Source organism: Neofelis nebulosa, chromosome X (genome assembly GCF_028018385.1).
Source record: "Neofelis nebulosa isolate mNeoNeb1 chromosome X, mNeoNeb1.pri, whole genome shotgun sequence".
Taxonomy (NCBI): domain Eukaryota; kingdom Metazoa; phylum Chordata; class Mammalia; order Carnivora; family Felidae; genus Neofelis; species Neofelis nebulosa.
The window spans coordinates 42,508,100-42,651,316 of record NC_080800.1 but is presented as its reverse complement, the minus strand read 5'-3'; the positions used below and the strand labels follow the sequence as shown (position 1 = coordinate 42,651,316).

General features: G+C 44.2%; 4 protein-coding genes and 2 pseudogenes across 19 annotated transcripts; 2 read left to right on the top strand and 4 right to left on the bottom strand.

Moving 5' to 3' along the window:
• Positions 1-36,804: 36,804 nt before the first annotated feature.
• FTSJ1 (FtsJ RNA 2'-O-methyltransferase 1) lies at positions 36,805-46,671 on the bottom strand. 7 transcript variants are annotated; one of them, XM_058712632.1, is made up of 13 exons: positions 46,392-46,671; positions 44,428-44,572; positions 44,104-44,173; positions 43,909-43,999; positions 43,499-43,577; positions 41,845-41,897; positions 41,706-41,759; positions 41,517-41,619; positions 41,330-41,413; positions 40,537-40,640; positions 40,253-40,450; positions 40,004-40,045; positions 36,805-37,387 (listed from the first exon to the last, which is right to left on the bottom strand). In XM_058712632.1, exons 2-12 carry the CDS (start codon positions 44,546-44,548, stop codon positions 40,013-40,015), a joined length of 990 nt encoding a protein of 329 aa, XP_058568615.1. In that variant the 5' UTR covers positions 44,549-44,572; positions 46,392-46,671; the 3' UTR covers positions 36,805-37,387; positions 40,004-40,012. The 7 variants fall into 7 exon arrangements, with proteins under 7 accessions (XP_058568615.1, XP_058568614.1, XP_058568616.1 ...); XM_058712631.1 differs by having other exon boundaries at positions 44,428-44,586; positions 46,392-46,670; XM_058712633.1 differs by lacking the exon at positions 46,392-46,671 and adding an exon at positions 46,240-46,372 and having other exon boundaries at positions 44,428-44,586.
• Positions 46,672-48,892: 2,221 nt separating this feature from the next.
• SLC38A5 (solute carrier family 38 member 5) lies at positions 48,893-62,137 on the top strand. Of its 5 annotated transcripts, none has more exons than XM_058713060.1 (16): positions 48,893-48,931; positions 54,388-54,441; positions 54,522-54,597; positions 55,018-55,133; positions 55,238-55,311; positions 55,940-56,032; positions 56,157-56,235; positions 57,943-58,025; positions 58,318-58,376; positions 58,474-58,611; positions 58,821-58,900; positions 59,543-59,643; positions 59,957-60,072; positions 60,876-61,020; positions 61,115-61,218; positions 61,682-62,137. In XM_058713060.1, exons 2-16 carry the CDS (start codon positions 54,389-54,391, stop codon positions 61,781-61,783), a joined length of 1,419 nt encoding a protein of 472 aa, XP_058569043.1. In that variant the 5' UTR covers positions 48,893-48,931; position 54,388; the 3' UTR covers positions 61,784-62,137. The 5 variants fall into 5 exon arrangements, with proteins under 5 accessions (XP_058569043.1, XP_058569042.1, XP_058569045.1 ...); XM_058713059.1 differs by lacking the exon at positions 48,893-48,931 and adding an exon at positions 52,859-52,947; XM_058713058.1 differs by lacking the exon at positions 48,893-48,931 and adding an exon at positions 53,972-54,044.
• A 14,041-nt stretch (positions 62,138-76,178) lies between these two features.
• Positions 76,179-85,077, bottom strand: LOC131502036 (protein SSX1-like). The gene is made up of 8 exons (XM_058712694.1): positions 84,984-85,077; positions 83,863-83,998; positions 83,313-83,427; positions 82,604-82,702; positions 80,168-80,217; positions 78,176-78,311; positions 77,205-77,306; positions 76,179-76,725 (listed from the first exon to the last, which is right to left on the bottom strand). The coding sequence occupies exons 2-7, from the start codon at positions 83,962-83,964 to the stop codon at positions 77,209-77,211; spliced, it is 600 nt and encodes a 199-aa protein (XP_058568677.1). The 5' UTR covers positions 83,965-83,998; positions 84,984-85,077; the 3' UTR covers positions 76,179-76,725; positions 77,205-77,208.
• Positions 85,078-85,539: 462 nt separating this feature from the next.
• On the bottom strand, positions 85,540-86,958 carry LOC131502059 (E3 ubiquitin-protein ligase RNF138-like; annotated as a pseudogene).
• Positions 86,959-98,772: 11,814 nt separating this feature from the next.
• On the bottom strand, positions 98,773-99,810 carry LOC131502058 (retinol dehydrogenase 12-like; annotated as a pseudogene).
• Positions 99,811-116,722: 16,912 nt separating this feature from the next.
• ZNF630 (zinc finger protein 630) lies at positions 116,723-128,772 on the top strand. 6 transcript variants are annotated; one of them, XM_058712902.1, is made up of 5 exons: positions 117,078-117,179; positions 120,066-120,170; positions 126,128-126,254; positions 126,484-126,579; positions 126,770-128,772. In XM_058712902.1, exons 2-5 carry the CDS (start codon positions 120,156-120,158, stop codon positions 128,494-128,496), a joined length of 1,965 nt encoding a protein of 654 aa, XP_058568885.1. In that variant the 5' UTR covers positions 117,078-117,179; positions 120,066-120,155; the 3' UTR covers positions 128,497-128,772. The 6 variants fall into 6 exon arrangements, with proteins under 6 accessions (XP_058568881.1, XP_058568882.1, XP_058568885.1 ...); XM_058712901.1 differs by lacking the exon at positions 117,078-117,179 and adding an exon at positions 117,226-118,571; XM_058712904.1 differs by lacking the exon at positions 117,078-117,179 and adding an exon at positions 117,248-117,359.
• The last annotated feature ends 14,445 nt before the right edge of the window (positions 128,773-143,217 follow it).

The following is a 143,217-nucleotide window of genomic DNA, read 5'->3' as shown; positions in this document are numbered from 1 at the left end:
TTCTGGACATTAGCCTCTTATCAGATATATAATTTGTAAGTATTCTTACCCTATTCTGTGGGTTGCCTTTTCACTCATTTGATAGTGTCCTTTGATGAGCAGAAGTTTTTAATTTTGGCAAAGCCAACTTATTTTTACTTTTGTTGCCTGTGCTTTTGGTATCTTATCCAAGAAACCATTACCAAACCCAAAATGTCATGAAGCTTTCCCCTATGTTTTCTTCTAAGAGTTTTATAGTTTTAGGCCTTACATTTAGATGTTTGATCTATTTTGAGTTAATTTTTGTATATGGTGTGAGGTAAGATTCCAACTTCATTCTTTTGCATGCAGATACCCAGTTTGCCTAGCACCATTTGTTGAAAAGAATTCTCATTATTTATTTTAATGTTCTAATTCTAGATTTGGCCAGTGGGAGTCTTCTCCAACTGGTTCCTGTGTCCTTATGACATGTCTCCATCATTTTCTGAGCACATCTTTCCTTTATATCACATCAGGATATTTCAGGTCCAGTTCTTACATTCCCTGTCGTGACTCTGGGGTCAGCCATTTCCTCCAAGAAGACTTGTTTCCTTTTAGCGGAAAATGGCATTTAGGAAACCAAGAACTGGGCACTAGAAGTGCTCATTGCTTCTATAGTGTTGCTGATTCAAGGCCTTCTCAGAGGACAGAGTTAGGACATAAATATAGATGCATGTATGTAGTGAATCCATATATACATATGTATGTAAGTCCACCCACACATCCATATTTCTACTTATATATTAAATTCTATGAGTTCCTACTGACATCTACAATACCAATCCAACACCAGAGTGTTCATCCTAGCCTTTCGCTTTCTGTATTTGTAACTCCCTTATCCAGTACTGAGAAACCGGATTCTCTTTATCCACGAGAATTTACTTATCTCAATCCTAAGATACACATTCAGTAGTTTCAGATGCACTAACTGATACTACTGTGGAAGGCACGTCTACCAACTAGAGGTCAATATTTGTCACAGTCCTTTTGTCTTCAGTCTGATGGATACCATATTCAAAAGTTACTTGGGTTAGTTCTTTTTCCTGCTCTCCTTCAGTGTGGCTGTGTTTGAAATACAGTTAAGGTTAATTTGTTTCTGTTTGTATTCCATATTAGGATTTTCCCGATCCTTGTTAATTTTCTTTATTTTTTAAGTATGTAAAACATTAACATGGTTTCAAAAGTCAGAACTATACCAACAAGTATGCTCAGAGAAGTATCACTTCTCCATTCTATTCTTTCTAGCCTGCTCCCACCCAGCCCCTCCAAGCAACCAACTTTAATAGTTGCTGATTTCCAGGAGCCTGGGTGGCTCAGTTGGTCAAGGGTCTGACTTCAGCTCAGGTCATGATCTCATGGTTTGTGAGTTCAAGCCCAGCGTCGGGCTCTGTGCTGACAGCTCAGAGCCTGGAGCCTGCTTCACATTCTGTGTCTCCCTCTCTCTCTCTCTCTCTTCCCCTCCCCCACTCACGCTCTGCCTTCTCTCTCTCTCTCTCTCTCTCAAAAATAAATAAACAGTAAAAAAAATTTAAAAAAAATGGCTGCTGGTTTGTCCCTAATATGCTTCTCTTTGTAAAGATATGCAAATATACATGTTTTACTTAAATCCTCTTATTTCTTACATGAAGGGTTGCATAATGTAGATACTTTTCTCTCAAAAAAATTTTTTTTTATTTATGGGGTGCCCGGGTGGGTCATTCAGTTGAGCACCCAACCCCCCCCTTTTTTTGGACATTTTTAATTTATTTTTGAGTGACAGAGTGTGAGTGACATAATCCTATATATCCATATAATCTGTGTATGTCTGTTTATTTTGTTTTTTAGATTCCGCATATAGGTGAAATCCTATGGTATTTGTCTTTTTCTGTGGGACTTATTTCACTTAGCATAATACCCTCTAGGTCCAGATACTTTTGTGCGCTTTCCTTTTTTCACTTAACATATGTCCTTGGAATCACTTCTCATCAGTTCATAGCATTGATCTTTCTACAGCTGTGTAAGACTCCATTGAGTGAATGTACCACAGTTTATTCAGCCACTGCCTATGTGCAGGAACTGATATTGTTGCCAATATTTTGCAATTATCAACCATGCTTCAGCGAACGACTTTGTACCTATGTATTTTCACACTGTGGGAGGTGTATCTTCAAGGCAAGCTGCTGGAAGAGGGATTGCCAGGGCAAAAGAGAAACACGTATGCATTTTTGTTAGATGCCAAATTCCCCACTGTTGGGGTTGTGAAAGGACATTTTAAAAAGCACAGAGAAGAGGTCACCTGGGTGGCTCAATCAGTTAAGCACCCGACTTCCGCTCAGGTCATGATCTCACGGTTCATGATTTCGAGTCCCACATTGGGCTCTGTGCTGACAGCGTGGAGCTTGGAGCCTGCTTCGGATTCTATGTCTCCCTCCCCTTCTGCCCCTCCTCTGCTTGCACTCTGTCTCTCTCAAAAATAAATAAACATTTAACAAAATTTAGGGACGCCTGGGTGGCTCAGTCGGTTGAGTGTCCGACTTTGGCTCAGATCATGATCTCACGATTGGTGGATTCGAGCCCCGCGTCGGACTCTGTGCTGACAGCTCAGAGCCTGGTTCGGATTCTGTGTCTTCCGCTCTCTCTGTGCCCCTCCCCCACTCGTGCTCTGTCTGTCTCTCAAAAATAAACATTCAAAAAAATTGTTTTAATTTAAGAAAAACAATAAAAAGCACAGAGAAGAAAAGCCCAACAGTCTTTTTTGCTGCCGTTCAATGGTCCATGTTGTTTTTAAGATTGAAGGATTTAATTTCACAAAGTCACTTTTCCAGAATGATTTAATTTCACCAGCACTGTTGAAGCCTCTGTGGGCTGTCAAGCTCTTCCCCACACAACCTGGGGCTGTCATAGGAGCCGCCCATTTCATGGAGGCAGCCACTGAGGCCACGTGTGATGACCCACATGAAGGACCATCTATGGATAGGTATCTGTTATTCAAAGCCTATCTGGGCTATGGTGATTTTAGAGATTAAGCATTTGTTTCTTTGTGAGATCCCAGAAAATCTGATCAAAATCTGATCAAAGCTCTCTCCTTAGGAACACCCTGAGAAAGAGAAAAGCAACCCCACATCCATGAGCTGGCCTCACACTTGCAGCCAGACCCTGGGGTCCTACTGTTGAACATGATCAGTTTCATAGAGCATCCACCTCAGACAAGGCCACTTTACAACTGCAATCGATCAAGACAAAAACAGGACCACTCCATAATCACGTGCGAACACCGACAGAACATGGACATTGTCCAAGCCACAAAAATGACCAAATAGTCCCCTAACCTGGCTAATATGCTGCTTCTTTACCAGTTTCAACTTTAACTTCACCCTAGTCTTCCTTCTTTCTAGATAAAATGTATTAAGATACCCAGTCTTAGAATCAGCCTTCTTCCAAGCCAGAGCACAGCCCTGCTTCCTTAAACCTGCCACCAAATTACCTAAAACCAGCCCAAATCCTAGAAGAAGTCCTCTCTAACAGCTGAGGCTGAGACATGCCACAGTTTCCCACAGTGTTCTCTCTCTCTTGTTGCAACAAGCAATGGACCCAACTTGTTGAACCACAGGTGTATTCCTGGGGGGGTCTTTAGCTGGAGGGCTTCGACAGCACTTAATGGAGTTTGCTGCAAGTTCGAGGTCTCTTTGGAACCTCTAGTCCACCGACTCCTAATTAAGTGGCCTTGAGCGTAGAGCATCAGTAATGCCATTAAACAGATGGAGAAACTGAGGTCTAGACAGATAGTGACTTCCTCAAAGTCCCACAATGAGCTGGTAGCTGGGTGAAAACTGGAAACCATGGCGGCTGACCCCAAGCTGAGGTATGACCAGCAGACACAGGACCTATCCCCAAGCCCGTTCTGGCCCAGCCAAGTTCCAACATGTGGTCCTCCCTGCATCGGTCACAGAACTTTCTTCAGGACACACACATGCTCTTCTCTGAAGGACGGCTTCTTTTCCTCTTTGCCTTGCTTTCTCTCTATAGAAGGGAGTCATAAGATTCCAGGTTGAGGTGAGGGTTAAGGGAAGTCCCACACCTGGGTTACCCTCAAGGAGGTTTAGGCAGTGAGGTCTCAGCCTGAAGAGGCTCCATCTTCCCCAGTGCAGCTGTTCCATATCCCAGAGTCTGGTTCCTCACAGAACCTGTCATGGGGAGCACACCTCATTCCCATCTCTGTTTCCCTTTGCACACCTCCACACCTTTGCCCATGCCGTGCTCTCCACCAGGGATGCCTCTGCTTCTCATCCTTGAGCTCTGGCAGTTTCCCTTGAAGATCCACCTTGCTATTGCCTCTGAGGTGGGGGAAAGGCCTTCCTACCCCCTGCCTCGGTGACTCCCACACCTTGACAGATCCCGTCTTCATAAGCCTCATTTCACAGCAGACAGGTACTAGGCAGGGCCTGCACCTCTGTCCTGTCTGGGACCCCAGTGCCTGCACTGGGCCAGGCTGGGCTTCCAGGCAGTGTCCAGCAAGTGTTGACTACGGGACTCTATCAAGTAGCCAAATAGCATAAGTGAGGGAGGGGTGGGTGCTGCTGGCCTCTGCCTGCCTGGGGAGCACTTTGGATGGGGCCGCCAAATCCATCTCTGGTTTTGGGGTGGGGAGCACTGGGGCTCTTCCTTACCCTGCAGCCTTATTGCCATCAGCTCCCTGCCTCACCCGACCTGCAAGCTGCTGCCCCCTCCCTTCCAGAGTCAGCTGAGGCCTCTCCACAGCTCCCAGCAACCAAGGGGCTCCTGGGACACTGTCCCCCGCCCCAGGTCCCTCTGGTGACCCAAGATCTGACTTCCCCAATCTCACGTCAAGCTTTTACAGCTGTAGGCCTCTTCTGACCGGGCCTGACACCTGGCGGGCTGCAGCATGGGGTTTTGTTCAGCCACTGAGCCCTGTTCCCTGCCAGGTATGTCATCCCTAGGGCACATGCTCAACGGTCCTCTTGGCTCTTACTTCCTGTGAAAGACAACACCATCAAACAGAGCCAATGGCACCCAGTGCTCCTGACAAGAGGCCTAGGATGGGTTTTTTAAATTTTATTTTTAATTTTTTAAAATTGTGTTTATTTACCTTTGAAAGAGAGAGAGCGTAGGAGAGGGGCTGAGAGAAAGGGAGACAGAGGACCTGAAGCAGACACTACACTGTCAGCAGTGAGCCTGATGTGGGGCTCAAACTTATGAACTGTGAGATCATGGCCACACAATGACCGACTGAGCCACCCAGGTACCTCTAAGATGGTTATTTAAAAATTTTTTTTTTTTTTTTTTTTACTCTTATGTGGATCCTGAGAAACGTAACAGAAACCCATGGGGGAGGGGAAGGGAAAAAAAAAAAAAAGAGGTTAGAGTGGGAGAGAGCCAAAGCATAAGAGACTGTTAAAAACTGAGAACAAACTGAGGGTTGATGGAGGGTGGGAGGGAGGGCAGGGTGGGTGATGGGTATTGAGGAGGGCACCTTTTGGGATGAGCACTGGGTGTTGTATGGAAACCAATTTGACAGTAAATTTCATATATTAAAAAATAAATAAATAAATAAATAAATAAATAAATAAATTTTTTTAAATGTTTATTTATTTTTGAGAGACACAGAGACAGAGTGGGAGCAGGGGAGGAGCAGAGAGAGGAGAAGACACAGAATCAGAAGCAGGTTCCAGGCTCCGAGCTGTCAGCATGGAGCCCGACACGGGGCTCGAACCCACGGACTGTGAGATCATGACCTGAGCCGAAGTCAGATGCTCAACCGACTGAGCCACCCAGGCGCCCCTAGGATGGTTTTTTGTTTTTGTTTTTTGTTTTTAGATAAAAATTCACCTACAGGAAAAAAAAGAAGCTGCTTCCCTCAAGGAAATTCCTAGAGCCCCAGCTAGAAGAACCTTCTGGTTAGAGATAATCAGCAGCATGGCTGTCCCGGCCACGACCTTCAGACTCTCTTCTCTTCTCTTCCCTCGGCAATGTGGCCATGCATCCTGCAAGCCCCTCCTCCCCCAGCCTTGCAGAGCCAGGTACATTGGGATGCACATGCCTAATGCCCCAGTCCCTGGCACATGAACCCAGAGTTTGAGACATGGGCCAGAGTCCTTGACTGCATCTGCATACCAACCAGCCATCTGTGCATCTATGCGTCCAGCTGTCCATCCATCTCAGAGACTGTTCCCATAAAGGCATCCTTCCTGAGGTTTGTAGTCTTTTGTTTCTTTGAATTGTGGGCCAGCAGGCATGTCTCCTTGAGGCCTGGAGCAAGAGCGGGCTGGCCACTTCCAGGTGTTTGGCCAAACTCTGTGTGCTGGCTCTTTTGCTCAAAAGCCACCCCTGGATTCCCAGGGCCAGGAATTAAAAGTCCCTGCTCAGCTTTCCAATGTCAACTTCTGCCTCAGCCCTCCATCCACCCTATGCTTCAACCACACTCATCTCTCTTACAACTCCCAGAATTCTCCCATGCTGTTCCCACCTCTGGGAATGCCCTTCCTCCTCCTCTCTCTTGGCAAACACCAACAGATCTGTCAACGTTCGGCTAAAGTGTCATTGTCACAGTGAAATGCTCCTTGGGGTTTCCACGGCATTGATCACAGAATCATGCAGTGGGATGTGCCTGAAGATGTCTCTCCAGCTACACTGGGAGGCTTAAAAGGCAGGGGGTCGACACAACTCATCTTTGTGCTCCTGATGCACAGTGTAGGATGGATCCACAGCAGTCAGTAGTTATTATGTGGGTGGTTGGTTAGGCAGGTGTGTGGGTGGGTGGGTAGATGAATGGGTAGGTGGGTCACTGATGGGTGGATGAATGGGTGCAAGGCTAGGTGAGTGGTTGGGTGAAGGGTGAGTGGGTGGATGGATGGAAGAGTAGACAATGATTATTTGAATGTTCTTACCTGTCTCATCTGCTTCCTGGAACCTCTCCTCTGACCCTGCCATCCAGAACATACCTATAATCATCCAGAATGAACCTTCTCCCTCCTTTGAAAGATCCTTCCTCAGTGTTAGAAATTGATGCTTGATGAATACACACCTATCTAACAGCTTTGGAACAGAGCTGAAATGACAGGCTGACCGACAGATCCCTCAGAGGAAGGGAACATAAGAGCCTAGAAGTCTGACATGCCTGGGAGAGCCATCTGTCTTGCTTGGAGACCTAAGATGGGAAGGAGTTTCTCTTTCCTCCTGGGCCACCTCATGCTGCTTGGTCCACTGAGTCCTTGGAAGTCCTCCTGGAGATCTCCCCTGCCCTTTTGCCACACTGCCCTAAATCCCACCACTAGACTGAACCCTTTCCTGTGGTTTAGACAGCCTCTACCACAAACATGTTTAACCTCCTCTGGAAGACGTTGACATTTTAGTATAAACTACCCTTTAATCTGTCACGGGAGGCAGAATTTCTGGTGGCTGAGAGAAATGAGGTGACTTTACTGCATAAAACTGAAGATCTCCTAATGGCAGGCAGAGAGGGACTAAGGCTGCCAGTGATTGCATTGAAGTTTTCGGTGGTGGCCTACTGCAGTAGGTAGATATTCTTCTTGTTAACTCAGCACCCCTTTGCTCTTCCATTAAACCCTCCACTTTCTTTCAACAACACACCTCACCCCACCCTAGTGCATGTGTTTTTTTTTTAAGTTTATTTACTTATTTTTGGGAGAAAGAGAGAGGGAATGAATGAGCAGGGTAGGGGAAGAGAGAGAGAGAGACAGAGAGAAAATCCCAAGCAGGTTCTATGCTATCAGCATGGAGCCTGACATGAGACTCGATCTCAAGAACTGTGAGATCATGACCTGAGTCAAAATCAAGAGTTGGACGCTTAACTGAGCCAACCCAGGTGCCCCTCTAGTGCATGTGGTCTTTAATGGGACTAATTCCCCCTGGCACTGCCCTGCGCAAAGCTCCAGGAGTAGACTCATGACTAGCCTGGTCCATCAAAGCAATCTGTCATTCTGAGTGCAGGCTCAGGAAGGGGGCAGGCAACCCAAGCTGGGCTACATGACCTAAAGCTGGGACTTCAAGGAACAAGGTCTCTCTGGTTCTCAGGGCTCCTAGCTGTTCAGGTGGAGGCAAGGTGGCCATACATGAGGAGAGCCCACTGAGGACGAAGCTATCAAAATAAAAACAGAGCCCACTCCCAGTGAGAGATGGGGTATGTGTCCCATGCCCACTCTGCCCAGGTCTCTTTGGTTACTTGAGTAAGTTCCTTTGCTTTCCTTCAGCTGATTTGGCTTTTTTTTTTTTTTAAAGATGAATTGTGTCGACTCCCTGCCTTTTAAGCCTCCCAGTGTAGCTGGAGAGACATCCTCAGGCATATCCCACTGCATGATTCTGTGATCAATGCCGTGGAAACCCCAAGGAGCATTTCACTGTGACAATGACACTTTAGCCGAACGTTGACAGATCTGTTGGTGTTTGCCAAGAGAGAGGAGGAGGAAGGGCATTCCCAGAGGTGGGAACAGCATGGGAGAATTCTGGGAGTTGTAAGAGAGATGAGTGTGGTTGAAGCATAGGGTGGATGGAGCCTAATTCAGGGCTCAAACTCATGAACTGTGAGGTTATGACCTGAGCCAAGATCAAGAGTCGGATGCTTAAGTGACTGAGACACCCAGGCGCCCCATGATTTGACTTGTGTTTCTGACACAACACAGAGATCCCTGAAGAATGCATTCACCTTGGACCAGCTCAGGCTACTAAGTCCATCCCCGGGCCTCTGTAAGTTCCCCAGGCGGGCCTCAGGAGTGACGTGAACCAAAATTTCCTCCTTACTAGCCGAGAAACGTGGGCACCTGGGCTCTCAGTCAACTCTTGAGCCAACTCAGCCTGCTGGGCAACTTCTTGTGGGGGGTGTGGGAGTGCCTCTCCCTTTGTTGTCTGCTGTGCTTTTTCACCGAAAGCAAGGCCTGGCCTGGGAGAGCCTCAGCTTCTAGCTGCTGTGCTCTTGGAGACCATCTGTTTCTCCCTGAACGGTGGCTGCAAAGGTCCTCAGCAATTTCCAGCTCCACATACCCATTGTATAGATGGAGAAACCAAGGCCCTAAGAGCTGACTTGCCTCAAGCACCCCACAGTTACCAGGCAGGGAGTCACCTTTCCTTGTACTTTTCCCCCTTTATCCTCTGGGGCCCAGGATCTCCTGGGTGGAGGCATGGGGTTGCCAGAGAGAGCAAGTCAAGCGTGTCCTTGCTGGCCAGGGCTCTGACTCACTGATCTACCACCCAGGGAGCACTTACTGGGTGTCTTGGCTAGGGATAGAGGAGCTAAGTCTTGCTACGCACCAGAACCTGGAAGGCGAGCATCCTTTTAATTAAAAAAAAAAAAAAAAAAAAAAAACTTCAAAAAAAAGTTTATTATTTATTTTTGAGAGAAAGAGACAGAGCTTGAGTGGGGGAGAGGCAGAGACAGTGGGAGACACAGAATCCGAAGCAGGATCCAGGCTCTGAGCTGTCAGCACAGAACCCAATGCAGGGCTCAAATCCATAAACCATGAGATCGTGACCTGAGCCGAAGTCGGACGCTTAACCAACTGAGCCACCCAGGTGCCCCCTTTTAATTTTTTTAAAAGAGTCTTTATTTGAGAGAGAGAGTGAGAATGCAAGGGGTGGGGGGGGGCAAAGAGAGAGGGAGACAGAGAATCCCAAGCAGGCTCCACACTGTCAGCACAGAGCCCAACTTGGAGCTTGATCCCATGAACTTTGAGATCATGAGCTGAGCCAAATTCAAGAGTTGGATGCATAACAGAGGAGCCACCCAAGTGCCCCACAGCATCCTTTACACAATGTCTACCACTGGAAATTCTGCAAAGCAAACAGACCTACTACCTGACAGCTGATATTTATTGAGCGCTTACTCTGCACCGGACTATTTTTGTTTGTTTGTTTGTTTTTTGTTTTTTTAATTTTTTTTAATGTTTATTTATTTTTGACAGAGAGAGAGACAGAGCACGAGCAGGGGAGGGGCAGAGGGAGGGGGAGACACAGAATCCAAAGCAGGCTCCAGGCTCCGAGCTGTCAGCACAGAGCCCGATGCGGGGCTCAAACTCACAGACCGCAAGGTCATGACCTGAGCCAAAGTTGGCCGCTCAAGCTCAACCGTGTGAGCCACCCAGGCGCTCCTGCACCGGACTATTTGAAGAGCTTCACATCCACTATCTCGCTTAATCTTCTCCATGCCATAAGGCAGGAGCCACAATTACCTGCATTTTATTGATAAGCCACTGGCCTGGAGGGCCCCGGGGGTAGGGGGCTGGTTGTGTCTTAGATCTGCATCAGGGCACAACACAGAGGGTGGGAACCAACAGGGGGGGTCTTCACCCCAGAGTGTCACTCTGCATATTCAGAGTAGGGGACGTGTTACCGTCCCCATTCCACACCTAGGGAACAGGGCAGAGCTCAGAATAGCCTGGATTCAGCTCCGTCTCCCAGCCCCATCCCCTGAGGGTCACTTCAGGCAAGTTCCTCCCCTCCTCCACTCTGTGACCTCATCTGCGCTATGAGCTGATCGTATTAAAGGATAATTTCACAAATGGTAATGTCATGACTCATACAAATATAAAGTGAACCCATGTCAAAGATTTTCGTTAGGTCTTTTAGGAAGGAGAGGACTGGTGAGGACTTAAAATCAACTCAAAGGACATTCTGCCCAGTAGACATAGATAGGCTCCTGGGGCTACTGAAATGAATTTGCCAATAGATGCACTAGAATCTATTATTCTATTTGGAATCATCTTTTTTTCTTTTTCTTTTTTTTTAATGTTTATTTATTTTTGAGACAGAGAGAGACAGAGCATGAACGGGAGAGGGTCAGAGAGAGAGGGAGACACAGAATCTGAAGCAGGCTCCAGGCTCTGAGCCATCGGTACAGAGCCCCGACACGGAGCTTGAACTCACAGACCATGAGATCATGACCTGAGCTGAAGTCGGAGGCTCAACCAACAGAGCCACCCAGGCGGCTCTCATCTTTTTTTCTTCAGGGAAGAAGTCAGTCATAATTGGACAGGACAAAATCCATTTGTGTGTTTATGAATAGAAATCATCTGCCCTGCACGTGTTAACTGCCATCTTTGTAGAGTTTCAAAAGGGCCCGACCAGAGTCAAGGTTGATGCCCCCTATAGATCAGATAGGCCATGGAGGTCCGCTAGATGACACTAGCGTTCCACTGAAAGCGCACCTGGGGCTAGTTCTGTGCCCGTAAAAGCCTTTCGCAGTTTTTCCTGACGCCGTGGGGGGCTGGACTAGACAAAGGCTGAGGCTTTTTCCAGCTCAGAGGCCTATCCCGGGGCTAACTAAGGCATTTCCAGCCCTGGGAGCTGTATCCACTTTCAGACTCTTGTCCTGACTTTGCCTTTAAAGACCTGGATGCTGAGGGGCGCCACTAGCTCGCATAAGTGCCTTTGCGAACTTCAGAAAAGGACGTTCCTTCCTCCTGATGGACACAGCCCCAAACCCCATGCTGCATTTCTGTCCCCACTTTCCGCCTTGGCCGAGTGTCTTTTATCAACGCACAGTGGGTTGCTGCCTGACATTCCACAGTCAGGAGTGGTGGTCCCCCGGAGGGTCTAGAAGAAAACCATCGGCTTTGGGTTTGAGATGGGGGCACAGGCAGGTCCTGACACCACACCCAAGGGGCTTTTTGCTGGGGAAGCTGGCAGGGCTGGGAGACTGAGACCGGGAGGGGGGGCCCTCCTCTACATCTGGGCTGGACTTGGAATTCAGGAGCAGCCGGTCACCCCTCGTCCAACCAGAGCTAGGAAGAGTGTTGGGGTCCCTGGGCATCCCCTGGTGTATTTGGGTGTGGTGGTGGGGAACAAGGGCTAGTGGTGTGGCAATGCCTTCCTAGCCCAGGGGTGCAGCATCACCAGGCCTGCCCTCCCTGCAGCTCCCCCAGCCCATTTCCAAGCCTTGCCCCTGGGGGCAGAGTGTGAGGACTCAGAGATGGCAGAGGAGAAGGAAGGTGGCCCAATCCTGGGGAGAACCTCCTTGCTCACTGCCCGTGGGCTACTCTTTTTTTTTCTTTCACTTTTTAAAATGTGCATTAAGTGTTAAAAATTTTTAAATGTTTTTATTTATTTTTGAGACAGAGAGAGACAGAGCATGAGCAGAGAGAGAGGGAGACACAGACTCCAAAGCAGGCTCCAGCTTCTGAGCTGTCAGCACAGAGCCTGATGCAGGGCTCGAACCCACGAACCCAGAGATCATGCCTTGAGCCGAAGTCAGACGCTCAACTGACTGAGCCACCCAGGCGCCCCTGCCACGGGCTGCTCTTTCATACAAAATTCTTCCCCGGGCCTGGGCTACAGGCAGGCAAGCTATTTGGCAGTGAAGAATACTGAGGCCCAGAAAGGGTACGTGGTTTATCCTAGGCTCCAGTGGCCTTTGAAGTGCAAGCTGCCTGTTCCCTGGACAGATACATGGCTCCCCCTGCCCACCAATCATCATTGATCTCTGGGCCCCTCCCAGGCTTGGGCACTCGGTTTCCAAGTGACTGGAGAGCCAGAAGCAGCTTCCTGACCAAACCAATGCCATTCCACTCCCGGGCCTTTGTCTTCTGAGTTTCCCTTACCTTGACTTCTCTCTCTCTACTCCCATCCCTGTGTGTCCAGGCCCCTCCCAATGCCATGGGGCCCATTCCCTGCGCCTTCTTTCCCCACCCTCTAGGGAATCTTACTTGGGTCTCCTCTGCCTTCTCTGAGTGGCTTCCTGGTGCTTCTGCTTCTTACATGCTGGCTTCCAAGCGTTGCCCATCTTTCCTGGAGTCTGGAGTCTGGCCACATCGTTTCTGGGTTGTCGCAGAACCCAGCACAGTGCTCAACTTGGGGAGCATGGGACTGAATGAAAGAAGGGTCATTTTCCAAGCTCTAGCTTTGTCCCAAGTAATAAGGTTTAAGAAGAGCAAAAGGGTCCTGAATTTCACTTCCCTGGCTCTGCCAAACCCTAGATTCCTACAGAAAGCACATTCCTTGGTTTCCCTTATAATCCCCCATCAGCTGTAGGTGGAAGTGAAGCTACATACCCATCCTCCCCACGTGGCCATGTACACACGCACAGATGCCACACTTGGGCCCCACGGAGATACGCACAGAGATACCATGATCCAAGCCATAGGCACATCTGAACACGTGAGCATACCCATGCGTGGGCCCCTAGGGGTACATATACACACATGCCCTGACCCAAGCTTATGGCCACACCTGAAACCATGCACACACACAGGCATGGACCCCCAGAGCTATACATGCACAGATACTGACACCTGGGTCCATGGGCACAACCTGCACCTATCCATACACACATGCACATTAAAAATTTTTTTATGTTTATTTATTTTTGAGAGACAGAGAAAGAGAGTGAGAGAGAGAGAGAGAGAGAGAGAGAATGCAAGCTGGGAAGGGTCAGAGAAAGAGAGAGAGGGAAAAAGAGGATCTGAAGCAGGCTCCACACTGTCAGCAAAGAGACCAATGTGGGGCTCAAACTCACAAACTGTGACATCATGACCTGAGATGAAGTCAGATGCTCAACCGACTGAGCCTTCCAGTTGCCCCCACACGTGCACATTTATACAGGGTCCATGTGCACAAACACCCAGACCCAGGCCCACAGAAAAATATGCACCCATGCACATACATGTTTATGGGCACATAGGGGTACATGTACATAGATGCCCGGGCCTGAGTTCACGGACACACCTGAACTTGGGCATGCACATATTCACGGGTGACCAGATATACATGTGCACAGACATCATGGTCCAGCCTCCTAGACCTTTGTGGTACTCTATTAAAAATTTTTTTAAAAATGTTTCTTCACTTTTGAGAGAAGGAGAGAGAGAGAGAGAGAGAGAGAGAGAGAGACAGAGAGAGAGAGACAGAGCACAAGCAGGGGAGGGGCATACAGAAAGAGACAGAGACACAGAATCCGAAGCAGGCTCCAGGCTCTGAGCTGTCAGCACAGAGCCTGACGCAGGGCTTGAACTCATGAACAACGAGATCATGACCTGAGCTGAAATGGGACACTTAACGGACTAAGCCACCCAGGCGCCCAGACACTTGTGGTATCCTTGTACACACACTTGTACTTTGATGGACACCAAAGGATACATGAGCATAGACACCCAGACTTGGGACAACAAAAATAATTGCAACTAATGACATATCACATAAAGGGTTAGTCTCCAAAATCTATAAAGGACGTATCAAACTCAATACCCAAAAAACCAATAATCCAGTGAAGAAATGGGCAAAAGACATGAATACACTTTTCCATAGAAGACATCCAGATGGCTAACAGAAACATGAAAAGATGCTCAATATCACTCATCATCAGGGGAATACAAATCAAAACCACAATGAGAGACCACCTCATACCTGTCAGAATGGCTAATATTAACAACTCAGGAAACAACAGATGTTGGTGAGGATGTGGAGAAAGGTGAACCCTTTTGCACTGCTAGTGGGAATGCAAAATGGTGCAGCCACTCTGGAAAACAGTATGGAGGTTCCTCAAAAAATTGAAAATAGAACTACCTTATGACCCAGCAATTGCACTACTAGGTATTTATCCAAGGGATACAGGTGTGCTGGTTTTTTTTAAATTTTTTTAATGTTTATTTATTTTTGAGACAGAGAGAGACAGAGCGTGAATGGGGGAGGGTCAGAGAGAGGGAGACACAGAATCTGAAGCAGGCTTCAGGCTCTGAGCTGTCAGCACAGAGCCCGACACGGGGCTTGAACTCACGGACTGCGAGATCACGACCTGAGCCGAAGTCGGCCACTTAACCGACTGAGCCACCCAGGCGACCCTAGGTGTGTTGTTTTGAAGGGGCACATGCACCCCAATGTTTATAGCAGCACTATCAACAATAGCCAAAGTATGGAAAGAGCCCAAATGTCCATCGATGGATGAATGGATAAAGAAAATGTGGTATATATATATATATATATACACACAATGGAGTATTATTCGGCAATCAAAAAGAATGAAATCTTGCCATTTGCAACAACATGGATGGAACTAGAGTGTATTACGCTAAGTGAAATAAGTCAGTCAGAGAAGGACAGATATCATATGATTTCACTCATAGGTGGGATTTAAGAAAACAAAACAGATGGACATAGGGGAGGGGAAGGAAACATAATATAAAAACAGAGAGGGAGACAAACCATAAGAGACTCTTAAATACAAAGAACAAACTGAGGGCTGCCGGTGGGGTGTTGGGTGGGGGGATGGGCTGAATGGGTGATCGGCATTAAAGAGGGCGCTTGTTGGGATGAGCACTGGGTGTCCTATGTGAGGGATGAATCACTGGATTCTATTCCTGAAATCATTATTACGCTGTATGTTAACTAACTTGGATTTAAATTAAAAAACAAATAAGTTAAATTAGATTAAAATATATGAATGAATGAATGAATGAATAAATAAATAAATAAATAAATAAACAACGACTTGCAACCATGCCACACCCGTGCCCTTACACAGGCTCCCAGGGCCACATGTGTACCCACATCCATTTCCACCCTGCCGTATGCACCTGTTTACTCACATTTGCACACGCTTGGCCCCCAAGGGTATACGTGCCCAGACCCTAGACACATAAGCCTGGGCCACTGGGCTCCCCTGCACCTGTGTGCTCATACATAGCCATGCATGTGCACCCTCGGGTACACATGTACACACCTAGACACAAACACTCAGGCATGCATCCGTGGCCATAGGGGTTTGAACTGGAATCTCATGCACAAGCATGTCCTCATGCCTATGCACAACTGCTTTTCACAAACACCCTTGTCAGGATACAGGCCCATTTGTATCTGCTGGGCTTTTCTGCACCCTAGCATCTCCTGTAGCCAAAGCAGCACAGCTTTAACGCACACACGTACCACATACGCATACACGTATGGAAGCATTATAAATATGCACACAGAGGCATAAGTGCACCATGCACATACGCGCATAACGTTACACATGCTGATACGCACACACACCCAGACACACATCCATGCAGGCACGCACACACCCAATTGCCCTTTGAGCCTCTCATTCACCAGCCCAGCCCAGCTGGTAATTGGTCCCAGATCCTGCATCTGGCAGAAGTTTCACATGAGATGTGACCCACGATTCACTCCAGCTTTCCCCAGCCCCTGTCACCTAGAGAGGTTCCAACATTAGTCCTGTCCGTTGGGCTCCCACCAGGCCTGAGATTACACCATCACGGCTACTCTCCTGAAGCAAGGCATTGATGGCTCTAAAACTGCACATGTGTTCTGTGGGAGAACAGTCTGGCATGATCCAGTTTTGGGTGGGGCTTTAGAGGGAGACTTGGGGCAGTTCTGAGATCTCCCAAACCATTCTTACGCATACTGCAGCATGGCCCAGGATGTTGTGTGGACACAGCTCCTGGAAACTGATCCACGAGAGTGCTGCGGATTTCATCCCTGGGTTTCCCCCGGGGCTGTACATCCCCTCTCTGAGCTCCAGTGGCCCCTTCATACCTAGACAAGGAAGATATGTCACATTTTTCTTCTTTCACTTGAACACTGCTGCCCTCGCATGTGGCCAAGATGAGTCTTCTGAAGTCAGATCCGAAACTGAGAAGCAATGTATTGGTTCGCTTGGGCCGCCATAACAAAATACCACAGACTGGGTGGCTTAAACAACAGACATTTATTTCCTCATAGTTCTGGAGGCTGGAAAATCCAAGGTCAAGGTGCCATCGGGGTTGGTTCTGGTGAGGCTTCTCTTCCTGGCTTGTAGACGGCAACCTTCTAGCTTTGACCTCACATGGTCTTTCCTCTGTGCCCGTGTGTGCAGAAAAAGTGCCCGGGGATTTCTTTCACTTCCCTTATAAGGCCACCAGCCCTATAAGATTAGGGCCCCCCTTATGACCCCATTTAATCTTTATTACCTCTTTAAAAGCCTGATCTCCAATTATAGTCATGTTGGGGGTTAGGGCCCCAACATACGAATTTTTTTTGGTACAGGGGGCACAATTCAGGTCCTGATAGTCAACAAAGCACTATGTTTAGTTGCAGCAGTATGACCACGGCTCCTTCTTTTCCTCAGGTGCATTTCTGAGACAGGTCTGTGCAGAAACCACGTGGAGATGAGGCACGATCACAGCACCCCTCCCCTTTTTAAAGATTTTATTTAAATTCCAGTTAGTTAACATACAGTTTAATAATAGTTTCAGGTGTACAATATAGTGATTCAACACTTCCATACAACACCCAGTGCTCATCACAAGTGCCCTTTAAAAAAAATCTTTATTTATTTTTTAAGTGATCTCTGTGTCTGACGTGGGGCTTGAATTCATGGCCCTGAGATCAAGAGTCACATGCTCTGCTGACTGAGCCAGCCAGGTATCCCACGAGTGCCCTCTTTATAGACAAAGAATTCTCTATTGCTTGCAAAATATTGCATATGAGAAGTTACATTTATTGAGGTATACTTTATTATTATTATTTAAAAATTTTTTAAATATTTATTTTTGAGAGAGAGAGAGACAGAGCATGAGTGGGGGAGGGGCAGAGGGAGAGAGAGAGGGAGAGACAGAATCTGAAGCAGGCTCCAGGCTCTGAGATGTTAGCACAGAGCCCAATGCGGGGCTCGAACTCATGAACTGCAAGATCAAAACATGAGCTGAAGTTGGACGCTTAACCGACTGAACCAGGCACCCCATATTATTTTTATTTGGGAGAGAGAGAGAGAGAGCATGAGCAGGGGAGAGGGGCAGAGGGGGTAAAGAGAGAATATTTTTTAATGTTTATTTATTTATTTTGAGAGAGGGGCAGAAAGGGAGAGAGAGAGAGAGAGAGAGAGAGAGAGAATATCCCAAGCAGGCTCCACACCACCAGAACAGAGCCCAATTTGTGGCTCAGACTCATGAACTGCAAGATCATGACTTGAGCCAAAACCAAGAGTTAGACACTTAACTGAATGAGCCACCCAAGTGCCGAGAGAGAAAGAGGGAGAAAGAGAGAGAGAGAGAAAGAATTTTTTTTGATATTTTTAGCATTTTTATATTTATTTACAATAGTAAGTTTTTGCATTTTACCAACACTTTAGTGAAATTCTTAAAGATTCTAAGAGATTTTCACTGGCCAAGTATATCATTTTTTTTGATTAAAAATAATAATTCCTCTCCTCCTTCCACTACTTATGTCTCTTATTTCTATTTCATATCTTATGAGTTTGCCAGAATATTCAGAAAATGTTATATAATATTTGAGATGGGACATCCTTTACTTTTCTTGCTTGAAAATTTTAATGGAAATGCCTTTGGTGTTTCACCATCAAACATAATGTTGGTTCTTGGCTAAAGAGAGAAACTGCTTATTCAAAGTGAGGAATTATCTTTGGTCAAAACTTAAAATAATTTTCACAAAATTAATAAATACTGAAAAAATTAGTGAGCATTGAGTGTTGAACTTACAACTATTCTTTAAAGCAATTGGAAGAGACTGAAACATATTTTTAATATAACTTGAGGGTGTCCAATTGGATTAAAATCTTTCACCACATGTAAGAAATTGCTCTTTTTCTCTTCATTTAAGCATAATAATTCAAGTACATGCTTTTGAATATTATGCTCATTCAATTATTTTTGAGTTTCTGTCACACATATTTTTCCCCTGTAGGTTATAATACATCAAATTTGATTAATGCAGAAAGCTCTGACAGATATTTTAGTGAGTTAATTTGTACCTCTTAAATGTTTGAAATTTATATAGTTAGTTGACATTCTGGCTAAGGCAATAAAATACTGAGAAATACAAATACAAGCTTGTTTTTAGTCAACGTATGTTTTTTTTGTATCAGCACCATAAAATTCCACACCTATAAATTTTGTTCTTATGCTGTAATCTTATTGGAAGTAAAAATTGTCGTAATATGGATTTCTCTGAGTTAAAAAGTAACAACCTAAAGACCTAGTTTTGCTTGATTTGCTTAGCTTTTCTGGTTTCGCCTTTAGAGAAGATCCTTACAAGAAATCTCTGTTTTGGTATCTGCATTTGAAGATTTGCCTCTAATCAGTTTTGTGGAAAATGTGTAGATTCTCTCTAGTCTTTAATTCATTGATTCACAGCACTTATCGAACACCTACTATGTGCTCTACATGCTTGAGATAATTCATGAATAAAACAGAGATCCCCATCCTAGAGAAGTGTACATGCCCACAGACAATAAACAGGAAATATGCACATGAATTATGTGGTATGTTAGATTCGACATGTTATATGATAAGGAGTTAGGGGCAGAGAGGAGGTGTAGATTGTGGTATAAAAAAAGTTGAGAGAGAGAGAGAGAGACAGAGAGAGAGAGAGAGAGAGAGAGAGAGAATCTCAAGCAGGCTCCATGGTCAGTGCAGAGCCCAATGTGGGGCTGGACCCCACGACCCTGGGACATGACCTGAACCAAATCAAGAGTTGGACAGTCAACTGACTGAGCCACCCAGGCACCCTAATTAAGGTATATTTTACATACAGTAAAATTTCGCCTTTGTACCATACCGTTCTCTGAGGCTTTGCAAACAAAAATAGTCAGCTGAGTGGCACCACTCATAGTGTTACAGGAGGGTGGGAGAGACGCTGGTCCTTGTCTGTCACAGAGTCGAAGAATGAATTTCACGGACAACAGAGAGTGAGCAGAGCCGTAGAGTTTATTGAAAGAAAGTATAAAGCTCTCAAGAGTGACAGGGGTCCCAACTGGGTAGCCGCCGAGGATTTCTGTCCCTGGCTTTTTATTGGGACCTTATCAGAAAGTTAGTGAGACTCCACGCATGGCACCTAGCCCAGGCGAGTCCAGAACACTTTTATCCCTTTTTTTTCCCCTTCAAACCCCACTGCTTCCTCAGCCTCCCACCTGTAGCTGCAGCCTGCCTCCCTGAAGGCCCCTTACCTCCCCCTGCCTAAGTGACCCTTTCCCTACTCGTTTCTCCCCCCTGGAATAGGGTCCCTAACTGCCATTAGAGAACAGGGATGATGAGTGCTCTGGCTTTTTCAAGCTGACAAGGGACAGTGTGGGGGTACAGCAGTCAGAGTCTACTCAAGGGGATGTCGGGTGGCCCACGGTGTGGATCTACAGGAAGGCTGGCAGGCAGGAGGCGGCACAAACAATGGCAGACACAAAGAGGAAAACACAAACTAAAGATTACACTGACCACCAAGATGACATCTCTAAGATGTCCCCAGTTCCCAAACCGGTCAAACAATCCAGGAGAGACCCTAACTTTGCCTAATTGTGTCCAAATGTCATCTATCAGCTGTGAGATTACGGGAATTATTGGTCATATTGAAACAACACATGTCAGGGAATCTCTCACCACCCAGGCGATGGAGGAGCAGTAAGTAATCCGTGGTGGCTCGATTTTCCAAGAGTCTGGCCCTAACTTCGTTTCATTCTTGATGTAAAGCATCTAATGCTTGTGACGTGTCATTTGGTGTTCTGCTGAGCAAGCAGACAGTTTGCTCTATTTTGCAGTGTAAAACTTTTCCAAAAGCTGGGAGTCCTACCGGAGAAAGAGCCAAGACAGCCATTTACCATTATTACTTTGCAAATTTGTAGGTAAACTGAACCCGGCCTAAAAATTTGTTTTATAAAGCACAGCTTTTATTACGTCTTGCACCTTTTCTGTCTTGCAGGGGAAGGTCTCTACTCAATTAGTAAAAGTATCAACCCGTACCAACAGATGTTGGGACCTCTTTGACCTTGGCATGTGAGTGAAATCTAATTGTCAGTCTTCCCTGGATAGCCTCCAGGTCCTTGATTGCCTGGGAGAGCAAGTCTGTGGTTGAGAAGATTGCTTCTAGGACAGACTTCACAGGCCGCTACTACTTGCCGAACTGTCCTTGACAGATTTTTCCCAGTAAACATCCTTTGGGCCATTTGATAAGTTTTATCCCTCCCTAAATGAAAGGCCTGATGCAGTGCTTTAATGCTCTTCCAGCTCTGGGAGCTCGGTATTAGTAATTGCCCGGCTCTGTTTGTAACCATCCCGAGGGCTGGAGACAGTATCTGGGAGTCAGCCCCAGTTCATTTCCTTGGGAGAGTAGGTGGGATTGAGTCTCCTTTAATAATTGATAGAGCAGGTGAGCTATTTTCCTGAACCCTGGTATCCACAGCCTACAATATCCAGTAATTCCCCCAAACTCACACGATTTTCTGTCCTGGAGTTAGTAGCACTATAGTCGCTAATTCAGTTATAATGTCCCTTCCTAGCAAGGGAGTAAGGCTCTCTGGCATTATCAAGAAAGAGAAAGTTAGTTTTCGCCGTATGCAGCCCAGGGGCTGAGAGAAAAATTTAGACATAAGTGTTCTGGAAATGACTCTAATCAGTATACTGTGTCTGTATAGTTGGCCTGGAGTGGAAAGGAAGACAGAAAAGGTGGCTCCGGTATCAAGAAGGAAACGAACCAGCTTTTTAGTTACCTGAGTTTTCCAGAGTTACCCAAGGGTCTGGGCTTCCAATAGACAGTTGGCTCCCGAAGCCACCTTGAAGAGTCCCAGAACCCATCAGTCCCTTTCAAGGACACTGGTTATCTGAGCCCTTGCAGATAGAGGTCCCCGAGGGCATTCAGACCTCCAGTGATTATCTCCACACAAGGGGCATGGCTTACAGGGCTTTGACTTCTGTTGTCCCTTCTGAGGGCAGTCTCGTTTCCAGTGTCCCAACTGGCCACATAAGTGGCATTTGGTGCCAGGACCTCAGGAAGTTTGGTCTGACATAGAGTGTAAGGCCTCAACTAAGGCCTCAGGTTTTTCTTAAGCCTCCTTTCCTGTTTTTTTTTATTATTATTATTTTGATCTCAGTTGTAATATACCTGATTGGCAGCTCATAAGAGCTCCCCCAGGGTCCCTTCCAGGCCAACAGCCAATTTTTGCATTTTCTCTGAATATCTAGGGCTGATTGACAAATTTGTCCTTTAAAATCATCTCAGCTTTAGGGGTGTCAGGGGAGATGGCCAAATATTTAATGAGAGCCTCCCTCTACCTCTCCAGGAAGGCCATCAGGCTCTCATTCTGTGTTTATAAAATAGTGGCTAATTTAGCACAATTTAAGGGCTTAAATTTAGACCTCCTTAATGTCTCCAAAACACAAGCTTGGAAGTGGCGGCGATATCCTTCCTCAATGGGATGGTCATAGTCCCAATTAGGATCTTGGGATGGATCTACCTGGGCCCCAGTAGGAAACAGGAAATTCCCTATAAGAACTCCAGCCCCATGATAATTCATTAGTTTCCCATTCCCACGTCTTTCAGCCGCTGCCAGAACCTCATGCTTCTCTGTCTCCTTAAGCAACTGTTTTAACAACACCATCATTCATATCTTTCTAGGTCAATTTAAAAACATATGTAATATTCTGAAAAGCCTCTGTATATTTATCTAGATCATCAGAAAATTTACCTAGATATCCTTTTACCTGTCTTAAATCTTACAATGAAAAAGCTACCTGTAATGTTATTATGGTGGTGCCTCTTTGCGTCCCCCCTTCTGTCACTCTAGCTTCTTGTAGGGGCAACAAGCCTGTTACATTATGGGAAGGGCCTGGGTAAAGTGGGCAGCAAGGAGCAGAAGTTCACATTTTTAAGTCTGGATATATAGATCGAGGACCCGAAGAGGAGGAGGTTGAGGTGGAAGACTTCCCCGGTTGTGGAAGGATGCGCTAATTTTATTTTGGCCCAACAGTAATCCTCTTTACAAATATATTTCAAAAGGCTGGCAAAAACCGTTTTTGTAAGGATAAAATCAGCCGTCGAGGGGGCTAAAAGGGCCAAAGTCGAGGTTTATTCCCTTGCTTTTTTCAGCAGTGCCCACATAAATATGTTCCAGCCATGTGGATGTCCACTTTACAGTATCTACCTGGTTACAAATCAGCATACCGCGGGGTAAGTGTAGCAAAATGGCTCCCATGTATCCCGGTAAAAGCCCATCATATATTATCCATTCCTCGTAAGGCACAGGCACCCTTTCCTTTGCTAAATAGAAACAATACAAATGTGGAGCATTGCTTAATTACATTTAGCAGAGTTTTAACTCTTAGAAAACTTAGTCTCCAGTAGTGACCAATTGTGAACTGTCCGTGACATCAGAATATTTTTGTAGATAGCAAATGTATGAATCAATTAAGCACAAACCATGTTTTTTTTTCAACAGATTTAAATATCCTTAGTTTTTCTGCCTCTTAGCCAAAAGCACAAACCTATGTTTAGGAAGCAATGCGTTCATATTCCATTTGATTTGGAAAAGGCCTAAATGTCCAATGGATTCAATCCAGTTTATTACCTAAGTGAACCTTTAATGTTTTAGGTAGCCAAAGACCCTGAAAGCTACCTTAACAGTTACGCATGAAGACTTTGAGACAGACAAAATTAACCATCATTTTAAGCCATTTTTTGTTGACAAATTGCAACAGAGATATTTATGAGCTTATTTGACCTTCAGTAAACCTACGTAGAAAAAGTTTTATATACTTAACTCTGATAATTCAAAAAACACGTCTGTCTTAATTACGCTCCACCTGTGTCCATTAAAAAGTTCCCCATTGTCAATTTTTACCTGGGGCACCAGTGAGGAGGTCTGAAGTGGACGGTGTGAGTCTAAGGGGGTGTTCTTGGCTCCTTGACAGCGAGGGGAGGAGGAGGAACCCATGGTGCCAGAGGCACCCAGATGGTCTAGGAGTCAGTTATGGAAGCTGCACCCACGTGGTACAGAAATAGGATGGGGAGGGGAAAGCAGAAGAGGTGAGGTGCCACCAAGAGGTCTGGAGGCTGATAAAAGGCCAGAGGGCAGAGAAAAAGGTCTCCTGGTCCCAGAGCTTGTCAGCTCGGACAGATGAGCAGATACAGATTTTCTTCTACCAACAAGTGGAATTAAGCAGTCCATTTCAGGCCAGAGAAGACCGGGAACTTCCCTGAAAGGAAAGGAGTTTGGGCAGATGCTTGGGAATATTGCTTAGTGTCTCTATCCCAAGGTACACCAACCAGAGACAGTTGGCCCTAATCATCATGGTCATTGACCCAGGAAATGAATGAGGGATAAGCCCCCATATACAGTTAGCGTAACCAGAGTGTATTAGGAGAAACAGCAAGAGAGGGTCAGAGTCCCCTTCATTAGGGATGGCCTGTGTTTTCTTCAGCAGCCTGGGTCAGGTTTTGGAACAATTCTATATATCGATCATAGTTGTCTGCAAATTTGCACAAGTTCTTTTTATTTGCTTAGAATCTTGCAAGGAAAAATGGAAACGTCATGGGGCCAAATTCACCAGGAGGCTTTTCGGTCAATGGATTCATTGAATGTGCCTTCCTTTCAGGGGGAGGATTTCTCATCCCTGCCAATCCTGGATAAGGAAGACATGAAGGTCTAACAGGTGGCTTTTCCTGAGAAGAGGCCTCAGCAGGCAAATCTGCAAGTACTTGCCCTTCTGGGCTCCTTACAGGGGCCGGGAGGTCGGCACCTAACTTACAGGTCTTACATAAGGAACTTCTGACCATTCGCCCTCTCTTCTACGATATAGATCTAACTGTAAGATAGTACTGTACTGAATACTTCCCTCAGGAGGCCAGGACTCTCCATCCCCCAGGCCATATTGAGGCCAAGCCTGGGAACAAAAAAAAAACTTCATGCTCTCCCTTTTGAGCATTTGTGGATCAAATCTTTCCCAACTTCTCAGAACACATTCCAGAGGAGTTCCCCATTGCAGAGGGTTTGTGACCCATCTGGCCATCCGGGTACGAGTCAAGAACTTCAAGAATCTCCGTACCTATTATATTATAGAGTGACTATGAAGCATCCCAGCATATCAGCTCTCCCCTGTAGAATCAAGGCGTCCCTGACCCGCCCTCCCCAAGATGAGAGGATGGCCTCGAACCCTGGGTCTAAGAAGGATTGGACGAGTGGGGTAGCCATTGTGACCCCCTGCTTTAGCCCCCACCCAACCCTGCCTTCCTTCCTCGGGATCCTTCTAAATGTCTTAAGGAGTTTGGCGAGCTTAGTGATTCAAGGTTTGTTATCTGTAAAGCTTATGGGTGCGAGCAAACAGCTGGGGTGGTTACGGGGAGGCATGTGCTGCGTGCAGAGGAGGCTTCCCCGGGCTGTGACCCCCAGGGCCGGTCTCCATCCTTTTATGTGTCTCGGGTGCCCACTGGGAGCCACAGGGCAGGTTCGGAGTGCTGGATCTCCAGTCCTTATGCGTGCCCCTGGATGAACCTTTCCCATAACCGAGAGGGTCTCTGACGACCTCCGTCTTTGGAGGCCCCTTGACAGGGCCCTCATCTCGCGGTCGTACCAATTTGCTTGCACCCCCAACCCAGGGAATCTAGTCCACACAGTCATTATTTCCTCACCTCCCCCCCCCCCAAGCATCCTTCCTTCCTATATGCCTCACATCCTATCAGCAGATGGGTCCCGATTGTTAAGGTTCCCGCTGGTGCTGCCCACAAAGAAGGCACTGATGGTAGATCTCTTGTCCCATTCTTAGTGTTCAACACCAAGGGAATACAAAACACTTGACGATAGTAAGCTGCTTCTAGCTTGTCATGAGGGGAAATGACCCAAATGTTGTCTGCTCGCATTCAAGCCTAGAGCACTGACCACACGGAAGACTGAGTCATATCTGACAATAAAACATTTGTCTCCCCAAACAACAGAAAAACGGGAAAGATCTCTCTGCTTCATCGAGACTCTCACGAGAGACACTTTTAAAGGGGAGGTCCTGACAGCTACACAAACAGCATTTCCTCCCTAAGTGACAAAATCAGTAGGGCCCCCTATGAAACTGCTGCACCCAAGAGATCCCCAGGTGTTTGGTGGAGAACGAGCCACGGTTATAACGAGGGATTCCAGACCGTGAGACGAGCCCCTAATTGCTGGAGCATATTGATCATTGGGGTTGGAGAGGTTTTAGAAGGCATTTAAGAAGGACAGGGGAAGGAAGAATAAACCAAGAGCAGAAAGGGGAACTGGTTAGGGTTAGACCAACGTTCCCCTTTCACAAGGGGGGATTGACCAACCTTTACCCAGAAGCCTGAGACTCGAGACTGGCGGCCACACGACCTGCTTTTAACTGGCCGACAGGTGCCTCGTTTTGAGAGTCTTGGTAAGGACATCCTGCGTTCAGAAAAGGAAAGGAAAGAGTCCACTGTTACCCTCTGGCGGTCCCAGGGTCTCGGCACCAAAATGTTACTGGAGGGTGGGAGGGACACTGGTCCTTGCCTCACGGAGTCGAAGGATGAATCTCACAGATGGATGACAACAGAGAGCGAGCAGAGCCATAGAGTTTATTGAGGGAAAGTACAAAGCTCTCAAGAGCGAGAGGGGTCCTGACTTTATAATAACTGCTGGGGATTTCTGTCCCTGGCTTTTGGGACCTTATCAGAAAGTTTGTGAGACTCCATGCATGGCACCTAGCCCGGGTGGAATGGGAACACATTTATCTCATCCTCTTCTTCCCCAAACTCTGCTGCTGCTGCTGCGGCTGCTGCTACTTTCTCAGCCTCCCACGTGTAGCTGCATTCTGCCTCCCTCAAGGCCCCTTTTCTCTCCCTGCCTAATGTAACCCTTTCCCTACTCACTACCAGTGCAGAGCCTGATGCAGGGCTGAAACTCATGACCTACAAGATCGTGACCTGAGCCAAAACCAAGAGTCAGAGGTTTAACCGACTGAGCCACCCAGGTGTTGAGAGAGAAAGAGAGAAAGAGAGAGAGAGAGAGAGAGAGAGAGAGAGAGAGAGACAGAAAGAGAGAGAGAATCCCACGGAGGCTCCATGCTCGATGCAGAGCTTGATGTGGGGCTTGATCCCACGACTCTGGGATCATGACCTGAGCCGAAATCAAGAGTCAGACACTCAACTGACTGAGCCACCCAGGCGCCCTAATTGAGGTATATTTTACATACAGCAAAATTTCCCCCTTTGTACCATACCATTCTCTGAGGCTTGACAAACAAAAATGGTCAGTTGACTGGCACCACAAGTGGGACACAGAGCAGTTCTCTCCCCTCTGAACAGTTCCTTGTGTGACCATGTTGAAGTCAGCCCCTCCCTCCACCCTAAAACCCCTGCTTTGGGTGCTACTCTCATAGTTCTGGCTTTGCCAGCATGCCGTGTAAGTGGAATCACACAGTACGTAACCTTATTATTCAGGCTTCCCTCACTTAGCATAGTGCATTTGAGATTCCTCTATGTTGTATGCATCAGTAGTCTGTTTTTTCATTGCTGAGTACTAAGTAAGGATGTATCCATTTGTTAGTTTATTGGCCAATTGAAAGAGATTTGATGGGACACTTGGCTACCTTGAGTCAGAAGGGCATGCGACTCTTTTTTTTCCCCTTAGTTTATTAAATTATTTGAGAGAGACTGAGACAGCGTGAGTGGGGGAGGAGCAGGGAGAGGGAGAGAGAGAGAATCCCAAGCAGGCTCTGTGCTGCCAGCCCAGAGCTTGATGCGAGGCTCGAACCCACAAAACCGTGAGCTCATGACCTGAGCCCAAACCAAGAGTTGTATGCTTAACCGACTGAGCCTCTCAGGAGCCTTGAGCATGTGACTCCTGATCTTGGGGTCATGAGTTATAGCCCCACACTGGGTGTGGAGATTACTTAAATAAATAAAACTTTAAAAATGGAAAAAAGAAGGATATTTGGGTTGTTTCAGTTTGGAGTGGTTACAAATAAAGCTACTATAATTACTAGTGTGCAGTTTTTTGTGTGAACATGTTTTCATTTCTCTTGGATAAATACCAAGGGGTTGGACTGCTGCATCGTGTGGAAAATGTATGTTTCACTTTATGAGAAACCACCAAACTGTTTTTGCAAGGTGTCTGTACCATTTAACATTCCCACCAGCACTGTAGGTGAGTTTCATCTTCCCCAACACTTAGCATGGTCAGGCTTTTTTCAGTCTAGTCCTTCTAATAAGTGTGCAATGTATCTCATTGTGGTTTTTATTTTTCATTTCCCTAATGGTTAATGATATAGAGCATCTTCTCACAGGTTAATGTCATGTGTATTTCCTCTTTGGTGCAGTGTCTGGTCAAATCTTTGGACATTTCAAAAATTGGGTTGTTGGTTTTCTTTTTTTTTTTTTTAATGTTTTTATTTATTTTTGAGAGGGAGAGAGAGACAGAGCATGAGCAAGGGAAGGGCAGAGGGAGAGGGAGACACAGAATCTGAAGCAGGCTCCAGGCTCTGAGCTATCAGTACAGAGCCTGATGCAGGGCTCAAACTCACAAACTATGAGATCATGACCTGAGCCAAAGTAGGATGCTCAATCGACAGCCACCCAGGCGCCCTTGGGTTTTTGGTTTTCTTATTGAATTGTGGGAATTCTGTTTTTATTATTTTCTATTTATGTATTTATTTCTTTATTAAGTAGGCCTCATGCCCAACGTGGGGCTTGAACTCATGATCCCGAGATTAAGGGTTGCATGCTGTACAGACTGAGCCAGCCAGGAGCCCCTTATTTACTTTTTGCATTGTAGTATAGTTGACACAAATTGCAACATTAATTTCAGGTGTGCAACATAATGATCGTGTTATGCTCTGCTCACCACAAGGGTAGCTACAGTCTGTCACCATACAGTGCTATTATAATGCCATTGACTATATTCCCTACGCTGTGCCTTTCATTCCTGTGATTCATTCCATAACTGGAAGCCTGTACCTCCCACTGCCTTTCACCCATTTAGCCCTTCCTCCCACCCCCACCCCTCTGGCAACCAACCTGTTTGTTGTCTGTATTTACGGGTCTGCTTCTGCTTTGTGTTTGTTGTTGATTTCTTTTGTTGTAAGGTTCCACATATAAGTGAAATTATATGGCACTTTTCTTTCCCTGACTTATTTCACTTAGCATAATACCCTCTAGGTCCATCTGTGTTGTCACAAATGGCAAGATCTCATTCTTTTCTATGGCTGCATATATTCCATTGTACATATACACCGCATCTTCTTTATTCATTCATCTGTGGATGGACACTTGGGCTGCTTCCGTGTCTTGGCTATTGTAAATAATGTTGCAGTAATCATAGGGGTGCGTGTATCTCTTAGAATTTAGGTTTTTGTTTTCTTTGGGTAAAGAGCCAGTAGCGGAATTACTACAGTGTATAGTATTTCCATTTTTCATTTTTTGAGGAAACTCTGTACTGTCTTCCACAGTGGCTGTACCAATTTATACAACTGTGGGAATTCTTTATATATTCTGGATACTGGTCCTTTGCCAAGAACTGCATTTTGAAAATATTTTCTCCCTGTCTGGGGTTTATCCTTTCGCTTTTGCATTATACTTTTATATCTATTATTTTATGTCATTTATTCTTTCAGTGAGTATTTATTAAGAACCTACTATGGGAGCACTGGGGTGGCTCAGTTGGTTAAGCGTCTGACTTCTGCTCAGGTCATGATCTCATGTGCTGACAGTGAGGAGTCTGCTTGGATCCTTTGTCTCCCTCTCTCTCTGCCCCTCACCCACTCACTCTCTCTCAAAAATAAATAAACATTTAAAAAACTAAAAAAAAAAATGGGGCATCTGTGTGGCTCAGTCGGTTGAGTGGCCGACTTTGGCTCAGGTCATGATCTCGTGGTCCATGAGTTTGAGCCCCGCATCAGGTTCTGTGCTGACAACTCAGAGCCTGGAGCCTGTTTGGGATTCTGTCTCCCCCTCTTCCTCTGCCCCTCCCCCACTCACACTCTCTCTCTCTCTTTGTCAAAAATAAACATAAAATTAAAAAAATAATTAAAAATAAAAGAACCTACTATGTGCCTGGTACAGCTTTAGGTACTAAAAACACAGAAGGAAAGACAACACATACAAACCCCTGTCCTTCAGGGACTTCCCATACTCGGTATTATTATTATTATTATTATTTATATAATTCTTTTAATGTTTATTTATTTTTGAGGGATAGAGAGACAGACTGCGAGTGGGGGAGGGGCAGAGAGAGAGGGAGACCCAGAATCCATAGCAGGCTCCAGGCTCCGAGCCATCAGCACAGAGCCCGATGCGGGACTCAAACTCACGAACCTCGAGATCATGACCTCAGCCGAAGTCAGACGCTTAACCAACTGAGCCACCCAGGCGCCCCACTTGGTATTATTTGATAGGTGATAGAAAACACTAAATTAAGCTGCTGGATATTCCATTTGTCTCCCAGTCCATTCTCCCTCCTTCCCCTGCTCTGTGTCCCAAGAGGTTGACTGTGTGAACTTTATCAGCTGGAGTCTGCCATAGCTGGCTTCCAACTGAGTTGGCCTGAGAGGCCTTGGCAGGTAACTGGACAGTGGGAGGACACAGAAAGCCAGGTGCTCACCGGTCAGCGCTGGGCTCCAGCTTCCCCTAGGGATCAGGAACACTGTTTCCTTTCCTGCCCTCTCAAGCCTAGGAATGGTCACAGCACTCCTCCACTGCCAGTCTTGAGGCAGCTCAGCAGCGCGATTGGTTTCTTGAACCCTCCTTGTACCTCCGTAAATGGTCCCTTCAAAATTCCACCTGTGTATGCCCTGTGTACCCCGCCTCCCTGGTGGCTACACTCAGGGCCCTGGGTGACTTGACAAGTAGATGTTTATTATTAGGAAGTGCTAAGTGCTGTGAAGAAAACAAGGCAAGATGCAGGGTTAGAGAGGGATGGGGTGCTGTTCTGCATAGTCAGGGAAGGCTTCCCGAGATGATCTTTAAGCAAAGAAAAGAAAATGAAGGGGGCAGCCATGTAACTGTGAACTACCTATATATCTTGGAAAAAGTGTCCAGGTACAGGGGCAATGACAGGTGCAAAGGCCCTGAGGTGGGAATAGTGCTTGGTGTATTTGAGGAACGTCAAGGAGGTTGGTGTGGTTGGAGAGAATTGGTGAGTAGAGAATCTCAGGAGAGACTGGCAGGGAAGGAAAGATTTATACTCATCTGCCAAAGGGGAAAACCCGGGACCTGGGGAAAGGCAGGGCTGACCTAAGGTCTTATACTGAGGTCATCTTCACTCAGTCCCCATGGCTTCTCCCATTTCTGGAGAACAGGAGGAGGGCTGGAACTCTACTACATAGAAACCTGGCGAAACCTGTCAAGTGGTTCTGGTGCTGGCCCCTGGGGCCACTGCCCTTCACAGATCAGCCTCATCTCTGATCTGATTCGGGGGCTTCAGTCCGTCCTCACAGCAGCCAGAGGCTTCTGTTACAACCCAAGTCAGCCCTCAGCTCTCCTCTGCTCAGACCTTTGCTGTGTTTCCATCTCTCCGAGAAAAAGCAAAAGTCCTTTTTGTGGCCTACAAGGCTCTCCAGTCCCAGCCCTTGTCACCTCTCCAACTTCACCTCCTGCCACTGGCCCCTGCACTCACTCTGCTCCCACCACACTGGTCTCCTCTCTGTTCCTCTAATGTACCTAGAATGCTCCCACCTCAGGGCCTTTGCACAGGCTTTTCCCTTTGTTTGGATCACTCTTCCTCCAGACATGACTCCTTCTAGGGTCACACTGATTTGTGTATGGATCCTCTCAGGGTCACACAGTCGTGGGGGGACCCTCCCAGGATCAAACATATGGTGGTGTAGACACTCATGAAGTCACTAGATTTGGGTGTAAGCAACCCTGGGGACATACTGATTGGAGTGTGGACCTCCTAGGGTCACAGAGACTAGATTTGGTCCCTCCTGGGGTCACACATTAGGATGTGGAGGCTTTAGGGGTCACCCAGACTGGGATGTGGACATGGCTAAAGTCACACAGAATGGGGTGTGGCTATTCCTAAAGTGTCACAGACTGAGATGTGTTCTCTTAGAGTCTAGGGATTGGTACGTGGACATTTTTGGTGCCATACAGAGTGGCGTGTGGACAACATTGGCATCACACAGATGAGTTTGGACACCTCTTAGATCACCTCGTTAGGGGTGTGGACACTCCTGGGGTCACATGGACTATGATCTGGTATCTTCTGGACACACTCAATCACAACTTTGGACACACTCAATCACAAATTGTGGGGTCTGGGGCACCTGGGTGGCTCAGTTGGTTGAACGACTGACTTCTGCTCTGCTCATGATCTCCCAGTTCGTGAGTTCAAGCCCCACATCAGGCTCTCTGCTGTCTGTGGAGCCCGCTTCATATCCTCTGTCCCCCTCTCTCTGTGCCCCCCCCTCTGAAAATAAATAAACTTTAAAAAAAACACAAATTCTGGGCTCTGGAGATGCCTAGGGTCACAAACTAGGACAAGGACATTGCTGAAGATGCATGAACTGGGAGGTAGATGCCACTGTGGCCAAATGGCTGTGGCATGGATACTCCTGGATTATCATAGGCTTGGCCATGGACACTCTTGTGGTCACACAGCTTGTGGTGTGGACTCTATTGGGATGACACTAACTGGAGCAGAGATGTCTCTCGAGACACACAGATGGGGGGTGGGCACTCCTGTGGTCACACAGAATTTTGCGTGGGTACTCCTCTGGTCACACTGAATGGGAGATCGTCAACCCTGTGGCCACACATACTGGGATGTGGAGACTTCTTTGGTCCCCCAGATTGGGGGGGGTGTCCTCTCTGGGTCACCTAGACTGGAGTGTGGACCCACCAGTCATTACAGGTTGGTCATCCTGGTGGGAGGAATTTCATACGCCTGTGGTCGTCCTGATGGGAGCACACCTTCATGAGGCCACACAGACTGGGGTGTGCACAACACTGTGCTGGACGCTGTGCAGTTTGGACAACACTGGAGTCAAATACACTCAGGATTGGACATAGCTTCTGTCACAGAAACTTAGGTGTGGACACACTCAGGTCATGGAGACTTGGGCGGGGAGACACTCCTGAAGTGTCTGGACTGGGGCAAAACCACTCCTGGAACATCCCAGGCTGAGCTGCAGACACCTGTGGTGTCCCCCAGGCTGAAGTGTGGACACCTCTGTGATCACAGTTTGACATGAACACACTCATGGTGCCACTGAGACTGCGGTGTGGAAACACCTTTGGTCACATAAGGCAAAGCTGTTGCCACTTCTGGATTCACACTGAGTGGGTAGACAGTCCTGGGGTCACACGGGCTGGGCTGTGGAGGTTTCTGTAGTCAAACATTGGGATGTGGACACGACCGGGACTCATCCGTGGTCATAGAGACACGGAAGAGAACATGTTCGTGGTTCCACGTACTGGGGTGTAGACACCCCCTTGCTCACATTGTTTGGGATGTGGACACTCCTGGAATCATACAGACTGGAGCTTGGCTACTCCCAGAGTCACACAGACTGGGAAATGGACACTCCTGTGGCCACACACACAATATAGTGAATGAATTTGGGGCCACAGAGACTGACGTGTGGAAACAATCCTAGAGTTGTAGACCAGGGAGTGACTCCCCGGTGTCAGAGTTTGGGGCGTGGAGACTTGTTTGACCATACAGCCTAGGGTGTAAAAACCCTGGGAGTCACACAGGTAAGAGTATGCCACCCTTGGGACACGAAGACTGGGTGGTGGCTACTCTTGTGGTCACACAGAAAGTTGATCATCCTGGGGTTACACAGACAGGCTATTGTGTGGACATTTCCAGAGAAACAGGCTGGCTGTGGGCCCTCCTGGGGTGACACAGCCTGGGGTGTGGACACTTCTGGCATTTCAAGGTCTGGGGAATGATCACTCCTAGGGGACACTGACCGGGAGGTGGAAAGCCCATGGTGACAGGCTGGGGTGTGAACAATTCTGCAGTAACACAGATGGGGGTATGTTCCTGAGGACACACACTGGGGTCTGGGGATTCCCGGGATCACATGTGGAGGAACACTCCTGTGGTGACAAAGGCTGACATATGACCATTGGTGAGGTCACTGGGGTGTGGGCACTACCACAGACTGACATACTCGGCAGGGGGCACATCTGTGGTCAGATTGGAGTTTTCACAACTCTGTGGTCACGAGCTCTGGGATCTGGACACTTAGAGGGTCACAGAGACTGTTTTTGATTACTCCAGGTATCATACGGACTGGAGTGCACATAACCTTGTGGTGACATGAACTGCGTTGTAGACGCCCCTGGGGAGACGATGACTGAGGTGTGGTGACCCCTGAGGTGACATAGACTGGGGAACGGATATCCATTGTTGTCACACAGTCCAAGGAACTGACAAACTAGTGGTCAGACTGGGGTGTGTGCCCTTTTGGGGCGACACAGATCGGGTCATGGCAAGCCTAGGTTCACAGACTGGAAAATAAACTATCATCACAGACTGGGGTGGAAATACTCCAGGAGTCAGATTAAGGTAAAGGCTCAACTGAGGACACGTGGCATGGGGTACACATACCTCTGTGAATAAACTGGCTTTGGTCACATCGACAGGCGTGGACAGCCCTGGAGTTGTAAGGCTAGGGTATCCACACTCAGGGCCAGACGGGGTGCTCTCGAAGGCAGAGACCGGGCCTGGGTCAGGCTGGTCCTTCCTGAGCCACACACTCAGGGGTGTGGAAATCGCTGGGTCACACATTCTGGGGACTGGGCATTGCTCTCATCACAGGAACTTGCGTGTGTATATGTTGGATGTCACACAGATGGGGGTGGACACAACTAGGGACACAGAGCCTGAGATGCAGATACCCGCCAGGTCCCAAAGGCTGGTGTGTTTACACTCCTGGAAATTTAATTTTTTTTAATGTTTATTTTTGAGAGAGTGAGACAGAGTGCAAGCAGGGAAGGGACAGAGAGAGAGGGAGATACAGAATCTGAAACTGGCTCCAGGCTCTGAGCTGTCAGCACAGAGCCCGACGCAGGACTCGAACCCATGAACCACGAGATTGTGACCTCAGCTGAAGTTGGATGCTTAACCGATTGAGTCACCCAGGTGTCCCTATACCCCTGGATTAGATGGATACTCTTGGGGTGATGGGGATAGGTTTGCACTCCTGGGGCCTCAGATTCTAGTGTAGACATGTTGAATTTGTGCGGTAATGGGTGTGGATACTGCTGTGGTCACATAGGCTGTTGTGAGGACACTTTTGTCATACACTTCTGGGGTCACACTGCTTGGGTGACAAAACTCCTGGGTTAACATTCCATAGTGTGTCCCCCACCCCCGACATCTGGCATTACAGACTCAGTATGGACATCCTTAGGGTCACACAGAAACATCTAGGGTCACCGACTGGGATGTGCGTGGTCCTGAGGCCACTGAACGGAGGCATGGACAGAGAACGTGTTTCTGAAGATACAGGAGTAAAGATACAGGCAGAACCAGGCTCTGATGAGTTTGTAGCTGGTGAGTTTGTCAGCTCCTGTTTGCTAAATTGTAGAAATTCAGCACTGCAATCAAGGCTTTCTGACATCTTTTTTTTTTTTAAATGTTTATTTCTGAGAGAAAGAGAGTGAGCAGGGTAGGGGCAGAGAGGGAGACAGAGGATCCGAAGCAGGCTCTACACTGACAGCAGACAGCCAGACGTGGGGCTCGAATCCATGAACTGTGAAATCATGACCTCAGCCAAAATCGGATGCTTAAACGACTGGGCCACCCAGGTGCCCCCTTTCTGACATCTTTAATAGGGGATCTTATAACCAAATTATGGAAACAACCTAGGTGTCTGTGGACAGATGAATGGATAAAGAAAGTGTGGTGTATGTATTTATATATACAATGGAATATTATCTAGCCATAAAAAGGAAAGAAATCCTGCCATTTGTGACAACACAGATGGACCTGGAGGGCATTGTGCTAAGTGAAGTAAGTCAGAGAAAGACAAATACTGGGAAGTGAAGATCTCACTTACATGTGGAATCTAAAAAAACCAAACTCAAGGAAACATACAACAAATCAGTGGTCACCAGGGACAGGGGGCAAAATGGGTGAAGGTAGTCAAAAAAGGTACAAACTTGGAGTTATACATATAAGTTCAGGGATATAATGTACTTCATAGTGACTAGAATTATCAATATTGTATATGTGAAAGGTTCTAAGAGAGTAGATCTTTTTTTTATTTTTTCAATATATGAAATTTATTGTCAAATTGGTTTCCATACAACACCCAGTGCTCATCCCAAAAGGTGCCCTCCTCAATACCCATCACCCACCCTCCCCTCCCTCCCACCCCCCATCAACCCTGTTTGTTCTCAGTTTTTAACAGTCTCTTATGCTTTGGCTCTCTTCTACTCTAACCTCTTTTTTTTTTTTCCTTCCCCTCCCCCATGGGTTTCTGTTAAGTTTCTCAGGATCCACATAAGAGTGAAAACATATGGTATCTGTCTTTCTCTGTATGGCTTATTTCACTTAGCATCACACTCTCCAGTTCCATCCACGTGGCTACAAAAGGCCATATTTCATTTTTTCTCACTGCCACATAGTATTCCATTGTGTATATAAACCACAATTTCTTTATCCATTCATCAGTTGATGGACATTTAGGCTCTTTCCATAATTTGGCTATTGTTGAGAGTGCTGCTATAAACATTGGGGTACAAGTGCCCCTATGCATCAGCACTCCTGTATCCCTTGGGTAAATTCCTAGCAGTGCTATTGCTGGGTCATAGGGTAGGTCTATTTTTAATTTTCTGAGGAACCTCCACACTGCTTTCCAGAGTGGCTGCACCAATTTGCATTCCCACCAACAGTGCAAGAGGGTTCCCGTTTCTCCACATCCTCTCCAGCATCTATAGTCTCCTGATTTGTTCATTTTGGCCACTAAGAGAGTAGATCTTAAAAGCTCCTATCACAAGAAAATAATCTGTAACCATGAGGTGATGCATGTTAACTTACTGTTAGGTATGTATCAAATTCAGTTGTATACTTTAAATTTATATAATGTTATTGTCAACTATACCTCAATGGGAAAATATTACTATATATATTCAAATGAAACAATACTGGGATACAGTAATATATTGACTTTTTTATTAGAACATCAAATTATAAGATCTTCTATAATTCAAAGTAGTGATAAACGTGAACAGGATTTCAAGATGCCTGCAAAAACCTCAACATTAAAAAGGAACTGATTTGTATTGGTGGGAAGGTACAGGCACTGCTTTTAGTATTGTGAATTGTTGCCAGCATTTGTATTTGGGGGTAAAGCTACATTTCAGTTATATTAGTGAAATTTCAGTTCAGTATTAGTGAAAATAAAGATGTAATATTTTCCACCGTTATGTTCACAGATACCCCTGATTTCTATCCGGGTTAAGAATCCCTGTTTTGGGGGTGAATTCTGGACGTAACCAGGATGCCCCTGGAAAGACTGAGAGAGGAGGCAAGACCTGGCTCAAGAATACCCTCTGCAGCACAGACAGGCGTTCCGTGATGTTTCTTTCCTTGCTGTGTTCATGGTGGTTGTTGCAGGTTCCCACTCGGATGCTCAGGACCCGATGATGAGATTTTTGAAAACAAGTTCATCAATGCCAGTTCTCATTTTCCTGACAGCAAACAGCTTCCGAGTTATATCAGATTGCCAGCTAACTAAAACCAAGGAGAAAGAAAGTTTTAAAAAGTACATTTCCCACTTTCTTCTACTGTAATGATCGTTTGTGCAGGTACTAACAGTTTTGTGACTTTTCCCCCATTTCTATTGTGAACCTTAACAAATACACAAATGTTTTATATACGTTCAGTTTAATGAGTGACATGGTGTTATTTTTTTATAGCTGTAAGAATGTTCATTTTCATTGCTGTGTACTTCTCTGCTGTGAATATACCATGATTTATTTTTTTAATGTTTATTTATTTATTTATTTATTTATTATTTTTTTTTTTTAAAATTTATTTTTGGGACAGAGAGAGACAGAGCATGAACGGGGGAGGGGCAGAGAGAGAGGGAGACACAGAATCGGAAACAGGCTCCAGGCTCTGAGCCATCAGCCCAGAGCCTGACGCGGGGCTCGAACTCACGGACGGCGAGATCGTGACCTGGCTGAAGTCGGACGCTTAACCGACTGCGCCACCCAGGCGCCCCAATGTTTATTTATTTTTGAAAGAGAGAGACAGAGTGTGAGTGGGGGAGGGGCAGAGAGGGAGGGAGACCCAGAATCCGAAGCAGGCTCCAGTCTCCAAGCTGTCAGCACAGAGCCTGATGTGGGGCTCCAACTCACGAGCCGCAAGATCATGACCCGAGCTGAAGTCAGCTGCTTAACTGACTGAGCCACCCAGGGGCTCCTGAATATACTATGATTTAATGATCCATTCTATAGTCAATGGATGTTTGGGCTCTGTCTAGTCTGGGGGTACAAATAGTGCCCGCTAGGAATTCCAGTACTTATCTCTCAGGAGTGGAACTAGCACACATGTAGCTTTAGACAATGGCTAACAATTTCCCATGGTGGCCATACCATTTTATGCTGCCACTGGTATATGTGAGGGTTTCCATTGTTGCATGTTCTTCCAGACACTTAGTATTGCCAATCATCTTAGTTTTAGCTTGCATTTCTCTGAGAGACAGCTTTTGATGTGCTTGTTAGCTATTCTATTTTCTTCAAAAAAATTTTTTTAAATATTTTATTTTTGAGAGAGAAAGAGAGACAGAGAAATTTTATGAGAGTGAGTGGGGGAGGGACAGAGAGAGAGGGAGACACAGAATCCGAAGAAGGCTCCAGGCTCTGAGCTGTCAGCACAGAGCCCTATGTGGGGCTTATACTTGTGAACTGTGAGATCATGACCTAAGCTGAAGTCAGACGCTTAAGCCACCGAGCCACCCAGGTGCCCCTATAGGAGCTTTTTAATATAGAGGATATTATATATAGGGATGGTAAATAATGTTTTCCCACTGTGATTCACTGTTTCATTTTTAAAAAGGTATCCTTTTTGCTTCTTTTTTTAAAAAAGGATTCTAAATTTCATTTATTTATTTTTGAGAGAGAGAGAGAGAGAGAGAGAGAGAGAATCCCAAGCAGGCTCTGTGTCATTAAATTAGAGCCCATTAGTGCGGAGCCTGAGGTGGGGCTCGAGCTCATGCACCATGAGATCATGACCTGAGCTGAAATCAAGAGTTGGACGCTTAAGTGACTGAGCCACCCAGGCACCTCTCATTTCTTTTTTTTAACAGAAGACTTGGTCTAAAAACCTGCTATGCCAGTGTCAGAAAGGGACTTCCTCTAACATGACTTCCCGAGGATGAGAAGTCCTCCAGCACAGACAGGTTTAGCCCACTCTGCTACAGGCAAACTGGCCCCTCACTGCTGCCTCACACACCAGGCATGGTTCCACCTCAGGGTCTTTGGATGTGCTATTTCCTCTCCGTGGAACGCTCTTCCCCTAGATAAACACACAGATCCCCTGCCTCACCTTCCTTCAGGTCTTTGCTCAGACATTACCTCAGCGAGCCCTTCTGTGGCAACCCTTTTAAAAGCTGCAAACTGGCACTCCTAGAATTCCTGATTCTCTTTACCCTACTTTATTTAAAAACATATTCAGGGGTGCCTGGGTGGCTCAGCTGGATAAGCATCTGACTCATTCAAACCCCGTGTCGGGCTCTGTGCTGACAGTGTGGAGCCTGCTTGGGATTCTCTCTCTCCCTCTCTCTGCCTCTCCCCTGCTCATGCTCTCTCAAAATAAAAAAACTTAAAAAAAATTTCATATCCCATATTACCTTCATATATGTATGTGTGTGTGTGTGTGTGTGTGTGTGTGTATAATACACCTGTGTATATATACAATGTTACAATTCAAGCTACAGGGAAATGTGAGCTATAAATGTGTATGTATGTATATATGTGTGTATGTAGTGGGTGTGTCCATGTGTATGCATGTGTAGAAACTCCTGCACTCATAAGCTGTTTTTGTTACCTCTTTCCCAATCTAGAAGATCCACGAGGGCCAGGAGTTTTGCCTGTTTTGTTCCCTGCTTTATCTCCTAACCTGGAACAATGCCCAGCAAACAGCATGTGCTTAATAAATGTTTACTCAATGCCTCAATATGTAAAATGCTTAAAGCAGTTCCTGACACACAGCATCAGGTACTTTGTAAAGGCTGGCTGACTGAAATCTTACCAATCGAAGTAAAAATTTCAAAGGTGAAATTTTACTGAGCTTTTTCTTGAAGGTGCCCTTTACTCAAACTCTTAGATAAAAAGGCAAATTTACCTGAATGTATTAAGGCGAACAATTCATTCCATTGTCTTCCACCTACCCAAGAAAAAGAAAAAGGACTCAGATACTTGCCTAAGCTTTTCCATTCAGTAGACTTGGTCTTACCCACTGATTTTTATAGCTCTTAGGAGGCAGGGAGGAGTGTTTTGGCCCCAGAAACCATGTGATCTGGGCGTAGAACAAGGTGCAGTTAAAGCCGGGGGGGGGGGGTGTCACTGCGCTCAGGGACACGTGTTTCCAGACCTCAGAGGGCAGCAGGGTGTGGTGCTGTGGAGCAGCCAGGGGCTGGGGCATCGAGTCTACAGTGCTGATGGGGCAGTCCTGGGGGCGGATCTCCTTGGCCAGCCGCCCTTTCTTCTTCAACGTGCACGCCTCCTGGTACGGTGGTGAGATGGGGGGCTGCGTGGGTGGAGTGTACTTGTACTCTGAGCCGTCCTCCAGCTGCAGGGACACATGGTGGGGGGACAGTGAGGACCTGGGAACCTAGGACAGAGCCCCCATCCACCTACTGTTGGTCAGGCACTCACGTCCAGTGGGTAACTGCGGTCTGAATCATAGGAGCTCAGGTCCCCACAGGTCACAAATGGCACAATGATGCGAGTGGGTCCATCTAATTGGTTGAAGTCTGGATCTGACAAGCAGGGAGAAATAAGACAGGACAGGGCTGGGATGCCTGGGACCAGTTAGGACTTGGGCTGCAGCAAGGGTACGGAGTCTTCCCCATGTATCTACCAGCTACTCTCACACTCCTTCACCAGGAATACTTCATTTGGTTCAGATTACCTCCTTAGGAAAGCCCTCCATGATCACCTGTTCTAAAATATCACCTTCCCCTGCTTTCCTCACACTGCACTTATATCCACCTGCCATTCTACCATACGCTGCCTGAACTCTGTCTCACTCAAGTGTGCTTAAGTTAAGAGCAGACTCTGTGCCTTTTCCCACTGTGGACCAGGCTGAAGACTCTCTCGGGGCAAAATTCTTATGCAGGGGTGCAGTATCCACCTGCGGGCATGACCGAGTCTTCCTAGGCTAGAATCTGAGGTAGGAGGAATCTCCACTGGGGCAGGACTCAGGACAGAATGTTCACCAGACCTGAGAGTAACCCTTAGAGGACCAGGATGAAGGTCCTCCTAGGACAAAACATCCATACAGGGGTGGAATTTCTACCACACAGTGGGGCTAAGGATCATCTTGGGACAGAATTTCAACAAAGGGTAAGTTTCCACCAAGGGGTGGGGCTGAGGGCCCTCCTGAGATAGAAATTCCATAAGCGGGCAGAAGTCTCCCCCGGGAGAGGCCCAGGGCTCTGGCTCTCACCGTATGAGTGGTCCAGCAGGGGCTTAGTCAGGTCCGGAAGGAAGCCCGCAGGGGGGTCATAACCCTGACAGACAGCGAAGGCCTCTGTGGGTGGAAGGTGGAGTGAGGGGAGACTGCTGCCTCTGCCCTGCACAGGATGTGTCCCCAAGACGCGAATCCACCTGCCCGGCCTTTCCACCCCACTGACCTATGCTGGAGTTGCGGCTGCTCCTGGGCTTGGCACACAGCACACTGGAGAAGAAGACACGCAGCTGGCTGTAGATCAGGGTCACATCCCGGCCTCGGAAGATCTGTAGGGGGAGGAGGCAGAGATGAAGGCACGAGGGCGGCCCTCGAGGACCTCTCTTGACCCCTCACCAGGTTCTCTGAGACTTACCTTGGCTACAAAGCAGCCCCCTGGCTTCAAGACGTGTGTAGCAATGTTCAGAGCCTGTGGGTGGGACAAATGGCTAAGGCTGAGGTGGAGACGGGCATGAGGGGTCCAAACTGAGGCAGGGGCAGCCAAGGTTACTCACAGCTAGGAGGAGCTGGGCCTGCATATACTCATCAACATCGTGGAGGCCAGTTACTGCGGCAAGAGGAACAGTGTTAGGGGGAGCCATCCAGTTCTGGCCATCTTCCTGTCCCAGAGAAGTCAGAATGCTAAAAGCATATCCCAGGCTCTTTCACTGCTAAGGTTCTGCTTGCAAAGTAATATCTGCCAACTGGAGGCTTATTTTGACCTCCTAACCCTTACTCATTTTAATTTTCAAAACAACCTTACACATAAGTATCATTAATTTGTTTTCAAAGATTTTATTTTTTAAAGTAATCTCCACATCCAACATGGGGTTCGAACTTACAACCCCGAGATCAAGAGTCGCACGCCCTACTGCCTGAGCCAGCCAGGCACTCCTACACGAGTACCATTACCATCACTTCTACCTCCAACCCAGACTGCTCCCCTGAACGCCTGACTATAGATCAGACTCAACATGTCCAAGACCAGACTCCTGACCTGCCTGCTCAAACTCCACTCCTTACACCATCTTCCCCACCTCATCCAATCCTTCCAGCTGTTCCAGCCAAAAGCCTTAGTACCATACACCTTCCATTCTTTCCTCACATCCACGTTCAAATATTAGCAAGTCTGGTCGGCTGTACTTTCAAAAGATCTCCTGGATCAACCCTCTTCCTGTCTCCGCCACCGCTACCACTGTCATCGCTTCCCTGGACTACTGCTGTGGCCTCCTCCTTGCACCCTCGACCCTCACACTGTTCACAGCAGCCAAAGGGATCCTGTTACAACCTGAGTCAGGCATGGCCCTCCTCTGCTCACAACCCTCTCCTGGTTTCCTCCGAGCTCTCATCTCAGTGAAAAAGCCACAGTCCTCACTGTGGCCCACAAGGACCCACACAGGATCTTGCCCTCCGTCACCTCTCTGACCTCACCTCCTACCACTCTCCCCTCACTCTGATCCAACCACACTGATATCCTTGCTATTCCTCATACATGCCCAACACGCTCCTACCTTGGGGACTCTGCACTGACTGGTCCTCTTGCCCAGATTGTTCTTTCTCCAGATATGCCCTTGACCTACTGTCTCACCTCCTTTAGGTCTCTGTGTTAAAGTCAGGGTGGGGGGGCCTTCCCATCCACTTTACTTAAAATTCCAACAGGCACTTCCTGTCTCCTCCTCCTTTTCATTGATTTCCTCATGGTACCACTCACCTCTTCACATGCTACATGGCTATCATTTGTTTGTTTTCCATCTGCTTCCACTAGAACATCAGGTCTATGAGATCAGATTAGAATTTTATTCACAAATATTTTTCCCACGTGTAGAACAGTGCCCGACACACAATGGGCGCTCAATAAATGTGCACTGAATGAATGGCTGATTGAAAAAAAATGAATGAACACATAGTACAATAGAAATAGACAATTGCAGGTGAGAGATGAGCAAAGGGAAGGGGAGATAACAGACAAAACCAAAATGGTACGGTGTGGAGAGAGAGGCAGAGACCAGGAAGCAGGTGTAGGGAGAAATTACTAGATGCGGGGAACAGCTGAGAGTAGAGGGGAGAGGCAGGGAGTAGCTGAAATAGTGAAGAAGCCAACAGAGGTGGGAGCCACAGAGGAGGACACACACAGGGCCCCCGCCTGGCCTCCCAACCCCTGCTGTTTACCATCGGGAGCCCCGTCGCACACCACTAGGTCCGCGGGGCAGCCCTCAAAGTGCTGGATGATCTCCTTGGCAGTGGACAGCTATGGAAGAGAGGGAGGATGAGTGGTCCCAGGCCCCCTGTCCGCAGCCCTCTTACCCCACCTGCCCATGGCCCTAGCCAGCAACCCTGGGTCAGCCAGACCCTCAGGCTTTGCCGGTCTAAGACTGGGCTCCATCTCTCGGGACCTAGTACTGTCATTTCTGGCTGTCTCTGCAATGACGACCTGCCGGATCTTGTTTCTCCACTGTTACGCTCTCTCTGGGTTCTCTCAGGTTATGCTCTCTTGCTCTTTCTTTTCCACTCTCCATAGCCCCCAGGTTGGAGGGGCTCTCGCCCCACATATACCCCAACACCCCCAGCCATGCTCTTACCTGGGTGATGTCCCCTTGGATCTGTAACACACCTGGTAATGGAGCCATCGCCTGAAGGTCCACAGCCACCACATGGCCGGAGCCCTGACCCCTGCAGACAGCATGGCCCATGTCAACCCGGTTTTCACTCCTGGCTCATCCCTGACCTGGCCTACCCTCTCCTCCCGGCCACCCCATCTGGGACTCCACACTCACCCAATTTTCTGGCTCAGCACCTGGCTCCAGCTGCCCGGGGCTGCACACAGGTCAACTGCCCGTGTCACGCCTGAGCACACACAGGAAGGTGTAGTGGTCAGTTGCACCCACCTCCCCAACCCCGAGCCCTGCAAAGTTCACCCCTCTCCCACATTCTATCCATGCCCAACTCCTTTCAAGCACCTGTCCCTCTTCCTACCTGTCCCCTGTCCCACAGACTCTCCACGTCAGCCCACCTACCACAGGAAGCTCTGCAGACATGGCCCACTTGTCCATTCCCTTTGCCCACCCCATCCCCCAGTGACTCGCCCGCCAGGTGGGGACCTTGGAAGAGTTGGAATTCCTCATCAAGTTGTAGCAGCTTGAAGGCACTGCGGGCACGCCAGCCATTCTCCTTGGCCAGGCGGTAGTAGACATCCCGCTTGTCCTTTGATGTCCGTCCCATCTCACACGCTGTTTGCCCAGGGACCTGCCAACAGTAAGCTGATGCCGCCCTATATCAGTAACTGGGTGAGTGGGCTACCACCTATTTCTGCAGGGCAGTGAGAACCACACAAACTCCCCATGAGCCCCATGACAAATCACTCAGCAGATGGGAAAAGTGGAGCCCGGTCACTGACCCCACTGACCTCACAAGGCCCGAGGGACCCCATCACTGAGTTCTAAGGCTCTACTGCTCCCTCAAAGATCCCCCCACTCACCCCACAGATCCCCCAAGCCCAACACTTCTAGATGACCCATTACTGACCCTGTTGACCTCCCACTGCTGCCACCCATGCTGCACACACTTAGCCCCACAACTCTCACTTTGAACCCTTCTCCACCCACCATTAACATCTCACTGACCATCTCCCCAGCTGTCTTCATGGCCCCTAGATTCACACAGCCCTATCATCCCGCTGTCAATCCCTTGCTTTCACCCTCGTTATCCTAATACTACCTCCTTGTACTCCTCACCCCCTTAATCTCTCTCCACACCATTCTCCATTAATCCCAAAATGATTAGGTCCCCAGTAACTCCTTTATTACTACATCTTTATCAACCTCCATTAATACATAGAGGATCATGGCCTATTAACTCCCCATTAAGCTCTCGGTGACTATGATTTATCAGCTCCCATTAACTCAGCCCTCCAATTGATCCCTCATACATCACACCATTAGTCCCCTGCAATCCCTTCATTACCACGTTAATCCCTGATGACCATCCATCAGTTCCCCATTCTCCCTCAATGCCCACCTTGACCCCTCAATAATCACTTTTTTAAGTTTAAATTTTTATTTCTTTTTTTGAGAGCGAGCGAGCGCACAAGCCAGGGAGGGTCAGAGAGGGAGGGAGACAGAGATTCACAAGCAGGCTCCCCGCTGTCAGTGAAGAACCTGTCGTGGGGCCCGAACCCATGAACTGTGAGATCATGTGAGCCAAAACCAAGAGTCAGATGCTTAACCAACTGAGCCACCCAAGCGCCCAATCAATCATCACTTGATGACCACACCCAGCAGCTTACTATTACCCTCCCTTTGCTCACTCTGTTCCCATTAATTCCACAATTATCATGCTGTGGTTACCTAAAGCCAGTGACTACAACCCACCTTCAACCTCTCATTCACTTTTCTTTGATCACTGACCCCATTAGTTCCTTGATCATGACTCCCACTGGCCTCTATTATCCCTCCACTGCTTCACCATTATCCTTTTGATTACTATCGCCTGCCGCTCTTCATGAACCTGTTTAATACAGCACGTCCAGCAATCCCTCAGGGATCACAGATCACACCCCATCTACCTCCAATCATCCACTTTCTTTCTAGTTGTCCATTCTACCATCCCTTCGTTAATCAATGAACACACCCCTGCCCCCGTGAGCATGTTGACTAAAACACTCCTATTAGCCCCCCACTGATTCCCCGGTAACACGCCCATCAGACCTTCATTACTCTCATGCGACCTACCCGCCCCCTCCGTTAAACAGTCCTCTGGCCACACTCCGGATCTCGCATCATTACCTCAATGTCCATGTCCCCATTGGGACCACCGGACGCCACTCAAGGAGGCTCCGCCGATATCTGGACCCCTGAGCCCCCACCCTCACCCCTCCGTCCACCCCGCACAGCGGTTCCCTTCTAAAGACAAACCTTGGGTCTGGAGCCCACCCGGCACCAGGCGCCCAGACTACGCGGCTGCAGCACGGAAAGCGAACTTCTCTCCTTCCCTCGTCGGCGGGACAGAGCAGGTGTGCCTCAACCGTCTCGGCCTGGACCCCCATCCTCCGCACCCCAGGGCCTACCTTAGCTTTCGGAGTGGGGAGAAGGGGGACGAAGGAGACCGGTCCGTGAGCAGCCCGAGCCTCGGCGAGAGCGCACACCGGCCAGAAGTCGCAAGGCTGATTCAATTTGTGTTCTCAGTCAACCCGAATGCCTGTCGCGCATGCCTAACGGCCCCCACAGCGTGGGGGCCTGTCATCGCGGAACGCGAAGGCTCCGGCGCGACGCGGGACCAACCTGAACGTACGACGTGAGCCCCGTCATCTTGCGTCGACGTAGCCGGTCTCGCGGACTGCCGTTCCCAGCATGCAACGGGCAAGACCCAAGCCGCTGAAATCGCGCACCGGGACGCCGAAATGTCGCGAGGCTCAAGAACGGACTCTTCTCGTGTTCCAAGGCTAAGATCGCTTTACTCCCCGCCCCTCGTGTTTTTGGACCATCGGGTTCACTGGGGACTACATTTCCCAAGATGCAACGAGCACGATGGCACCCATTCCTTTTAGGCGTGGCGCGAGGTGAAGTTACTGCTAGGATCGCAAACGTGAGAGTGAGGAAAGTGCGTTAATTTAGTGCGCGAAATCGCTGAAGCCGCTGTGCGCCAAAATTCGAATCCACGTCAGCCAATTCATAGCGCTGCTTCAGTTGTACCCTTTCAGAACTTCAGTTTCTCCCTCTGTAAAATGGGGATCACTAATACAGGCTTCACAGAGTTATTGGGAGGATTAAATGCGTGTACTTTAGCACAGCGTCTGTCTTTTTGTAATTCTGTGTTCTTCAAACGTTTTGAACTTCAACCCACAAAAAAAGATCATGCGACCCAGTGCACAAGCAAATAGAATAATGGAAACATTCATTATAGCGTTTACAATGTGCCAAAGCACCTAAAGTGCTCTTAGTGATGTGCTGGTAAATGGCTAACAAGCGATTCTCTGGGCGGGGGGAAAGGGGGGGAAGCCCTGATTTCTCACATTTGCCAGGTTTACATGGTTTCCATAGTATCGTCTTGTCAGATTTTAAATTACCAAAGTGTAGTCACGGAACACAGAGTTCGGAAGAGATGGCGGTAGTGCACCATTATGTAATATTTCTACCATACAGTTCAAATAGGGGTAAATTTCCTCAAGAGCATAAAGAATGAAATGTAGTAAAATAATCAGGAAGTGACGAGTTTTGAATATCACCTTTTAAAAAAACTAATTTATTTAATTGTAAGTTTATATTATTTCATTTTAAACAATAGCTCTTTACCAACGGGTTGACAGGATTCCTGAAAATGGAACAAGCAATCTGCAAACCTGTGCTTGGCTCCAGTGCACTGCTGTATTCTTTCCTTGAACTCATTTTAATCCTTATAACAACCATATGAAGAAGTTACTGTAATTATCCCCAGGTTGTAGATATATAGCGAGAATATAGATTACATTAGGTATATAAACATATGTGCTGCTTGATATGTATGTGATTACATAGAAATATAGTGACGTATAACATCCACTAGTATATAGGTTATATGTTAGTAAGAAATATAATAAATATAAATATACTGTTACATGTAAATATAAGAAAATATATAACCTATTTATGCATTTTGTATCATGTACATATAATACACATATCTTATGCATATAATATGTAAATGTGTATGCTGATATATATAAATATGCTGGTATCTATATACATTTACTTAGTAAAATAACTGTACTAAATTAAACATACTATTGTGTATGTAAATATATAATGTTTGTCAGGTGGTGATAAAATCCATGATGAATAATAAAGTAGGGTGGAAGCGATGGAGAGTAGCAGAGGATTTGAGTTGCTCTTTTATTTTATTTATTTTCTAAAGTTTATTTATTTATTTTGAGAGGGAGATGGACAGCAAGCAGGGGAGGGACGGAGGGAGGGGTAGACAGAGAATCCCAAGCAGGCTCCGCACTGTCAGCACAGAGCCCCATGGAGGGCTCAGACTCACGAACTGTGAGATCATGACCTGAGCCGAAACCAACAGTCGGATGCTTAACCGACGGAGCCACCCAGGTGCCCTGAATTTTTCTTTTAGACAACATAGTCAGGGAGGGCTTCTCTGAGGAGGTGGCATTTGAGCTGAGACCTAAAGGGAAACGCACCCTAGGAATACTTGGAGGAAGAGCATTCCAGGCACAGGCAACACCGAATGCAAAGACCCTGAAGTGAGAACAAGCTTGGTGAGTATTCAAAGAACTGAACGATTGATTCATCATTCCTTAGAAATATGAGCTTCACTAGGTGGGAATTTTGTTCTGTCCCTTTCACCGCTGCCTCCCGACCCCGGAAGAGGGCCTGGCATACAGGTGGCATGCAGTAGATGTTTGTTGAATCCACGCTTTTGTTGCTTTGGTCCTTTATTCTTTCCTCAGTGGTGCGCTCTGCATTTATGCCAGGCCCTGGGAGTTGTGGACAGACAAGCAGAGACACGGAGAAAGCACTTCCTGGAGGATTCCCGAGAGCTGGGGAGGAAGCAAGAGCTGGTGGCAGCGCTCCAGGGCCTTGTGGGGGCGGTGGGAACAACGGCTCCCCTGCAGAGGTGAGCAAGTGTGAGAAAGCAAGGGTTCAAGCCACCTGGCCTCTGCTCCACAGAGAGGAGGGGGTGCCAGGCATTGGGGGCCCATGTTCACCCTGTGGGATGCTTCCCACGTCCTGTTTTCTTGCCTCTCACAAAGAGGATGTTTAATTTTTTGCAAAGAAACTTGCTTCCTCCAGCAGGGCCCGGGGGAATTGGGGGACAGGATCCAGGCTCTGAACTCCCCAGGCTTTTCCCGAAGTAGGGTGTCGGCCTGCAGCTCCCACCCGGCACCCCACTGAGTGTAAAGGTGTCCTCCCCTCAGCCTCCTGAAGAGGTCAAGGAGCTGGGAGCTGCCAGGCCAGTTCTGTACCGGAGGGCATCTAACCGGGGGAGGGAAAGACGGGGGTGGTCCAGGTGCAGGGGACTAGACACAGACTCAAAAAAGCCTTGCTGCCCCGGGGCTGCTTTGAGGGACGGAAGAGTCTCTCAGTGGGGAGCCTGCCTGAAAGGGGAGATTAGAATCCTAAATGCAGCCCAGTAGGGGGTTGCGTTCACAGGCGGAGAAGAATTCATTAATTCCTTTCACAAATATGTTATTGAGCAATTACTGTGTGTCAGGCATTGTTCTCAGCGCTTTACCTGTGTTAATTCACTCGGGTTTTCCCAGGGGTCCTAAGAGTTAGGTGTTACTGTGCCGCGGGGGGAAGCTGAGACAGAGAGGTTTCAGAACATGCTCCAGGCCACACAGCTAGTAAGTGGCAGAGCGGGGAAAGCTGTTGCTGTTAACTGCTTTGCTCTGTGGCTCCCTCCCCTGAAGGCTGCTGAGCAGTGACCTGTTTTAATGAAAAGCAGGGATCTGCTTATAAGAACCGACAGGAACCCAAGCCGACTTTTAATAGACTCGATAGGAATCCAAAACGTCACACAAGGGTCTGCTTTACTGAACCAACAAAAGCCTTAAATGACCCTGAGAAAGGACCTTACTTCGGTGAATTAACAAAGCATTCTTATCCCTGGCACAGTCTCAAGGCCTCAGTCAAGCTTAAAGACATCTGTTCCTTCTAAAGCAAGCTGCCCTCCCTCCGCAGCCAGATTTCCCTTTCCCTTTGTTTTCCCTCCTACCAGCATATGTTGAACACTTGCCATTTTCAGTGCCCTGAAACTTAGCTAAGCTATAGGGTGTGGAGCTGGGTGCAGGTTCGTCCCTCCCAGAGAAGAGTTCGCTTGGAAGAAATAAAAATAAGAATGATGATAATATGGCGCTTGATAAGTGGCATTTATTGAGCACCTGCTGTGTGCCTGGCGGCCCTGCACTGGGCAATGTTGGAGGGCCAGGGAATGATCAGGGCAGGACATTGGGGCTGGGAGGTGGTGGATGGGGGGCATCTGTTTGTTGTCCAAGGTACACTAGTTTTTTTGGGCAGAACGCTTCAGACTTCTCTTGAAATCTAGACATCTGCCTAGCCTCCACCCCCCCCCCCACAACCCCACCCGCCACACATACCATAGCCATGTAGGCCAAGGCCTCTGCCAACAGGTGTCTCTTTCCCTGGCCAGCCTCTAGCACAGATGTGTAATGGCTCTAGGGGGAGGAGGACCATGAGAGGAGAGAGACATCAGAGTAGGCCGGGATAGACAAGGGGAGACTCTGTGGTGTGTATCTGTGTGGGTGTGTGGGTGTGTATTTGAATACCCTCAATGTATCTCATCTGCCTGTACATGTTCTCAGCCACAAACACACGTATGTGAGCTCCACTTGTGTCTTCCTATGCAACTTGCCTGGGTGTATCTTGTGACTATGGCTGCCTGTCCAACTCCTGTGTTCCCTTTATGGCAACTGGGTGTGTCACTATGGCAACGGTGGTCTGTTTGCGCAGTTCGTCTCTATGGGGTCGTGTGTATGTTCCTTGGGTGTTTACGTGTCTCCTTCGTAATGCTGATGGGCGCTGAGTGTGTTTGTCTTGCCCGTAGGCGTGTGTCTCCTATGTCTGTGTGCCTTTCTTCTCTGCCACCCTGTTTGTGTCTGTCTGTGGTGAGCTAGTGTAGGTGTGTGTGCCCTCTGGGTGTTTCTTTTGGTGCTGCTGTTTGTGTACTCTCTGGTTCCTTTGTTTCCTCTTCATGCAGTTTGAGATGTATTTTCTGGATTTCCCCCTTTGTAATGACAGTAAGTGTACTCTCTGCCTCCCTGCTTTCCCTGTTTGTGCACCCCTATATGTGTTTCTTCTGATTTGATTTGTGAGACACTGGGCCCACGCATGATGTTGTCGGCTGTAGGAAATCATATTTGTGTACTCTGTGTGCAGCTGTGAGTCTGTGCGCGATTTGCCTGTCAGCTCCCTAGGGTATGGCTGTTGAGTCCCTGGGTGATGATGTCCATGAGTCTAGAGGGGCTGTAAATCAGCACGAGCCCATAGCGTGTCAGTCTGTGTTCTCTGGACCCGACGCTGAGGCTGGGGGTGATGACACCTGGAATAGCGAGTCGTTTGGTATGGCTGTTGAGTGTGTGACTGTACTACGGCCTGGGCTCTCGATGCGCAGTCTGTGAGTGCTCTTATGTCAGCCCATATTCTCTGTGTGTGGCTGTGAGTCTGCGTGCAAGTTTGTACTTCTGTGGGTGATGGGTGAGGCAGCCTCTACCTCTGAGCCCCTGGGTGGGGTTGTGACCCCTGAGTGTTTTCTCCTGCTGTGGGGGAAGTAACCGCCCCATCCCTCACCCTCCTCCGACTGCGGGTAGGGTGGGGGCATCTAGGCTAGCTTTGAAGCCCCAGCCAGCCCCTGGCCTTTCCGGGAATTCTGTGCTCCCTGTGGGGGATGGGCAGGAGGGTGAAGAGGCCCAGACAGAGGCCTCTTGTCCACCAGGGCCTCAAGCAGCCCAGTGGAGTTGGGCCCGGACCCCAAGTCCGATCCGCCTGACTCTGTGCAGGAGACACATGCCTTGCCTGGGACAGACATGCCTGTCACATGCTTGGATGAGAGTGAACAGACAGACCCACATAGAAGGCAGACAGACAGACAGACAGACAGTGGGGCTCCTCAGTTAGGGTGTGGACAATCCCCACCCAATGCCTGGGCTGGGGTCCAGCACTTTTTTTTGCCTAAGCTAGGCTCTCTCTCTGAGGTCAGCCCATAGTGGCCTGGCTGTGTCTTCCTGCACCTGTCGCACTGCCGCTCCCAGGTCTGTCCATCTACCCTGTCTGTCCCTCTGCCTGAATCTGACTCTCCCTCTGCCTGTCGTCATCTGTCCCTCTAGGTGTCTCCCTACCTCAACCACTCCCTCTTTCCCCTTGTCTCTCTCTGCTGGTGTGTCTGTTCCCAGCCTCTGGGGATGTGTCTGGCTGTGTCCACCTGTCTGCCAGTTGCGTCTCCTGTTTATTACTGGGCCTGACTGCCTGTCGCCTTCCTCCAGATGCTTCTGAGGAGGCCTCCCCCCCCCCCCCACGTCTGCTTCTGAGTCTGTCTGCACCTCTCTTTCTCCCCATGGCTGCCCCTCTGCCTATCGACCACTCAACATGGCTGTCTTTCTGCCCTCTCTGTTGTCTGTCCTTGTGTTGTGTCGCCTGCCCGCCTTTCTCTATTTGTGATCGTTTCCCTTACGATGTCTGTCTCTCCTCTCTGCATCCTCCGTGTGTCTGATCCCTGAGTTGCCTCTGCCTGCGTGTCCTTCTAAGTGTGGATCTACCCCCTCAATCTTTCTGTCCACCTCCCCCTACCCAAGGCCCCCACACACCTCTGTCTCTCTCCACGTGGGTGCAGGTGAAGGAGGGCGCCCTCCTCCCCCACCCCCTGTCCTCAGCCGAGAGCCAGATGGAGGGAAACTGAATTAAAATTAAAAGTTCTTCCTAGAAAAAAAAAATAATAATCCGCGGGCCAGATGCGGCGCGGGCTGCGCTGATTAGCCACCTAGCAAGCGCGGAGGAGCTGATTGGCTACGGGGCGGGGCGGGGGCAGGGTCCGCTGAAGGGGAGCCTTGCCGGGGCCGTGGGGTCCCAGAGCCCTAGTGAGTTACGGTGGCTTCAGGAGCTGAGAGGAGCAGGGAGGTGAGGAGGGGATACTGGCCGGGTTGGGGCTCCGGAGACCCCGAGGCATGAGTGGGGATCCTGGGAGAGGTTCTCTGGGGGAACCTCCGGGGAGGGGGGTTCCCCTGGAGACATTTTTAGCCCTAGTGGAGAATTGAATGGTACCTAGCTCCCAGGAAGTGAATTCAGAAGTGATTGAGAGTCTCCAGAGAGTGCTCGCGACTGAGGATGGGACTCCTTGAGAGCCCTCCCCTTCCCAGGAAGGGGATTAGGGGCTTGGGGAGGGGATTTCCCAGAGGCACTTTTAGCAATGATGGGGACCTTGAATGGCAGTTTCTGAGATACTGCACTCCCAGGAAGTGAGCTCTGGGCGCGCGCGCGCGCGCGCGGGGTGAGGGGGTATCTTCAGAGACACTCCATCCAGAAGACAGGGGACCCTCCTGGAGCACCTCTACCCCAGGAAACACATCAGGCCTTGGGATGGGGCTTTTGATGCAGGTTTCTGAGATAGCTCATCGTCAGGAGGGGGAAATTAGGGCTCAGAGCAGGTTCCTGAAACACCCCAAGACCAAGAAGGATCTTAAGTCTGGAAGTGTCTCTAAAGTTATTTCTGCCAGAAGAACGAGTGTTTAGGACTTGACAGGGGTCTGAGAAAAATGCTAATCTAATCTCTAAAAGGGGGATTAAGTGGGGGTCCCTGGGTCACTTCTATCCCTGGAAGGAGGCTCCGATTGGAGAATTGTCTTTAGCCTCTAGTGAGGATATTCAGAATTGTGGCGGAGGGCAGTTTGCAGCATGGGGTGGGGGTGGGGGGTTAAGGTCACCAAGTTGGCCCCCCACCTCCAGCTCCTGCAACAGCTTGCATCAGCTCTGGGCTCCGGCTCGGGGCCCAGGCCGGGAGGGGGCGGGGTAGGGGGCGTTAGGAGGGGTGGGGCAGCTGGGCCGACACGTGTCCCTGTAAGGAGTAAGAGGCTTGGCCAAGCGGTGAGGGTGGAGGGAAGGGAAGGGGGGGCTGGGGGGAGGTGGCAAGGAAAGAGACAGTAAGAGAGACAGAGTGAGTGTGGGTTCTGGAAGGACAGGCTATCCCAGCTCCAAATGGCCATCTCGTCTGCTGTGGGGTCGGTCTCTCTCTCTCTCTCTTTCTCTCAGTCTCTGTCCCTCTCCCCCTCTATTTGTCTCTCGCTGCCCTCTTTTTCTGCCTGTCTGAGTAACTGTTGTCATCCCTCCCCCTCCGATTCCCTTCTCTGCCTCCCATCTCTTTCTGTCGTCCTCTCACTGTTGTCTTCGAGTCTCTCCATTTATCTCTCAGTCTCTCTCATCCCTCTGTTCCTGTTCCTCTTGCTTCACCTCTGTTTCTGTTTCTCCATCTGTCTCTGTCTGACCCCCTACCCTATTCTTCTAGCTCTCCCTACTTTGTAGCTCCCCCATCTCTGATCCCCACCCCCATTTCTCTGCCCACAGGATGGAACTTCAGGACCCAAAGATGAACGGAGCCCTCCCTGCGGATGCTCTGGGGTGAGTCGGGGGCCCAGGGGGACAAAGGTTAGAGGTCAGGATTACCCTCTCACCAGCCCCAATTTCCCTGCCTTCTCCAGCTACAGGCAGGAACGCGAGGGCTTCCTGCCCAGCCATCCTCCTGCTCCTGGGAGGAAGCCAATCGAGTTCATGGATGTGAGTGACCTCACAGGATCTGTCCTGGCTTCACCTTGCCCAGCTCATCTCTTCCCCTACTGTTCCCTCTTCCCAGGGGTTCCCTGCCTGGCTATTTCCTGTCCCCAGCCGCTCAGGTCCCCCAGCCACTCTCCTCCCTCGCTGTTTTGCCTCTGGTGGCTGCTCCGCCCTCCTCCCCTGTTCCTCTCCATTTCCAGCTGCTCCCCTCCAAAGTTCCTCCTAGTTCTTCCTTCCTAGCTCTTGCTTCCCCAGCTTCTCCCTGGCTTCCACTTTTTTTTCCTTCCTAGTTTCCGTACTATAGTCCTTTCTGGGCTTCTCCCCGCCCTGGTCACTTCTCCTCTAGTCTTTCCTGGGCCCCAGCGCTGGTCCCGTTACCTGATCTCCTTCCCCATGTGTGCCCGGCCTGGCCCTTACCCGCAGTTCGAAGGGAAGACATCGTTTGGAATGTCCGTGTTCAATCTCAGCAACGCCATCATGGGCAGTGGCATCCTGGGACTGGCCTATGCCATGGCTCACACAGGGGTCCTCTTCTTCTTGTGAGTCTTGGGCGGCCGGGGTGGCCTGGGCCAGGGAGCAGGGGTGCTGTGTGGGACATGCAGGAGGCCTGGGGGCCAAGTCTGAGCTGTGCCATCTGCCACAGGGCCCTGCTGCTATGCATTGCGTTTCTATCTTCATATTCCATCCATCTCCTGCTGACCTGTGCCGGTGTTGTAGGTAAGGCCCAGAGCTCAACGCAGATCTTGGACCCCAGACTCTGGATCTACCCCACTGACCTGAGACCCTAGACCTTAACCCAAACCCTAGATTCTGAAAGTACCACATGAACCCCAGATCCTGGACCCAGGACCCCAGACCCCATACTTAACTCCCTGGACTCCAGACCTCAAACCGCACCTTGGCCTTCAGAACTTATCTGGGCTCCCAGATCTCCTCTTCTCAATCCTCACCCCTCACCCTCAGTCTGGCGTCAAACCTCATTTCTCAGACCCTCCCCACACCCAGATTACTCCACCTCTCACCTCCATTCCTCAGTCTCCAGCTCCCCCTAATTGTGGAAGCCAGCTTCACAACCCAAGAATCCCACGACCCACTACCCACATTTGGTCCCCAACCTTTTCTCTGGTCACAGATTCCCACCTCCCAGGCTCCACTGCAAGCCCAGCCCAAGTTAACTGCTTAACCCTCATCTCCAGCTTCCATCAATCAGATCCAATTACCCCAAGCCCCAGTTCCTCAGCTCCCTGACCCTCAGCTGCTTCCCTCCACCCCCCCCCCCCAGTTCCTTACCCCTTGCCTAGCCTCCTGGACCCACAGTGCATTCCTTTCTGTCTCCCTACCCCAGGCATCCGAGCCTATGAGCAGCTGGGACAGAGGGCGCTGGGGCCTGCAGGGAAAGTAGTGGTGGCTGCGGTGATCTGTCTGCACAATGTTGGGGGTGAGGACTCTGGGATGTAGGGGATCAGCTTGGGGGAAGAGGGTGAGGTGGGGTGGGCTTCCTCAGGCTGGGCTGGGAGGATGAAGGGAATCCTTCTGCTTATACCTCCCCCCACCTGCACCAGCCATGTCCAGTTACCTGTTCATCATCAAATCCGAACTCCCTCTGGTTATCGGCACCTTCTTGGACATGGACCCTGAGGGGTGAGTGAGAAACACCCCTTAGCTCTGGCCTGCAGGCCACTGACTCTACCTGTGCGGTCTGGCTGCCATCTTCAACTCTGTGCTCAGCTGACTTCTAGGTGTTCAGAGATTGTTGGGCTGGCCAGTCTGGTCAGACTGTGATTCTTAACATATTATGATGCTGACAGAAAGTGTGACCGTTGATCTGACTATACAGCAGACCACACGTTGATTTTTGTGACTTGTTCTGGCTGATTCTGTCAGGTAGCCGACTCCATATGTCCAGTACACTCTGATACTGACCAGGCGACTGTACATATCAAGTAGACCTAAACTCTGTGGATTTGGTTCTGGACTGCTGTACTGGCAGATTCTGTGGCCAGCTGTATGACAACTGACTACAGCTGTGTTCTGAATGCTGCGATCCCAACCATGTGTGTTTGACATTTGCTTACTCTGACTTTCCCTGTCCAGCAGATTCTGTTTGATTCAAGGTCCATCAGGCTGGCGGAAATCTGTCTAGCTCGAAGTGCACGGTCACTAACTGCAACCGTGTGTGTGCAGCGAACTGTGGTGCCAACTACGTATATGTGATTTGCTCCAACTGTATGTTCCAGTAGAATCCCACCTGTGTGTTTAATTTGGCAACCATTTTTTTCTGGCAAATTCTCTCTGGCTGAGTATGTGTGATCCTCTACTCTGACTATATGTCCTCTGTACTATGGTTCCAGCCGTGTGTGTTTGATGTTCTACGTATGCGTCTAGTTGACTGTATGTTTGATTTTGGATCCATCTGCTAGCTAAATCTGTTCAGTTGTTTGTATATAATGGCTGACTCTGTGTATCCTGTTAGATCTTTGGTTTCATTCTGAAGCCATTTAGGTATCTGACAATCTGTGTGACTAGGTGTGTCTAATTATTATAATTATCTCCCACTGTATATATATGGCCAATGGTGCTTTGTTGGTTTATTTCTGTGTAACTGTGTGTATGAGATAGTGTGTGAATGCCTGGAACATAGCAGGCAATTAACAAAATTCCTTTGAACAAATGAGCAGTTTTTCACCTGATTTTGTGTAACTGTCTTACCTGGGTACCTCCCTCCAATATCTGTACAGTTTCCACTCTTTTTTTGAACTTGGTTCCAACAGTATAGCCAGCTGGCTGATTTTGTCTCTAGTTCGGTCTTTGGCTATATGGCCAGTTGGCCTGGCTACTTTTAGATATTCGACAAACCTTGACCTGTTCAAAAAACCACATGTGTGTGTTCCTGACTTCTTGTCTGACTTTGCATCATTGCCTGACTACCAGATCATCAGACTGTTGTTCTGCCTGTCAGACACACCAGGGTCATGACTCACTCTGTGTCTGGTACTCTGTGTTGGACTGTGTGAGTCTCACTGATTTGGGGCATTTTCTGCCCATCTGGTTGTATGTCTGCTGGCGAGTCTGATGGCACAGTTTTGTCCAGCTGTGCGTGTGTTCTTTCTTAGCTGTGTCCCTCTGACAGTGTCTGACTGACAGTCTGATAATCAGTCTGGTTGTTTCTGTCAATCCTATTGTGCCATTTGTCACTGTGACCACCTGAATGGCTTCTCACAGCTGAGATGTCAGCTCACCTCCCCTGACTGCAGGTAGAAATCTGTGTGTCCGGCTGTCGTTTATGACTGTCTGCCTGACAGTTTTCTTTGGCAGGCAGCTAGTCACTGTGTTTGCCTGTCTCCCTAGGGGCTGGTTCTTGAAGGGAAACCTCCTCATCATCATTGTCAGTGTGTTAATCATCCTGCCACTGGCCCTCATGAGACACTTGGGTAAGAGGCTTCCTGTGTTGTTCATTGGATAGTGGAGTCAGAAAAAGGGAGCCAGATTGAGAAAATCCCCATTTTAAAGGGCTATGGAATACCAGGGGTGAGCTTATTTGATGTGGGTTTTAACAGATAAATAGGAGTTTGCTGTGGAGAGGAGGCTGGTTCAGGAAGAAGTAAAAGCTTGTGCAACATGTGGCCTAACTGGGGTGAGGTAGCCTTGAAGGCCAAACTGGGGCTTGATATTTGCTGTAGGGAGTCCCTGGATTTCTGAGGCTCTCTATATTACCTCTTGCAGGCTACCTGGGATATACCAGCGGTCTCTCTTTGACCTGTATGCTGTTTTTTCTCATCTCTGTGAGTCTGAAAGAGAAGAACATGAAAAAGTGAAGCAAGAGTTTGGAACATTGGGTCATAGCCTTCCCCATGACCTCGCTTCCCCACCCTCCCCCAGGTCATCTATAAGAAGTTCCAGCTTGACTGTCCTGTAGGTCTCAATGAGACGGAAGTGGAGAGCAAGAACCCTACGGCCCTTCCCATCCAGGGACTCAACAGAAGCTGTGAGGCCCATATGTTCACAGTTGACTCACAGGTGTGTGTGCAGGCATGTGTTTGGAGCTTGCACCACACTTAGGCCCTCTGGTCCCGTCACATGGTGCACTCTGTTCACAGTGGAGCTGGGCATCAGATATCGGGGGGCTTCCATGTGTCTTATATGGAGTGCAATGGTGGGGTCAGGCGGATGAGGAGGGGATATAACCCTGTAGGCTCTAACCTCATGTACTTGGGCCATTCCCCTAGATGTTCTACACGGTGCCCATTATGGCTTTTGCTTTCGTCTGTCACCCTGAGGTGCTGCCCATCTACACAGAGCTCTGCCGGTGAGTGGGCAGGCAAGTGGGCATATGTGATGGGCCAGCAACTGGTAGGAGAGTCATAATGTCTGGCAGCCCCTCAAGTGGTCCTTGTACTGTAGCTTGATGGTGGCTAGTTGGTGCCGGTGGTGGGGGGCGGTTGAAGTGGCCTTGGGGAATGCAGGGCGGTGACTTTTTACTGATTAGGGCTTAAATATTCTACTTTTAACATCCTGTACAAGTGTGAATGGACAGAGTGGGGAGGCAGGAATGATCAGAAGGAGGGTGTAGCATGCGTGGATGGGGATGAGGAGATGGGGATGGGGAGATAGAATGAGGGATGGGTGAACAAAAGAGGGAGCAGGGATTATATGGTAGGGGGATGTGTGGATGATCAGATGGGGGCACAGCATGGATGGTCAAATGTGAGGGAAAGGCAGAGATGGGCAGACAGAGGAGATGGACAAAGATGGTCATATGGGGTGAGATGGCTGGACAGAGGGAGGCCTGGCTAATCACACAGGGGAGGTAGAGATGAGCATCCCAGCATGTACCAGCTGAACGTCAGCTCAGGAACAAGGGGACTCTGGAGAGTGCAGGCTACTTTGGAAGCGCCTGTACCAAGTCCAGGGGTCTGGGCATGACAGTTCCATAACCTCTATGACTCAGGCCCTCCAAGCACAGAATGCAGGCTGTGGCCAACGTGTCCATTGGGGCCATGTTCTGCATGTATGGGCTTACTGCGACCTTTGGATACCTCACCTTTTACAGTAAGTGGGGCTGGGGCCAGGGTTGGGTGGGTGCTGGAGTGGGGAGTGGGCAGACTGCTGGGGCAGGAACCTGAGTGCTTTTCCTCCGTGCCCTGGACCTATCAGTTTCCAAACAGAGGGTGCACATCACACATGTAGATTTTGTTGGTTGTGTGTGTGTGTGTGTATGTGTGTGTGTGTGTGTGTGTGTGTGTGTGTATGTGTGTGTGTGTGTGTGTGTGTGTGTGTGTGTGTATGGGTTTGTGTTTCTGGGACACTGGTCCTAGTGCTCCCACTACATCCTGCATCCCATGTCCCATGTCCCACATCCCAGATAGCATGGAGGCGGAGATGCTGCACATGTACAGCCAGCGGGACCTGCTCATCCTTTGTGTGCGCCTGGCCGTGCTGCTCGCCGTGACTCTCACTGTGCCAGTTGTGCTGTTCCCTGTGCGTGGGGTTGAGGGTGGGCCCATGGAGTGGAGGGATGTGGATGGATGTAGAAGGCATAGGCATGGATGTCTGACGGGGGGTGGAGATAGGAGTGGATTTATGGATGGAGGAGGCAGGGATGGACAGATAGGGAAGGCAAAGTTGGCAGATGGACAGAGAACGCAAAAATAGATGGTCACACAGATGGGGGATAGATGTCAGGGCAGAGAGAATGAGAGGGAGAGGGGTAGTCAGTTGGAGGGAGGGGGCACAGATGTCTGGCCAGACAGAAGAGGGAGACAGGAATACTCAGACAGGGTAGAGGCATAGAGATGGACACTCAGAATGAAGAAACAGGGATGGACAGAAAAAGAGTGGAGGCAGAAGTAGTGAGGTATAAGGGGGGCCAAGGCTCTCAGATGGGGAGGTGGGATGGCTAGACAGAGGAGGGAGGCTGAGGTAGTCAGATGGCAAAAGAGAGGCAGGGATCTAAGACAGAATGGAAGGACAAGAGGGTGGTCAGACAGGGAGGCAGAGATTTCAGATAGTGGGTAGAAGCATCAATGGGTGATCAGACAGAAGGAAGACACATGGATTGTCAGAAGGGCGGCGGGATGCTCTTTCAGAAGGTGGAGGCACCGATGGGTGGTCAGACAAGGGGGACATGTAGATAGTCAGATGGAGGGGGAATCAGGCATCTCACACAGGGTGGAGGCACGATGGGTGCTCAGATGGAGGGTGGAGTTAAAGTCAGATGACCGCATGGAGTGGGGAGGCAGCACGTGGGCCCTGACTGGTGTCCTGCCCTACTCTGACCACAGATCCGCCGGGCCCTGCAGCAGCTGTTCTTCCCAAGCAGAGACTTCAGCTGGCCACGACACGTGGCCATAGCCCTGATCCTGCTTGTCTTGGTCAATGTTCTTGTCATTTGTGTGCCAACCATCCGGGATATCTTTGGGGTTATTGGTTAGTACCCCTAACACCAATCCCAGACCCCACCTAATACGGGCCTGGTACCCCAAACTTACATTGGCTTCTGTCCCTCCTGCTTGTCCTTCAGGGTCCACTTCAGCCCCTAGCCTCATCTTCATCCTTCCTAGCATCTTTTACCTCCGCATTGTACCAACTGAGGTGGAGCCCCTCTACTCCTGGCCTAAGATCCAGGTGAGCATTCCAGGAAAGGGTTGGGGGAAGAGGGAGAATTCTGAGGAGAGAGCACTCCTGGATGGCCAGAGATAAAAAGAAAATTTTCAAGAGGGGGCTGGGGGAAGGGAGCAGGTGGTCTGGAAGAATGAAGGAGATTGTCTTAGAAAGGGGCTGAGCAGACAGAGTACCAGCAGGGTCTGCAAAGACAGAGGGAGCATTCTACAGACAACAGAAGGAGTACTATTTGAAGAGGGTCAGGAGCACTTTCAATGAGGATAAAGGAGAGTACTCTCTGAAGTGTTCTAGAAGGATGAAAGAAGAATTCTTAGGAAGGGGCTGGTTTTGAGGAAGGGGAGGGAGCAGGAGGGTCTGGAATGCATGGGGGCACTCTGGAGGGGATGGAGGGCTTGAGGGACATTCTCAGGAGGAGCTCTGGTGTGGAGACCCAACCAACTGCATCTTGTGTCCCTCTCATCCACAGGCTCTGTGTTTTGGTCTCCTGGGGGTCCTCTTCATGGCAATCAGTCTAGGCTTTATGTTTGCCAACTGGGCCACAGTCCAGAGCCCTGTGTCTGGACACTGACCATGCCCATGCCCTGCTCCTCCCTGGGCCCCCGTGTGCATGCTCCTGTGCACGTGGAGGAAGATGGGGCCCCTCTCCTGGGTCCCTCCTGCCTGGTGTGTGGAGGTGGCTGGTTCCCATTATCATGGCTGTTGGAGGTAGGGGGCTGCGGAGGTTGTAGAGTGGTCCACTTCCCTCCTCCCCAGGGATGCTGAGCTTGGATCATGGCCCTAAGCCCAACACCATGGGAGGAGGAGGAGACCAGGTCTTTGGGGAATCCTTGCCCAGCCCAGTCCTTTCTGCCTCTCTTGGCAGAAGCTGTTTGTCAGGATCACCCTCGAGCTAAAGGGGAAGAATAAAGATGCTGCATTGCAACTCTGGTCTCAGCCTTCTCATCTCTTTCTAAGTCTTCTTGGGGGAGTCTGCCTAGGTTCAGACAGGGGTAAACTAAGGCCCTGAGAGTAGGACTGAACTGGCTCTCAAGTATTCACTCACTTCTCCACTCCTTCAGAAACTTGCTACTCCTCAACTCATTGTTCCATTCACTTCCTCACTCAAGAAACCTCTTGAGAGCCTCTTGAGAGCACTGTTCTAGGTGCTGGGGTTGAATCAAGCAGACAATAATCCCTATAGTTGGTGTTCTAGCAAAAGAGTAGGCAAACTATGACCTACAGGCCAAATTCAGCAGCCTGCTGCCTCTTTTTGTATGGCCTGAGCCAAGAATAGTTTGCACATTTCTAAGTGCTTGAAAAAAAAATAAGAAGAGGAATAATTTGTGACACCTGAAAAGTATGAAATTTAAATTTCGGTGTCTGCAAATCTTTTATTGGAACACAATAATGCTTGCTCACTTACATATTGTTTATGGTTATTTATTGCTACAACAGCAGGGCTGACGAGTTGCAACAGAGACCACATGGCCCACAAAGCCTAAGCTATTTATTATCTGGCCCTTTTCAGAAAAAAAAAAAATTTGCTGATCCCTGATCTAGCAGAAGAGAGGAAAAGAGATTAATTATTTCTGATAAAGATGAGCACTATGAGGGACTCCTGGCTGGCTCCATCAGTGGAGCATGCGACTCTTGATCTCAGGGTTGTGAGTTCAAGCCTCACGTGAGGTGTAGAGATTACTTAAAAATAAAATCTTAGAGGGGAGCCTGGGTGGCTCAGTCAGTTAAGCGTCCAACTCTTGGTTTCTGCTCAGGTCATGATCTCACAGTTTCGTGGTTTCAAGCCCCACGTCAGGCTCTGTGCTGGGAGTGCAGAGCCTGCTTGGGATTCTCTCTCCCTCTCTCTCTATCCCTCCCCCTCTCAAGCTGTCTCTGGCTCTCTCAAAATAAATAAATAAGCTTAAAAAAAGATGCACACTGTGAGGAAAATAAGTGATGTGAGTGTGGTGTGCAGGGGGCAGTGAGGAGGTAGTCAGGGAGGCCTCACTGTCGAGCAGACAAGGAGCTGAGTCAGTCCTAGATTGGCAAGAAGGAGTGAGTCCCATGCTTATTTAGACAAAGTGTTCTTGGCTGAGGCCCCAGCAAGTGCAAAGGCCCTGAGGTAGAAACAAGCATGGCAGGTCCAACAGGAGCCAGCATGGCCATTTTGCTCTCCCACTGGAAATGTGTATGAGTGCCAATTTCACCACAGCCTTGTCAACATCCTGAGTCATGAGACATGGATTTTTTGCCAACCTACTAGGTGAAAATGGTATTGCTGTTAAAATTCGCATGTGTTTCTTTATGAGAGAAGTTTCTGGATGTTTAAGAGACTTTTTGTTTATCTTCCCAGATAATTTTTAATGCATGTGCAAGCCACCACAGATAATAATCTTTCTCCTCTCTATATTTAGAAATAGGGCAGTTGACTGTAGTTGAATATGGTATCCTTCTTATTTCACTCTTCATTCCTTACTGCCACTAGGCTCAACACTAAAGCTCAACAAGCTGGCTTTTTTAAAAAGCTTATTTATTATTTTTTAAAAAAGTTCATTCACTTATTTTGAGAGAGAAAGAAAATGCGAGTCATGAAGGGGCAGAGAGGAAGAGAGAGAGAATCCCAAGCAGGCTCCACACTGTCAGCGTGGAGCCTGGCGCGGGACTCGAACCCACAAACTGCGAGATCATGACCTGAGCTTCTATCTGCTGTTTCTCAGAATGATCAGCTCAAAGCCATCCTTATGCCAAAGAGGCATGTTTTGGGGTGGCATATTCTGGTCTCCTACAATATGCGACAAATTAAAAGTAATTATCCCTAATGTGTAAACAAGCTTTTGCAGATCAATAAGAGAAACTGGAGTAGCTCAATGAAAAAAAAATGTGTTCATGCAATGGCATTACTTCACATTACAGCACAAAGGATTAAGAAGTAGATAGTATGAAAGAAATAAAGGAAATGGAGGATAGGCCCCAGAAGTTTCAACATTCATCAAATAGGAGCTTCAGACACAGAAAATAGACAGTGGGGAGAAGGCAATACTTGAAGAAATAATGTTCTAGAGTTTTCTGAGCTGAAAAAAGACAATCATCAAATTGAAAAGAGCCACTGAATTCTAAGCATGATTTACACGCACACACACACACACACACACACACCATAGAAATAAAATTTCTAGGTTAAAAATAAAATCCTAAACGATAACAAAATCCTGAAAGGGCCCAGCGAGAAAAGAGAGAAGAAAGAATACAGTGGAGGAGTTCTTCAAAGAGCTGATGAAAAATAACTTTGAACCTATATTTCAAAAAACCTGTATCTAGACAAGATAATCCAGATGAGAGCAAAAATATTTCAGAAAATTCATCACACACCTACCCCTTCTTAAAGGATTATTAGGGTATGTGATCCAGCAGAAGAAAACTGGATTAAGGAGCCAGAAGGGGGTTCTGGTAAGCAATGGTGAGGGGAAAAATAGTAACATTCATTGAAAAGTCTAAATAAGTTTTGATTGTAAAATTTAAAGATCACCATCTTGAACTAAAATTCCAGGTAATATAAACATGAGAGATGAGGGGAGGAAGAGGAAAGAAAAGAGAGTTCTTATGTTGTTTAAGGGATGACTGTAGATGCAAATTAATGGTAGAATTGTAGAACAGTTGCTTTTTAAAGTGTAAACTCTGGAGTCAAACTGCACATGGTCAAATTCTGGCTTCTCAATTTACTGGCAGTGTGACCTTGTGTAAGTCACATAATCTTTCTGTGCCTCAGTCTACTCAAGAGTAAACTGGGGATAGTTATTGAACTCATTGGATGGTTATGATGATTACGTGAGTTAATATATGTAAAGCACTTAGAATAGCCCCTGTCACATGGTAATTGGTATATCTATTTCAGCTATTGTTGTTGTTGTCTTAAGTAATGACTTCAAATGTCTGCTAAAATGTAAAGGCAGGGTACCTGGGTGACTCAGTCAGTTGAGTGTCCGGCTCTTGATTTTGGCTCGGGTCATGATCTCATAGTGTGTGGGATCAAGCCCTGTGTCGGGCTCTGTGCTGACAGCATGGAGCCTGGTTGGGATTCTCTCTGTCCCTCTCTCTCTGCCCCTCCCCCCTCAAAATAAACAAACTCATAAATAAGTAAGTAAGCAAATAAATAAATAAAATGTAAATGTAGCTATAGATGAAGATGTTGAACAAGCAAAAGCAGATACCACAGAAGAGGTAAGGAGCTGGTCAGGTTTCAGAATACTTCCCAGTCACAAAACTCTTGATGGTTTGGTCCCCAGTCGGGGATGCAATGGCCCAGAGTGGGAAAAGGTCAGAGGTCATCGATGGAGGATAAGCTGAGGTGGAGCTCTCTAACTGTGTCCTTTTGTCTCCTTATATTTTTTGGAAGGCTCATTACCTGTCCTGTAAGCACCACAAAGCAGAAAAGTGGCAGGGCTGGCCCAGTGCCAGTCTGAGGAGGCATGGTTACATCGGGGCAGAGTGGGGTTGGAAAGCTCATAGAAAATGTGCAGTCAGGCTAGCCAGTATATAGGCAGGCATTCTTCCCTTCACCCTCTGGGCTAGGAAACTACAACAAATAACCCCCCCCCCCCCCCACCGAAGCCCCTCTACATCCTCACTTGGTGCAGAAGTCCTGGAAGTTTCTTTGGGGAGTCACAGGCTGGGGAGGGAAAAGAAGGATTAGCTGAGCCCAGAGGACAACTCTAGAAGTTCTCTACCCTGACATACCAACCTCCAAACCCTCAAACCCACAAGGAATGTCCAGGCTACATATCTTCCCAGAAGGTTATATAGAACTTTTACCTGAACCCGAGTTCACCTTTTGGTAGGTGTCTAGCTAAAAGACAAAACTAAGCCAAAGAATAAGAAAAGGAAGGGTTTTACTTGCAACAGGTATAGGAGGACACCAGAGATATTTCCCAAAGCAGTGTCTCCTCCAACAACTAAAGCCAGGTTAATTTTTTTAAGCTTATTTATTTATTTTGAGTATGGGGGACGGGCAGAGAGAGAGAGAGAGAGAAAGAGAGACAGAGACAGAGAATCCCAACCAGGCTCCATGCTGTCAGCACAGAGCCCAATGCAGGGCTCAAACTCACGAACCCTTGAGATCATGACCTGAGCCAAAATCAAGAGTCGGATGCTCAACTGACTGAGCCACCCAGGTGCCCCTAAAACCAGGTTAGTTTTAAGCTAAGAGTGCATACATATTTATGAAGGGGCTTGCACAATAGGGAATTACAGCACGGAACTGGGGCAAAAGTCATTTTAAGGTGACTGAGTCCAGGTCAAAGTCACAAGGGCCAGCAAGGGCCAGCATCATCAGTTCTCTGGCTCCAGATCATCCAGTCTCTGAGTGCTTAAAGGGGTTTAGATCCTGCAAAGATAACTCAGCATGCATCTGGTCAGTCTTCACTTTCGAGTGGGATTAGACTATCTCCTGGACTGATAGTGACTGTTTGTTATATTCTTTTACAAGTCGACTGGGGGCCTAAAATAACTTCTTATGTCAAGAAAGCTGTGTCTGTTTTTCTTTTTCTGGGGACCCCAGCTCTTTCTGCTTACAGAACTATTAGGAATACTAGATATTAATTTCTCAAATAAATAATTCAGTGGGCTAGGTTGGATATTAAAACAGATGCATTTGAAAAGGCAAGAAACGTGATGAGGAATGGATAGAGATGGAGTAAATGAAAGAAATGCTAATTAATATGGAGGATAGATGTATACATGTCAAGACCCATCTAATAGTAGCCTCGTAAGGACAGAATGCTTAAATTAAAAAAATGAGTGAGAATATCTCAGACTTAGATGACTTCAGATTTAAAGGGATCATAGTATGCTGAACAGAATAGATAAAGACATGCACATATATACACTCCCCTAGACACAGTAAAATTCCAGATTATGAAAGATAACAAAAATTATTTTCATTTTATTTTATTAAAGAGTTTATTTGTAAGTCATCTCTACACCCAGCATGGGGCTCAAACTCACAACCCTGAGATCAATAGTCACGTGCTCCACCGACTGAGCCAGTCAGGTGCCCCCCCCAAAATGATTTTTAAAACATCTACAGAGAGATAGAAGTTTACTTACAAAGCAAAAGTAATTTAACTGACATCAGATTTCTCAAATACCATACCGGATGCAAGCAGACTAGGGTGTAATAACTCCAAAGTGTTGAAAGAAAGGAACTTTTATATAAGGTGGAATAGAGACAGTTTCAGGCATACAGATTGTCAGAAGTTTAAAGACAGAGAGAAAGTCCAAGCAATAAAGGCAACCACACAGCAGTAAAATGAATGTGCGAGGAAGGATAATTTTTGCACAATACTAAGCAAGAATCTGCTTTAACCATTCATCACTGGTATGGCATAAAGGTTTCCCTTCCATCACCAAGGGTGAGTATTATATTGAACTTTTATTGTTTATTTTATTTTTTTTTCACTTTCAATATACTAGCTAAATACATTTATTGAACTTTGAAAAAATTTTTATTAGTTTTCTTTTATTATTTTTGAGAGGCAGAGAGAGAGAGAGAGACAGAGAGACAGAGAGACAGAGCGCGAGTGGGGGAGGGGCAAAGAGAGAGGGAGACACAGAATCCGAGCAGGCTCCAGGCTCTGAGCTATCAGTGCAGAGCCCGATGCGGGGCCCGAACTCATGGACTGTGAGAGCATGACCTGAGCTGAGGTCGGATGCTCAACTGACTGAGCCACCCAGGCACCCCCATTTATTGAACTTTTAAATTCATTCTATTGTAATTATGATGGTTGCTTTCCTTTGCCTCTTACTATGGGTTTACTGAATATTTTGGTGGCTACAAACTCCCCGAGAAAGGCAGAAATGGCAATGGAGATATTTTAAATATCTCCATTTAATAGTGTTGGGCGCCTGGGTGGCTCAGTCGGTTAAATGTTGGACTTCGGCTCAGGTCATGATCTCACAGCTCGTGGGTTCAAGCCCTGCATCCGGCTCTGTGCTAACAGTGAGGAGCCTGCTTGGTTCTCTCTCTCTCTCTCTCTCTCTCTCTGCCCCTCCCTGACTTGTGTGCTTTCTCTCTCTCTCAAAATAAATCAATACATTTTAAAAAATAAAAATGGTAGTGTCACTATAAAAGAATAACCAAAGAGGAACATTGTTAGGGTAAATAAACACAAAACTGGATTTTCCCTGTTGCCAAAAAAGGGAAAGAGACTTCCCCTCCTTCACTTTTCTTCAAGCATTTCCTTGAGAAACCTAGGATTTTGAATCTTTCTCTGCCTCTTTGATATGTCTGTACATCTTTTTAAGAGCTAAATAAGCCTGTTGCCAGCCTATAACCCAGGAATGCCTTTCTTAATAAGAGCATTTGAGCCATCTCTTTGAAATGTGGTTGTCAAAGAAGATAAGCCTCCCATTTACCTGTCACCTGGGAGTTTCACCTAGGTGCTTGGCTCCAAGCTGTAAGCACCTGCTTATCATAGAGATAGTGGATAAAGGCAATTAGCTAGCACAGATGGCTAGTACAACTACCAGGTGAACTTAGGACTTGTCTGGGAGTACTTAGCGCTCACCCTTGGATGCTGCTCTAAAGCCAGTGAGCTGCACGCCTGGGCTTTTTGGCTCCTCCCATCACTTCTGATTGTATGAAATGCTGGGTCTCAAAAGTGTGTAATCTGGCTTCCCAAACGTCTGTCAAAGGGGTCAGGTGGTGCAATCTGGAAATGTGGGGAGTTCATGCCTTCATGCCTGTGGGGTGCATTTTGGCCAATAAGAAAAGGATCCGGGAGTGAGCTGGGCAGATCAAGTCTCTCCTTCCTCCCTCTCTTTATGCAAAGTTCTGAGCTGCATTTCTTTGTATAATCTGCCTGGAGACATCCTATATGCCCAAAGTCTGTTTCTTTGGGAATCTGGCCTTAAACAATGGTCATTGGAACTTGTGAAGGCCATGTTAAGTGTTGATTGTGGAGAACCCAAGTCTGAGCAGAGTAAAATTGTCCAAAGGAGAAAAAGGGCAAATATGAGGATTCGGGATAGATGGAGGTGATGTATGCTGGCTGGGGCCGAGGACCCAGAGGGGATCCCACAGGACCAGCCAAGAGGGTCCTTGGCTTCACACAAGAATAGAAATGGAGAACTGAAGAGGAAGTGATGGCAGAGTTTATTGATTAGTAGAAGTGATAGAGTACAGTAGAATGTCTGGAGACTAGAAAGGAAAAGAGAGAGAGTCTCATTTTTGCTTGGGGTCTGCAGTTTTTTTTAAGGAAGAGATTTTATTTTATTTTAAAAGTAAGCTCTACCCACAACGTGGGGCTCAAACTCATGACCCCAACGCCAAGAGTTGGCATGCTTTACCGACTGAGTCTGCCAGTTGCCCCTGGGGTCTGAGGTTTTTATTGAGGATGGAGATCTGGTGTATGTTGTCCTCTCAGGCATCCAGGAACTAGTCAAAACAAGGATGAATGCGGGGCCCCTGGGTGGCTCAGTCAGCTGAGTGTCCGACTTTGGCTCAGGTCATGATCTTGCAGTTCATGAGTTGGAGCCCCACAGCGGGCTCACTGCTGTCAGCCCAGGGTCTGCTTCAAATCCTCTGTCTCTCTCTGTCCCTTCCCCGCTTGTGCTCTTTCTCTCTCTCAAAATAAAATAAAATAAATAAAATAAAATAAAATAAAATACCGAAAAAACCCAGGGATAAGTGCTCAGGTGTCCTCTATAAGTCACTTATGCCCTGGGGGCAGAGGCCTGGATTCAGTGGTCTGGAAAGGTACTGTACTGGAAGACTCCAAAGAAATCATTAACTCCATGACCTTTACAAGGAGTACATACACCGTTTTCTATAAGGCGTGTGTAAGGAGGGGGTATAGGTCCTAGCAAGAACAGAGGCAGGAATAAAGCAGTATATTATGGGGCCCCTTCAGTTTCCCTGTCTTAGAAGGAATAGAAGAATGGAAAGAGGACTTTAGATGCCTCTATTTTGACCTCGAGCTTTCTAGTTGGGTTCTTTCCTGTTTGTCTCTTAGCTCAGGTGGAAGACCCCAGGGCAAAAGCATCCCCTGATGGGAACTGCAAGTACACTCCCCAAGCAATAGGGACTGCCCTGAGCCAGCAAGACCCCATGTGACTGACCCCAAGACAACGATCAGTTTGACCTTCATTGCCCACCTGCACTTACCCACTCGCCTTTACCCCACATTTTCTTTATATAACTTGGAACTTTCTGGCATTTTGGAGGCAGTCTTTGAGACACTAGTCTGCTGTCTTCCCGGTGTTGGCTTCATTGAAATCATTTCCATTCTTGTTCCACTACCACTCGTTTCTCAGGCATTGGGTTTTGTCAGTGGCGAGTGGCCGAACCTGGTCTGTTTAGGATGCCTGGAGCCAGGTACTCTTGTACCACAATACCCCGGCTACAGAAACAGTAGTAGAATAGCTTAAAGGCAAGTTTTAAAAAGTTAATGTTAATATATTTTTGAGACAGATAGAGACAGAATGCAAGCTGGGCAGGGGCAGAGGGAGGGGGAGACACAGAATCTGAAGCAGGCTCCAGGCTCCACAGAGCCTGATGTGGGGCTCGAACCCACAAACTGTGAGATCATGACATGAGCTGAAGTTGGGCACTTAACTGACTGAGCCATCCAGGCACCCTTTAAGGGCGATTTTTTTGGGGGTAGGGAAGGCAGTTTAGGTGATTTTTGCAATGAACTGCTCAGCTCTGTAAAATATATACTTCCTTCACCTCCACTAGTCTTCTCTATGAAATCTTCAATAAATTGTCCTTTTATAATGATATTGCCTTGTGAAATGAATTTTCCTTTGGGGAATAAAACACATTGAGTCCTGTGCTAGCATTGGTGCAAGAGAGACTGCAGAGCAGAGCCTGGGGAAGGAGCAGGTCTCAGAGGACCTAAGCCTGCCATGTGAAGAAGCCCAGGCTGGCCTGTTTGAGGATTAGACCACAGGAAGCAAAAAGACTCAGGCTAGCTGAGCACCCTACCAACCTGCAAACTGACTGCAGTTGAATGAGTGATCCCAGGCAAGACCAGCAGAAGAACCACCTGGCCCAACCCAAAGAGCTAACCCATAAGATCCTGAGCATATAAAATGTTTGCTGTTATAAGCCAAACAAAACAAAACAAAACAACCCAAAAGCATATCCCCAATGGAACCTGCACATAGCCAGGTTACAAAATATTATAGACAATAATTTAAAAAAAATTTTAAAGTAGGCTCCACACCCAATGTGGGGCTTGAACTCACAACCCTGAGATTTAGAGTTGTGTGCTCTACTGATCAAGTCAGACAGGCGCCCCTTATACACAATAATTGATAGGTTTCAAGAACCATTTAGAGAATAAAATGCCATTTAGAGAATAAAATGGAGGAAAATTGGGGCGCCTGAGTGGCTCAGTTGGTTAAGTATCTGACTCTTGATTTCAGCTCAGGTCTTGATCTCAGGGTCATAAGTAAGCCCTGCTTTGGGCTCCATGCTGGGTGTGAAACCTTAAAAAATGGAGGAAAATTACACTCATATAGTGACAAAAATTCATTACATCTACAAACAGATGATCGGAGGAGGATGGCAAATAGAGCCTGTACGTCTCTCTCCCATCCCACCCAACATTATATTGATTTGGGAAGTGTTTTTAAGGATAAATTCTTTTTTTTTTAAAGTAAACTCCACTGTCAATGCAAGGCTCGAACTCATGAGCCCTAGATCAAGGGTTGCATGCTCTACTGACTGAACCAGCCAGGCATGCCAGGGATAAATTATTTTTTTAAGTTTATTTATTAATTGAGTGAGTGAGAGAGAGAGAGAGAGAGAAGAGACTGCAAGCAGGGGAGGGGCAGAGACAGAGGTACAGAGAGAATCCCAAGCAGGCTCTGCACTGACAGTGCAGAGCCTGATGTGGGCCTTGAACTCACAAACCATGAGATCATGACTTGAGCTGAAATCAAGAGTCAAACGCTTAACCAACTGAGCCACCCAGGTGTCCCAGGATACATTCTTAACAGTACAGGGAAAAGGTGCTGGTGGGCCACCAGAAATGCTGAAACACTCCTGGAAGATAGAAACAAGGTGGGATCAGACTGAGAGAGAAGTCCAAGGAGACAAGATCACACCTCAAATCACCAGAGGCAAGAGCTGTTCTTTGTAACAAAGCCTCCGAAAAAGTCCAAACTCAGAGTCAAAAAGGACAAAGAGCGGGGGCGGGGGGGCCTTAGGATAATCATCAGGTGAGTTCATTGAAAAGTTCATTGGTAGATTCCCCTCCAACACTTACATAGATTGGCTGGCAGTAGCCCTTTCTGCCTCTAAGGTGCAACTCCAATAACTGTTCATTAAAGAAAGTAAATAATCAGGAATCTGCCCAACTTTCTGTATAATACCCATGAACATTAATACATTTGACCATGTAATAGGCCACAAATAAATCTTGAAGCTGCCCCTCAAAATGTAGAAAATGCAAGGGACATTCTCTGAACACAATAAAAGTAAAACAACGGTTTCTACTCGGAAGTTTAAAAAACACCCTTAAAGATGTTCTGAAGATGGCTGCTTGAGCAAACTTGTCTACCTCTCCACTGAAATAACAGAAAAAAAATTGTGTAGAGTACCAGGAAACAAGATAGGATGCCATTTGGGGACCAGAAATTGTGAAGGATTCCTTAAAAACAGAAAGTAGCTCAGATGAAAGTTTCAAGGGGGAAGGGAGCCAGAAGCCAAAATGAGCAGTAGGAAACAACCAAGAAGAGAAGAATATATCCAGAGAAACTTCAAACAGGGTAAAATGGATAAAAAATCAAGAACTACACTCACAGCTAAACGGCTAGTTGGACCTTCAACACCCTTACTTACACTGGGCAGATGGCACACTAATGACCATGAACTCCCTACCTCCTACATGGGAAAGTCCCCTAGGATGCATGTAGGGAATGCTGAGAAAGAAGCATATCAGAGCCTGGGGTACCTTCAGCCCTCCATAGTAATAATGAAGGAGAGAAATGCATTTGTAGAGAGGGAACCATTTTTAAAAATTTTATTTTTGGGGCGCCTGGGTGGCGCAGTCGGTTAAGCGTCCGACTTCAGCCAGGTCACGATCTCGCGGTCCGTGAGTTCGAGCCCCGCGTCAGGCTCTGGGCTGATGGCTCGGAGCCTGGAGCCTGTTTCTGATTCTGTGTCTCCCTCTCTCTCTGCCCCTCCCCCGTTCATGCTCTGTCTCTCTCTGTCCCAAAAATTAAAAAAAAAAAAAATGTTGAAAAAAAAAATTAAAAAAAAAAAATTTTTTTATTTTTAAGTAATCTCTACCCCTAACGTGGGGCTTGAATTCACAACCTTGAGGTCAGGAGTCGCGTGCTCCACTGGCTGAGCCAGCCAGATTCCGTGAGAAGGGACCATTTCTAGTCTGTCTTCTCCATGGCTAGTCATGCCAAAGCAAAGAGGAATATTCAGCATGCCCTACCTGCTTACAGAGAGTCTGAACCAGGCACCCTACAATGAAACTTTCATGCATTTTATGATAGTAATATTTAGATAAAACGGTAAAACACATAAAATGTTGTCAAAGGCATCATTGGCCTATTTCACTGGCTGAAAAACTGTTCCCACAAGTACATGTGTCTCCCTAAGGAGAATAAATCTTTTTATTGAGGTAAAATTAGTATATAACATCACATAAGTTTCTGGTGTACCAATATTATGATTCAATATCTGTATACACTACAAAGTGATCACCACCAAAAGTCTAGTTACCATACATCACCATACAATTGAGCTCCTTTACTCATTTTGCCCACCCTCCGACACCTTTCCCCCCCTGGTAACTATCAATCTGTTCTCTATTAGGTTGTTTTTGTGTTGTTTGTTTTTTGTTATGTTTTGTTTTAGATTCCATGTATGAGTAAAATCATGCTATTTGTCTTCCTCTGTCTTATTTCAGTTAGCATTATACCCTCAAGGCCATCCATGTTGTCCTCTACTCTGAGACTTGGGACAGAACCTGAAGCTTATTCATGTTCCCCCTCCAATACACACCTGTTCTCCTTTTTTGAAAAGTTTACCTATGTATTTATTTTGAGAGAGAGGGCAGGGAGGGGCAGAGAAACAGAAAGAGAGAGAGAGAGAGAGAGAGAATCCCAATCAGGCTTTGCGTTGTCAGTAGTGCGGAGCCCAAAGCGGGGCTCAATCCCACAGACGGTGAGATTATGACCTAAGCCTAAATCAAGAGTCAGAAGCTTAACCAACTGAGCCACCAGGTACCCCCACACCTATTCTCCTTAATGTCTGAAGTCTCAGTGAGTTCTAAGCCCATCCATCCCACACATGCAATTTACAGGAACTCTGGCAAGAAGTCTGACATCTGCCAGTGTCTCTGTGTATAATCTCTCTCTATTTGTATATAACATCTATTAAATGCATGGTGAATATTAATTGCACTTTATATGGTTATTATGGAAGGTGGGCTGAGAAGACCCCAGTGAACCAGACCTCCCCCATTCCTGCAGATGGTGTTCTTGTCCTGGGATGTGAAGTCCTGGATTTGGGACTTGTCCCACCCAGAGGTGTGACAAGTGACAGGATAATATTCTCAAAGAAGCAGGTAAACAAGGATGCCCTCGATACACATTCCCCAGGAGCTGACTTTGTGGGGAGGGTCACCCCTGTGAAGAAGGCTGTATCATGGGGAACATGCTGGTCAGAAAGAGTTCATGTATGTATCCCTATCTGTCTATACCCTTGGCCATGCTTTATTCCTCACCTGTCTGTCTTGTCTAGAGCTCCAATGAATGGTGATTCTTTGAGGTTTTCTCAATCTCTCAGGGCAAAGTCCTCCGGAGTAGGGTCCACCAACTCCCAGGGCTTTAGGAGACCCAGCCCCAGGGCTGATGTGAGGACAGCAACCCTGCAGCTGTCATAGTGTGTACATGGGAGAGGGCAGACCCAACTCCGGCCCAGCAAATGTGGACTTAGCCTCGAGTCATAATGATCAGTCAGACCCCCAGGAGAGCCTTTAATTCTTGTCTGTCTCCTCAGGACCCAATCATCTGTGGCTTTATGGCTTCTCCCTGCTTTGGATCCAAATCTATTGGGATGAGGAGACAGGTCCAGAGGTGGAACAAAGGCAGAGGTAAGGGAAATGGAAGCCTCAGCGGAAGAGTAGAGACCTGCCAAGGCTGGGTGGTTGCTGGGAGGCTGAGATGATGGGCAGTGGATGGTTAAAATAGCACCAACCCTGCTTCCATCTGGGGCTGGTATTTGATGTCCAATGCAAGTCACCTTGGTGACCTCTGTTGGCAACCTTAATATCCCTTAATGTACCACACAATGGTTTGTTCCCCCAAAGACTCCCCTCTTCCTTTTCCCAGAGCTGATTATGTGGTCTGCAATGGTATGTATAGGAGGAGACTCTCCCATTCTCAACTCTTCATCCCCTCCCCAGCCCTCAAAACTTTGGTCATGAGACCCTTGATGGGCAATTTCATACTTTTGTCTAGTGGATTTTTCCATCTGCTGCTCTCCTGCATCATGACTAGCAGACTCTTCCATTCCTGCGCACCATATGCTCTCCAGGGGACCACTCCTTTTTCTATTCTTCTACATTCCCCAGTTGATGGTTTTATCTCTGTCTCCTCTCACAGACTTCCAAATGGACCATCCCAGCCCCTTACTAAGGAGATCTTACAGAGAGCAAAGACCAAGGTGTCCAACCAGCACCTGCCCCAGAATTTGGGGTGTATAGTGTCCATCAAAATAAAAACTGGAAACATCACCCATTAGAATGTTAGCTCCATTTGGGCTGGGACATTTGTCTGTCTTGTTCCCTGATGTCTTTCCAGCACCTAGAGCAGTGTTCAGTACACAGTACATGTTCAATAGGTGTTTGTTGAATGAATGAGCCCTTTGACACGACAATTACACTTCTAAGACTGCGTGCTAAAGAAACACTCACACATATGCACAAGGCTCTGTGCAGAAGAACGAAAGGAGCAAACAACTGAGAAAAGCTTGTACATGTTTATTAACTGTCAATGACTAATACAACGTAAATTAATAATGGGGATTTACAACACGGAGCACCTGCTGAACAGGAACAAAATGAATGGTACTTGTCCAGGACACGCTGGTAGTGGGGAAAAAGCATGTGGGAAATGCTTATAGTAGTACCGTATGTGTGTGTGTAAATGCAGAGGAAAACATGTGAAATCAAACACCCAAAACTGCCCTCAGCAGTCACATCTGCACATCTGGGGAGGAGGGTGGTGCTGTTCTATGCAGAGAATTACCTGAGAATACAATACTTATTTTCTAAGATAAGTGCATGGATACACAGAAAGAAATATGTATTAGGTATATGTTTTACTCATCAACAAAACTCTTATATCTAACAGAATATTTGGCGCACAGTAACAAAAATCATGCTTAACTTTTCACTATTGTGAACTCTTTCTTTTACTTGCTATACACCTGATTGCTAGGAATTCACAGCCATGCCCATGTTCATGAAAGGCCACCAGGTTCTGCTTCTTATCATGGGCACTTGTACATCCCTGAGGTTGGGGCAAGGAAAGAGAAGGAGAATCAGTGGCAGTGAGCTCCTATTGTCTGATAAATCAATACCAAACTCCTCATCCACACCTGCTTGGCTGTGAGCACTCTGATTCTACCCTACTTCATCATCTGCATGCATCTCCCATTGCTCCTCAAAGTGAACCTTATGCTCATGCCATAGTGATCCCCTTACCTGTCTTGTGAGTTTTCCCAGACTACAGGAAAGTGTGGCCTACACATCAGGAGCTGACCAGGGGTTTGGGAGCCCACATCATTCTAGGTAGGGAGGATCCCTGGGTATACTGAGCAGGGAGCAGAAAGAGCATGGGAAACCTCATCATTTAGCTTCAATGCTGCACCCCCAAGGGACTAGGAGAAAAGAATGGTTTGGGGGAATAAGTGACAAGATGGGATACCAGTTCTACAACAGACAAGTACATTTTGCAGGGCTGTGGGTATGGACTGAAGGGTTACTTACAGGATTAGTCATCTTCCTCGGGATCACTGATCTCTTCATATGCTATCAGGTTCTTTCTTTGGTGCAGTCTATTGGCCCAAATATTCTTCCCTTTCTTGGATCCTATGGTGGAGAAGAGTTGGTAAATGAGAGTTGGTTGGGTTGGAGAGTATAAGTCTCTGTTTTGTTTTGTTTTGTTTTGTTTTGTTTTTTTCAGATAAGGAGATGCCTCCTCCCTCCCAAGTGCCCACAGGCATTCGACATAGTCTGTTTTCCACATCTTCTGGCTCAGAGAGGTTGAGACGTTAGACCAATACACACCAAATGCCCACAGTTTTAGCTTCTGGCTCTTCCCATTGTCAGACTTAGATTTCCAACCTCTTTACTTACCAGAACATTCATTCAGACCTTCTTTCATTCAGCATATTTGTGTTAAGGGCATATTGTGTGTCAGGCTGAGGGCTGGGGATACAACTGTAAGATGCATTCCCAGGTTATCACAGATGGAATTACTTGACCACATTTCATATTGTCAAGCTTTCTAGATTTAACGCCCTTGAACAATTTGTGAACTATGATTCTTTATTTCCATTTTATGGACTAAGAATCTGGAGTTCAAAGAATTTAGAAGACTTGCCTATAGTCACTTGGCTTTTATTTTTAATTCTTATTTTTTTAAAGTAGGCTCCACACTCAGCATGGAGCCCAACATGGGGTTTGAACTCACAACCCTGAGATGACCTGAGCTGAGATCAAGAGTCAGACACAACCAACTGAGCCACTCAGGCACCCCTAGTTACTTAGCTTTTATATCAATGACAAGTCAGGTCTATGACCCTGGAAGTCATGTTCTAACATCTCAGCTGGAGCTGGGTGAGCTCCTCAGTCCAGTCTGGCTACAACCCTGTCCAGGATCCATCCCCCATACCTAGACCACATACTTGAACATGGCCAGGAAACAGAGGAGTCATTCCCACATAGCTACCTCTTACCTGGTTTCTTCTTACTCTTTTTACCAGGGGCACTCGCTTTTCCTGGGCAGCGCTGTTGTTCCTGAACCTGCTTAGAGCCAAGTGCTACTGGCACTGGGTCTGAATCATCTTTTTCCTTTGGTTTCTTGTGCATCACCTTTTTATTTTATTATTTTTTAAAAAAAAATTTTTTTTTCAACGTTTTTTATTTATTTTTGGGACAGAGAGAGACAGAGCATGAACGGGGGAGGGGCAGAGAGAGAGGGAAACACAGAATCGGAAACAGGCTCCAGGCTCCGAGCCATCAGCCCAGAGCCTGACGCGGGGCTCAAACTCACGGACCGCGAGATCGTGACCTGGTTGAAGTCGAACGCTTTAACCGACTGCGCCACCCAGGCGCCCCGTGCATCACCTTTTTAATGTGAAGGTCATACATAAACAGTATCAACAGCATTTCTCTAGTGCTTTAGAGCTTACAAAGTGTCTTCACATGCAGTACTTTGATTAATGTCTTAAAACCCTGGAAGATCATTATATCACCTGTACCTAAATTATGAAGAGCCTGGGAGATTAGAACAAAAAGGAATGGCCTAAATGAGGATGTCTCCAGGGCTAGAACGTTTGTCTTCACCTTCTTGCAAACAGCAAAATGCTCCATGTAAGTGGAGTGTTGTAGACAGAAGAGTTGGGGTAGAATAGCATTCTAAGAATCCCCATGAGGGGCTCCTTTCTTGCATAGAAGCTAGTAGAGAGCTGCAAGGAGAATAAATGTAAAAATGCACAGAGACAAAACACTGCTGGAAAAAGGTACAGAGGAGAGGAGTACAGGGAAGGGAGAGGAAAGGAATAGTTCACAGAAATTAATATAGACAGCAAAGAAAGCAGCACCAGATGTCACCTACTATCCTATGCTGGCAAGAACATTGAATGTGGAATTAGGCAAGGTGGCTCTCATACCACTTCTGCCTGCATCAGGATGTGTCACTGACCAACAATCTTAAGTTACCTTTCATTCAGTTCCCTCGTTTATGAAATAGTGAACAATAAAAGTAAAAGAAGCTAAGTGAAAGTACTGAGCTTGCAAACACTTTAATGTGGTAATAATGAAAATGAATACTTTCTTTTTTGATCCTTCTTTGAATTCTCTCAACTGTCTCCAACTGTCTCAACTGTTCCAGATGCCTTTATCCTCTAAAGTAGAGTTTATTCTACAATTGTGGAATCACTTATTCAGTGAACATTCAGGTACCTCTGAGGGACTCCCTGGGCTGGGATCGAGGCTTCAGAGATGCCTCAGATGCTGACAAGGCCCCAAAGGAGATCACAGTAGGGTGGGGCTGACAGCTCAGGCCATTCTCAAGCCACATGAAAGTGTCCCTGCCACAGAGCAGAGGGACGCTGGTATTTCATTTTGCGAGAGTGGGTGTCTAAACAGAAGCATGATCAGCTTCTGTGGGGTAAAGCTTTGGGGGAAACCCTCGAACTTCATAAACACATGAAAAGTTTCTTGAGCTTGGAAATCCTTTGGGGGCTTTTCTTAATTGTCCTGTGATTCATTAACAGTGTTTAGCAAGAACAATCACCCCTTTAAAAAAAGAAATGTTTCAAATGTACAGACTACTACCACTACCTCTGTGGTCTCAGGCAAATTACTTAACATATCTGCACCACAACATCCTCATCTTTATGATTAGTTTTTATTACTAATATCCTCATTATTATCTGAGAATAATGATAGGAAAACATCATAGAGGTTTTCTGAGGATTAACGAAATTAATCCTTGTGAATTGCTTAAAATAGTATCTGACATCAGTATGAAAACAACAGAAGTATCAGCCATCACAATCTCTAATTATTAAGTTATTGATGCTACATCAGGAATTGTGATAAACAGATCATGAAAGGGAGGCAGCAAGGGTCAGGCAATATTCAATATTCCCCCGCTCTTACCGATATTCATATCTGTGGAGGAAGAAAGAGTCTCTGGTTCTTTAGATTTGGGAGATACTCACCTTCAGGCGTTTTCTCTGTTGCACATCAGAATCCTCCTGAAGAGGTTCATCTAAAAGAAATGATAAGTGGAAGTTTTTCTCTGCTGACAAACATTCCCAAACACCAGAGACTCCTGTAGTATCAGGGAATTCTGAGGAAAGGGTTATGAATCCACTTATTGTCAAGGAGTTATTTTGAGACTGGCTTTAAATTTTTTTTTGATGTTTATTTATTTTTGAGAGAGAGAAAGAGACAGAGCACAAGTGGGTGAGGGAAAGACAGAGACAGGGAGACACAGAATCCGAAGCAGTCTCCAGACTCTGCACTGTCAGCACAGAACCCGATGTGGAGCTTGAACCCACAAACTGTGAGATCATGACCTGAGCCGAAGTGGACGCTTCACCAACTGAGCCAGCCAGGTGTCCCTGAATTATCTTTAAATTGTGATTATACACTTATTCATGGCATCATAATTCATAATTTTCCTTCTGATGATTTATAAAATGTGAACTAAACTCCATCACTACCTCATCCTATTCTACTACATATTTCTTGCTTCTCCCCCCAATTAAACTGAATTAATTAAACTAAATTGATTGCATTCATTTAAAGATGTGTGACAACTAAAATCACTGTCTACTTAAACCTGGTGAATTTTATAATATGCCAGTTATACTTTAACCAAGTCATTAGGTGTATGATGAACCATGGATGATTTAGCAGTGGTTCTGGAATGTTTCCAGTAAAGAGATACTCCTTTAGTGTCTTGGGTGCCTGGGTGGCTCAGTCAGTTAAACATCCACCTCTTGGTTTTGGCTCAGGTCATGATCTCACAGCTGGTAGGTTCGAGCCCCATGTCGTGGTCCTGGTGCAGGGCCTGCTTGGGATTCTCCCTGTCCCTCCCCCATTCACACACTCTCTCCCTAAAAATAAATAAATGATAATAATAAAAAGATACTCCCTTAGTGTCAAAAATTTTGTAGATTTTCAAGCACCAGATTTTCAGCCCTCTTACAGTAGTTTTGGGAACTTGTGGAATCTGGTCTGTCTTCCTGGAGAGTCACAGGTCTGTTGGAGATGGTTTGAACATTCTGACTCTGTCTGCTTACAACTGTGCCGTCAGAGCGGAGACCACATGAGTATATCTCATCCTCTTTACAGCGAGTACACACACTGCTCAAATGCACACAGATTTCTAGAATCTGCTACCTTTTTCACTGTGTGTTACCTGTGCTGACAACTAGAAAAGCTTGATGTGTGGAGAACCGCTCTCTCAAACTCTCTCCCAAGCTCAACACCTAGAATCAGGTTGGATTAGGAGCAAAAAGACTACTTGGTTTGGGTAAAAACACCAAATAGCTGTATGTCATTATATAATCCATATAATGCATTATACACACACACACACACACACATATATGTATATTATATAATGCATTAATCACTCTCTCTTAAGATATTTACCCAATACCTCTGCCCTATTATGAAATTGACTCTTGAAGTTTTTTGTGGAGTTATACTTTTTTTTAAAAAGTAACTTCTGTGCTCGCTTTGGCAACACATATACTAAAAAAGTAATTTCTATGCCCAATGTGGGGCCTAAACTCATGACACCGAGGTCAAGAGTCGCATGCTCTACCAACAGCCAGCCAGGTGCTCCACATGGATTTACACTTTAATTATATTTTTCTTAATTGTCCTGTGATTCATTAACTGTGTTGAGCAAGAACAGTAACACATTAAAAAAAAGAAATGTTTCAAATGTACAGAAAATTATGGAGAATAATATGGGAAACACGTGAACATCTATCACTGAGTCTAGTCAGATATTACCATTATCCCACAACTGTTTCAGATTGTTCTGAGATCTTTATTCAAAATATAAGAAAACATGGGGCACCTGGGTGACTCAGTCGGTTAAGCGTCTGACTGGATTTTGGCTCAGGTCATGATGTCATGGTTTGTGAGTTCGAGCCCCACATCGGGCTCCATGCTGACACTGCAGAGCCTGCTTGTGATTCTCTCTCACTCTCTCTCACTCTCTGCCCCTTCCCTGCTCTCTCTCACACACACACTCTCTCAAAATAAATAAATAAAACTTAAAAATATATATAACAAAACACAATAAACAAGTAACAGCTGAAGTCATCTGTACAGTCCTCCCTGATCCCTGCCCTCCCTCTTTCTGCATTCCTGAATTTGATGGGTTTTATTCTCATTCAGGTTTTATACATTTACCATTTGCTTATTATCCATAAAAATATATACTCTCATTTTGCATGTTTTAGGATTTTATATGAGTGGCCTCTGACTCTACTTAACCTTCTACATCCTACTTTTCTCACTCAGCCATGATACTTTTGAGAGAGCAAACTCCTGAGAATCCTTCCCAAGCAGCTGGACCCAAAGCAGTTGGGCTTTAGGAGACCCTTTCCAGGCCCTTCCTGTCCACTTACTCTCATTCCCGGAGTCCTGGTCTTCATCAGAATCATGCCCACTGGACTTTGTGGCACATTTTTTAGGACACATGAAGGCTGGGAGGGTGGTCTTGAGACCTAGAAAGAAGCAAAATATTTGTTCTTTAAGAGACAACCTGAGAGGAGAGGAATGTGGGGTGGGATCCTGGGAAGCAGCAGGAAAAGTAAAGTTCATCAGCTGGGGGAATCCCAACAAGGGTGAGCAGAAGAGAAACATGTGGGATCCATGTTTGAGCATCTTTGTGGCCACCCCAGGCCCTCAGCCCTGCACAGAATAGAAAAGAGCAGAGGGGCGCCTGGGTGGCTCAGTTGGTTGAGCGTCCAACTTCAGCTCAGGTTGTGGTCTCACAGTTGGTGAGCTCGAGCCCTGCATCAGGCTTGCTGGTGTCAGCGTGGAGCCTGTTTCAGATTCTCTGTCTCCTTGTCTCTCTGCCCCTCCCCCGCTCATGCTAGCTCTCTCAAAGATAAATAAAACACTAAAAAAAAAAAAAAAAAAAAAAAGGAAAGGAAAGGAAAGAAAAGAAAAGAAAAAAAAGAAAAGAATGCCCCGAAGTTGCCCTAGGATTTCTCCCTGCACAAAGGGCAGGTGTGGGACACTTGCAGCCTAGGAAGAAGCCGTAGCATGTAAAGGGACTGAGGGGATAGTGATGTGTTCCCAGGCTTGTCTGTACCCAGAACTTCCTGTTACCTAGACCAGTCATGATGTCATAGTTTCTCTTCATGTACACATAGGTGATTTTATCTGAGTATCCAAGTTTTGCCCACTCTTCCTTAGAGAAGAACTTGGAAATAGCCTCGAATTCCTAGGAAAGAAAAATAAGTAAATCCTAACAGCAACTCAGCTAAACATGTCTGGTCTTCAGTTGGGGTCTCTTCTTCTGCCACAGGATCTCAATGTTGGATCTGTGAACTGGGGATAATAATCCTTCGCAGTTAATGTCATGGGTAACATTCCCTAGCCTTTCCCCAGGCATGCAGTAGATGCTTAATGCTGGTAGCATGCTTTTTCACCTTCCAGAATGGACTGAGAGTCACCAAATGCAGTGCAAAGTCACAGATCTGTTGTCTCCAGGGATGGTGGGTGAGGAGAGAGTGAGGATGGGAAGCTCCTGAGTCTCTGGATCTCCCCCTGACACCCTGCTCCTTTTCTCCAGTACCTCTTACCTCACCTCCTCAGAAATCTAGTCACTCTACAGTGTCCCCTGGGCCACTCCTCTACCCCCTCCAGATCACCTCACCTTGCATTTCTTCTCTGATTTCTGGGTAACCTCTTTGGGCTTCTTTGCAAAGGAGTTGCCTTTGTTCATAGCGCTGGAGATGGTTTGATCTTGAAGGGACATAACTTAAATCTCTCCAGTCATGTATCCAAAGGACCTGAGGAAGGGAGATAGCACTGAGGGTAGGCTACATTTCGTCAGTTACCTAGAGTTCTAGGTTCTACTTTTCTCCATCCTGGGCTTATCTGCCCCTGAAAAAGGACATGGCTGTGGGGGTGTGGGTTGGGGGGGGGCAGAGTCAAATGAGATCTTTGGCTGGAGATCTTTGGGAGAAGTACTGGTTAGGAATGACAGGTTTTCTGTAAGCATTAATGCATCCTTGAGACTTTGAGAAGGGATTTGTTACTGTTGATAGTAGTTTGCCTGAAGTTTGGCTTATCCTGAAGGAAAGATATAAAGACAACCTTTTTGGGCAAGAAGTGAAGTGAGCATCTAGTTTTATGAGGGGGAAGGGGGCATGTTTTGAGGCAAAAGAGTGAGGAGGTAAGTCCCAGAGACCATATGGTGTCTCTGACAGATGGGTTTAGGTTTTCAGGCAGAGGGATGTGGGGTTTTGCTCTGTTGAAAATAAATGAGGATTGCTAACATAAAGTGGATTTAGAGCCCATTATTAGGTTATTTGAAAATTATTGGTGTGAAGACAGCTAGAATCTCCAAGACTACTCGATCAGCCATCATTTAGGCTGAGAATGTGGAGAGTTTCAATGCAGCAATCTGGTGTTCCTCAACATTGGGAATCTCTTAGGGAGAGAAAATTCAGGGGTCTCTAAGGCAAAGAAGGTTTCTGCTCCATCCTAGAGGAGTCAATAAAAGAGTCACTTAGGCAGTGGCTATTATCTCTGGTTAAAGAAATCTAGGGGCATCTAGCTGGTTTGGGGGTTTCTCAGGCTGACGGGAGTTCTTTCCTCAGGAAGGCCAATTAGAAAGTCTCACAGACGAAAAACTAGTTTTATCTTTGCCTGATGGGGATTGCCCTGAAAGGCTTTAAGTCACTTCTCAGTCCTAGGGATATTGAGGATGTTGGGAGGCCCAGCGAGAATTAAACTACTTGAGTGACCTGTGGAGATTCGTTACTTTTTTACCTGCCCACCTTTGACCGGTCCGCAACTGTCCGAAAAGAAAGCTTCCCTCAAAGGCGAAGCGGAGGCGAAAAGTCGCTCCAACGGATGATATCCCACAATTCTACTGCCCAAGGACAATCAACCAATCAGAACAGTGAATGAACTTGAACTGGCCAATCAGGGGGTAAGAAAGTAGGCGAGGCAAGGGAGTCAGTCACGGGGTCTCGTAAGTCCAGCTCCAGGGACAGTACCGTTTTTTCACAGTGGGTTGATTTTCACGCTTGAAGCAGGATTGTGCTCTGCCAAAGTTGGCCGCTCTAGGTTCTGTAGGCCCTTAAGTGCGCATGCTCAGATGGTCCCTTTTTCTTCAGCGTACTGCTCTGTTCTGTGCATTTGTTGTTTAGTTTTAATAAATGCGAAATATGAAACCATCACCTCAAATCCTTGCTATCAATCTCCAACTTCCTCAGGTATGGGGGTCTTTTCTAGAACTACTCTAGTGACTTCAGAATTTTAAACTTTTAAAAGATTGAATTCCTTTCATTAATATATGTATGAAGTTATTGAAACAGAGACTTCATGTAGTTGTCCCATTAAAGATAGCATTTGCAGGTACAAAGCTACAGAGATGTCTACAGTCTTTATAAGTCAATCCTTCAACAGCAGTCTCATATTGGATTTCCTCATTCTAGATGAAGATTAACAAATTATCCATAATCAAACTGATGTCTTTGATTAGATGACTAACAAAATTTATAGTTATTTGGCTAGGAGCTCCCCAAGGAAGAGACACACAAATAGGGCATATCACCAGTACTGTCTGAAATAGGAACTATGTGATCATTGTTACAGTGATTCCATAAACGCTGTCAGGTAAAATTTGATCCTTGACAAAAGGGACACTTAATGATGGGATGCCCAGAAAAGCTTGTATTCTCTTGACAAATCTCTGTGTTGTTGGAGGTGTTTCACTCCTATTAATGTTCTCTACTGAATCTTGAGAGATCTGAAAATTTGGAATGATAGAAGAAACACAATATTCATCTTGAAAACTTTCCTTTTTGAGAGAGAGAGAGAGAGAGCAGGGGAGAGGGGCAGAGGGAGAAAGAAAGAATCTTAAGCAGGCTCCATGCTCAGTGCAGAACCTGATGCAGGGTTTGAAGTCATGATCCTGGGATCATGACCTGAGCCAAAATCAACAGTTGGATGCTCAACTGACTGAGCCACCCAGATGTCCTTATCTTGATATTTCTTTTTTTTAAGTTTATTTATTTATTTATTTTGAGGGAGAGAGAGTGTATGAGCAGGGGAGAAGCAGAGAGAGAGAGAGAGAGAGAGAGAGAGAGAGAGAACCTCAAGCAGGCCCAGAACTGTCAGCACAGAGCCTGATGGGGGGCTCGATCACACGAACTGCAAGATTATGATCTGAGCTGAAATCAAGAGTTGGATGCTCAACCGACTGAGTCAACCAGGTGGCCCCCCCATCTTGATACTTCTTAATAAAATTTGTAATGATATCTCAAGTAACAGGATTTAATCTGTTTTGCACAGCATCTACAACTACCTGAAAACTTCATCATGACAGTTTCAAAGTCTAAGGCTTGTTCGGGACATTCTCTCTTAAGTCTAGTCACATTTCCATAACAGAGGGGACAACGTATTCTGCTCTCTCTTGTTAAAATCAGAAAGCATTTCTTTAAAAAAATTTTCAATGTTTATTTATTTGAGAGAGAGAGAGAGATAGTGGGGGGAGGGGAAGAGAGAGAGGGAGACACAGAATTGGAAGCAGGCTCCAGGCTGTGAGCTGTCAGCATGACCTGAGTCGAATTCCAATGCTCAACTGACTGAGCCACCCAGGTGCCCCAATCAGAAAACATTTCTTATAGAATGTGCTGATAGGCCATGGCCCCATGGCAGTTTGGAGCCCCCCCTAACAGGTGGGGCAGTAGAAATTATCTTTGGTGTAGGACATGGCTGCAGACAGGTCCTCAGCCATGGTGAGGGATAAAGGATCAAGGCAATGATGGTGGTGGTAGCAGTGTCAGCAGCCAAGGTGGCAGTGGGGGCCTGCATGACTCCCTGTGCAAACCCAGTGAGGGACAGGAATTATTTTAAACTTTTTTTTTTTTTACTGTTTTTGATAGGTGTTTTTGAAAGATGTGCTTTTTCTAGAAGACCCAATAACCAGGAATGTTTTCCTCCTTAATAGTACTATTTTAATAGTAATAGTATTAAAAAGAGTATCCATATAATTACAGCTTGCTCTGTCCCTCAGGGGACTCAGAAGATACTTTCTCTAGGAATTTGTTCCAACCCCCTACCACCAGTGCCTCCAACGGGTCCCCAATTCCTCCTGTGCTTTCTGTCCAAAGTCTTGATCTCTCTAAGTTTTTCCTCCCAGAATGATAGGTCTCTTAGAACAGGGACAGGGCAATGACCCTTGTGCCCAGCACAAAGCCATATGTGTGCATTATCCCATATAATTTTCACAACCTCACCTTGAGTTAAGTACTGTTATTATCCCTATTGTGTAGATGTGGAGACTGGGGCTCAGAGAGTTAGGCTGCCTGATCAAGGTCACACAATTCACTCCCAAGTTGAATTGAGTCCAAAGTCTGTGCTTTTAATTACTGTTTTATATGGCTTTCAATATTTGTTGGTTAGTTGAATGAATGAATGCATCTTAAAACTACAAGGGACTTTCACCATAATGTACATAATCTCTAATGATCACCCAAATTTCCTATGGCTGCTGTAACAAGTTACCAAAAGTTTTGTGGAATAAAACAAGAGAAATTTATTTTCCCAGAGTCTAAAATTAGTTTCTCTAAGCTGAAAAGAGGGTGTCAGCAAGGCTGTACTCCTTCCAGATGCTCTAGGAGAGAATCTTCTCTCTGCTCTTCCAGCTTCTGGTGGCTGCCAGCATTCCTTGGCTGTGGCTGCATTATTCAAATCTCTACCTCCATGGTCACATCCCCCTCTTATCTTCTGTTGGTGACAAAATTCCCTGTGCCTCCCTCTGATAAGAACACTTGTGATGCATTTAGAACCCACCCAAATAATCTAGGATAATCCCCCTATATCATGATCTTTAACTTAATCACACTGGCAAAGTCTTTTTTTTGTTGTCGTTGGTATTGTAGGTAACACACATAAATTCCAGGAAATAGAATATCTTTGGTGGGAGAGGTGAAATTATTCAGTCTCCCATAATCTGACCTCTGGTCCCAGAAGATTCACATCCATCCCACATGCAAAACACATGTACTACATCACCAATACCCAAATTTCTCAATACATCAACTCAAGTCCACAATCTCATTTAATATTATCAGCTCAAAATACCAAATCTCATCACTTAAAATAAGTATGGATGAAACTCTTGGCATGATCCATCCTGGGTTAAAATTCCTCTTTGGACTTGGACACTAGAAATCATTATTAGAGGGAAAGATGGCAGAGTAGAAATATCCTTAACTCACCTCCTCCCAGAGACACATCAAGGTTGTAACTACATTTAAAGCAACTCTTTCTGAGAATGACTTGAAGACTAGCAGAAAATCTCTTCCACAGCCAAAGATATGAAGAAAAAGTCCTATCAAGAAGGGTAGGAAAGGCAGAGATGAAACCTGGTTGGGAACCAAAGCCCTGGTGTAACAATCCACAAGTGGGAGGAATATGATAGACATGGGGGTCCTCTGTGAGGAGCAAAGGGTTCAAGTCCCATATTGGGTACCCCTAGCCCTGAAGATATGCACCAGGAAGATGAGCCTCCATAACATTTGGCTTTAAAAATCAGTGGGGCTTAACTCTGGGAGAGCTGGTGGACTGTAGGAAACCAAGGCTCTGTGTTTTAAAAAAATTTTTTATTAAAAAAATTTTTTTAATGTTTATTTATTCTTGAGAGAGAGAGAGAGAGAGAGAGAGAGTATGAGTGAGGGACAGGCAGAGAGAGAGGGAGACACAGAATCTGAAATGAGCTCCAGGCTCTGAGCTGTCAGCACAGAGCCCGACATGGGGCTTGAACTCACGAACTGTGAGTGAGATCATGACCTGAGCCGAAGTCGGATGCCCAACCAACTGAGCCATCCAGGTGCCCCCCAAGGCTCTGTTTTTAAAGGGCTTACACAATCTCACTTGCTCTGACACCCAGCACAGAGGCAGCAGTTTGAAAAGCAGCTAGGCCATATATGAAGAAGATTTATTGGCTAATTTTAGGGCATGTGCTGGAGGGGTAGAGATCTGTAGGAAATTTTTCCTGGAACAGAAGTGTTGACAGGTGCCTAGCTGGCCCAATGTTGGCAGGCATCAGTTCTGTCACTGTCCATCTACCTTGATAGTACCACTTATCCTGTCTGACTCCTTGCAGCCCTACCCTACCAATGCACCCACTTCAATAGGCACCCCTTCAAAGCAGCTCCTGCCCCACCACTTTCTATGGACAGCCTCCTTTGGGACCAGTGCCCCTGCAAAGTGATTCCTGTGACAGGGAAGCGCAGCTTCCTCCACCAGCATGCCTGTAAGAGTCATGGACAGGCCTCACAGCCAGTAACACCAGGGGATAACTCTACCTACCAACAAATCCACAGCAGCTTCAACCAGGCCTCTCAGGCAGTCATGCTGGGGGTCAGCCCCACCCACCAGCATTCTCACAGCAGTTGTAGCCCATTCACAATAGGAAGGCACATGCAGCCTACATGAGGGACACCCCTGGAGTGCCCACTTCTGGTGATCAGAGGGGATTGTGCTTCTGGGTCCCATAAGATGCCTTCTACTAAGGCCACTACCTTAAAGACCAGTAGATGTAGCTGGCCTACTTAATACACAGAAACAAACACAGAGAATCAGATAAAATGAGGAGACAGAGGAATATGTTCCAAATGAAAGAATAAGTCAAAACCTTAGCAAAAGAATTAAATGAAATGGAGATGAGCAGTCTATCTGATAAAGAGTTCAAAGTGATCATCATAAAGATGCTCACAGAACTTGGGAAAGGAGTGAATAAACTCATTTAGAATGTGAACAAAGAGAGAAAAAATATATATATAAAAACAAATCAGAGCTGAAGAATATAATAACTGAAACGAAAAACATACTAGAGGAAATCAACAAAAGATTAGAGGATGCAGAAGAACAGATAAACTATCTGGAAGACAGTGTAGTGGAAATCATTCAACCTAAACAGCAAAAATTAAAAAAAAAAGAATTTATTTTTTTTTTTAATTTTTTTTTTTTAGATTTTTTTTTATTTTTTAATATATGAAATTTACTGTCAAATTGGTTTCCATACAACACCCAGTGCTCATCCCAAAAGGTGCCCTCCTCAATACCCATCACCCACCCTGCCCTCCCTCCCACCCCCCATCAACCCTCAGTTTGTTCTCAGTTTTTAACAGTCTCTTATGCTTTGGCTCTCTCCCACTCTAACCTCTTTTTTTTTTTTCCCTTCCCCTCCCCCATGGGTTTCTGTTACGTTTCTCAGGATCCACATAAGAGTGAAACCATATGGTATCTGTCTTTCTCTGTATGGCTTATTTCACTTAGCATCAAAAAAAAGAATTTAAAATATGAGGATAGGTTAAGGGACCTCTCAGACAACATCAAGCATATTAATATTTATGTTGTAGGTGTCCCAGAGGAGAAGAGAGAGAGAAAGGGGCAGAAAACGTATTTGAAGAAATGGTAGCTGAAAACTTCTCTAGCGTGGGGAAGGAAACAGATATTCTGGTCCAGGGATCACAGAAGTCCCCAAATAAATGAACCCAAAAAGGTACACACTAAGACACATAATAGTTAAAATGTCAAAAATTAAAGATAAAGAGAGAATCTTAAAAGCAGCAAGAGAAAAATAATTAGTTACATACAAGGGAACACCCTTAAGGCTATCAGCTGATATTTTAGCAGAAACTTTGCAGGCCAGAAGGGAGTGGCATGATACATTTAAAGTGATGAAGGAGGGGTGCCTTGGTGGCTCCATCAGTTACGTGTCCAACTTCAGCTCAGGTCATGATATTGCGGTCCACAAGTTCGAGCCCTGTGTCGGGCTCTGTGCTGATAGTTCAGAGCCTGGAGCCAGCTTCAGATTCCGTGTCTTCCTCTCTCTCTCTGCCCCTCCCTGTCTCTCTCTATCTCTCATGCTCTCTCTGTCTCAAAAATAAACATTACCTAATTAAAAAAAATAAAGTGATGAAGGATAAAGAAACCTGCAATCAAAACTACTTCAGCAAGATTATCATTCAAAATTTAAGGGGAAATAAAGAGTTTCCCATACAAACAAAAGTTAAAGAAGTTTATCACCACTAAATCAGGCTCTCAAGAAATGTTAAAGAGACTCCTTTACATGGAAAAAAAGAAGGTCATTACTAGATGTAAGAAAATTGAGAAATAAAAAATTGGTAAAAGCAAGCATATAGTAAAGGTAGTAGATTAATAACTTATAAAGCTAGTATGAAGATTAAAAAACAAAAGTAGTAAAATCAAATATATCTACAATAAGTAGTTAAGTGATACACAAAATAGAAATGCAAATTATGACATCAAATACATGAAACATTCAGGAGGGGAGGGAGTAGAAATGTAGTGATCTTAGAATGTGTTTGAACTTAAACAACTATAGATTTAAATAAGATTGCTATCTATATAGGGTGTTACATATGAACCTCATGGTATCCACAGACCACAAACCTATAATAGATACACACACACACACACACACACACACAAATAAAATAAAAAGGAATCCAAGCATAACACTAAAGAAAATAATCAAATCATAATGGAAGAGAGCAAGAGAAGAAGAAAGCAGAAAAGAACTACAAAAACAACCAGAAAACAATTAACAAAATGGCAATAAGTACTTACCTGTCAACAATTACTTTAAGTGTAAATGGAATAAATTATCCAATCAAAAGACATAGGGCGACTAAATGGATTAAAAAAAACAAGACCCATTTATATGCTGCCCGCAACAGACTCACTTCAGACCTAAAGACACATACAGACTGAAAGTGAAGAGATGGAAGAAGATATTCCATGCAAATGGAAATGAGAAAAAAGCTGGGGTAGCAATACTTATATCAGACAAAATAGCTTTTAAAACAAAGCCTGTAACAAGAGATAAAGAAGGGTATAACATAATGGTAAAGAGGAATATAACAAGAGGGTATAAAAATTGTAAATATCTATGCACCAAAATAGGAGCATCTAAATATATAATGCAAATACTAACAGACATAAAGGGAGAAATTGATAATAATACAATAATAGTGGGGACTTCGACACACCACTCACATCAATGGTTCAATCATCCAGATAGAAAATCAATAAGCAGGGGCTCCTGGGTGGCTCAGTTGGTTAAGTATCCAATTCTTGATTTCAGCTCAGATCATGATCTCATGGTTCGTGGGATTAAGCCTCACATTGGGCTCTGTGCTGTTAGCACAGAGCCTGATTGGGATTGTCTCTCTCTCCCTCTACCCCCTCCCCCATCAAAATAAATAAATAAACATTAAAAAAAGAAAATCAATAAGTAAATGATGGGTATGAATGAAACATTAGACCAGATGTACTTAACAGATATATACAGAGCATTCCATTCCCAAACAGCAGAATACATATTCTTTTCAAGTGCACATGGAACATTCTGCAGGATAGATCACATGTTAGGCCACAAAACAAGTCTCAATAATTTGAACATTATTAAAATCATATCAGGCATCTTTTCTGACTATATAATGGTATGAAACTACAAATCAATTACAAAGAAAAAACGAAAAAATAAATGGAAATTAAGCAATATGCTACTAAACAACTAATGGGTCAATAAAAAAATCAAAGAGGAAATAAAAAAAATACGTTGAGACAAATAAAAATGGAAACCCAACATTCCAAAATCTTTGGGACACAACAAAAACTGTTCTGAGTGTTTATGTTGATATGGGCCTACCTAAAGAAAAAGAAAAATTCAAATAAACAATCTAAGCTTACACCTAAAGGAAATAGAAAAAGAAGAACAAAGCTCAAAGTTAGTGGAAGGAAGGAAATCATAAAGATCAGAATGGAAATACATGAAATAGGGACAAAAATCAATAAAGAAGATTAGTGAAATGCAAAACTGGTTCTTTGAAAATTTAAACAAAATTGATAAACCTTTAGCCAGACTCATTAAGAAAAAGAGGACTCAAATAAATAAAATTAGGAAGGAAAGAAAACGGACACTACAGCAATACAAAGGATTATAAGAGAATTATGAATAATCATATAACAAATTGGACAACATAGAAAAATGGGTAATTTCCTAGAATTTACAATCTTCCAAGACTGAATCATAAAAAACAGAAAATCTAGGAGTGCCTAGGTGGCTCAATCGGTTAAGTGACCGACTTTGGCTCAGGTCATGGTTTCATGGTTCATGAGTATGAGCCCCATATCAGGCTCTCTGTTGTCAGCACAGAGCCCACTTCAGATCCCCTGTCCCCACTCTCTCTCCTTCTTTCCCCTTCCCCCCACGGTCTCTCTCTCTCTCTCTCTCAAAAATAAATAAACATTAAAAATATTTTTAAAAATAGAAAGTCTGACTAGACTGATTACTAAAGGATTTTGACTCAGTAAACAAAAACCTCCCAACAAACAAAGTCCAGCACCAGCGCCAGTACAGATGGCTTTACTGGTGAATTCTACCAAATATACATTTATTTTTTTTTTTAATTTTTTTTTCAACGTTTTTTATTTATTTTTGGGACAGAGAGAGACAGAGCATGAACGGGGGAGGGGCAGAGAGAGAGGGAGACACAGAATCGGAAACAGGCTCCAGGCTCCGAGCCATCAGCCCAGAGCCCGACGCGGGGCTCGAACTCACGGACCGCGAGATCGTGACCTGGCTGAAGTCGGACGCTCAACCGACTGCGCCACCCAGGCGCCCCCCAAATATACATTTAATATTTTGAGACAGAGAGAGAGAGCCCCAATGGGGAAGGGGCAGAGAGAGAGGGAGGGAGAATCCCAAGCAGGCTCTACACTGTCAGTGCAGAGTCGAATGTGGGGCTCTATCTCATGAACCATGAGATCATGGCCTGAGCCAGAATCAATAGTCAGATGCTTAACCGACTGAATCACCCAGGCCCCTGTCTACCAAACAGTTAAAGGAGAGTTAATATGTATCTTTATCAAACTATTCCAAGAACTCAAAGAAGAAAGAACACTTCCAAATTCATTCAAGGGCAGCAGTACCCTGATACCAAACCCAGATAAAGACACTACAAAAAAAGAAAATTACAGTCCAATATCCCTGTTGAATATAGATGCAAAAGTCCTCAACAAAACATTAGAAAACCTAATTCAATAATACATAAAAAGGATCATTCACGAAGATCAAGTGGTATTTATTCCAGAGATGTAAGATGGTTCGATAGTCTCAAATAAATAAATAAATAAATAAATAAATAAAATTCAGGGGCATCTGGGTGGCTCAGTTGGTTAAGTGTCCAACTTCAGCTCAGGTCATGATCTCATGGTTCGTGAGTCCAAGCCCTGCATCAGGTTCTGTGCTGATAGATCACAGGCTGGAGCCTGCTTTGGATTCTGTGTCTCCATCTCTCTCTGCCCCTTCCCCACTTGCACTCTGTCTCTCTCTCTCTCTCTCTCAAAAATAAGTAAATATTACAAAAATTTAAAAAAATTCACAAATCAACGTGATACACCACAACAAAATTAAAAATGGAAATTATACAGCCATCTCAATAGATGCAGAAAAAGCATTTGACAAAATTCAACATCCATTCATGATATTAAAAAAAAAACTCAACAAAGTGGGTATGGGGGAACATACCTCAATATAATAAAGGCCATATATGATAAACCCACAACTAATATCATACTCAATAGTGAAAAGCTGAAAGCCTTTGTTCTAAGATCAGGAACCAGATAAGAATGCTCACTCACAACTTTTATTCAGCATAGTGCTGAAAGTTCTAGTCACAATAATTAGGCAAGAAAAAGAAATAAAAAACATCCAAATTGGTAAGAAAGAAGTAAAAGTGTCATTAGTTGCAGATGATATGATACTATATATGGGAAAACCCTAGAGACCCCACTGAAAAACTATTAAAATTAATAAATTTAATTGAATAAAGCTTCAGGAAAGAAAATTAATATACAAAAATATGTTGCATTTCTGTACACTAATAACAGATTATCAGAAAGATAAATTAATAAAACAATCTTATTTACAAGTGCATCAAAAAGGCTAACACACCTAGGAATAAATTTAACTACAGAGGTGGAAGACACATATTCTGAAAGATATGACATTAATGAAATAAATTGAAGATTACACAAATAATTTAAAAGATATACCATGGTCATGGATTGGAAGAATTAATATTGTTAAAATGTCCATAATATCCAAAGTGATCTACAGATTCAATGTAATCCCTATCAAAATACCAATAACTTTTTTCACAGGACTAGAACAAGCAATTCTAAAACTTGTATGGAATCACAAAAGTTCCTGAATAGCCAAAGCAATCTTGAGAAATAAGAACAAAGCTGGAGGTATCATACTATAACATAGAAAGTTAGTATAGTATAGATTTCAAACCATAATACAAAGCTATAGTAATCAAAACTCTATGGTACTGGAACAAAAAAAGACAATAACATAGATTGATGGAACCAAATAGATAACCTAAAAATAAACCCATGCTTATATGGTTAATTAACCTATGCCAAAGGAGGCAAGATTATAGTGTGGGGAAAAGATAGTCTCTTCAATAAGTTGATGTTGGGAAAACTGTACAGTTACATGCTAAAGAATGACTGGACCACTTTCTTACACCATATACATAAATAACACCAAAATGAATTAGAGACTTAAATGTAAGACCTGAAGCCTTAAAGCTCCTAAAGGAAAAATTAGGTAGTAAACTCTTGGACATTGGTCTTAACAATATGTTTTTGTATCTGTCTCCTGAAGCAAGGGCAACAAAATAAAAAATAAACAATTGGTACTATATCAAACCAAAAAGTTTTTGCACAGTGAAGGAATCCATCAACAAATAAAAAGCCTACCTACTGAATGGGAGAAGATATTCACAAATGACATATCTGATAGGGGGTTAATATCCAAAATATATAAGGAGCACATACAACTCAAAACCATAAAAATGAACAATCTGATTAAAAAATAGGCATAGGATCTGCATAGGCCTTTTTCCAAGTAAGACACTGAGATGGGTAACAGACACATGAAAAGATCTTCAACATCACTAAACATTAGGAAAATGTAAATCAAAATTACAATGAGATATCACCTCACACCAGTCCAAATGGCTAGTATCAAAAAGATAAGATACAACAAGTGTTGGTGAAGATGTGGAAAAATGGGAATCTTCATGTACTGTTGGTGGGAGTGTAAATTGGTATGGCCACTGTGGAAAACAGTGCGGAGGTTCCTCAAAAAATTAAAATAGATATACCATACAATTCAACAATTCCACTTCTGTGTGTTTACTCAAAGAAAATGAAAACACTAGCTCAAAAATATATATGCACCCCTATGTTTATTGCATTATTTACAACAGCCAAGTTATGGAAAGCAAACTAAGTGTCCATCTATAGATGAATGGATAAAGGATATGTGATATATATATATGCCATAAATATATATGCAAAAAAGAATCAAACTTTACCATTTGCAACAAAATGGATGGACCTAGAGAGTGTTATACTAAGTGAAATAAGTCAGACAGAGAAAGACAAATACTGTATGATTTCATTTATATGTGGAATCTAAAAAACCAAATAAGTGAACAAACAGAACAAAACAAAAACAGTCATAAATACAAAGAACAAACTTGTGGTCACCAAATGAGGGGGATGGGAAAAATCGATAAAGGGGACTAAAAGGTAAAAATCTCCAGTTTTATTACCCTTTTTTTGTGTCTGTAACATTTTGGGAGTCTAACAGTCTTCCTCCAGTTTGTCCTGCCTCTGCCTCTGCCTCTTTCAGTCCATTTTGGCAATTTTTCTAATGATATTCTCAAAAACCTTGTAGATTTCCCATATGTCACAGCAACTCATGCCATTAGTCCATAGGGTCTTGCACAGATCCTTCCCAGATAATCCCATCTCTATTCCTAGCTATGGCTGAGATGGTTGAAGAGATTCATGAGTCACACACTTACTCTCTTCAGTATTAGCAAACACAACCACATTCTTGACTTTCTCACCATAGCACACCTTCATGAGAGTAAATAGCTTAATTTTGTGTATTTTACAATGTTGATATGCTGAAAAATTTCCAAATCACCAAGTCCTGGATCTATTTTGCTTAATAGTTCTTTCCTCAATTTATCTCTTTCCTTTGACACTTAACTAATGCAGCAGGAATAAATTAGGTCATACCTTCAACACTTTGCTTAGAAATCCTCTCAGCTAAATATCCAAGTTTGTCACCTATAATTTCTGCTTTCCACATTATGGTAGGACATAATTCAGGTAAGTTTTGTCAGTGTGTAACAAAGATTGCCTTTCCTCCAGTTTCCAATAACATGCTCCTCATTTCCTTCCTATTTATCACCAGCATAACCTTTAATATTCATATTTCTAACATTTTACTTTTGACAATACATGTATTTTCTAAAATGATATATGTTTTATCTTCCATGCTCTTCACTTCCTTCTGAGATCTCACCAGAGTAACACTCAGTGTTAATATTTCTAACAACAATTTGTTTAATTCAATCTAGGATTTTTCCATCAAGCTTCTCAACATTTTTCTAGCCTCTATCCATTATCCAACTCCAAATTCACTTTCACACTTTTAGGTATTTGTTATGGCAGCATTCCACTTCCAGGTACCAAAATCTGTACTAGATTCCTCTGGCTGCTATAACAAATTACCACAAACTTGTTGACACAAACAACAGAAAATTATTTTCTCATGGTTCTGTAGGCCATATGTCTGAAATCAGTATCACCGGTCAATATCAAGCTGTCAGAGGGCTGTGTTCCCTCCACAGGCTCTAGGGAGAATCATGCCTTACCTATTCCAGTTCCTGTCACTGTCTTTATTCCCTGACTTTTGGTGGCATTGCTACAATCTTCAAGGTTAACCTCCTCACATCTTTCTGTGTTTAATCTTTACATTGCCTTCTTCTGTGTGTATCTCTTAAATCTCTTACTTATTTCTTTTGTCTTTTCAATGTACAGTCTTTATTTTCTCTAAAAATTGAGGTAAAGGGGACTCTTTTGAAAAGGAAACCATCTGCATGATTGAAAATGGGTAGCTCTTAACTTACTCAATGTTATGTGTCAATTATATCTCAATAAAGCCTGGAAAATTTCTTAATACAAAAAAAAAACTGAAAAAAAAGAAACTGGGAGGGTCCAGCTTCATGCAATAGCTCCAATGTGCTCAGAGGAAGAAATGAAAGTTGTCCAAAGTTAACCAAAAATTTCCTATTTCCTGAATGACTAGTATTTCCTGAGTGACTAGTATTTCAAAGATGAAAGCAATCAGTCAAAAGTTTGAGTCTTACTGTCCCTGGAAATATGAAACACTGATGCTCCTGTTACCTCAGCTGAGCATGCTGGCTGGCATTTCTGGTATTAGTGAAAAAATTGCCTCAATTTCCCAGGTTCTTCTGCTTTCCCCATGACCAACTTGGGATCTGCCCCGTCCTCCTGCCCCAAGAGAACAGCTAATTCTTGTAAGTCTTGGAGAATACTCTGCAGATGTGAATGTCTTGTACCATGAACCAACTTCACAAGAGTGTTGGATAGGCAAAGGTTTCTATAAGGGTCAGGAGAATCAGAGTAGGGCAAGATTTTCAACAATAGCCCCACCAGAAGGACAATATTTCAGGGTGGGCCTTCTCCTTTGTCCCTTTTCATTGTGGCCGGACTGGTCCTGGATTTTTAGAAGCTCACAGTGACATTCTACAGGCACTCAATGGTTTTGCTATTTCAGACCCTTGGGGCACCCAGGTCCTCCTGCAGTCACTGGGGCACTTGTCACACTAGGGCTTCAGGCTCTCAACTAAGGCACAGTGGAGGCTGGTCTGTGCCCCCTACCATGTTGACTTGATGAAGGGGGAGAAAACCCTCTAGAGCAGGCACAACAAGAAGTAGTGCTAGACCAGTTGGAAGTAGATGATGCCTGGGTGCACTGCATAGGTGGTGACCCCTGTGCCTTGGAGCCTCTTGGCCAGTTCCCAATTAAAAATATATTGGCCACCTAGCTGTGGCAATGAGCAAAACTCCTGGCTGTAGTGCTTCTTACCCTAGAGTTTGTGGAAATGAATCTTGCCAGCATGGTTAGTTACCGATGACAGGTTCATCACCTGTGAGGGTACAGACGTTTTCAGCAGCTCCAGGAGCAAGTGGGCACAAAAGAAGTGGCCCAGGTGGTTGACTCCTAGGTGGGTTTCAAAGTCACCAGCTGTCTTGGAATATGGATACATTATCACTCTTGCTTTGTTGGTCAAAATATGGAGCTGCTTTTTCTCTGCCAGAAAGCCCTTAGCAAAGGCTCAGGTGGATTTGGTATTGGACAGGTCCAGTTTCTGAATTAGCATCTGAGAGTTCTTTGTATTGGCCTAGATTTCACTGGCCAGCAGATTATCCCCCTTAAGTATATCTTGGTAGGCAATGCATAGTTGGGCTCCTCTGCTACCAACCTCTCTGTCTCCTTGCTAATGTCTATGTTGGCTCCAGTGATCACCCCTATCTCCCTAGGAAGCTGCATGTTTGTTCTCCATACCCCAGCAGCAAAGAACTTCCTAATGGATGGAGCTATCACATATTGGAAAGAAAGGAAGGAGGTGAGCAGTCCAAAGATAACTGGCATCTTTTCAATTTTTTTAGTTGCTGCTTCTTTAGCAAAAGCAGCTTTTATTCCAACTCTGGCTTTGTCTCCTGGTCTGGGTCCAACCTTTGGCTGCTTCTCTCTTCCCCTTCTTTAGCTTCTCTAGCTCCTGGGCACTCAGTAACATCTTGGCTTGCCTCTTTCTTACAAGGACACATGTGGTTGCATTTAAGGCTCACCGAGATAATCCAGGATAATCTCCCTATCTCAACAGCCTTAACTTAATCATATTTACAAAGAACCATTTTCCAAATAAGGTAACATTTACAGGTTCCATGGATTATGGCTTAATATCTTTGGGGGGCATTATTCAGCCTACTACAAGGAGTAAATCAGACACCTTGTTCTGAAGTTCTAGGATCACTGGGTTTGGAAAGGAGTGACCAGAGCTTTCTGAGGCCACATGGGCAGAAGTCAGTGGAGACTGGTGGGAGGGATGTGGGCTCTGTGGTCAGACAGACCTGAATTCACTTTCCAGCCTCAACATCTGATGACCTTGGGCAAGTTACTTAACCTTTCTGACTCTCCATTTCTCCCTCTGTGAAATGAAGTAATAACTGTTCCTCCCTCACAGGGCTGTTGTAACTTGTACTTGTAAAGCACTTAGCATAGGGCTAGGCACATTGTGAGTGATCAACAAATATTAGCTGTTATTATTAAATCATGAACATGGTGGCAATAATATCATACATTTGTTCTGTGTTTACTTTCTTCTGGTTTCACAAGAGATCATAACATACACTCCAAGGAGGATATGATATAGATGTCCTTATTGCCCCATATCACAGATGTAGTTTCAAGAGGCCAGGACTTGCCCAGAGTCAGTTAACAAGTAGTAGAGGAATAGACGAAGACCATGTCTGGCCGATCTTTCAAAATAATGTTAGGAGGAGATTGTAAACCCCAGCACATGCAGAGGGCGTATGTAAATGATGGACACGTCTGCAAGCAGGAAAGTCTATGGCCCGTTGTATGGACAGACTTGCCAACTCTTAGGGCTGCAGACTGTGGTGTGAAAAACCAGGATGGTGGAGGTCTCTGTGCTCAGTAATTTTCTACAAAGACAACAAGAGACACTCTCTGCCCAGTGGTGGTGACAGACCCCTGTATGGGGGCAAAGCCTGTACCATGAGCCAGGATGCTGTGTACCTTCTGACTCCAGGCTGGATGGATGAAAAAGCCAGCATCATGTGGCTCTGGGAGTTTTCCATGATCCCTGAAGAATATTGTTCATTGAGCCCAAGATTTTTTTCACTCTATATTTCAATCTTTTTTCTTAAAAATTAAACTTTATATTAAGTGTAACATAAAGATGGAATCTTGCACAAATTGTAGCTATCATTTGACATAGGTAGGGGAACTCAAGATTTAAGAGTTGGTATTATTTTCCTCAAGGTAAACCACTGCTGTTGAGTATGATATCAGAAAAATATATCTACCAGTTTCATGGTTCAACAACTTAGACTTTCTTGCATGTATTTCTGATATGATTGGCCATGTAGACTATTGTTACCTATGACATTAAAAATAGCTTTATTGAGGTGCATGGGTGGCTCAGTCGGTTAACCATCTGACTTCAGCTCAGAACATGATGATCTCACAGCTCATGGGTTTGAGCCCTGCGTCAGGCTCTGTGCTGACAGCTCAGAGCCTGGAATCTGCTTTGGATTCTGTGTCTCCCCTTCTCTCTGCCTCTCCTCTGCTTGTGTTCTGTCTCTCTCTCTCAAAAATAAATAAGCATTAAAATTTTTGAAAAAAAACTTTATCAAGATATAATTGGCATACAATAAATTGTACATATTAGAAGTGTACAATTTAATGAGTTTATATATTACACATATTCACCATAATCAAGATCGTAAATATATTCATCACTCTCCCCACTCTCATCCCCACTCTCACACATTCACTGATCCTGTCACTAAAGTTTAGTTTGCATTTTTATAAAGTTTTATATAAATAGTACCCTTATTTGTATAACTTCCTTCACTCAGTATTATTTTGAGATTCATCCATGTTGTGTGATATGGATATACTCTAATTTGTTTATCCATTCATTTGTTGATGGAAATTTAGGTTGTTTTCAGTTTTTGACTATTACAAATACACTTGCCATGCAAATATTGTACATGCCTTTGTATAGACATATATTTTCTTTTCTCTTGGAAAACAACTAAGAGTGGGATAGCTGGATCATATGGCAGATACATGGTTAGATTTTTAAAAAATGTTTATTTATTTTGAGAGAGAGAGAGAGAGATAGAGAAAGTGAGCAGGGGAGGGGCAAAGAGAGAGGGAGAGCAAGAATCCCAAGCATGTTCTGTGCTGTCAGTGCAGAGCCCAATGAGGGGCTTGATCCCCTGAGCTGAAATCAAGAGTCAGATGCTTAACTGGCTGAGCTACCCAGGTGGCCCGTTGCATGGTTAGAATTTAAAGAAACTATCAAACTGTTTCCCAAATTAGCAGTGTACGAGAGGTCCAGCTCCTCCACATAAATGCCAATACTTATTATGGTCATTTTAATTTTAGCCATTCTATTAGGTGTGTAGTGGTATGCCTTTATATATGTATTTTTGAGAGAGAAAGAGACAGCACAAGCAGGGGAGGGGCAGAAAGAGAGGGAGACACAGAAATCTGAACCAGGCTCCAGGCTCTGAGCTATCAGCGTGAAGCCCGATGCAAGGTTCGAACCCACAAACTGAGAGATCATAACCTAAGCTGAGGTCAGACTCTTAACAGACTAAGCCACCCAGGTGCTCCTAATTTTTTTTTTAAATTTAGAGAGAGAGAGAGAGAGAGAGAGAGAGCGCATGAGTGGGGAAGAGGGGCAGGGGGAGAGAGAGAATCCCAAGCAGGTTCCACACTAAGCAAGGGGCTTGATCCCACAACCCTGGAATAACAACCTGAGCTGAAATCAAGAGTCAGATGTTCACTGGACTGAGCCACCCAGGTGCCCCAGGTTTTTATGTTTTAAATTTATATTTCTTTATTGACAATGATGCTGAGCATATTTTCATGTATTTATTTCTCATCTGTATATCTTCTCAAATCTATTGCCTATTTTTTATTGGGCTACTTAAAATTTTTTAATGTTTATTTATTTTGAGACAAAGTGCAAGTGGGGGAGGGGCAGAGAGAGAGAGAATCTGAAGCAGGCGCCAGGCTCCGAGCTGTCAGCACAGAGCCGGATGTGGGGTTCGAACTCATGAAACGCAGAATCATGACCTGAGCTGAAGTCAGATGCTCAACTGACTGCGCCACCCAGGCGCCCCTATTGGGCTACTTTTTTTTTTAATGTTTATTTATTTTGAGAGAGAGAGAGAGAGAGAAAGAGTGTGTGCATGTGAGTGGGAGAGGAATAGAGAGGGAGAAAGAGAGAATCCCAAGCAGGCTCCATGCTGTCAGTGTAGAGTCCCATGCAGGGTTTGATCCCACAAACCATAAGATCTTGACCTGAGCCAAAATCAGGAGTTCATCCCTTAACCAACTGAGCCACCCAGGTACCCCACTGACACTGTCTTTTTAGCCAATGGGCTTGCTTTTAACAGATTTGTCATTTTAATGTGTCTTTCATTTAATGTATTACCCTAAATTATGTATAGAAAAGTGAACAGAAGTCATTCCACAAAATTCTTTACTGACTATTCACTACCATATTCACTATCAATAAACGATTAGAACAGTGGTTCTCAACCAGGGGTAATTTTGCTCCCCAAAGGACATTTGGCAATGTCTGCAAAATTTTGTCATGATTGGGTTGAGGGGGCCACTGGTATCTAGTGGATAGAGGCCAGAGATGATGCTAAACATCCTACAATGCACAAGATAACCTCCCACAACAAATAATTATCTAGCCCAAGATGTCAATATTGTTGAGGTTGAGAAATTCTGCATTAGAAATAAGTAAATATGCAGATATGAGCCTCACAATAAATGTACTTATGCAGACAACACAATGTAGACAGATGTAGCTCATTTAATTTTTTAAATTTATTTTTTAAATGTTTTTATTTATTTTGGAGAAAAAGAGAGAGAGAGAGAGAGGAATATGAGTGGAGGAGGGGCAGAGAGAGAGGGAGACACAGGATCTGAAGCAGGCTCCAGCCTCTGAGCTGTCAGCACAGAGCCTGACGTGGGGCTCGAACTCACAAACCGCTAGATCATGACCTGAGCTGAAGTTGGACGCTCAACCGACTGAGCCACCCAGGTTCCCCTAGCAGGGCTCATTTAAATTTCATATAAATTTTGTCCTTTCCAGGGTGCCTGGGTGGCTCAGTCGGTTGAGTGTCTGACTTCGGCTCAGGTCATGATCTCTTAGTCCATGGGTTCGAGCCCCCCATCGGGCTCTGTGCTGACAGCTCAGAGCCTGGACCCTACTTTGGATCCTGTGTCTCCCTCTCTCTCTGACCCTCCCCCTCCTCCACTCATGCTCTGTCTCTGTCTGTCTGTCTGTCTCTCTTAAAAATAAACATTAAAATTTTGTTTATCCTTTCCTCAAATCCTATAAAAACTGTACCTTTTCTTTTATGTGGTGAGATGTCCCATGGTTCTTCTGATGTCTAGTTTCCCTCATTGAAAAGGGTCAACAAACTTGACATTGTTGGACTGCAGGTTTGTTGCTGGTGCTTAAGAGCACTGCCTCTAGCTGTTAAAATCCAAATGCCACTGCAGTTGATTAAGCTAGACCAAATTCATGGGACATCTCGGTGGCTCAGTCGGTTAAGCGTCCAACTCTTGGTTTCAGCTCAGGTCATGATCTCACGGTTCATGAGTTCAAGCCCCCAAACCGGGCTCTATGCTGACAGTGTGGAGTCTGCTTGGGATTCTCTCTCTCTCCCCTCCCCTGCTCGCACTGTCTCTCTCTCAAAATAAATAAATAATATTTTATTTATTTAAAAAATGTTTTTAATGTTTATTTTTATTTTTGACAGAGAGAGACAGAGCATGAGTGGGGGAGGGGCTGAGAGAGAGGGAGACGCAGAATCCGAAGCAGGCTCCAGGCTCCGAGCTTTCAGCACAGAGCCCGACGCGGGGCTCGAACTCACACTGCAAGATCATGACCTGAGCTGAAGTCGGATGCTCAACTGACTGAACCACCCAGGTGCCCCAAATAAATAATATATTTTTAAAAAAGAACAAATTCATGCTGTGGAATCAGATTCTCTATTTTGAGATATGTTTCTGGGAAACTGGACTGGTCTAGAAACTCTGGAGGAATGGAAGTAGAGTGATGAGCTTCTGAGATAAGCCTCTGAAGGATGGGAAGGGTAAGCTCAGTATAGGCCCTAATTCACAAGCATCCAGGGCTGAAATACTCTCTACTTGCAGTGACCTTGACCCTCCTTTCCCTGCGGCAACAGCTTCATCAGCTCCTGAAGGCTTAATGTCCATACGATGGCCCAACCCTGTGGTCTGAATCACCCAGCAGAACTGATATGTTAATGGAGCTGGGACTGTGTAACCTGGGTTCCTACAACAGTAGCCAAAGCAAGCTGGATCACCAAACACAGTACCCTTGAAGGGTGGCACTGACGTTCAAGCTTAGCACCTCATTCCAGATGGATGTTGAGATTCACACTGCCTCTAGCTGTTAAAATCCAGATGCCACTGCTCATCAAATCCTGAGTAATTAATTGTTTTTCCTTCTCTGGCCCAGAATTTCCCATGGCTCCACTGGCCCCTGGCCCTTAATTCCTTTCAACCTGCAAAGCTGCAAAGCAAAGCAGTTTGGGCCATCTGCTGAGAAACCTGGGACACAGGCTCCTCTCCTGAGGCCTTTGAATCCACTGGTGCGACTGGTATGTCCTGATACCTGGCTACCTGGAGGCAGAGGGTTGGACAAAATGACCTATTGGGGCACAGGCAGCACAGAGAGAGGACACTTTCCGCAGCCCCATCCCAAGGGTGTCAGATATAGATTCCTCACTCCTGCCCTAAGGATACCCTGGCTGATTCTAGGGATAGAGCAGTTTCTCTGCTTCCTTTAGTCCCTCACAAGCCCCTTCCAAGGCCTCCTCAGTGGGAGGAAGGCATCAGTCCTTAGCTCCTAACCTTCCCTTGGGAATTTTTTTTCATAGGTTTCACTAGACATGTGAATTTATCCTGGAGTGGGGACCCAGTTGGACAGATAACAGGGCAAGGGTTCTACCAGAGAGAGGCTGATGTAGCCAGATCCTTGACATAGATTCTCATTGGTACACTTCAGTTCTACCTGTGAGTTGGGTTGGTGTTTCTTGGGCAGGATACCCTCCATACCTGACTCGCCAAGTTAGTTGTCCACTTTGTCTCTGGTTTTATTTGCTTATCTCTTTCTGACTCTCTTCATCTTCTTCTCTTCATTCTCTTTCTCTTAAAGCCTCTCAGAGGCCTTTCTCTCTCTCTCTCCCACATTCTTCCTCTTTTGCTCTTCTCTCCTCTAACGGTGTTGGCTGCAGCATCTCTAGCTGATGTCCAAACCCTAATACAACCACACACAGGACCAGTGACATTGTCTTTAAGCACCTGCTGCTGTCACATCCTGGGGGACTCTGACAGTGTTGACACCCTGTTGAGGTCATGTGAGAAATAAGCCCACTGACTCAATCAAAGGAGGACTGCAGAGACTCAGAGGCCCGTGAAATGAGGCTTTAATCAACATTCTTGCAAGAGCAGGTGTCTGATGGACAGGCACATTCGGGGCAGTCACAGCAGGCAATTTATCTCCCAGCACACAAGACCCTCCTCTGATTCCTCATTGGCTGAGTACTACAGAGGTTACAGCCTTACCCAGACATCACCTATGCCCATGTAAGGTAAAAAGTAGTCTGGAACAAATGTATGTTTCCTGAGGTGACGCAGAACTTCAGTTCTTTAGTGCATGCTCATTGCAAAGCCCTCAAAACGGAGAGGGGAAGAACCAAGAAGTTAAGTGTCTGAGGGTTTGGGACTCCGTTATAGGGGGGTGTTAATATATATTTCCAATAGATTGTAAACCTACTGTTAACTAGACAGCACAGCTTTTAATTGGTACTTCTGAAAATGAATCCTCTCCCTTACTTCTCACAATCCCTTCTCTTCTTTTCTTTTTAATTTTTTTTTCAACGTTTTTTATTTATTTTTGGGACAGAGAGAGACATAGCATGAACGGGGGAGGGGCAGAGAGAGAGGGAGACACAGAACTGGAAACAGGCTCCAGGCTCTGAGCCATCAGCCCAGAGCCTGACGCGGGGCTCGAACTCACGGACTGCGAGATCGTGACCTGGCTGAAGTCGGACGCTTAACCGACTGCGCCACCCAGGCGCCCCCCTTCTCTTCTTTTCTTTTTTTCTTTTTTTTTTTTTTCAACGTTTTTTATTTATTTTTGGGACAGAGAGAGACATAGCATGAACGGGGGAGGGGCAGAGAGAGAGGGAGGCACAGAACTGGAAACAGGCTCCAGGCTCTGAGCCATCAGCCCAGAGCCCGACGCGGGGCTCGAACTCACGGACTGCGAGATCGTGACCTGGCTGAAGTCGGACGCTTAACCGACTGCGCCACCCAGGCGCCCCTCTTCTTTTCTAAGTTGATTCCATTTTCATTTATATTTCATTTTTGAGCTCTCATTCAAACATGTTCAGCAAGTGTTGACTCTCCTCTTCACAGTCAGGTTTATCTTCCAATATGTCCTTATTTGGGGCATAAGGCACAGATATCTGTTTCTAAAGAGAAACCTTATGCCCGAGGGGGTTTGCTGTGGTCAGAAGCTCCCAGCATTGTTACAAGATATGTTTTTTTATTTTCCCACCCAGGGACCTCATGTCCTAACCTTTCCCTCTCTGCCTACTGAATCCCATCTTTTCCTATCATATTCCCCGGCATTCAACATGTAACTCCTAACTGCCCTTAGGAATTGGGACCGTGACTGATCTTAACTGCTTCCTGCTGAAAGGGGGCGATGACATAGGTACAACAGTTGGGGCAGGTTCAGAGGTCGATCCAGAGGTCCGAAATAATGGGAGGGTATTTGGAACGTCTGGGCTAGAAAAATTTTCTTAGATGTCTTTTTTTCTGGCATCTGCGAGGGCTTCTATAAATGACATACAAAAGGAATATTAGACCAACAAGCATTATTATTCTAAATGCAATGCCTCCTAGGGAGGAGGTCACACGAGAGGAAGGAAAGATGCATTATAGCCATTCAAAAAGTCCCTGACGTGTCTGGTCATATTTTTTTTAATGTAACTGTAGTTTTTCCTTCCCTTCCATATTTATTGGGACCTTGTGATATTGTTGGTTAGAATAATTAAGCACCTGAACTAGTTTTTGGTTCTCAATCTGCAAAGATTCCTTTGGCCCTCCAGTTTCCATAGGAACAACTCCATGACACGTGTTTAATTTTACCTCAAGGAAAGATTGATCTTCGATATCCAGATTACTATAAGTTTAGGCAATTGTTTATCTGTCCTGGAGCTAGTAGCACTATAGTCCTTAATTTCGTCATAATGTCTCTTTCTAGCAAGGGAGAGGGGCTCTCTGGCATTATGAAAAAAGAATGTGAAAAAAAAGTCTCCCCATATGCACCCTGGTGGCTGAGAGAAAAATTTAATCATAAGTTTTCTGAAGATGCCCCTAATTGTTACACCGTGTTTGGACAGTTGGCCAGAAGTGGAAAGGAGGACAGAAAAGGTGGCTCCTGTGTCAAGATGGAAATCAACCAGTTTTCCTTCTATTTTCAGAGTTATCTGAGGCTCTGGGTTTCCAACAGATGGTTGGTTCAGGGGAGCCACCCCAAAGAGCCCCAGGCCCCATCAGTTCCTTTCAGGGACTCTGGTTATCTGAGACCCCACAGATTGAGGTCCCCAAGGACATTCAGATCTTCCAGTGATCGTCACCACATAAGGGCATGGCTTACGGGGTTTGGACTTCTGTTGTCCCCTCCGAGGACATTCTCGTTTCCAGTGCCCTGAACGGCACTTGGTTCCAAGACCTCGGGAAGTCTGGACTGACATAATAAGTAAGGCCACGACTAAGGCTTTAGTTTTTTTTTTTTTAAAGCTTCTTTTCATGTTCCTTATTCTCCTCTTGATCTCAGTTGTAATATACTCAATTGGCAGCTTGTAAGAGCTTCTCCAGGGTCCCTTCCAAGCCAACTGCCAAATTTTGCAGCTTCCTTGGAAATTCTGGGGCTGATTGGGTGGCAAATTTGTCCTTTAGAATTGTCTCAGCTTCAAGGGCATCAGGGGAGATAGCCGTGTATTTAACCTTAATCTTTCCAGGGAGGCCACCAGGCTCTCGTCCTGTGTTTGTAAAGTAGTGGCCAATTTAGACTAATTTAAGGCTTTAACCTAAATCTCCTTAATTTTTCCAAAACACAAGCTTGGAAGTGGCAGCAATAGCATTCCCCAACAGGATTATCATAGTCCCAATTAGGATCTTGGGGCAGAGCTGTCTGAACCCCAGTAGGGAACTGGGAGTTCCCTATAGGGCCTCTAGTCCCATGATAATTAGGAAGTTCCTCATCCCCATATCTCTCAGCTGCTGTCAGGACACCATGCTTCTCTGTCTCATTAACAGTCTGATTCAACAAAAGCATTGTATCTTTCCAGATCAACTCAAAAACATACGTAATATTCTGAAATACCTCTATCTATTTATCCGGATCATCAGAAAATTTACTTAGATATTCTTTTATCTGTCTTAAGTCCTGCAATGAAAAAGGTACTTGTAATCTTATCCTAGTGGTGCCTCCCTGCGTTTCTCCTTCTGGCACTCTAGCTTCTTGTAGGGGAAACATGCCTGTTACATTATGGGGAGGGCCTGGATAAGGTGGGCATCAGGGAGCAGAAGTGCACATTTCTAAGTCTGAATATATAGATTGAGGACCCAAGGAGGAGGAAGTTGAGGTGTAGGACTTCCCTTCCTACTTCTCTAGGTCTTCTTTGGGTACAGGCAAGGGACCCTTGGCTCCCTTGCTTCATCATTGTGAACCCTTGGAAAGGGTTGCCAGTAGGCCAGGATCCACCTTATACATACCTTGATCATCTCTTAAGGCCCCAAAACACTGAACACAGGATACTTCTCCCTGTTTCTCCTCATGTTTGCAAAACAAGTCCAATTGTAGGATAGTATTATAATTGATATTTCTCTCTGGTGGCCAAATTTCCTCTTCCAATTTATACTTGGGACAAGCTTCAGTGCAAAAGCAATTGATAACTAAGGGTTAGGGTTTGTGGATCAAAATCATCCCAATTTTTCAGAATGCATCCCAAAGAATATTGGCCTTGGTTGGGGAATTGCCCATCTATAGGAAAAAGAAGAAAAGTCATCCCTTTTAGCTGACCAAGAGAAACGTCATCTCTTGGTCCTGGGTTTTGGCTGGCTATGCGACTGACAGCCAAAAGCCTTGTCAATCTAAGGAGGTGCTTGGAATAGTTGCTCTTACCCAGGCTTGACCTGGGTATTGACTTTGCGGGTATTGACTGTGACCAAGCATGATTCCATTGGTTGTAGAGGGATGCATTGATTTTATTTTGGCCCAACAGTAATTTACATATCAATCATAACAAAACTGTTTGTCTTTACAAGTACAGTTTAAAAGACTGGTGAAAACCATTTTTTTTATAAGGGTAAAATTGGCCATTGAGGGGGGCTAAAAGGGCCAAAGTCAAAAGGCCTGCCTTTTTTTTTTTTTTTTTTTTGGCAATGTCTAAATAAGTATGTTCCAGCCATATAGATGTCCATTTTAAGGTCACTGTATTGGTACAAATCAGCATACACTGGGCTCAGTGTAGCAAAATGGCTCCCATGTAATCTGGTAAAAGCCCTTTATATAGAATAGTCATCCAGCCCTCATATAGCATAGGCACCCATTTCTCTGCATTGCAGAAATAATACAAATGTGGAGCATTTGGAGAGTAGCAGCGAGGACATTGCCATCATCTCCTCTGCCTTTGGATCAAAGAAGGGGCAACCAAGCTTTGATTAAAACAGCTCAAAAGGATGGGGCGCCTGGGTGGCTCAGTTGGTTGAGCATTGGAGTTTGGCTCAGGTCATGATCTTGCGGTCCATGAGTTCAAGCCCCACATTGGGCTCTGAGCCTGCTTTGGATTCTGTGTCTCCCTCTCTCTCTGCCCCTCTTGTGTCTCTTTCTGTCTCTCAAAAATGAATAAATGTTAAGAAAAATTTAAAAAAACTCAAAAGGACACACTGTCCTGCCCTTTTGGTTAAAATCATAGTTCTTTCCATCTTTTTGGGCAAAGAGGAAAGAAATCTTTCCTTTTTTGTTGTTTTTCAAAAGCAGATCCACAAGCCAAGAAAACTTTGTCTTTTTAACAGAGACTAAAGCAGAATTTTAATCTTATACCAGAGTACTTTTAAAACACATTAATTTTTTAAGTCTTAATCTTATTTTATTTTTTTTAATATAACTTATTGTCAAATTGGCTTACATACAACACCCAGTGCTCATCCCAACAAGTGCCCTCCTCAATGCCCGTCAACCACTTTCCCCTCTCCCCCACCTCCCATCAACCCTCAGTTTGTTCTCTGTATTTATGAGTCTCTTATGGTTTGTCTCCTTCCATCTCTGTAACTATTTTTTCTCCTTCCCTTCCCCCGTGGTCTGTTAAGTTTCTCAAGATCCAAATATGAGTGAAAACAAATATATCTGTCTTTCTCTGACTGACTTATTTCACTTAGGATAATACCCTCCAGTTCCATCCACGTTATTGCAAATGGCAAGATTTAATTCTTTCTCATTGCCAAGTAGTAGTCCACTGTATATATAAACCACATCTTCTTTATCAATTCATCAGTTGATGGACATTTAGGCTCTTTCCATAATTTGGCTATTGTTGAAAGCGCTGCTATAAATATAGGGGTACATGTGCCACTATGTATCAACACTCCTATATCCCTTGAAAACCTATTCATTTTAACCTTAGTCCATCCTGACCACACATAAAATTCTTTTCCAAAGACTTTCCTTCATGAACTGTCTACAACTTTCCCTTACATTTAGATTTTGTCCCAAGCCATTCCTCTCCAAACAACCAGTCTCATTTAGGACAAAATTATCTTCTTTTATCTTCAACAAAAATGTATATCCATTTTGAAAATATTTTTACATACCTACTTTTACATATAGAGATGCTTTCCTTATTTCTACCATTCTTAACTGCATTTAGCAGAATTTTAACTCTTAGAAAACTTAGTCTCCAGTGAAAACTAAGTAGTTACCAATTGTGAACTGTTATATCAGAATTCTTTAGATGGCAAATTTATGAATCTATTAAGCACAAAGCATGTTTACCAACAGACCCAAATAGCCTTAGCATCCCCAGTACTGTAACATTCGCCCCAACATACTATCCAGGGGAATCTGAGGAGACCCTGCCTCTTTCTGGGTAATTCTTCCTTACCCCTAGTCCTAGAATTTTTGTTCCCCATACTCTACCAAGCTAGTTCCTGCTCCTGAGTTTCACTGGGGCCCTCATCCACCCTTAATGGAGGTTTCTTGCACTCTCCAGAGCCCACTTCTTCTGTCTCTGGCTGTTTCCCTCATGAGGAAACAGGTCTGTGGATTGAGACTCTGCATTTGCTTTGTATCTAGGATATGTCTCAGTCACACACACTCAGCCTCTGAGGATTTCCCAACCCCCAAGGCCATGCTTTTTGTCCAATTTTCCTATCTTTGTCCATGCATGGAGTTATCAGGACACCACAGTGCCTGTCTTTTACCCTTTTCATAGTGTCACTTCTTTTGTCTCCAAAGGCAAAAAGTCTCGAGTTCCATGGATCCCTGAGGGGCCAGGGGTCCTCCTGTGGAAAGGCCACCCAAACTGGGGTGGGATGTGACTCCCCTCTTGCAGGAGGACCTGAACCTTGTGGGTCAACGTGAATCCTGGACTAGCCCCTAAATGTGGGAAATAAGGCAGCTGACCCAATCAAAATCAGAGCACAGTGAAGCGAAGCTTTAATCTATGTTCCTGCAAGAGCAGGTGTCTGATGGACAGGCACACTCAGGGCAGTCACAGTAGGCAATTTATCTGCTATCATGCATGTTTCTCCTGATTCCTCATTGGCTGAGTACTAAAGAGGTTACAGCCTTACCCGGACATTGCCTATGCCCATGTGAAGCAAAAAGTAGTCTGATTGGAACAAATGTACATTTCCTGAGGTGACGCAGAGACTTTCAGTCCCTCCTTTGTTCTTTGGTGCATGCTGATTGTAAAGCCCATGAAAAGAAGCCCATGAAACAAAGAGGGGAAGAAGAATCAGGAAATGAAGTGTCTAAGGGTTTAGGACTCCATTATGTGTGTCTGTGTGTGTGGGTTCATGTATATATCCAATAGGTTGTAAATGTACTGTTAACTGGACAGCACAGTTTTATTTGGTATTTCTGAAAATGAATCATCTCCCTTACCTCTCACAGGTCACCAGTGCATTGTCCCCTCCCAGCCCTGAATGAAACAATTTGCTGCAAACCACCTATAAAGATGTGGCATCAACCACTAGGGAGGCAGCAAGGGGAAGATGAACTCTCATCATCTTCTTCCCATTTTATCCAAGACTCCTGCACTGGAAAAGGCTCATCTGCTCAGGTCTCCCTCTCCCCATGCTGTAGGTTTTCATAATTCATGGGGTTTTGGAGTGATGGGAGTTTCGAGCTGACAGCCAAGAAAGAATTCTTGAGACATCTTTGGTGCAAAAAGGTGATTTTATTAAAGCACGGGGACAAGACCTGTGGGCAGAAAGAGCTGCATTGGGGTCATGAAGAGTGACTGCTTATATACTGTGGAGTTGGGGCAAATAAAGTCAAGAGGAAGTTTCTTTAAAAAAATTTTTTTTAATGTTTACTTATTTTTGAGAGAGAGAGAGAGAGAGAGAGAGCAGGAGGTGGGAGAGAGAGAAGGAGACACAGAATCTGAAGTAGGTTCCAGGCTCTGAGCTGTCAGCACAAATCCTGATGCAAGGCTTGAACTCAGGAACTGCGAGATCATGACCTGAGCCGAAGTTGGACGCTTAACTGACTGAGCCACCCAGGTACTCCAAGAGGAAGTTTCTTACAGGTATTTCCATACGCTAAAGAAGATTCACAGATTACTAAAGGCCTAGTTATTGTCAAGCTAAAGTTGTTTTTCCCCTAGCAAAACATTATGGTTAGGACTGTAGGGAGTTGCTGGAGACTAAGCTATTGATAAGATTGCCCTTTTCTTGTAATTGTACTAAGATATTTGTAAATTGATGGAGACTCTATCAGTTTAAGTATTTGTTTTCTGTCCTTTCCTCTATTCTTGGGAAGCCAGGAGTGCCTGAGGAATATCACACATATCCCACCTGCCAGGGGTGGGAGGTGTGCAAGCTTGTGTTTGGTCCTCAGCTTGCCTTATGGTCCCTCATCAATAATGATGTTTTTTTTCCTTTTTAAATGTTTGTTTATTTATTTATTAAATATTTATTTATTTATTTTTGAGAGAGAGAGAGAGAGCGAGAGAGAGCGAGAGAGCTGGTGTACATGTGAGTGGGGGAGGGGAAGAGAGAGAAAATCCCAAGCAGGCTCCAAGCTGTCAGCCCAGACCTCACTGTGGGGCTGGATCTCATGTACCATGAGATCATGACCTGAGCTGAGATCAATAGTCAGAAGCTTAATTGAGCCACTCAGGCTGTCCTCATCAATGACCTTTAACTTTAACTTTAAACTCATGGCTCTATTAAGTATGCCACCATTAATGTGGCTTTGCTCTAGATCTTAAATCTGGACTTCAGTTAACTTTTCTACCATCAGTGCTCCTACGATCATGACCTAGGGCCCAGATTTCCATCAATTTCCTTTTTTGACCTTGAACTCAGGTCTTTGAAAAAATTCTGACATAACAGACTGGGCTCCTCATTGATTCCCATCTGGTTTGAACTCAACCCTCATATACTATCATTAGTCTTTCTCTATTAATACCTTGTGCCCCAACCAAATCTTCCACCACCATTGACCCTCTGAATGTTTTTACACGGAAAAAGGAACTATGCAGATATGAGTAAATTAAAAAATCTTGAGATGGGAAGATTATTATGGATTATCCAGATAAGTCCAGTGTAATCACAAGGGTCCTTATAAGAAAGAAAGAGGAAGGTCAGAGTCAAAAATTCAGGTGTGATGATGGAAGCAGAAGGACACAGTCATAAAGAGATTTGAAGATGCTACAATGCTGGCTTTGAAGACGGAAGAAGGGGTTTTAAGCCAAGGAATACAGTTGACCTCTAGAAGCTAGAAAAAGCAAGGAAATGGAGTCTTCCCTAGAGCCTCCAGAGGGAGTATGATTCTGCTACTACCTTGATTTCAGCCCAGGGAAACTCACTTTGGACTTCTGACCTCCAGAACTATAACATAATAAACTTGTGTTGTTTTAAACTTGTAAGTTTATGGTAATTTTTTAGAGCAGCAATAGGAAACTAATACAGGCATCTTTGAAAAATTCCACCATTGATGCCCACCTGCTCAACACTCAAACCATGTCCTTATTAACTCTTCCACCACCCACGCCCCTCTGTGTGACCTCAAATCCCAGCCATTGTTAGCCATTCCACCATCAAAATCCCTTATCTATGTCCTCCAACCTGGACCTCTATTAACTTTTCCAACCTAAATCAACTCTGATTTTATCTTGAACTCAGGCATCAGTTATCTATTCTACCATTAACGGATTTTGATCTAGATATAGAATCTAGAGCTTTAAGGGTAGAAAGTTAACAGTCCCTTTGTGTTTGTGTATTATGCTTGGATGTCTGTTCATTTCTCCACTATCAGGGCAATTTATGTGTCAATCTTTTTTCACATTGTTAACTTTCCCCCACTGTTACCCTTCAGCTATGTACATTGACTGCAGCCTTAGTTAAATCCTCCCCACCTGTCTTCTTTTAGTGTGTGCCGAAAAATCAAATCGATGCTAACTCTTGTGCCATTATTGCCCCTTCTTCTATGTGCATCAACTCCAGCCCTTTGTTCATGTTTTTATCATAAATGCCTATTTGGTCTGACCTTGAAGTCAGGTCTTGGTTAACTCTTCTGCCATCATTGCCCCTTTGGTATAGTTTGTGAATTGTGAGCCTTTGCTAATTAGGCCACCATTGATGCTTCTCCAGTCTACCAGAGAAGTTAATGTTTACATTTTCAAAGCCTCTCTGGAAAGAATTGGTAACTAGGCCACAATTTTACCTTCAGTGCCTTTCTGGTTTGACTTAGAAGTAAGATTTTTGTTAGCTCCCCCCCCCCCCCATCCATGTGCTCTTGTAGAAGTCTTGAATCCTAGGGCTTTAACTATTTCACCATCGGAACTCCTCTATGTTGTAGATCTAGAATCTGAGATTTTGTTAAGTATTCAATCCCATTCAGGGTTTGCCTCCAATATAGCCTTTTGTTAAGTTTTCTAAAGTCAATGTTCCTTAGGTTTTACCTTAAACTTCTGCCTCTCTTAATTCTTTCAGTTTTTTAAAAAAGTGTATTTATCTACTTTGAGAGAGGCAGTGCAAGCGGGGGAGAGAGAGAGAGAGAGAGAGAGAGAGAGAGAGAGAGAGATCTTCTGAAGCGGGTTCTGTGCTGACAGCAGTGAGCCCAAAGCGGGGCTGTGGAACCCACGAACCTGTGAGATCATGACCTGAGCAGAAGTCCGATGCTCAATGGTCTGAGCTATCCAGGTGCCCCCTCTCTTTTAGCTTTCATATTGGGCTGCAAAAGGCCACATCTGCCCACTTTAAGGGACCCTGGCAGAAATTCTGGCCCGTGAGTGACAAGAGAGGGAGGACCTTCTGTGTTCGAAGGAGCCAATAGAAGACTAGGAGCGCGGCGAGGCAGAGCCTTGAGTGACACAAGGGGAGGGGGCGCTGCCCCTTCGAAGGAACAATAGGAAGGCCGGAGGGCAACAACGCTAGGCCGCTAGAGGCGGGCCGGGTGTGTTAACAAGAGAATACGTTATGTAAAAAGACTCTTCACTTTCTCCAGATGTTTTAGAAATGAAGCTTCTGCAGAGCAATCTCCCAGGCGGTGTTTCTACCCTCCGGCCTTACCACTCCCTCCCGCCCCGCTCCCAGGACCGGGTTCCCTCCGAACACCCCTACCCGCACGTCGCCACGCCTTTGCTCTGGCAGTGCCTCTGCCGATGGCCGGGAACGCCCATTTACCCGCCCGGAACAGTCGCTACACATTGGAGCCTCACACTGCTTTCGAAGCACCAATTCCGAATACCCAGCCTCGGAAATATCACGAGGACTTCCTGGATTCCAAAACGCGTATCTCTTCTGGCTGGAATGGGAGCCTCAAGAGGCAGTGTGAGGCCCTGGCCGTTTTCCTGGCCGGCGACGTTGTTCCTGGCACAGACCGAATGACGCCATTTTTGTTACTGGTAGAGCTCGGCTTGGAGGCTGTTTCTGGGCATGCGAAAGATAAGCTAAAGCGTCAACCAGACCCACCAAGGAGGGCTGGAGGGGAAAGGGAATTTCGTGGGATGTTGAGCCCATTTGTGCAAGCAGGGAGCCAAGTTCGTCTTGAGAAGGAGCTTTGGGGTCCTGAGAGCAGAGCCAGGGTGAGGGGCCCCGTTAAGTGATGCGGGTCTGTGTGGTCAGTGATGGGGACATGTGGAAGGACTAATGAGGGGGTCCTTTGGACTGAATGATGTGGAAAACAGTGATAGGGAGGGGAGTCTGTAAGACTGTGTGGGATATTCGATGAGGGGTTTATGGAAGCGATAGGGGAGTCTGTGCAGTGAGCAAAAGTGTCTGTAGGGTGAATGGTAGGGCTTCAAGGGAGTGAGTGAAAGGGGCTTGTGGGATGAGTGATGGAGAGTCTGTTGGGTGAATGATGGGGGATCTGGGGTGAGCAATGGGGTGGTCTTTAGGGTGAATGATGAGGGTCCATGGAGACAGGAATTAGAATGTGTAGGGTCAATGTTGAGATTCTGTGAGGTCCATGATGGGTGGCTCTTTGAGATGGATAGTACATCCAAGAATAAACAAAAATTCCTGCCCTTGTGGTATCAACATTCCAATGGAGGAGTCATACATTGGGCCTTTAATTTGTATTTCCTTGATGACTGCTTTTTCATATATTTTTGATATCTTAGATCCTCTTTTGTAAGGCACCTGTTCAGATCTTTTGCTCCTTTTTCTATTGAATGTCTGCCTCTTCCTTATTGATTTGTGGAACTTGTTTTTATATATTCTGATACTACTCCTTTATCAGTGATATGTGTTTTGCAAATATTTCATTGATTTTTGGCTTCTCTCTTCCGTGTTGTGGCTTTGAATATTAAGGTTTTAAGTTAACTTTGAGCTGTAAAGCACAACGTAAATTTAGAGTTTTGTTATTCTCAAGTTAACAACCAGACAATGCCCTCTGTAATTTAGGAGGAGAATTAATTTCTAGGGCATTCAGAAGCAGAGTCGCATCTCTGAAAACTTTGGTGCCATGACAGCTAAGGAGGAGTTCTCTGCTTTTTGTTTTCCCACCACTTCACCCTCTAGTCACTGGCTGTGTGATCATGAATAAGTCACTAAACCTCTTTAGGCCTCAGTTTCTTCACTGTGAAATGAGGATAATAGCAGGGTCTATCCTTTGAGGCTTGGGATGATATTTAAGTGAGTTATTACCCGATTATTATCTATTCATTATGGTTTTGTAGCACTGATCTTGTATATATTTCATGGATCTTCCATGAATTCAAGGTCAGTTCTACTCATGTGATACCCAAGAAAATCCAGTGAAAGAAATTAGATACCAACAAATAAGATTTTGTCAGGTAGGGTTGAACTTTGGATGGCCACAAACCACTGTGATATCTTTGGGAACAGATGTTTGTTGTTATTAAACAATTGGGAGTGTGATCTTGTGGTCTGCCTCTTCTTCATTTTGCAGGTGTATTTCCATGCTATTAACTTTATTTCCATATATTATTAAGTATATTTCTATGGAAATTGTCAAACATTCAGCAAAATAGAGTGAATTATATAATAAACCCCATTATGCACATCACCCAGTATCATCAATCATCAACTCATGGCCACTGTTGTTTCACCTAGACCAGGGGATGGAAAACTCTAGGCAGTGGGCCAAATATGGCCTGCTGCTGTTTTTATACAACTGTAAACTATGAATGGTTTTCACATTTTTTAATGTTTGGAAAAAAATCAGAAGAATATTTTGTGACATATGAAAACGATATAAAATTCAAATTATAGTGTCCATAAGTGATGTTTTATTGGGACACAGCCAGTAAACAGAATTGGCTTATGCATTGTCTATAGCTGCTTTCAGTCACTGAATAATTGCAACAAAGACCATACGCTTCACAAATCTGAAATATTTACTGTCTGTCTCTTTACAGAGAAAGTTTGCCAACCCCTAATCTAGACCACCCATTTATTTCTCTCTTCCAGATTGTTTTTTGTTATTGATAACATAAAATGCACAAATATTAAATGTATAGCTCAGTTAATCTTTATATATATAGTTGTTATTTTGAAACAAAGCCCAGATGTATCATTTCATACAAAAGATAAGGACTTCAAGGTCAATACTTGAATTTTATATATTCAATATAAAATAACAGTAATAACTTCCGATCATCATTGGTTAAATTTCTTAATATCATCAAATATCTAGTAAGGACTCAAAATTTAATGATTATCTCAAAGATTTTTTTGTCTTTTTAAATTAAGGTCCAGACAAGGTCCATACTTTACATTTGGTTTCTGTATCTCGTGAACCTCTTAATTGTCTCTAGTGTTACTTTATTTTTTTTTATTTTTTATTTTTAAAAAAAAATTTTTTTTAAACGTTTATTTATTTTTGAGACAGAGACAGAGCATGAACGGGGGAGGGTCAGAGAGAGAGGGAGACACAGAATCTGAAACAGGCTCCAGGCTCTGAGCCATCAGCCCAGAGCCCGACGCGGGGCTCGAACTCACATACCGTGAGATCGTGACCTGAGCCGAAGTTGGACGCCCAACCGACTGAGCCACCCAGGCGCCCCTCTAGTGTTACTTTAAATGGTCACCTGCCTTTTCATCTCTTGGAGGTTCCATAACTTATTTTCTCAGTCCTCAGTGATTAGGCATTTTGATTATTTTCAAAATTATGGTGTTAAAGACAACTCTGTGATGAAATTTCCTTCAGTAAGTCTCTGCACACATCCATGATTATTACCTTAGGAAAAAGTTCTAGAAGTGGCATTGCTGGTCAGATGACAAAGACAATTACCAATGAATTAACAAGTAATGCATTTTATATTCAGCCACTGAAGAGTGATTAATACAGCCTGGTCTCTGAAGACTCTTCTGTACCCCCACCCCACCCCCAATTGGTTTCCAAAGAGAAACAGAAAATGATGGAGTCCCAGGTAGGTTGTTTGTTTCCCACTTGGTTTTCCCACAATAAAATGAAAAAGGACAATACATTGAACACACGAATTAGAGAAATTTAGACAGAATAGAAGATTAAGAGGCAGGTGAAGTTGCTGTGAAGATATCTGGCCATATTTGATATAAAATGAGGTAAACATTTTATCTTCAAGCTTCCTGGCAGCCACAGTGAAAATGGCAAACAGGGTGCTTTAGATGATTTGCATTCCCCATCAAGATAAAGCAGTTCATCAATCCATCTCCTCAAGTCAAGATTTCTGAGACTTTAGCTTAAGAAATGTTATTGTTGAATTTTCCTAAAGGCCAGCCGTTTTCAGCACAGTGTGGTATCATCAATAGTTGTTTCAAAGAGGCTATTTTTAGTTAAAATTTTCTGGCAGAGGCTTGGAGCCTAGTTTTCCAGGGCTCCTTCACTGTCATCTCATAGTTTGTGGGATCATGCCCCAACTCAAGGCCAGTTCCTTCTCTACTCTTCCATTTTATGCCTTTTTATCCTTTCTTTGCAAGGGTAGTCTATACATGGTGCAAAGAATGTACATAATATTGCAAAGTAAAATTTAGGAAGAAAGGGAAATATGTCTGAAATCTAATTTTTGCCTTCTTCCCTGGCATAACTAGTATTATGTAGTTTGGGGATGAGCTTTCCACTCTTTATACATATAATCCCTATGTGTGTAGATGTATATATGTAAATGTGTGTGAGTGATTTTATTATTTTCATGTGTTTTTTACTACACAAACTATATCTTCTGTAATTTTAAAAAAGTGTATTGATAAAACATTTCCAATAAATCCAAACTTTACATATTTTATTATGGGAAGTTTCAGTTTTGAACATACACAAAAGTTGATTTTTGTGAACCCCTTTGTACTTATCACCCAGCTGCAAATATTAACCAGTGGCCAATCTTGTTTTATCTATGGTTAATCTCCAAACATTCCTGTCATCATCATCATCATCATCATCATCGAGTCAGTCTTTTATTAATATTTTGTTGAGAATTTTTACTCCTATGTTCATTAGACATGGTTGTGTTTTTTTTGTATTGTGCTTATCATGTTTTGGCATCACAGTTATGTTGGCTTTATTTAACAAGTTGGGAAGTATTCTTTGAAAGAGTTTGGGTAAAATTAGTATTATTTCCTTCTTTTTAATTTTTTAAGTTTATTTATTTATTTTGAGAGAGAGAGCAACTGGGGGAGGGGCAGAGAAAGAATCCCAAGCAGGCTCCACGCCAACAGTCCAGAGCCCAATATGGGGCTCGAACGCACTAACCATGAGATTATGACGTGAGCCAAAACCAAGAGTCGGATGCCTAACCGACTCAGCCACCCAGGCACCCTAGTATTATTTCCTTCTTAAAAATTAGGAAGAATTCTCCAGTGAAGTCATCAGGGTGTGGAGTTTTATTTGTGGTTAAGTTTTTAATTATGAATTTGATTTATTTAAAAGATACAATACCATCCAGCTTTTCTATTTCTATGTATGTTGGGTTTGTTAACTTGTGATTTCCAAGTAATTTGTCCAGTTTGTCTAAGTTAGAGGTCAGCAAACTTTTTCTGTAGAGGGCCAGATAGAAATACTTAAGCTTTTGTAGGCCATATGGTCTCTGTTGCAACTACTCAGTTCTGCTTTTGTAGGTTGAAAACAGCTGTAGACAATATGTAAACCAATGAACATGGCTGTAATCCAATAAAATTTTATTTATGGACACTGAAAATTGAATTTCATACAATGTTCACATGCCACAAAATATTCTCCTTTCACTTTTTTCTTCAACAGTTAAAAGTGTAAAAACCATCCTATGCTTGTGGGCCAGATTTGGCATGCGTACCATACTCTGCTGTCCTGCAATCTGCATTGTAAATAAACTTTATTTATAAATAAAATTGTTCATAGTATCTTTTTTAATGTTTATTTATTTATTTTGAGAGAGGGAGAGAGCACGTGTGCAAGCGTGAGCAGGGGAGGGGCAGAAAGAGAGAGAGAGAAAGAGAGAATCACAGGTAGGCTCTGTGCTGTCAGCACAGAGCCCGATGCAAGGCTTGATGTCATGAGCCCAGAGCTCATGGCCTGAGTTGAAATCAAGAATCTGGCACTCAACTGACTGAGCCACCCAGGCACTTTGTTCATAGTATCTTTTTATTGTTCTTTTAATGCTTGCAGGATACCAGCCCCTTGTTGTGGATTCTTTTATTGTTTCTGTTTTTTTTTCTTTGATGTCTAATGGAAATAAGAATAAGAATAGGGACGCCTGGGTGGTTCAGTCCATGAAGCATCCTACTTTGGCTCAGGTTATGATCTTGCGGGCGTGAGTTTGAGCCCCATGTCGGGCTTTATCCTGACAGCTCAGAGCCTAGAGCCTGCTTCAGATTCTGTGGGTCCCTCTCTCTCTGCCCCTCTCCCACTTGCACTCTGTCTCTCTCTCTCACAAAAATAAACATTAAAAAATTTTTTTAAAAAGAATAAGAATAATCACAGCTACCATTTATTGAATGCCTACTGTGTGCCTGACACCATTATAATAAAACATAATGGAATTACTTTGTGTTAGATACTATTATTTATCCCCATTCTTCAGAGAAAAAAATCTGAGGCATGGGTAGTACACAGTCTCACTACTGTGAGTACTCTAAAGTAGTGAAGTCACAAATAAGGGAACAACCTTATCAACACATCTTTGTATATTCCTCAAATATTTATGTAGACCAAATTCTTGGACATAGCAAGCATGTTTAAAATTTAAAGGGTATTTTTCAAATTGCATTTTGATATTATGTAATAAGCTTCTACATGTGGCTTCAAATCACTTATAAAAAGGCCCATTTCCAAATACTTTTCTTACTACCAGATAGCTTCAGTGTTTTTCATTCTTACTATTTTTATGGTTGAGCATTTTATCTTATTTTCATTTGCTTTTCATTAATCATTAAATTAAATTTGGCATTTTTTCACATATTTATTTGCCATTTAAAAATTTCTCTGTAAAACTCCCTTTCTGTCTTTGTCTTTTGCTCATTGATTTCTAAGAGCTTTTTGTATATGAGTGATACAAATTTTGAAGTACACATTGAAAACTTTTTTTTGGCTATATGTCATTTTCTCACTCAGCCTTGTTGGCTGTCTTCTCTCACTAGAATATGAGATACTTGAAGAAAGATATTTTTGTCAGGTTTCTTTTTTGCTGTATCCCCAGTTCCTAGAACAATGCCTGGTATTCAGTGGGATCTCAATAACTGCTTGCTGAATAGATGGATGTTTTTTTCACTTAACAATATATCTTAGAGATTTTTGCATAGCGATCCTTGTTGCTTTTTAGGGTTGTATATGGAATTCTCTTATGCAGATTGAAGCACAATTCATCCAATCCTCCATAAAGTTGTCTGCATTATTTTGCTATTATAAATAGTACTGTAGTGAAGTAACATCACACATGTTCTTTTGCTTACATATATGTGTTGAATAATTTCTAGAAATGTAATTGCTGGTCAGATGACTAGATGCTAGAGAGGATGTGGAGAAACAGGAACCCTCTTGCACTGTTGGTGGGGATGCAAACTGGTGCAGCCGCTCTGGAAAACAGTGTGGAGGTTCCTCAAAAAATTAAAAGTAGATCTACCCTATGACCCAGCAATAGCACTGCTAGGAATTTACCCAAGGGATACAGGAGTACTGATGCACAGGGGCACTTGTACCCCAATGTTTATAGCAGCACTCTCAACAATAGCCAAATTGTGGAAAAAGCCTAAATGTCCATCAACTGATGAATGGATAAAGAAGATGTGATTTATATATACAATGGAATACTACTTGGTAATGAGAAAGAATGAAATCTGGCCTTTTGTAGCAACGTGAATGGAACTGGAGAGTGTGATGCTAAGTGAAATAAGTCAGGCAGAGAAAGATAGATATCATGTTTTCACTCATATGTGGATCCTGAGAAACTTAACAGAAGACCAGGGGGGAGGGGAAGGGGGGAAAAGTTACATAGAGGGAAGGAGGCAAACCATAAGAGACTCTTTTTTTTTTTTAATTTTTTTAATGTTTTTTTTTAATTTATTTTTGGGACAGAGAGAGACAGAGCATGAACGGGGGAGGGGCAGAGAGAGAGGGAGACACAGAATCGGAAACAGGCTCCAGGCTCCGAGCCATCAGCCCAGAGCCTGACGCGGGGCTCGAACTCACGGACCGCGAGATCGTGACCTGGCTGAAGTCGGACGCTTAACCGACTGCGCCACCCAGGCGCCCCGAGACTCTTAAATACTGAGAACAAACTGAGGGTTGATAGGGGGTTGGGGAGAGGAGAAAGTGGGTGATGGGCATTGAGGAGGGCACCTGTTGGGATGAGCACTGGATGTTGTATGGAAACCAATTTGACAATCAATTATATTAAAAATAAGATTTTGATGGATATTGTTAAATTATCGTAAGTTAATTGCCCTCAAAATATATTGTACCAGTGTATACTCGCAATTTGAGTGCTCCTTTTTTTTTACATCTTCACCATCTTAGTGACTTATCAAACTCTAAACTTTGATATTATGTAAGAAAAACATGATATTTTTATTTAATTTGCATTTCTCTTCATGTGAATGAAGTTGAACACCATTTTACATGTTTAGAAGCCATTTGCATTTTATTTTCTCTGAATTGACAGTAATGTCCTTTGATTATTTTTTAAAAGGTTAAGTTGTTGGTCATTTTCTTTTTGCTTTGTAGGAGCTCTATAAATTGAGCAAATTTGTTCTTTGTCCATCTTATGTGTTGTGCATATATATACTCCTCAGGTAATTGCTTGTCCTTTGAATTTGTTTATGGTATATTTTGCTATGAAATACATAAAATAATCAAATTTATCAGTGTTTTCCTTTGTGACATCTGGGTCTTGTAGCATGCCAACTTAGAAGAGTTTTCTCCACTTTAAAATTATTTTTAGAATCTCTCCTGTCTTTATGTCTTCTGATTTTCTTTGTTTAAATTTTTGTTATATCTCAAATTTATTTTTGAGTATAATATGAAATAAGGAGTCTAACTTTATATTTTTCTGATAACTACCCAGTTTTGAACAATCTGTCTTTTCTGCATTTATTTACTTTCAAAATTCATTTGTTTATTTCTTTTTCTTTTTTCTTTTTTTCAAATTTAAATTTTAGTTAACATAGAGTGCAATATTGGTTTCAGGGATAGAATTCAGTGATTCGTCACTTACAATACCCAGTGCTCATTACAACAAGTGCCCTCCTTTATACCCATCACCTATCTAACCCTTCTCCCAACCACTTCCCTCCATCAGCCCTCAGTTTTTTTCTCTATTGTTAAGAGTCTTTTGTGGTTTGTTTCCCTCTGTTCTCATTTTTTCCTTTCTCATATGTTCATCTGTCTTGTTTCCTAAATTCCACGTATGAGTCAAATCATATGGTATTTGCCTTTCTCTGACTGACTTATTTTGCTTAGCATAACACGTTGTAGCTCCATCCATGTTGTTGAAATGGCAAGATTTCATTCTCTTTTAATGTTTATTTATTTTGACAGAGAGAAAGCAAGAGATAGAGAGAGAGCAGGCGAGGGGTAGAGAGAGAAGGAGAGAGAGAACCTCAAGCAGGCTCCATGCTGTCAATGCAGAGCCCAAAGCAAGGCTCAATCTCATGAACTGTGAGATCATGACCTGAGCCGAAATCAAGAGTCGGATGCTTCACTGACTGAGCCACCCAGGGTGTTTCAAGATTTCATTCTTTTTGGTGGCTGAGTAATATTCCATTGCACATCTAGTTTTAGACTGTTTATTCTGTTCCACCAACCATTCTTGCTAATGGCAGAACTTACAAAGTTTTTCTCATTAAGTATGCTACACAAAATGGTAAGTAGTTATCCTACAGGTGTTGCTGTGGTAAAAATGATCAGAATGAGAAGATTGTACATAATGTGCTGTTATAGGAACTAGTGACCTATGAAGATGTGGCTGTGGACTTCACCCAGGAGGAGTGGCAGCATCTGGACCCTGCTCAAAAGATCCTACACAGAGATGTGATGCTGGAGATCTACAGCCATCTGGTCTCTGTGGGTAAGGGCAAATTCTCTATATAACAATGAATCAAGTCCTCCCCATTCTTCAAACTGTCAAGACCATGACCTTTATGATTTTCCATTAATAGGGTCTTTATAGTTTTTTTATGTTTATATTTTTGTTATATCTGGAATTTATTTTTGTGAGTTAAGGATCCATCTTTCCTGGGAGGCCCCTGAGATTGCTTCTTCTCTTTATGAATTTCTGAATAATTTTCCCTTAACAGGGTGTTCAGGTATAAGTCCAGGTATAATCTTCAAGTTGGAACATGAAGAGGACCCATGGATCATGAAGAGTGAGTTGTCAAGGTGGATCCACTCAGGTAAGTGAGAATTGGGTAGATGGCTGGGAGGGTATTTTCTTCTTCTCTGACATCAATAACCTCTTTGATTCTTTAAAATTCACCAGGCCTTCTTTATAACATCCATCCCACATGAGCACCTTCTTAGCACTTCTGTTCATTGCTGTTTTATTTTTGGTTTCTATTTGATTTTATCTTTTTCTTCTTTCAGACAGGGAGAAAAGCCTTGACTCTTCCCAGCAGATCATTTCTGAAGAACTTTCATTTCAAAAAGAGATATTGGAAAAAGCCCCAAAGGATAATTCATTGTACTACCTTTTAAAAGTTTGGCGTATTGACGGTCAGACACATAAATATCAGGGAAACCAAGACAGAGTTTTGAAGCAAGTCACAGTCATTAACCATGAAACATTGACCAAGGAGAAAGGCCCCAAATATAACACACTTGGAAACAGTTTTGGTGGGTGCATAAACCTTGATCTTTCAAGTAAAAAACTCCATAATTTTGATTTATGTGAAAAGAACTTGGAATCTAATTTAGACTCACTGATATGCAATAGGAGCCATACAAGAAAGAACCCCATTGAGAGATTTGGATGCAGGAGCCCACCTAGCTTTAGTGATTCCTGTTCTGTACTGGAGAAAATTTACACTGGCATGAAACCTTGTGGACATGGTCAATGTGAAAAATTTCTCAGTCATAAACAAGTCCATATTCAGTATAAAAAAGGTCAAGCTGGTAAGAAACCCAATGTTTGTGGTGAGTGTGGGAAAGGCTTTATTAAGAAGTCACAGCTTATTATACATCAAAGAATTCATACTGGAGAAAAACCGTATGTATGTGGAGATTGTGGAAAAGCCTTCAGTGAGAAATCACACCTCATTGTGCATCAGAGGATTCATACTGGGGAGAAGCCCTATGAGTGTACTAAGTGTGGGAGGGCCTTCTCCCAGAAGTCACCCTTCATTGTTCATCAAAGAGTCCACACTGGAGAGAAACCCTATGAATGTTCTGAGTGTCAAAAAGCCTTCTCTCAGAAGTCACATCTCATTATACATCAGCGAGTTCACACTAGAGAGAAGCCCTTTGAATGTAGTGAATGTGGGAAAGCCTTCTGTGAGAAGTCTCACCTTTTTATACACCAGATAACTCATACTGGGGAGACACCCTATGAATGTACTGAATGTGGGAAGGCCTTCCCTCGGAAAACACAACTCATCATCCATTATAGAACACATACTGGAGAGAAACCCTATAAGTGTAGTGAATGTGGAAAAACCTTTTGCCAGCAGTCCCACCTCATAGGGCATCAAAGAATTCATACAGGAGAGAAACCTTATGTGTGTAATGACTGTGGAAAAGCCTTTTCCCAAAAGTCCCACCTTACTGGACATCAAAGGCTTCACACTGGAGAGAAACCTTATATATGTACAGAGTGTGGAAGAGCCTTCTCTCAGAAATCACCTCTTATTATACACCAGAGAATTCATACAGGGGAGAAACCCTATGAGTGTAGTGACTGTGGCAAAACCTTCTCCCAGAAATCACCCCTCATTATTCATCAGAGAATTCATACAGGGGAGAAACCCTATGAGTGTACTGAGTGTGGAAGGGCATTTTCCCTGAAGTCACATCTCATTATACATCAGAGAGCTCATGCTGGAGAGAAACCATATGAACGTAATGAATCTGGAAAGGCCTTATGTGAGACGTCTCCACTAGCTGTACATCAAAGAACTCATACTAGGGAGAAACCCACTGAATCTGCTGAATATGGTATGGCCTTTTCCCGAAATTCACAGATGATCACATATCAGAGAACACACACAGCAGAGAAACCCTCCAACTGCAGTGACTGTGGGAAGGTGTTCTGCCAGCACATACACTTCACTGGACATCAGAACCAACATAGGAGAGAAACCTCATATAAGTACTGATTGTGGGAAGGTCTTCCCAGAAGTCAGATCTCACTATGGATGAAAAAACTCACACTGAACAGAAATCCTCTGGGTACATTGGACATGAAAAAAATGTGGCACCTCCTTTACTGTGGAATAGATTCATACATTCCTACATATTTCTGATTACTCCTCCACAGGATGATCTGGTCAGGCTCTCAGAATATTTTCAACACTGTAAATATGTAATGCACTTGCTCACCTTCAAAGTATTCCCCCCCCCTCACAGAATACATACATCTGGAATAATTGGCATAGTTTTGGTGTTATTTGGTGTTGAAGGTTTTGTAGCATTTTCCGTGAATTTATTTGGGTATGGTGCATAATTTGAAAGCAATCTCATTGTCATCTTTCTCTATTTCTTTCATCATATTTTCTTTTTAGATTATATATGTATTTATGTTGATATGTCTATCAATACATAGATATAGATATATGAATCCTTGTAATTTTCATAAAAATCATCCATTTTCTCAAGGAAATATAGATTTGTGAAATTTTGAAAAAAGAAAAATATATTTATGAAGTTTTGAGCAAAGTGATCTCCTATGATTCATTTAATTTCCTCGACATATATTGTTATTTCTCCACTATCATTTCTCATAGTGTGTATTTGTGATTTCTTTTTCCCTAATTAGGTAAATTAATACTAATTTTTTTCTCTCTCTTTCTCCTCTCAACTTTTATTTTATTTTTTTAAATTTCTTAATGTTTATTTTTTTTTTGAGAGAAAGACACAGAGTGCAAGTGGGAGAGGGGCAGAGAGAGAGGGAGACACAGAATCCAAAGCAGGCTCCAGGCTCCGAACTGTCAGCACAGAGCCCCATGTGGACTCAAACTCACAAACTATGAGATCATGACCTGAGCTGAAGTCGGATGCTTAACCGACTGAGCCACCTAGTCACCCCTCAACTTTTACTTTTTATTTTCTTCTTCCAAATTTTTATTTAAGTTCTAGTTAGTTAATATGTAATGTAATATTGGTTTAAGGAGTAGAATTTAGTGAGTCATCACTTCCATATAACACCCAGTGTTCATCATAACAAGTGTCCTACTTAATACCCATAACCCATTTATCCCACCTCCCTCCATCAACCTTCAGTTTGTTCTCTATTATTGAGAGTCTTTTATGGTTTGCTTCCCTCTCTCCTTTTCCCCTCTTCCCATGGGTTCAACTGTTTTGTTTCCTAAATCCCACATATGAGTGAAATCATATATTTGTCTTTCTCTCATTGACTTATTTCGCTTAGCATAATACGCTCTAGCTCCATCCACATTGTTGCAAAGGCAAGATTTCATTCTTTTTGATGGCTGTATTTCATTGTATGAATATACCACATCTTCTTTATCCATTTATCAGTCAATGGACAATTGGGATCTTGCCATAATTTGGCTATTGTTGATAATGCTTCTATAAACATTGGGGTGATGTACCCCTTCATATCTGTATTTTTGTATCCTTTGTGTAAAGACCTAGAAATGCAACTGTCAGATCATAAGGTAGTTCTATTTTTAACTTTTTGAGGAAATTTTATACTGTTTTTCACAGTGGCTGCACCAGTTTACATTCCCACCAGCAGTGCAAGAGGTTCCCCTTTTTCTGCATCCTTGCTAACATCTGCTGTTTCCTGTGTTGTTAATTTTAGCCATTCTGACAGGTGTGAAGTGGTATCTCAGTGTGGTTTTGATTTGTATTTCCCTGATGATGAGTGATATTGAGCATCTTTTCATGTGTCTCTTAGCCATCTGGTTGTCTTTCTTGGAAAAATGTCTATTCATGTCTTCTGTCCATTTATTAACTGGAATACCTATTGTTTGGATGTTGAATTTGAAACATTCTATATGGATTTTGGATACTAACCCTTTATCAGATATGTCTTTTGCAAATATCTTCTCCCATTCCATAGGCTGCCTTTTAGTCTTTTTGATTGTTTCTTTCATTGTGCAGGAGCTTTTTATCTTGATGAAGTCCCAATAATTCATTTTTGCTTTTGTTTCCCTTGCCTCCAGTGATGTGTCTAGTAAGAAGTTGCTACAGCCGAGGTTAAAGAGGTTGCTGTGTTCTCCTCTAGGATTGCAATGGTTTCCTGTCTCACATTTAGGTCTTTCATCCATTCTGAATTTATTTTGTGTATGGTGTAAGAAAGTGGTCCAGGTTCATTGTTCTGCATGTTGCTGCTAGTTTTCCCAACACCATTTGTTAAAGAGACTGTCTTTTTTTCCATCAAATATTATTTTTTTTTAAAGTTTCTTTATTTTTAGAGAGAGATAGAGTCAGAGAGAGAATCTCAAGCAGGCTCCAGTGCAATGTGGTACTTGAACTAACTGTGAAATCATTACTGAGCCAAAGTCAAGAGTCGGATGGAGAGACTGAGCCACCCGGGCTCCCCTTCCATCAGATGTTCTTTCCTGCTTTGTCAAATATTAGTTGACCATATGGTTGTGGTCCATTTCTGAGTTTTCCATTCTGTTCCATTGATCTATGTGTATGTTTTTTCCCCATTCTTTGTGTCTTCTTCAAATTCTTTCGTAAGTGTTCTGTAGTTTTCAGAGTACAGATCTTATACCACTTTGGTTAGACTTATTCCTAAGTATCTTATTGTTTTTGGTGCAATTGTAAATGGGATTGATACCTTGATTTCTTTTTCTGCTGTTTCATTATTTGTTTATAAAAACGCAACAGACTTGTGTATATTGATTTTTATATCCTGTGACTTTTTTGAACTCATATATTAGTTCTATCAATTTTTGGTGGAGTCTTTTGGATTTTCTACAGAGAGTATTATGTCATCTGCAAATAGTGAAAGCTTGACTTCTTCTTGGCTGATTTGGATACCTTTTATTTCTTTTTGCTATCTGATTGCTGAGGCTAAGACCTCCAGTACTATGTTAAATAGTAATGGTGAGAGTGGATATCCCTGTAATGTTCCTGACCATAGAGGAAAAGCTCTCAGTTTTTCCCCATTGAGGATGATATTAGCTGTGGGTCTATTGTATATGTTTTTTAGCATGTTGAGGTATGTTCCATCAACATCTTTGTTGAGGGTTTTTATCAAGAATCAATTCTGTACTTTGTCAAATGCTTCTTCTGCATCTTTTGAGATGATCATATGGTTCTTACCCTTTCGTTTATTAATGTGGTATATCATGTTGATTGATTTGCAAATGTTGAACCAGCCCTGTAGCCCAGGAATAAATCCCACTTGGTCATGGTGAATAATTCATTTAATGTACTGTTAGATTCGATTTGCTAGTATCTTGTTGGGAATTTTTGCATTCATGTTCATGAGGGATATTGGCCTGTAAAAAAATAAAGAGCACAAAATAAGATAGTAGAAATAAGTACAAATATACCACCAATCATAATAAATATGGATGAATTGTACTTACCAGTTAAAAGACAACACTGTCGGATTGTATAACATCTAGCCAGATATACACCATTTTAAGACACATACTTAAAGTCCAAACGCATTGTGAGGTATTTTCAGAACAACATTAAACAAGAGCACTTGCTCTTCCTGGCCTTCTCAGATTGTTGAGAGTCAGCATATATATTGTTTTCCCACAAAACATGTAGGCTTTGAGTTGAGAGAGAGATAATATATAATGATAAGGAAGTATCCATTGCCCCTATTTTATTGGAGTTATTTTTTGAATCAAGAATAGATGTTGAATTTTATCAAATTACCTTTTCAGTGTCTATGGAGATGATCATAGACTATTCATTTTGATCCATTGTATATTAAATTATATTAATAAGTGTCCTTATATGAAACCCTTCTTGCATTAGTGGAATAAATTTCATTTGTTCATGCTGTGAACCAGTATGCAGCAGCCAAAATTTTTCTGGTATTTTAATTAGTAGTTTTGCATTGATATTCACAAATAAAGCTGATCTATAGCTTGCTTTTTTTGTCCATATTTTTCAGATATGTGTGTTACAATTATTTTGGCTCCCTACGAACTCTTTAGAAGTGTCCCCCTTTTATTATAGAAGGGACAAGCGCAAAATAATATAAAGGAAACCAGGACTACATGACAAAATATTAAAAGACAAAAGCAATGAAAACAGTGTGAACAACAGGAAATATACTGGGAAACCTTAGACCAAATATATCTGTCATGTGTACAAAGTCAGGGTAAGATTGTCTACTAAAAGACCAAATATATTCACTTTGAAATACAAAGTAAAACTGAAAACATAAGAGACAATTTAGAAAGATTAGAAATAGACAGACAAGGGGCGCCTGGGTGGCTCAGTCGGTTAAGCGGCCGACTTCGGCTCAGGTCATGATCTCACAGTCTGTGAGTTCGAGCCCCGCGTCGGGCTCTGTGCTGACAGCTCAGAGCCTGGAGCCTGTTTCAGATTCTGTGTCTCCCTCTCTCTGACCCTCCCCCGTTCATGCTCTGTCTCTCTCTGTCTCAAAAATAAATAAACGTTAAAAAAAATTAAAAAAAAAAAAAAGAAATAGACAGACAAATAAATCATACCTGACAATTGCAAACAAAAAGAAGTGGGAAGAAAATTTTAACACTTGAAAATGTTGAGTTTGCAATAAGAAACAAATGAGAAAATATAGACAGATTTTTTAAGATTTTGCTTTTAAGTAACTTCTATACCCAATGTGGGGCTTAAACTCACAACCCTGAGATCAAGAGACACAGGGCGCCTGGGTGGCTCAGTTGGTTAAGCGACAGACTCCTGGTTTCAGCTCAGGTCATGATCTCATGATTTGTGAGTTTGAGTTCCATGTTGGGCTCCACAGATGGCAGCACGGAGCCTGCATGGTCTTCTCTCCCTTCCTGTCTCTCTCTCCCCTCCCTGCTCTCTCGCTCTCTCTCTCTCAAAATAAATAAACTTAAAAAAAAATGAAATACTTAAAAAAAAAAAAAAAGAGTCTCATGCTTTACCAACTGAGCCAGCCAGGCACTCTGACAGTTTTCAATTATAAAGTATGAAGTCAAAATTAAGATCTGAGTAGAACTAGATATATATGTCCCAAATAACACAGCGTCAACATTTATAATAAAAACAAAAACTACAATAAATTAAAAAAATTCAAAAATCTTAAAAATGGGAGATTTTATCTATTGCTCTATAATAGGACAATTGGACAAACAAAAAAGTTAGAGAAGAATTAATATAATAAGGTATATCTAACACATATAAGACTAAATGAATCTGTTAGATCTATAAATAAACAGGACTACATTTAGTTATTAAAAAACAGAATACCATTGGATTGGATCACAGTTAAAGTAGTACTCAAATTAAATTCATTAGCCCAAAATGTTTCTATTAATAAACAAGAAATGCTGTTAAGGGAAAATCAAAGGGGCGCTTGGGTGGCTCAGTCAGTTAAGTGTCCAGCTCTTGATCTCAGCTCAGGTCTTGATCTCAGGGTCATGATTTCAAGCCCCATGTTGGGCTCCACACTGGGCATGAAGCCTACTTAAAAAGAGGGAAGATCATAAAGGTTTTTGCCTTGACAGTTCAAAACTTCATGAAGAAAAGAAGCAGTTTCAGGGACATCATAATGAAGCTGCCCATTAGCCTCCCATCAAAACTGGATCTCTAGCTCACACCATACACAAAAATAAATTCCATATGTAACAAACAGACAAACACTTAAAAACCCCAGAAATCATAAAGTTAATAAAATTAATAAAAGAAGAAACACCCTGTTAAGGGAAAAACATAAAGATCTTGGCCTTGCCAGTTCTGAAGGACAGAGAAAAGGATTAGGTTAATTAAACACAGAGGGTAGTCATTCTTACCCACAGAGACCAGGTGGTTGTAAGTCTATAGCTTCACTTTCCTATTCAGGGCCTTCTGAACAAAGCCCACATTCTGCCACTCCTCCTGGAAGTCCATAGTCATGTCCTTAAATGTTACTGATCCCTGTTCAACACATACCTGTTCATCTTGAAGAGAGAATTCTCATCATTTTTACCACATTAAAATGTGTAGAATGTTTACTGTGCACCTAGAGTTTGCTTGTACTTTATAAGAGAAATGATGTGAAATCCTGCCATCAGCAGAATAGTTACTGGAACAAAATGGAGTCCAAAAAGGGACCCAACCACAAATGGTAATTTAATAATATGATATAAGTGGCATTCTGCATCCATGGAGAAAAGATTTTAGATTATTTAAAACCAAGTAGCCATGAGAAAGAAAAATCTAGTCAGAATCTTACCTCGCACCTTACAAAAAATTAATTACACATGTGACAAAAATTTAAACCTAAAATATTGAAACCATAAAACAAACAATAAGAGAAATACAAGGGAATCAAGAGAATTTTTGTTTATAATTTCTTAGTGGAGTAGTCCTTAGAAAGCATTATATAAAACCTAGATAGTATAAAAGAAAATATTGGTTAAGTGTTTCTCTATAAACATGTTTTTTTCCAAGTTATGTGAAAATCTACCATAAACAAAGCAAATAGTAGGACAGAACATATAGTAGATATTTTTTGTCAAGGAAAATACAGAATATAATGAGCAACACACTCACTTTACACAAAGCTACACACAGATAGATGGGCTTCTATGTATATTAAACAAAATCTGGCCAGAGTTTCTTTAGACCAGATAATCATGGTTAGGTTGGGTTGGAGGTCAGGGAATATATTATGGAGGATTTTCCTTTTCCTTTTGTAGAAATGTTTCCTTCTTAATGTTTACTTATATTGTTTACATTTTTGCTTCATATATAGTTTATGTTTGTGGAGAAAAAAAATGTTTTCCAAGTGGAAGAGCATAGGAGAAGGATTTGCCTTGAGTTGGGGCATAAACTCACAGAGATGACAGCAAAGAAGCCATGGAAAAAAAGGAAAGCCTACCCCCTACCCTGAAGGCATCTGTTAGAAAATTTTTATTAAATACAGCCTCATTGGGAGAATACTGAGCTGAAAATCACTAACCTTTAGAAAGAACAAATAACAGTAAAATTTCGTAGGCTTAAGTACCTGGAAATTTTTACTTCCTTAGGAGCTGATTTGTTTTCTCTGTGAGGAGAATGCATATCATATACCTGATCATGTTTGCCTTTTTTTTCACTGTGGTTGCCAGGAAGCTAACAGACAAATGCATGGTTTATATAGAAGTAGGAACATATGAGCTATTCATCTCTTTATTCTCTCTAAATTTCTCTAATCCTATTTTTCAATTATTTGCCCTTCTCCATTTTGTTGTATGGAAAAACAAGTGGGGAATACTATGTTGGGGGTCCCAAAGAGCACTCAGTTACAATGATTTGCTAGAGGGACTCACAAGATTCAGAAAAGCTGTTATACTTATGGTTGTGGTTTATTACAGCACAAGATACAGATTAAAATCAGCCAAAGGAAAAGGTCCATAGGTAAGAGTCTAGGAGAAACCAGGAGCAAGCTTCTAGCTATTCTCTCCAAGTATACAGTCACATAGATAGTGTGAGAAATAAGCCCACTGACCCAATCAAAGGAGGGACGAGGAGACTCAGAGCACAGTGAGGCAAGGCTTTAATCAACATTCTTGTAAGAGCGGGTGTCTGATGGACAGGCACAATCAGGGCAGTTACAGCAGACAATTTAATTCCTAGCGTGCAAGTCCCTCCCCTGGTTCCTCATTGGCTGAGTACTACAGAGGTTGCAGCCTTACCCGAAAGTTGCCTATGTAAGGCAAAAAGTAGTCTGATTGAAATAAATGTTCATTTCCTGAGGTGATGCAGAGACTTCAGTTCTTTGGCCATGCTCATTGCAAAGCCTGAAAAAATACGCCCGTAAAACAGAGAGGGGAAGAACCAGGAAGTTAAGGGTCTAAGGGTTTGGGACTCTATGACAGGGCTGGGGGTGGGGGGTGGTTCATACATTTTCCAATAGGTTGTAAATCTATTGTTAACTAGACAGCACAGCTTTTAATTGGTACTTCTGAAAATGAATCATCTCCCTTACTTCTCACAATTCCTCCTCTTCTTTTCTAAGTTGATTCCATTCTCATTTATATTTCCTTTATTTTTGAGGTCTCGCTCAAACATGTTCAGCAAGTGTTGACTCTCCTCTTCACAGTCAGGTTTATCTTCTAGTATGCCCTTATTTTGGGCATAAGGCACAGACATTTGTTTCTAAAGAGGAACCTTATGCCCGAAGGGGTTTGTTGTGGTCAGAAGCTCCCAGCATTGTTCCAAGACATGTTTTTTTTTTTTTTTCCCCACCCAGGGACCTCAGGTCCTAACCTCTCCCTCCCTGCCTACTGAATCCCATCTTATCCTATCACATTCCCCGCTTTGAACACGTGACTCCTAACTGCCCTTAGGAATTGGGATGATGACTGATCTTAACTGCTTCCTGCTGAAAGGGGGTGATGACAGGGGTACAGCAGTTGGGGCAGGTTGGGAGGCTGATCCAGAGGTCCGAAGTAATGGGAGGGTATTTGGAACGTCTGGGCTAGAAAAACTTTCTCAGATGTCTTCTTTTTCTGGGATATGCGATGGCTTCTACAAATGACATATAAAAAGAATATTAGACCAACAAGCATTATTATTCTAAATGCAATGCCTCCTAGGGAGGAGGTCACACGAGAGGAAAGAAAGATGCATTATAGCCATTCAAAAAGTCCCTGACGTGTCTGGTCATATTTTTTTTAATGTAACTGTAGTTTTTCCTTCCCTTCCATATTTATTGGGACCTTGTGATATTGTTGGTTAGAATAATTAAGCACCTGAACTAGTTTTTGGTTCTCAATCTGCAAAGATTCCTTTGGCCCTCCAGTTTCCATAGGAACAACTCCATGACACGTGTTTAATTTTACCTCAAGGAAAGATTGATCTTCGATATCCAGATTACTATAAGTTTAGGCAATTGTTTATCTGTCCTGGAGCTAGTAGCCCTATAGTCCTTAATTTAGTCATAATGTCTCTTTCTAGCAAGGGAGAGGGGCTCTCTGGCATTATGAAAAAGGAATGTGAAAAAAAAGTCTCCCCATATGCACCCTGGTGGCTGAGAGAAAAATTTAATCATAAGTTTTCTGAAGATGCCCCTAATTGTTACACCGTGTTTGGACAGTTGGCCAGAAGTGGAAAGGAGGACAGAAAAAGTGGCTCCTGTGTCAAGATGGAAATCAACCAGTTTTCCTTCTATTTCCAGAGTTACCTGAGGCTCTGGGTTTCTAATAGATAGTTGGTTCAGGGGAGCCACCCCAAAGAGCCCCAGGTCCCATCAGTTCCTTTCAGGGACACTGGTTATCTGAGACCCCACAGATTGAGGTCCCCAAGGGAATTCGTATTTTCCAGGGACTGTCTCCACACAAGGAGCATGGCTTGCACAATTTAGACCTCGGTTGTCCCCTTTGAGGACATTCGCATTTCCAGTGCCCTGAACGGCTACATAAACAGCACTTGGTTCCAGGACCTCAGGAAGTCTGGACTGACATAATAAGTAAGGCCACGACAATTTATGGGTTCAAGCCCTGCTTTGGGCTCTATGCTGACAGCTCAGATCCTGGACCCTACTTCGGATTTTATGTCTCCCTCTATCTCTGCCCCTCCCCTGCTCGATCTCTCTTTCTCTCTCAAAAATGAATGAACATTTAAAAAAATTTAAAGTGAATTCAGCTTGTCCCATGATACCTACACTAGCACTTATTTTCCCTGAAGACTTTTTTTTCACTTCGTGGGCCAATGTTACTTTAAATCCACCACACACGTTGTTGCCACTGTGTACTAATGGCCTGACTTTAGTTAGGATACATGTTTTTTACTCCAAAATTTTGGGACCTCCACTAGCATTAGATAAGTGGTAAGCACATCTAGATGTAATTTAGTCTTAATATGCCATCAGGCCTCCAATAGGCTTCTTCATCTCAGAGAGGGACTGTCCTGCAGGGAATTTGGACCCACAACGTGATACCTACTGCTTTATTCCCTATCTGAAACCCACTCTCACCCCCCCATTCTGTTTAGTAGCTTTTTGTCCATAAGAACAAGAGCAATGTACACTTGTGTATAACACACTGTGGTATAGCAGGCATGCTGCTTCTGTATTCTGTCCATTATAATCAGGGACCTTTATAAGCATTCTATCATAAAGGTTCATAGCGACACAAAAATATGTCTGCCAGGAGCTGTACACAACACATTCTGATGTCCTGGTAGGCAGTAGTTCTCATAAATACCTTCCCAAATGATACACTTTGTAGTATATGTACCTTGAGAACTAGAGTCAAAAGAGACTGCCACGTTAGAGTTCCATTCAGTTGTGAACAATTAATTGGTCCATTTCATCATGATATGGTATGACCAAAACATATCCCAGAGTGATATTACTCTGGTTGCAAACTTCTATTTGACCCTTTCAGGTTCCCAAAGCAAGAGTGGACTTAAGAAACATATAGCTTCACCTTTTTAGGCATCTGGTATAATTGTGTTAAGAGACAATAGGGGTGCCTGGTCGGTTGGGGGTCCAACTTCTGTTCAGTTCATGATCTTGCGGTTCATGGGTTTGGGCCCCACATTGAGCCTGCTTCGGCTCTCTCTGCCCTTCCCCGGCTCATGCTCTATCTCTGTCTCTCTCTTTATCTCTCTCAAAAATAAATATTTTAAAAGAGAGACAATATCATTCTTTTGCTCCAAGCCTTTCTCAAGGCATCAATGTAATATTGATTTCCCTCATTGCATAAACCATTCATTGCATAACCATTTATTCATTCCTTTTCCCTTACTACCATTCCTCCTCTCCATTTGTCATTGATTTTAACCCAAACTTTTCCACCTTTGGAAAAATATTAAGGTCATCCAGTGTGCTGGCTCAGACTGCCAATAGCAGTGCCAGTCTAGCAATGCTTCACTTCTCAGTCCATTTGCATTCACATAGGATAGGGTTTCATGGGTACAGAACTAGTGGGCTATTTTGACCTCTAGGTATTCATGCTGGTATTGACACCCAGGTATTCATACTGGTTTCTTAGATACTTTGTGTCCTTTTCTGACTGGAAAAATAGGCATCCATGGTGATAAGTCACACCTTATTTAGTTCAGTGATATGGACATTTGTCTGTTGTAGCATGGTAGTAAGGAGTTAGTTTTTTCTGGAAAATACATGTTTCTTTGCCCATCTGTAAGGCCTCTTCTGATTTTCTTTGGCTTCCCTGAACTCGGAATTATGCATGGGAATTGCCTCAGCTCCCCAAACCCATGGATTTGGTGTGGGAATTCTCTTAGCTCCCTAATTCCTAGAGATTAAATGTGGAGGTTCACTTGGCTCTTCTCCCCAGAAATCGCACATGGGGGTTCCCTTGGCTGTATGTCCTGGAGATTGCATGAAGAGTTCCCTTAGCTCTCCAAGTTTTGTTTAACTATCTGTTAATCCCATGGGTAATTCATTCTTTTAAGTATCTTCCTCTTTTTCCTTGTTTACTACATGCTTTCTTGTTACTGCACTTACTCAGTTTAATATCTTCATAAATAGGAAAAATTTACCAAAGGCAATTTGGAACTTCAATGACCTCTGGAAAACGTGAGATCTTCCCAAACTGACTCATTTAGGACCTGTAACTTCCTATTACTTTCATTCCTTCTTCTTCCTTTTATTGCCTTTGATTTTCCCTTTAGCTCCCTTAACTCCTTTGATCTGTCCCCCTTCAACATCCCTGCCAGACTGCTCTGTTCCCACTCCAGCTTCTCAACCTCTTATAGTCACTAGAGCTTTTGGCTTCTTGCCTCCACTGGGGGACTCTCAAGGGCCTCAAGAACCCCAAAAGCAACCACCTGAAGCTGAAAAAGCTAACTGGAAACAGACTGGATATTTTGTATACTTGGTCTTTGGAGACACCCAGATGGCTTCTTGGTGTCTTTTTGGTCCTTCACCCCAAATTTATTCCACAGCCTCCATAAGATTACATATCAGGTCAAAGAAGATGTTGGGAAACTTTAACCTTCTTATTGAATAGGTAACCTCAACTTGTACATCTGCCAGAAACACAATCCTGATAAAAATAGAAAGTGGAACAAAGACAAGGACCAACTCTGTGATATACATCAGGAAGTTTTGTATTTCTATGTTTATGCCTGACTTGTGGCTAAAATTTTAGAAATTTTGTGGCTATAAGATCTTTATTTGAATCTGCCTGTATGTTATATATGTGTGATTTTTTTCTGCCTTCAGATGGTTTTACCAAATTGTTCAGATATCCTGACAACACTTGATATTTTGGCTTCACAAAATATAATTCTAATTTATATGTTTTACACCTAAAACTGACTTTGGGATTTCCTAGAGGGTCACTGGAAAATCACAAAGGATTTGTTCTTTCACTTTGTAAATACAGTGCTAAAAATCATTAGGTGTACTTAATATTAATTTTTTAATGTTTATTCTTTTTTTGAAGGAGAGAGAGACAGAATGTGAGCAGGGGAGGGGCAGAAAGAGAGAGGAAGACACAGAATCTGAAGGAGGCCCCAGGCTCTGAGCTGTCAGCACAGAGCCTGATGCGGGGCTTGAACTCATGAGCTGTGAGATCATGACCTGAGCCGAAGTCAGACGCTTAACAGACTGAGCCACCCAGGCACCCCGTTAATATTGTATAAATTAGTATATAAATTGTATGAGAAGTGTTGTCAAAAAAAAAAACTTATCCATCCCTAGATTAAAATTATTTGGGTAAAATGTTATTAATATAAATATTTCAAAAAATTATACAAAGTTCCTAGAGACTTGTCATTGCCCTCACTGACCATGAGATGTTTCCATTTATTAGAGTACATGTTGTTTTGCCTTATATTAAGCAGCAGTAATACAATTTTATCAGTCATAATTTCAATTATTAAGAAAATCTTAACCTGGTCACAATTTTTCTTGATAAAACCTAAGTATATTCAAAGGCAGTGATTTCTGGTTGGGTATTTACATCACTTACCCACAGTTTTATTAATATACAGATGTTTAGCACCTTTTCTTTGGCTCCTAAATCTCATAGTTACAAAAATGTTCTTATTGTCATATGTATATTCTCTCTCTGGCTTAAAACTTCCCCTTGGAAAAAGGCTGCTGTTATTACGGTTGCTAAACTTTTATCAGGACAAATGTTCTGCATACAGAGAATTCCACTGGAATTCTTTCAAGTGACTGAGAGACCAATTTCACCAGTAAAGCCATCCAAGAAATCCAGTGAGTTCTTCCTTTATCACAAAAATTACATTGTCTTTATCATCTCCACTCATTTGGAATGATAGAGCTAATGGATTATTAAAATTAAAGCTTGCTAAACTGATTGAAGAACTCAAATTCCCATGGCTTAAGGTTTTACCCTTATCCCTCATTGCCCTCCAGTTCTCTTTTGCTGGGTCACGTGAACTGTCACCATACAAAATAACTGGCCCTTAAAATTCCTTATTCTGTCTTGACTCTTGAAGATTCTAATCTGCTCATTCAGACATTTTAAAATACTGCAAGGGATTTATTAATTATACCCAAACTTATCTTCAACAGATTGTGTCTGTTTTTCCCCAGCTCTCCCATGCAAACCACATAGAAACCAGAGACAGTTCTTTAAAGGCAACATTGCCAAAAAAAAAAGAAAGAAAGAAAACTACTCTTGAACCCTGTTAAAAGGGTCCCTGCATTGTCCTCTTTACATCACTAACATTGCTGCCAAACCCTAGGGGGTCAAACCCCGGAATGATGTTTCTCAACTGAAAAGATATTAAAAACTACTCTAGATGGAAGTCCATCCCAACTAGAGGCTTTATACTGAGGGTCTCTAAAAAGCCCCCAGAAGCAGACATTGCCACAAGGTAGATTGCTTTCCCAAGAACTTCAGACCAAGTAGATGACCTCACAAGGTGGTCAGCTTTCACCCAAGGTGTCAGAACAAGACTCTAGGATTTTCTTTTTTTTCTTTTTATTTGAGAGAGAGGGAAAGAAAGAGAGTGTGTATGAGAGGGGGAGAAGGGCAGAGGGTGGAGAGGAAGGCAGAGAGAGGGAGAGAGAATCTTTGGTAGGCTCTATTCTCAATGCAGAGCCAGATGTGGGGCTTCATCCCACAACACTGGGATCATGACCTGCACCAAAATCAAGAGCCAGACGCTCAACTGACTGAGCAACCCAGGTGCCCCTATTGTAGGGTTTTTTTTTGCATACTTCCTATTCTCACCATTTTTTACTGTTCTTCATAATATCCTCTTTTTTCTCTCCCCATTCAGGGTAATCTTTGCTATTCACATGTCTCCCTCCTTTGCAACCTCAGTTTTCCATAATGAGTCTTCATTTGTATTATATTCTTTTTCCCTTCACCCAAGCTATTCTTTCCTTTAACAATTCCACCATCCCTGCAAAGACCCTCAGAATCTATGGCATTCCTTTACTCAACTCATAGAACAGTATCACAATCTTACTTTTCATTTCTGGTTATGTGTTCCCTTCCCTTTTCTTCAGGAGCCTCCAGTTTTCCCTAAATTCCTATGCTGGTTCATATTTAAGGGCATCATTTGTGCTATCACTCAGGGGTGCTTTAGCTTTTCTCCCTAGATAAGGAATCTCTTTATATCTAGGGAGTATCTATTGAGTATACCTCAATAATTTTCAAAAAAGGCAATCTATGCTTAACCAGATTGCTTTCTTTTTTCATCTTAAGTACTCTATTACTTCTTTTTTTATTAAAAATTTTTTTAATGTTTATTTTTGAGAGATAGAGAAAGAGAGAGAGAGAGAGAGAGAGCAA

Bases quoted from the DNA above. Each gene is read 5' to 3' on its own strand.
- SLC38A5 (XM_058713058.1), top strand. From the start codon at position 54,022: ATGGCCATCTCGTCTGCTGTGGG. The intron at 56,033-56,156 runs GTGAGGACTCTG...CACCTGCACCAG, and splicing joins CTGTCTGCACAATGTTGGGG to CCATGTCCAGTTACCTGTTC. The intron at 60,073-60,875 runs GTGCGTGGGGTT...CTCTGACCACAG, and splicing joins TGCCAGTTGTGCTGTTCCCT to ATCCGCCGGGCCCTGCAGCA.
- FTSJ1 (XM_058712632.1), bottom strand. From the start codon at position 44,548: ATGGGACGGACATCAAAGGACAAGCGGGATGTCTACTACCGCCTGGCC. The intron at 40,641-41,329 runs GTGAGAGCCAGA...CCTGCTTGTCAG, and splicing joins CCTGCTGGACCACTCATACG to ATCCAGACTTCAACCAATTA. The intron at 40,046-40,252 runs GTCTGGAAACAC...TTTCTTGGGTAG, and splicing joins ACACCCTGCTGCCCTCTGAG to GTGGAAGACAATGGAATGAA.
- LOC131502036 (XM_058712694.1), bottom strand. From the start codon at position 83,964: ATGTCCCTTCAAGATCAAACCATCTCCAGCGCTATGAACAAAGGCAAC. The intron at 83,428-83,862 runs GTGAGGTGATCT...TTTCTTTCCTAG, and splicing joins AATCAGAGAAGAAATGCAAG to GAATTCGAGGCTATTTCCAA. The intron at 78,312-80,167 runs GTGAGTATCTCC...TAAAATAAAAAG, and splicing joins AACAGAGAAAACGCCTGAAG to GTGATGCACAAGAAACCAAA.
- ZNF630 (XM_058712898.1), top strand. From the start codon at position 116,937: ATGGCCGGGAACGCCCATTTACCCGCCCGGAACAGTCGCTACACATTG. The intron at 117,360-126,127 runs GTGAGGGGCCCC...GTGCTGTTATAG, and splicing joins GTCCTGAGAGCAGAGCCAGG to GAACTAGTGACCTATGAAGA. The intron at 126,580-126,769 runs GTAAGTGAGAAT...TTCTTCTTTCAG, and splicing joins GTCAAGGTGGATCCACTCAG to ACAGGGAGAAAAGCCTTGAC.